General features: G+C 40.7%; 1 protein-coding gene and 1 long non-coding RNA gene across 2 annotated transcripts; both read left to right on the plus strand.

Annotated features, from left to right (window-relative positions):
• The first annotated feature begins 9,468 nt into the window (after positions 1-9,468).
• On the plus strand, positions 9,469-58,157 carry LOC113047432 (integrin alpha-L-like). Its single transcript, XM_026208793.1, has 19 exons — positions 9,469-9,554; positions 18,150-18,264; positions 18,358-18,452; positions 19,345-19,403; positions 19,472-19,586; positions 19,787-19,917; positions 20,072-20,214; positions 27,155-27,305; positions 27,415-27,535; positions 27,651-27,715; positions 51,073-51,202; positions 51,279-51,421; positions 52,867-53,013; positions 53,198-53,392; positions 53,543-53,673; positions 53,886-54,034; positions 54,105-54,277; positions 54,815-54,937; positions 57,610-58,157. Exons 1-18 carry the CDS (start codon positions 9,521-9,523, stop codon positions 54,929-54,931), a joined length of 2,214 nt encoding a protein of 737 aa, XP_026064578.1. The 5' UTR covers positions 9,469-9,520; the 3' UTR covers positions 54,932-54,937; positions 57,610-58,157.
• Positions 58,158-81,202: 23,045 nt separating this feature from the next.
• On the plus strand, positions 81,203-81,680 carry LOC113047530 (uncharacterized). The gene is made up of 3 exons (XR_003276289.1): positions 81,203-81,256; positions 81,364-81,499; positions 81,615-81,680. It is a non-coding gene; the product is annotated as an uncharacterized LOC113047530 (long non-coding RNA).
• The last annotated feature ends 62,499 nt before the right edge of the window (positions 81,681-144,179 follow it).

Genomic DNA, 144,179 nt, shown 5'->3' on the forward strand with positions numbered 1-144,179 from the left:
TCTGCTGTGCTGTCTCTCACCTCAATGAGGGCATCTCTAACTTTGGCAGCCTGAAACCTTACAGCCGCCACACTGTTAATTCGGCTCTCCCATCGTGTATCTGCCCAGGACTTCAGTGTTGTGTTCACGTGCTTTTGGAGAATGGACCACCTTTTAGTGGAAGTATAAAACAAAGTGAACAGTTTTTGCAGGTAGCCAAAGTAGCCAGTTGCATCTGCAGAGCTCTTTGCTGCATCTAAGACAACTAAATTAACAGTGTGTGTTCCGCATAGCACAAATAGTGCACAGGGGTTTATTTGCTGTAGTCTTGTGCTGTAGTGCTGTAGCTCCCTGAAGCACAGGTTTTATCAGCTGACAAAAAAAAATAAATAAAAAAAAATAAACATTACAAGTTAAGTTACACCACTACTAGCCTGTAACACAGCATGTTGTTGCTGTTAGCTCATAGCCTACCACAAAAAGTTCCTTTGGTAAATTGATATAATAATAATATAATGCATTTTATTTACTGTTAAGCTGTAAAAAGTTGTTGGCCATCCTCATCTTTATCTCCTCCGGGTAGGCTGTGAGCTTGATGATATAGTCTAACGTACATAAGTTACCTCTGCTTTGGGCCCGTTTTTCTTCCTCCTCCTTTCTTTGTTTTCGGAAAGCCGATCCCGATGGCTTGGGTGCTCTTTTCATCATAAAAGATTATACATATATGATCATTTATAGCCTACAACCGCCAGGGGGGCTTTTACCTCATCATTTAAAGCGCTATAACCAGCTGTCAGATGTTTTCGCGCGACTCCCGGTTGCTGAGCAACGCGCGCGAGTTTGACAGCTGCCTGTCAGACTCAGTCATTTTTTAGGATTGTAAATCTAGTAAAAGAAATGGACAAATACAAGCAGTGTGTGGACAGTGCACAGTAAGTGTACAGCGTGTGCGCAGCTTTCATAATACGATACATACATTTAATTAACTTTTTTTTTTTTTCTGCAATTTTGCGCCCCGTCGGCAAAGCCGACCTTGCATATTTGACATGATTTTGCTCAGTTTTTCTTTGTGAAAATGAAGCTGTTGAGCATTTCTAGCTTTATTTTATAATAACTAAAATAATGTTTGCTTAGGCATTTATTAAATATCATACATTGTTTTTGCAGCATTGAGCATCATACATGAAGTATTAAGCTGTACATAGATGTATTGGTTCTGGTAAGGGAGCAGATTTTAAGGATCCTTTACATTGTATTCACTGACTAAATATTGCTCTCTGTCAGATGTTATCATCAGATACAACAAAGTACAGGTATTAATATGATTTAACTACAGTATGTAGACATCCAAAATGCCCCTTCTACCTCCTCACGTAACGCCGCCGCGGCGGCAGTGTAAAGTGCATTTGCAGCTTTTGACCGCTGAGTGGTGCTTTAACCACAAGTTATCAAACAAGCGCATCAAAGCACATTTTTGCAAATAGACGTCAGTTTTGCCTCACTGATGTGTTACATTTGATGGCTGCAGTCGGGGAAAATTTAAGAAAAACACTAGTTAAAATATTTAATATATTTAATATTCACAGATGAAATTTTGGTAATTATGAAGTTATGTGCATTTTTTAGAACAAATTCATCAGGATAAATGTCAAGCCTGTGCCTGAACCTGTGATTATATTTTCTCTAAGCTACATAGTATTAAGATGAATCGCCTTCGATAATGAACTCGATATAGCATATTAAAACACAGAGCATTTAAACATGCAAATGTATTATTCAACTGCCTTAATCTTAGACAACAAAAAAAATTCTTCTATTTAGAATTCAACAATCAAATAACATGATACATTTTAAATGTTACATAACTATTCGTTACAATTAAAACAATAAAAAGCACAAAACTGATTATAAATTTAACAGCACAACATGACAAGACAGAAGTGTAAACATCACAGATAAACTTTGAAAATTTCCTCTCTACCCCAAGAGAAATAGACTTGTATGCAAATTAATGTAACTACTACACTACCGTTTAAGAAAAGGAGATGTGAAGCATTCATCTATGTCATAACATGACAAACTTTAAAACTTTAAATAGGCACAAAAGAGGGCGGCAGTGGCTCAGTGGTTCATGTAGGTTGTCTACAAACAGGAAGGTTGGTGGTTCAATCCCCGGCTCCACCTGACCAAGTGTCGAGGTGTCCTTGAGCAAGACACCTAACCCCAGCTGCTCCTGATGAGCTGGATGGTGCCTTGAATGGCTGACACCGCAGTCGGTGTGTGAATGAATGGGTGAATGTGAGGCAAAAATTGGCAAAATTGGATGGCCATGTGGTCTGTTGAAAGTGCTATATAAATGCAGTCCATTTACCATTTACAAAAGAGCCTAAAGCTCTTAGGAGAAAAAAAGAGCTACTTTTTACGAAAGAGCCTGTTGTGGAACCCATGAAAATATTTTGAACAGCTGCTCTGACCAATGTTCATGACAAGTTTTTGCAGAGCCTCAAATTTATATATCATGTGCTTAGGGTACTGGATGTTCACCACATACAAAAGACCCATTAAGAGTGCAAATGCCTTGGAGACACTGGATATGTCAGTGACGATAAGATTTTGCAAAACAAGAGCGATGTGGATTATTTCCATGGGAAGCAAATCACATTGCTGCTCCTCAGTTATGATCAGAATGCCCACTTCAATTCCTTTCATAACATCCTCAATTTAACTGGATGGCTGGAAAAAAATAAGATATTACATGAATTACATTACATTATAACAACTAAACATACGCACACATATACGTGCACTACTATAGTTGTGTATTTTGTTAAAGGGTAAGCTATCAAACTGCATGTTTATATTAGATCTGTGTGACAATTAGGATATGGTATAAAAAAAAATTTAAACAATACCGGTGCCATATCGATAATTTTAAAATGGTACTGGTGACTAAAATGATACTTAAAAAAAAGTTGGATATCATTAAAGAACAATTAATTTTTTTTTTTAAATAAATATACATAGCATTCATATGCTCCTAAGATGCTCTCATCCTGAGTTGTGCTTCCCTTTCTCTAAGCGTATTAAATATATTTTGTGATCTGGGTCATTATTTAATATGAAACCACATATAATGTTTATACTGTATCTCAGTCAAATCACTCTCATATTTAGTTAAAATGGGTGCATTCTTTCTAAAGTAATAGAGATGAGTATCAATATTTTTATTTTTAACATATCGCAATATTTTGTTGCTTTTAATTTCAATATTGTATCGATTCCAAAAATTGAATATCGATATTTTAATCTTACAAGATTCTTGGCAGTTTCATTTTGAGTTTGTTTCCCAACGGCTAGATAGCAGTCTCTCATCTCTGAACTTAAACAGTGACAGGAAATACTAGCATTAAAACATGCCACTATCATTAGCATTAATATAGTTTGCTGCTAGTAATGGAGGATGAAAGAATTGTTTCAGTTCCCGTCTCAGTGTACAAAGCTGAAGTGTCAATTGGGTTTTTGTGGTAATGTTCGCCCTGGGACTGCAGCGTGGATGGCACCTCAGTTCAGCCAATTGCCCCGTCCCGTGTGAAGAGCCTAAGATTTCTAAAGATTTCTCTCTTGGTGCTGGTGTTTTGTGCAGTTGGAGTTGTGCTCACAACGATCTGACAAACAAGAGACGAAAGACAGGGTGTTAAATAGGCAGTTGGAATGAGATGCACCTGACCGGGCCTGGCCCTTTTACCGGACAGGTGTGGGCTTGATGTCCGGCTCTCCCGCAGTAGAGGCATAGGCCAACGGACCTCCGCCTCTCCTTCTCCTCCCGAGAAAAGCTGAGCTTGCCCTACCTGCATGGGCTCGTGATCGTAGGAGGGGCTGGCCGCGTCCCCGCTGCTGAATCGCACTTCTGCCGGTCCCCTGGATTTGGTGCTGGGTAAGCACCTCCTCTCCATCCGTGTCAGACGTGCGTCGACCCGCAAGGCCAGCTCGATAAGTCCGTTGAGAGACGTGGGGAGATCCAGGGCGTAGATCTCCTTCTGGACGCGGTCAGCCAGCCCATGCAGGAACATGTCCCACTGCGCCTCCTCGTTCCAATGGCACTCCACCACCAGGGTCCGGAACTCGATTGAATAGTCTGAGACGGATCTCTCGTGCTGGCATAACTCCGCCAGCCTCCTGGCCGCCTCCCGTCCTGCGACGGCCCGATCGAAGACCCAGCGGAGAGTGCCTGAAACGAGGCGCAGCATGGATCCTGGTTCTCCCACACTGCTGTCCCCCATAGTGCCGCCCTCCCAGAGAGTAGCGTCAACACGAAGGCCACCTTGGCCCTTTCGTTAGCAAAGGTTCTGGGCTGTAGGGAAAAGTGCATGTCCTCGAGGGTGGAATGGTGACTACACGCTGCCTCCATAAGTGTCAGATCGTTCTGTAACAGTTTGGTATGGAAGACAGGAGGCAAATGCAAGTTGACAAGGTTTATTGTAATGAGATGAGATGGATGAAGGTTGGAGAGTGACGCAGGGACCTCAATGGCAGCACAGACTGGTGAGTAGGTGGGTTGAGTGCGCTGGTAGAGATGACGGTGGTGGTAAATCCGTGAGAGGTGAAGATAATCCGTGTGAGAGAGGAACAATCCAGAGACGACCGAACAACAGACAAGCAAGAGCAGGAACATGAGAATCAGGACAGACATCTAACACGGAGGACCTCAAACAACGATCTGACAAACAAGAGACGAAAGACAGGGTGTTAAATAGGCAGTTGGAATGAGATGCATCAGCGGCAACACCCACATGAAACAATCAACATGACGTAACATGAATACAGCTGGAGACAGTGCATTCATGAACCGTGACAACTCTTGTTTCCTGGGGGGATCTAAATTAAGTGATCGTGATCGTAGGAGGGGCTGGCCGCGTCCCCGCTGCTGAATCGCACGTCTGCCGGTCCCCTGGATGTGGTGCTGGGTAAGCACCTCCTCTCCATCCGTGTCAGACGTGCGTCGACCCGCAAGGCCAGCTCGATAAGTCCGTTGAGGGACGTGGGGAGATCAAGGGCATAGATCTCCTTCTGGACGCGGTCAGCCAGCCCATGCAGGAACATGTCCCAATGCGCCTCCTCGTTCCAATGGCACTCCACCACCAGGGTCCGGAACTCGATTGAATAGTCTGAGATGGATCTCTCGTGCTGGCGTAACTCCGCCAGCCTCCTGGCCGCCTCCCATCCTGCGACGGCCCGATCGAAGACCCGTCTCATCTCGGCGGAGAGTGCCTGAAACGAGGCGCAGCATGGATCCTGGTTCTCCCACACTGCTGTCCCCCATAGTGCCGCCCTCCCAGAGAGTAGCGTCAACACGAAGGCCACCTTGGCCCTTTCCTTAGCAAAGGTTCTGGGCTGTAGGGAAAAGTGCATGTCCTCGAGGGTGGAAGGGTGACTACTCGCTGCCTCCATAAGTGTCAGATTGTTCTGTAGAGGTTTGGTATGGAAGACAGGAGGCAAATGCAAGTTGACAAGGTTTTTTTGTAATGAGATGAGATGGATGAAGGTTGGAGAAAGACGCAGGTACCTCGATGGCAGTACAGACTGGTAGGGAGTTGCTGTCCAGTGAGGGCGTGAACCGTGATGTGGTGCGGAAGGGGTCTGAGGGGAATGTGGAGCTTGTGTGCCAAAGTGCTGTCCATGAAATTACCCTCTGCCCCTGAGTCCAGTAGTGCTTGATCTGTGCTGACCACCTCAGTCTTACCGGGAGGAGCGTAGAGGATGATGATGATGAGGTCTTCTCGCCGGAGATCCCACCCGATAGTAGCCCCATACGTACTACCGGGCCTGGCCCTTTTACCGGACAGGTGTGGGCTTGATGTCCGGCTCTCCCGCAGTAGAGGCATAGGCCAACGGACCTCCGCCTCTCCTTCTCCTCCCGAGAAAAGCTGAGCTTGCCCTACCTGCATGGGCTCGTGATCGTAGGAGGGGCTGGCCGCGTCCCCGCTGCTGAATCGCACGTCTGCCGGTCCCCTGGATTTGGTGCTGGGTAAGCACCTCCTCTCCATCCGTGTCAGACGTGCGTCGACCCGCAAGGCCAGCTCGATAAGTCCGTTGAGGGACGTGGGGAGATCCAGGGCGTAGATCTCCTTCTGGACGCGGTCAGCCAGCCCATGCAGGAACATGTCCCACTGCGCCTCCTCGTTCCAATGGCACTCCACCACCAGGGTCCGGAACTCGATTGAATAGTCTGAGACGGATCTCTCGTGCTGGCGTAACTCCGCCAGCCTCCTGGCCGCCTCCCGTCCTGCGACGGCCCGATCGAAGACCCGGCGGAGAGTGCCTGAAACGAGGCGCAGCATGGATCCTGGTTCTCCCACACTGCTGTCCCCCATAGTGCCGCCCTCCCAGAGAGTAGCGTCAACACGAAGGCCACCTTGGCCCTTTCGTTAGCAAAGGTTCTGGGCTGTAGGGAAAAGTGCATTTCCTCGAGGGTGGAATGGTGACTACACCCTGCCTCCATAAGTGTCAGATCGTTCTGTAACGGTTTGGCATGGAAGACAGGAGGCAAATGCAAGTTGACAAGGTTTATTGTAATGAGATGAGATGGATGAAGGTTGGAGAGTGACGCAGGGACCTCAATGGCAGGACAGACTGGTGAGTAGGTGGGTTGAGTGTGTGGTAGAGATGACGGTGGTGGTAAATCCGTGAGAGGTGAAGATAATCCATGTGAGAGAGGAACAATCCAGAGACGACCGAACAACAGACAAGCAAGAGCAGGAACATGAGAATCAGGACAGACATCTAACACGGAGGACCTCAAACAACGATCTGACAAACAAGAGAGGAAAGACAGGGTGTTAAATAGGCAGTTGAAATGAGATGCACCTGCCGCTGAGCACCCACATGAAACAATCAACATGACGTAACATGAATACAGCTGGAGACGGTGCATTCATGAACCGTGACAACTCTTGTTTCCTGGGGGGATCTAAATTAAGTGCGTTTTACTTAAGTAAAATGATATGTCAGTGTGGTAATAAAAATAATCTTAATGCAAATGGAAAACAAGATCATTCTGAGTGTCTATTACTAAGAGCAAATCTACTGTAGCTCCGCCCTCCCTCGAAGGTTAAATACGACACATGTAAATAACAGCTTCAATGGTGTAGGCAGTAATGTTTTGAGCACGGAAAACTTGCTTGTAATGCGATTGATTGGGTTAGAGTCCGGCTTTTGCTGAGCTCTTTCTTCTCAGTTTTCTTCATCACATGTCACATTAGAATTTATTTTCAATTAAAACGAACAAAATGTTCTAAAAGAGGAAGTAAAGTGCCTAACGAGTGTTTAATAATGATACAACTATTTATAATTGTAATAAATATAATAACGTACAATCTGTTATTATTGCATCCTGTTAATGTATAACAATACTGAGGTGCAAATGTATCTGCCAGTATAAAGTATAACTAGCATCTTATTATTATTTACACTTAGCCTGTTGCAAAGAACTGCTACTTTTACATGGTAAATAGAAAATATCACGATTTTCACTGTACGTTTTTTCTGTAAATAGCATCTAGAGCTACTTGCACTTAGCCTACTATAAATAAGATATATCGCTAAGAAAGTATGTTAATTCCACTTAGTGTAAATTGCCACTGGATGTATTTTTCTTACTCTATTGACAGATAATTTGTAAAATAAGAAAAATGCACTTAAAATATTATTATTAAATGTTTGCCTATGAGATACCATAAAATGATTAGCTATTAGTTCATTAATCTAATGTTCTGCCAGTTTTCACCTGTGATATTCTAACACTGAGAAGAATTACATTTGTATTGAGTTGGAAGTATGCAGACGGCTTTTTGGCGGGAGCTGTTGCCATGGTGAATCGTGATATCGGCGCTCCATTGAAAATGGCTTTTTATAGTTGTGGTGCACGCGCTTAACCCAGAGTCAGTCAATTTAGAGTTAATTAAACCAACTAATTTCAGCTGTTCTGTAATCAAAAACTCAGAGTTTCCCATCTCAGGGTAGGTCAACTCAGAGTTTAAGTTTAAACTCAGAGTTGGTTGAACCTCCTTAGTGAAACGAGCCCCAGTTCTGGACCAGGAGTAGACAGGAGAATGTAGAGTCAGAGTCCAGAACAGTCCACCAGCAACCGAAGTACAAGAATCAGGGTCAGACAGGTGAGAAGGTCAAGCGAGGTGGAGACAGATCAAACCAGGGAATCCAAAACTCACAGTCCAGAACAGACTGATAACAGCATGCAGTCCAGAGAGGCAAGCAGAACACAGTCCATTGGGTCAGCAGAACGAAGAAAAGAAGAAAGTAAAAAAAAACAAAGAATTAAGTAAACAGGAGATCAAACCCAAGTCCTGATAATTTCTCAGTGTGCAGGTGGAATAGTGACAGTTCTTGAAGCAGTTTAATGAAAGATTCATTATAAGCTGAGACGGTGCTACTGTATACTGTTAAGAAACATTAATGAACATATGAAACATAAGCGTCTTGTTGAATTAGAAAATTAATGCACACCCAAATGGGGAATGTGGTTGGGGTTGTTCACTACTCACTACCGTACAACCGTACAAACATACATCAAGAATCAGCATGAGCATCACAACAATGGTCAAATTGTTCATCAAAAAAGCATGTTGATGAACATGGATGCCAATAAAAACTCATCCATGACTCCCATCATGCATTGCGGCATGAATAAATTATGAGCTGAATTGTTCTTTTATTCTTACTATATAGTTTTTTTGTGCTGTTTTTATGTGACACTTTAGTAGCTTGTTTTGTAATGTTCAGAGTTATTCTGTTTATCTGAATATGCTGTTTGTCAATGTTGTTGAGATACACACGTTGATTATTGATGGCTGTGTGTGCCTAAAATAAACACTTCTTTAAAAAAATCAGAACAACTTGCAAGAGACCCTTACAAAAACATAGAAAACACAGACTCTTTCACAGTGGAATCAAAGTCAATAAAGGAAATATAACTCAAAGAGCAAACTTTAGATAAATTCAGGTCAAACAATGATTTCGTTAAAACATAATCATCATAGACTTTTGGTCTTGGCTTGTCTGTCTCTTATAATTCTGCTATACCAGCCAAATAACATTTAAAAGAGTCAAGGGTCAAGATCACAACTAAAGCAAACACTGACCACTATAATGGTGACACACAAATTGTTATTTTCTCGTTTGGTTATTCTGCTCGTTAACATCAAGTGTCTTCAATAATGGTCAATCATCACTCAAATAATAATTATCTCATTAACTTCAACACTGCTTCAGTGTTACTTTTAACACTGCTTAAGAGTTTATATGAGTCTACACTCAGAGTGTTAAATTAACACTGGGGATTTTGCTGTGTATATTATAAAAAATTGAAAGAAAGTACAGGTAGCCCCTGATTGTGGTTTAATATGTACAAGAAAAACCTGACAGGGTGATACAAAGCATCAAAAACCAAGAAGGAGGAGTGCTGGCACTGACCTGAAGCTCTGAGGAATCTGAGCAATCTCATCACACTCAGACCAGCAGCAGCAGAATGGAGACGCACATCTGGATTATCTTCATGTGGGGTGAGAGATTTCTCCATAAGATACAAATCATCCATTAGTAAATAACGATTACGTTTCTAAGTTGATGTTTGTGTTGGTCTGAGTCAAGATAAGTTAATGTAAAACAATTTGTGCTCATCTAGATGTTTTCTTACATTTACATTAAGTTGGAGCGGGGCTGTATGGCTTGTGTTCTAGAGCCAGAGCTCATTCTTGTGAGAATTGAACTCTTTCGTAACGCTGCTGTGTGTGTGTTATCCTGACTATGATCAGTGTCAAACAAACACTGCGTGTCCTGGTCTTTGTGCGAGTAATGCAGCACTTCTGTTATTAAACTGTTCACTGCAGCTGGAGAGATTCTAGCTCTCATATTCACTTGTGAAATTTGTTTCAGTTTCGACATCACTCAGAACAGAACAGTTTATTCACGCGCTGAGTCTCTCTCTTACAGCATGTAGATGGTTGTGATTGTTTCATTAGTTTAATATCAGACTGCAGATGAATGATGCTGATGTCTGTCTGTGTGACTGACTGATTCTCCAAAATCAGAATGAATTTCTAGTGAATTTGTGTTCTCTAAAGGTTTTCAGAGTATTGTTGCTCCTGCTCCCTTCAGGAACTGAACACACCCAGATAAAAAAGAGAACCAGAACAGCCAAAAACAACAGTTTCTTTCCTCGAACCATTAACCTCACCAACAGCTACATGCCCTCGTTTTTTCCTCACTGTGTGAATGAACACTATCTGCAAAACCAAACTCAGTGTTAATATGTAATAAAACACTACACTTCTTATTCCCTCAGAGGAAAGACTCTTAAAAGATGCTGGGTTAAATATAACCCAGCGCTGGGTTAAAAAGGGACCAACCCAGCAGTTGGGTAGTTCTGACCCAGTGGTTGGGTTATTTTGAACAGAGGTGGGTAGTCCAGGGGCCGAAGAGTAAAAGTCCTGACATATTTTTTCACGTGCAGCACGTTCGCCGCGTTCTCCAACGTTTGCTTGAGAATCGACTCTTTGTTAAGGCCGAGAAGTGCTCCTTTCATGCTTCATCTATAACGTTTCTAGGCTCCGTTATCTCAGCAGAGGGAATCAGTATGGACCCTACCAAGGTTCAGGCCGTGCTCGATTGGCCCGTCCCTGATTCTCGTGTCTCGCTACAGCGCTTTCTCGGTTTTGCTAATTTCTATCACCGCTTTATACGCAACTTCAGCCAGGTGGCCGCGCCGCTCACCGCCCTCACTTCGGTTAAGTCTCGTTTCGGTTGGTCCGGTTCTGCGCAGGAGGCGTTTGACCGGCTAAAGACCCTTTTTACGTCCGCGCCTATCCTCCTCACTCCAGATAGCTCAAGACAGTTTATCGTTGAGGTCGACGCCTCCGAGATAGGGGTGGGAGCCGTTCTTTCCCAGCGGTCGGCGTCGGATAATAAGGTACACCCTTGCGCGTACTTCTCCCACCGCCTCTCCCCCGCTGAACGTAATTACGATGTCGGGAATCTTGAGCTCCTCGCCATCCGCCTGGCATTGGGTGAATGGCGGCAGTGGTTAGAGGGTTCCACTGTCCCTTTTATTGTTTTGACTGATCATCGCAATTTAGAATACATTCGCTCCGCCAAGAGATTGAACTCGCCTCAAGCTCGTTGGGCCCTTTTCTTTACGCGTTTTGATTTTGTCATTTCATACCGTCCGGGCTCTAAGAACGGTAAGCCGGACGCGTTGTCTCGACTTTTCGATCCCTCGATCGGCTGCACCCTCCGAGAGGAGATTATTCCTCCCGGTCGGGTGGTGGGGGCTACGGTCTGGGGAATCGAGAGGCAGGTTAAGCGCGCACTCTCTCACGTCGCTACTCCCCGTAACTGCCCTAGGGGCAGCCTCTTTGTCCCAGTCCCCACACGATTAGCAGTTCTTCAATGGGCTCATTCTTCTAGACTAGCGGTTCATCCCGGTGTTCGAGGTACTATCGCGTTTATCCGCCAGCGTTTCTGGTGGCCCTCTTTAGAACGTGATGCGTGCCGTTTTATCGCAGTCTAGCCTTTCGCAATCCCTCGTCTTGGGCCGAACAGCTTTCCTGGGCGGAGTATGCTCATAATTCCCTTCCTTCCTCAGCCTCTGGTATCTCTCCCTTTTAATGTTGCCTCGGCTATCAACCGCCCATATTTTCATCCCAAGAGACCGATTCTTACTGCCCGTCCGTTCAGACCTTTATCAGTCGCTGCAAGCGAACCTGGAAGAGGGTGAGATCGGCACTATGTCGTTCTAAGAGACGCATATGTGTGGCTGCTAATAGATCGCGTGTCAAAAGTCCTCGCTATGTCGCGGGTCAGAGGGTTTGGCTTTCTACATCTAATTTACCCCTCCAGTCTGACTCCCGTAAATTGGCCCCCCGCTTCATCGGACCGTTCCGCATTATCAAGATCGTTAACCCTGTCGCCGTCAAACTCCGGTTGCCGCATAATCTTCGTCGTGTTCATCCGGTGTTTCACGTCTCCTGCATTAAACCGGTCTCCCGCTCCCCCCCTTCCACGTCTTTCTCTGCCGTTCGTATCGAAGACTCCCCGATCTACACCATCCGCAGGATCATAGATATGCGGCGTCGGGGTCGTGGACACCAATATTTAGTCGATTGGGAGGGGTATGGTCCTGAGGAGAGGAGTTGGGTCTCTCCTAAGGATATTCTGGACCCCTCGCTCATTGATGATTTCCTCCGGTCTCGCCAGCATTTCCCCACTGGAGCGCCGGGAGGCGCTCTTTGAGGAGAGGGTACTGTCATGGTCTTGTCATGATCCTGTCTCTATCTCTCTCTCTCTTTTTCTCTCTCTGTCTCCCCCTGCTGGTTTCTCCCCTCCTGTCTCCCTCGCTCTTCGCTTCTGTGTCACAGCTGTCTTCACTTCTTATTAAGATAATTTCCCCCTCCACCTGGTTCTCATCCTGCCTCATTATTTGGGCTACTTCTACCCCCTCGTTCTCGTGTCTCTTTGTCAGATTGTTACTTCCGAATGAAGCAGTTGTCGTTAGCGTTTGCACTTAGAGTTGGTCTTGTCTTGTCCTGTCCTGTCTAGTCAGGGTTGAGTTAGTTAACTGCTATCACTGCCCGTATTTCTCTGTGCTTACCATTTGCACCCCACAGAACCTTACCTGCAATCCGACGCCGCGGCCTCCCCGCTCTGCGAGCGCCGATCTCCGGTTCCCCCCTGAGCCCGGTTAAGCCTCCGCCTCACCAGCCTGCTGGTTGTTCCAGCCACAGAGGTCTCCTGAGTTATTTCTACCCAGCCTACGGGTCTTCCTTTGTTTTCGTCTTTTGTACTCCTTGGTTGGATTTACCTGTGGCTTTCCTTTGTTTAATTAAAGACTGTCATTTTGCCCTCGCAATTGAGTCCTCTCTCTTCCATCATCATCACAAATATGGGACAAATATAATGTCATTGAGTGGCGGCAGGTGCAGCATGCTGCGGTTAGATGTACAGTCAGACAAAACGATGTGCACAGTTTCTTTTTGTTAACACACCCAATTCAGATAATCAGCTCGTTAGAAATGAACTCTGTGCATGAACTGTGTTCCAATTGTTCATTGCTCCCTACTCCCTGAGCAGGGGAAATCTGTTGAAGTTTACCTCACATCGAAACATTCATTCATGATTTGTGCTGTGCAGCGTCTTTAAACATGGATAACTGTGACATACCTCTGTAAATCAATACAATTTAAATTCAGGTTTTGCACACTTCAATGCACTTTGATTGGAACATATAGCTACATTCACTTCGAACTGGAATCATGGCTGAATATCCTGTGATGTCCAATTCGCAGGGCACTTATGTTCGAGTAGAACAAATGTCTGAAGCGTTAAAAGAAACGTTCAAAATGTGCAGAGCAGTGGGACGCAAGGACAGCAATTGAGAACCGCTGCTTTATGGGAAACCGGAACACCGGCGCAAGGCTGCTTACAGTGCTTGGTCACGTGTTGCACCAGAACTGTTTTCGGAACCAAAACTTAGAAATTGCTCACGGTTCCGGTTCTTTTCAAAGAACAAAATCGGTTCTGAATAAGAACCGGTTTTCGGTTCCCATCCCTAATCGTAACGGAGTTAAGTTAAACTTGTATATATCAATCAGTGGTACTATTTAGAGATCAGTGATGCACACACACTTTAGACACTTTGTTTTTACTCCGTCCATGTAATAAATGCACATCCTTGAATAAGCCATGTTGTAAGCGTTTTCATCCCGTAAGAAAACCATTGGCCTAAAGGAAAACGCTTAACATGGCGTAATGCATCAGTGTGTTTTAAAAAGCCTAAAATAAATTTTTAATAAAGCATTCTATTTACAGACAAGTAGGTTATGGGAGGCAAACGCTTAATGCGTAGGCTAATTAAATGCATTTCATTCATATTCTAGGCCCATATCTGCTTGTCTCTGAATGGAATGCTTTATTAATTTGTTAACTGAATCTATTTAAAACACTGTTTTAATGCATTAAGCCACGTACTTTCACGTTAAGTGTTTTAGAGTTTAATCAGAGTGATTCATTTGTGAATAGGACTGGTCCAGAAGATTAAACTTCACGTACCTACACCTATGAAAGATTATCAAACCAATCAGAGTATGTATGGGGCATGTCTGTACATGCAGCCCCACCTCAATTTGCAAGCTGCAGCCAGGTGTACTTGAACAATCCAGCAAAACATTATGATAGATATAATGAATGAATAAAATAATAATACACAAAAAAACAACAGTACTATTTGGACACACTCAAACAACAAGAACCAGTATTCGAATCTCAACAATGGTGACGATGAACAAAATGCTTCATGATGCAATGCATGCTGGGTAACACATAGTAAAAACTCCCATAATGCACTGCAGTATGAAAAATTATCACCACTGTTGAGAATCGTATAAGTGTTCATGTCTGAAAGCCTGAGCTGATATAGCTTTTATTTTTCTTCAATATTGACACATTAAGGTGGCATTTGTTTAATAGACTTTTTTTTTTTTTAGTTTAGTACCTGCGTAAGTTGATATAACAAAGAGAGACCACTTTATGACGTTCACTCATCATGAGTTATTAGCAGAAATCACAAGTTAAGCTGCTATTTCAAGCTTTTGATTCAGCAAAGCACAAATGTTTGCTGTGAAACAAACTACTTTGAATAATTAAAAGAGTCAAGAGACTAATTAAACACACTCAAGATGCCACCATGATGTTGATTGTTAACAGCAGATGTTCATCACTAATGTGAAATCATCATTTATTAATCACATAATTATCTCATTAACTAACTCTTTGAGGACTTGCGATTTGACTTCAGACTCATTTGTGACTTGAAAGGAATAACTTTGTTCATGAGTGGAGCAAAAATATGTCAGGACTTTTAGGGGACTTTCACACTGGCAGTTTAGTGTGGAACGGGGCACAGTTTGCTAATGTGAACGCTGTCATCAGACCCTGGTGCGCACTGGGGTACCGAACCCGAGACTACCTGGAGAAGGTGGTCTGAGTTCGGTTGCTCTCGAACTGTGGTGCCGTTCTCCTGAATGTGCAAGCAACACAGACTCAGGTGCGCACTTGTTCAGGAAGTACAGTATCCTGCGCATGCATAATACTGTCGATATCATTGTTTCCTCAACACAAGAGAGAGCCGCGGTTGATTCCACACAATCCTCAAAGTCAAAATTAAATAAATTACAATTAAATAATTAAAATTAATTACTATGCTGTGTATAATAGCACCAAAATAACAAAAAAAATTACAACTATGCTCAGTCGCGTTGTGTCCTCCATGCGTTTTCCGTGTGCGTTTGCGATGACGTAAGGTGACTGCAAACGCACACGGGTTTGATAAAACTATTGAGTGTGAAAGCAGACCAATGCTACGGGCGGCGCCGGGAACAATCAGGCTCGGACCGCAGCAAACGAGCCCAGTGTAAAAGCCCTCTTATATTCTTTGGCCCTCGGACTACCCTCCTCTGGTCAAAATAACCCAACCGCTGGGGCAGAACAACACAACCCAGCATTTTTTAGAGTGACATCTCTCATATTTCTCATGAGGTTACTTATCAAATAGAGATTTTTGTTTGAGTCTCCTGCTTCTCACACTTGTCTCCTGAGACAAAACTCTAACACTCTCCGAATGATCTCCTTTAAAGCTTTAAAAGACATCTCATCTTCATCTTCATCTTCATCATCATCATCACACAGTGCTCAGACTTTTCTCCTACACTTGTCACATTTGACTCTTCTTTATTTCAGAGGTGATCTCAACAACTTTACAAAGTGTACACCAAGTCAAGTGCTTGACATCTAATAAATGATGTAAAAACAACCCATAAAATCAGAGTTTAAGGCTGTATTAAGATGTGAAATTATGCAGAAACAAGGTTATGTTACTCACTTATGTTACTGTCAATTGTTGACACACAGTAAGAGAATAGAGCTGTACAGGTTACAGTGCACAACATCTGTTGTTAGAAACAGTAATGTACCCAATGACTTTATCAAAACTGACTCACAGAATTCTTAAAATCGCAATAAATGTCTTATGAATTAATCTTTCACTAATTGGATTATTAACACATCATATGATCGAACTGTTTGAGCTTGTATTGAGACATTTGGCTTGGCACACACTTTGTAAAATGGTTGACACAGTCTTCTGTTTTTCTGTCACTGTCTTCGGTGAGTGTTGTGTTTCTTTGGTGCCATGTGCTTTGTCCTGTCTCTTTTCTTACCCCGCCTATCTTGTTACCTCGTTATTGTTTCAGTTGCTACACCCGTGTTTCTCCCTTGCTTCCAGACTCATTTACTTTCACTCCGCACACCTGTCTCTCAATCACACACACAGCTGTTGCTCATTGTCATGGACTATATATTCTCGTCTCACACACCACTCTGTCTGGCTGTATTATTCGTTGTTTGTCTATGCTGTGGTTGCTGGTTTTCGTCTTCATGTCGGCTGCATCCACTCTTGTTCCTGGTGTTTTGTTTGTTGCCGTGTTGGCCTTTTTGTTCCTGTTTATAATTAATAAATAATTTCCCTGCATTTGGACCAGACCCTGTTTCTTCCTCTGCGCGTCCTACCGTGCCGTGACAGAATACAGCCAGCAACATGGGTCCAGCAGGGAGGTTTCTTGATGTCTGCCAGGGAGATCGGACCATGGAGGATTACGCCAGAGACTTCCTGGGGGAGGTTCGGTTGTCGGCTATGGAGAGGACCTGCCTAATGGTCTTCTTCTGGGGAGGACTAGCCGACCCCTTCAAATCCATCATGCCATACTGGCACCCCGATGAGATACTGAAGGATTACATCAACCTGGCTCTTCAGTTGAGTGTCTCAGCAGTCAGGGTGGTGGTGCCTACCGAGGAGGTTCCCTACAAGATGGCGGGGCTCGCTTCAGGCCTTCATGAAGTCCCCTGAGGTGGTGGCGTCCGCTTGCGAGCCCCCTGAAGCGGCCGCGGCATCTTTCAGTTCCCCTGAGTTGGCGCCGGTGTCCGCTCTCAGTTCCCCTGGAGCGAGCAGTTCTACCTCTTTCTCCAGGCGCTCTTCCATTACACGGGCCTGCCCCTCCATCCATCCCCTTGATCCACCTCTGTTCCGCCTCCCTCCGTGATTTCTAACTTTGGAGTGTCTGGAATCCACTCATTAGGGAGGGGTTCTGTCACAGTCTTCTGTCTTTCTGTCACTGTCTTCGGTGAGTGTTGTTCACTCCGCACACCTGTCAATCTCTCTCAATCACACACACAGCTGTTGCTCATTGTCATGGACTATATATTCTCGTCTCACACACCACTCTGTCTGGCTGTATCATTCGTTGTTTGTCTATGTTGTGGTTGCTGGTTTCATGTCTTCATGTCCGCTGCATCCACTCTTGTTCCCAGTGTTTAGTTTCTGTTTTGTTTTTGCCGTGTTGGCCTTTTTGTTCCTGTTTATAATTAATAAATTATTTCCCTGCATTTGGACCCAGACCCTGTTTCTTCCTCTGCGCGTCCTACTGCGCTGTGACAACTTTATTAATTCTCAATAAGAGCTTCTCTAGATGTCCATAGAAATAGAGGTTTTTAAATGTTATATTTTCATTTGAAATCACCATCACGGAGAGCAGTGAATCCTTTTATAGTTGTCTTTGAAAGAAATACGTAGCTTTGGAGCTGCTGTGACGCTGTACAAATGCTTGCAGTGTGAAAACCGTGTCAGCCTTGGCTCCTGCTCTTGTTACTCTGTCTGGTTTTGGATTAGCCTTTAGGCTGTGATTTTTGCCCTGTTGTTATTGTCTGGACTGATAACCTGTGTATATGATTTGGGATTACCCATTGTCTTTGGATCTTCTACCATTGTGTCACTGTGCAGTTCATGACGGCTGCATACTGTATACAGTGCTGGGTAATGAAGAGAAAATTAGTGCTAGCTTTAAACGGTTACTAGATTAAATATTGACATTGAGGCTCAACTGCTCCTCAGACAGCAGGAGTTTGAGTCTGACTGAAGGTACTTTCCGGCGAGTCAATAAAGAGATCTCCCATGTTCCTCACACCACATTCTCAAGACCAGAAAGAATAATTTAGAAGAAGTCTCACAAGCGTCTCCTGATGTCTCAACAGTCTCTTTGTTGTTTCTCCAGCGTCTCTTTCAGAGTCCTTCAACATCGACACTGAACATCCACTGAGATTTAACGGCACGCCGGAAGATTTCTTTGGTTACAGCGTTTATCAGACTGAGTTTGGAAACAGGAAGCAGTGAGTCAGACACACATTGGTTGTTAGGGTGTTCTGTGTGGTTACTAGGTGTTTCCTGATGGTCTTGAATGTCTGATTGGTTGTGTTTCTCAGGATTATTGTTGGAGCTCCATTGGAAGGAAACTCAACAGGGGAGATGTACAGCTGCACAGCAGATCTGCAGTCCTGCAAACGGCTGCAGCGTCCAGGTATCAGCATCACAGCCATCTCTCAGTGACTGCTCTGGACTTTCACTGCTTTACAGGTGCTGGTCATATAAGTAGAATAGCATCAAAAAGTTGATTTATTTCACTAATTCCATTCAAAAACTGAAACTTGTACATTATTTTCATTCATTACACAAAGACTGATATATTTCAAATGTTTATTTCTTTTAATTTTGATGATTATCACTGACAACTAAGGAAAATCCCAAATTCAGTATCTCAGAAAATTAGAATATAACTTAAGACCAATTCAAAGAAAGGATTTTTAGAAATATTGGTCAACTGAAAAGTATGAGCATGAACAGCACTCAATACTTAGTTGTGGCTCCTTTTGCCTGAATTACTGCAGCAATGCGGCGTGGCATGGAGTCGATCAGTCTGTGGCACTGCTCAGGTGTTATGAGAGCCCAGGTTGCTCTGATAGTGGTCTTCAGCTCTTCTGCATTCTTGAGTCTGCCATATCGCATCTTCCTCTTCACAATACCACATAGACAAGGAATGCGACAGCTGAAACCCATGTTTTGCATACAGAACTAGACTGAGAGACCATTTAAAGGCTTTGCAGGTGTTTTGAGTTAATAAGCTGAATAGAGTGTGGCACCAGGTGTCTTCAATATTGAACCTTTTCACATTATTCTAATTTTCTGAGATACTGAATTTGGGATTTTTCTTAGTTGTCAGTTATAATCATCAAAATTTAAAGAAATAAACATTTGAAATGTATCATTCTATGTGTAATGACTGAATATAATATACAAGTTTTACTTTTAGAATAGAATTAGAGAAATAAATCTACTTTTTGATGATATTCTAATTATATGACCAACACATGTATACTGAGCTTCTCTCTCTCTCTCTCTCTGGGGTTTGACAGGTTCAGAGAGCGTCCGCTTCTTCGGCATGTCTGCTGCTGTGTCTTCTGCTGCTCTCACTGTAAGTTCAGAGTCTCTGACAGTCAGACCTCCTTCATGAGATACTAATGATGTGTGTCTCTTTCTCAGAGCTGCAGTCCGTATGTTCCTCATGAGTGTGATGGAAACTCGTATCTGAACGGTGTTTGCTATCAGTTCAACAGCAGCTTACAGATCGTCTCTAACTTCAACGCCGCTTACCAAGGTCTGAAGAGTCTCACACAATCCAAGGCGTCATTCAGTTCAACCATCTCAGACTCTAACACTGTAAACCCTGTGTTGCTTTATTTAATTTCTTTTGGAGATCTATTAGTTGATAACTGAATTAAAGATTAAATGCATTATGTTATAGTTGTTATATTTGAAGTAACAGCAGAGTTTGTGTATGTTGTGGTGTTTCTGCAGAATGCACCAATAGAGAAGTCAATCTGGTGTTTCTCTTTGATGGATCCAGCAGTATGAAAGCCCACGAGTTTGAAATGAACAAAAATTTAATTAAAGAAGTTATGAAAAAACTTTCTAACTCATCTATAAAGGTAAAATAATACATCAGCTAATAATGTGGAATATCACCAAAAATCTGATCACTAACCAGCAGAATCAGCATGTGAATGTCCATATTATAAACATGTGTAATGAGGTGTGAACATTACGTCTAATGATGATAATGTTGTTGTTGTTTGTTGTCAGTTTGCTGCTGTTCAGTTTTCAACAGATGTACGAACTGTGTTTGACTTCAACGATTATCAGTTCGGCTCCGCGGAAGAGAAACTCATGAGAGAGAAACACATGAAATCTCTCTCAAGCACATATAAAGCAATCAACTACATTCTGTGAGTGAAACCTTCATATGATTATGAGCATTCACTGAATTACACAAGAAAAGTTTCTAATTGTTGCTATCAAAAAATAAATAATTATATATATATATATATATATATATATATATAAATATATATATATATATATATATATATATATATATATATATATATATATATATATATATATATATATAGTACAGACCAAAAGTTTGGAAACAAGTTTCTTCTGCTCATCAAGCCTGCATTTATTTGATCAAAAATACAGAAAAAAACAGTAATGTGAAATATTATTACAACTTAAAATAATAGTTTTCTATTTGAATATACTTAAAAAAAATAATTTATTCCTGTGATGCAAAGCTGAATTTTCAGCATCATTCCTCCAGCCTTCAGTGTCACATGTAATATCAGTCGATCACATGATCATTTAGAAATCATTCTAATATTCTGATTTATTATGAGTGTTGGAAACAGTTCTGCTGTCTAATATATATTTGATGAATAAGAGGTTAAAAAGAACTGCATTTATTCAAAATAAAAATAAAAATTCTAATAATATATATTCTAATAATATATTTTCTTTACTTTATCACTTTTTATCAATTTAACAGATCCTTGCTGAATAAAAGTATTGATTTTATAAAAACAAAAACAAAAAACAATTACTGAACCCAAATTACTGACCAGTAGTGTACATTGTTATTACGAAATATTTATATTTTAAAAACATAGCTTCTTTTTTTTTTTTTTTACTTTTTATTCATCAAAATATCCTAAAAAACTATCACATGTTCTGCAAAAATATTAAGCAGCAGAACTGTTTCCAACTTTGATAATGAATCATCATATTAGAATGATTTCTAAAGGATCATGTGATAATGATCCTAAAAATTCAGCTTTGCATCACAGAAATAAATGATAATTTAAAGTATAATAAATTTAAAAACAATTATTTTAAATTGTGATAATATATCAAAATATAACATTTTTTTTCTGTATTTTTGATCAAATAATTGCAGGCTTGAAGAGCAGAAGAAACTTCTTTCAAAAACATTAAAAATAGTAATGTTTCCAAACTTTTGGTCTGTACTGTATGTGTGTGTGTGTATATATATATATATATATAGTGAGGAGGGCAGCCATTTTGGAAAAAAAAAACGTTTTCTGGGCGAGGTGCTTGTTTTGGGGCTAAGCTAGCTCTGGGTAATTGTCCTAAGTGATCTCTGGGTATAAGGACATTGCATATTAGACTTTGAAGCCATTTCATATGGGCACGATCTGGTCTGGGATATACATTTTGGACGATACTCTGGGTACCTTTCCTTACAGCTGGAGGATAACCTGTTTTTTGGTGGGGCCTGGATCCAGTGGATATATATTTTTTTTTTTCCTTTTTGGGGACATTGGTTTTTCATCAGGACTTCAAATTCCCTCCCTACCCCAAAGACTGTTGAGTATCAGCTTTATTATTATTTTTGGCTTGAAAAGACTGTTGAGTATCATCTTTATTATTATTTTTGGCTTGAAAAGACTGTTGAGTATCATCTTTATTATTATTTTTGGATTGGAAAGGACTGTTGGGTTGTGGGCAATAAGCCTACTCATGAACTTTTGCTATATGTCGGTTTCATTTGGGTTTATAAAAGGGTCAACGGATTGGGATATCTTTGCATGGGTTTAACCAGTGTCTAATTTGCCTCATAACCGTGTTTGCACTCATGCTGTTTCTGTGATTTACATGTTTGACAAATGAGTAAAAGGAAACAATATTCAAATCCCCTTGTGATAATGATTCAACACTTTTGTAAAGAGTTAGAATCGTTATAGATGGTGGCCAGTACGGGGAATGAATTATTGTGTGATACTGTTTAAAGATTGATATTGTACCTTTTATATTTTTGTAATAGTATCTGTCTGTAATCATGGATAATCCATCAGATAAGGATGCTATTGATCAACGTTTCGAAGCACTAGAAAAGGGAATGAATAGATCTTTGGTCCGTTTAGAGACAGAGATGGTGAATTGTCTTAAGTGGCGGGATGAGCACTGGAAAAAGGAAATGTCACGAGTAAAGACAACAAGTACCCCATTATCGCCCCATCCTTTTAGCCCTAGCTTTTTGGATCAAGGACCTCCTCCCTCTGTGATTCCTTCTCCGTCAACACCCAAACCTCCTATCAATCTGGACTTTCCTACCTTCGGACAAAACCGGGAAACCGGTGATGTTTTGGAGTTTATTGAAAAGTGTGAAAACTTCCTGTCGCTTAGACCTCTCACAGATGTGGAATTGTTTGCCACAATCAATGCAGTGCTAACAGGTCCTGCGAGGAGTTGGTGGGCAGCCGGAAAGTTAAAGATACACAACTGGGATGAGTTCAAACACTCCTTCATGTCTGCCTTTCTTTCTACCGATTACCTGACTGAGTTAGAAGATCAGCTAAAGGCTATGATTCAAGGTCCAAACCAGAGTATACGTGACTTTGCTTATGATTATAGAGCTCTGTGTATGAGATGGAGGGATGACTTGCCAGAAGAGGAGGTGGTAAGACGAATTTTAAATAGTTGTAACCCTTCCCTGGCGAGCAGTCTCAGCGGGACAGTGCATACTGTAGAGCAGCTAATCAAAGTGGGATCTTTGGTAGAGAGGGACTTGAATTCAAAGAAGGACTACTGGGCTCGAGTCAACCAACTTAAAGTAACTAATGAAGCGAAAAAGAGTGCCTCATTCTGGCGTGACCAACAATCCAAATCACCAAGTACATCAATGCATTATGTCTCATTGATTCAAACAACCTCACCTCCTCTGCTGAAAGTGGCCATAGATGTGAGGAATTACCATGTCGAAGCCATTGTCGACACTGGTTCAACCTACTCCTTAATGCAGAAACAGCTATGGGAGGCTGTAAAAAAGCCTGATGAAAGACTGCTGCAGAGTTTGAACAGGACGTTTATGGTGGCAGATGGAAAGTCTCATATATCAGAGGGTAGAACTCTGGTGGTTTATGAGTGGCATGGAATGGTTTGGACCATTGACACCTATATAATGTCAAATGACCACCTGGCATTTCCTCTGATCCTTGGACTGGACTTCCTGAGACAAACTGGGGTACAGCTGAATGTCGCTGAAATGAGCTATGAGCTCAAGGTCAAAGGGCAAGTTCGGGTTTACCCTTTTCTCCAGCAACCACAGTGGGAGCAGCAGTACATTTTGAAGAGGGAAACGGTTACATCTTTGTTCATGGCTGTGCCAATGGAGAAGGGTGAAGAGCTGGAGACAGCCAGTGTGATAGCCACTAGCAGAAAAGACATTATAGCAGGTCATCCGCTGGAAGTCCAATCCTTCCTAAATAAATGGGCAACGGTCTGTTCCGGAACTCTAGGGAGAACTAATCAAGCCACCCATCGGATTGTAACAACCGATGATATACCAGTTCGGTCGAAAGCCTATAGAGTTTCTCCCTTAAAGAAAGAGGTGATGGAAAGGGAGATCGATAAGATGATGCAAGAAGGCATCATTGAGCCATCTCAATCCCCTTGGGCCTCTCCAGTAGTATTGGTCCCAAAGACAGATGGCAGTCCAAGGTTCTGTGTGGATTATCGCCGACTTAATTCCAAAACGCCCCAAGATGCTTACCCGAAGCCTCTCATCCACGATATACTGGAGTTGTTGCAAGGTGCCCATTACTTCAGTACCCTCGACTTAAAATCTGGATACTGGCAGGTTGAAATGGAAGAAAGCAGCAGGGAAAAGACAGCGTTTATAACCCCTTTTGGATTATTTCATTTCTTGACCATGCCCTTTGGGCTAAAAAATGCGGGGGCCACGTTCCAAAGATTGATGGAGAAAGTGTTGGGTAAGTTAAGAGGAAAGGTGTGTTTCGTCTACATAGATGACATTATTGTCTACTCCCCAAGCCAAGAACAACACCTAAAAGATCTTGAAGCTGTCTTCCAGAAGCTGAAAGAGGCTAATCTTACCCTAAACCTAAGGAAATGCCACTTCCTGAAAGCAGAGCTCAAATTTTTGGGACATGTTGTGTCCGAGGAGGGAGTAAAAGTTGACTTGAACAAGATCACTGCCATCAGCGAGTACCCATGCCCAAAAATCTTGTTGGAACTTCAGAGGTTCTTGGGGCTGGTTGGGTGGTATCACAAGTTTATTCCCCACTTTGCTGACCTGGCTGCCTCATTGAACCACCTTAAGTGAAAAGGGGTGAAATGGACATGGACCAAAGAAACCCAGTTGAGCTTTGAGAGTCTCAAGCACGCACTGCAACATGCCCCTGTACTAGTTCAACCTGATCTGTCGCAGCCCTTCCAGGTCCAGACGGATGCTAGCTCAGTTGGCCTAGGAGCAGTTCTAACCCAGAACATCAGTGGAGAAGAAAAGGTGATTGCATATGCCTCGAGAGGTTTGAAGGGAGCAGAGGTGAATTATTCAACCTCAGAAAAAGAGTGCCTTGCAGTGGTGTGGGCCGTCGAAAAGTGGCACCACTACCTGGAAGGAGTGCCATTCGTGGTGTATACGGACTATGCTGCATTGACTTGGGCCTTTAATTCACCCAAAACTACCTCTCGGTTGACGAGATGGACCTTAAGGCTCCAGCGGTTTCACTTCCAGGTACAATACCGGAAGGGACAGGTGAATGTAGTTCCCGATGCCTTGTCAAGAGCTCAGTATTGCAACGTTCCTTTAGCTGTGTATGTTGACGAGAAATCCTCCCACTGGAATTTGAATATTCCATCAAACATGGCAGAAATATTAAAAGCCCAGAGTGAGGATGTGGAGGTGAATGAGTTAAAGGGGGGGCTCAGAGTCTCGGATGACATCAACCGCATTAGGTGGGAAGTCCAGCAAGGGGTGTTATACAGAGTGATGCCCTTTGCTGCGGGTACAAGGTACCAGCTAGTAGTGCCCAAGACTCTAACCACTATTTTCATCAATTATTTCCATAACAATCCACTAGGGGCACATCTAGGAAGAATGAAGACACTTCTAAAAATCCTAGAAGTTGCCTGGTGGCCGGAAGTGCGCAAAGATGTATGGAAGTATGTGAAGGAATGCGCAGTGTGCCAGAAATACAAGCCCAGCAACACTAAGCCCTCGGGTTTACTTCAGTCCACGGAGGTGGAGGAGCCAGGGTACATGTTAGGGGTGGACCTTATGGGGCCCCTTCCCAAAAGTAAAAAAGGAAATGTGTATCTTCTGGTAGTAGTTGATTACTTCCCTAAATGGCTGGAGCTTTTTCCCATCAGAGATAGCAAGACGCATCGAATCTGCCAGATCCTGCAAGAGGAGGTGTTTACAAGGTGGGGAGTTCCAAAATTCCTACTGTCAGATCGCGGGCCCCAGTTCCTATGCCAGCTGATGGAGGATATGTGTAAGAGATGGGGAGTAACAAGGAAACTCACCACCAGCTACCATCCTCAAACAAATCTCTCAGAGCGAGTCAACAGAACCCTCAAGACCATGATGGCATCCTTTGTAGGTGAAAGCCATCGTGACTGGGACAGGTGGCTGGCTGAATTTCGTTTTGCTATTAATACTGCTTGCAATGAGTCGACAGGACACTCACCTGCAGAATTAGCACTGGGCAGGCAGCTGAGAGGTCCCCTAGAAAGACTTGTTGCTCATCCTCCAAATCCGGGACAATCAGGATATTCCCTCATAGAACGACAACAACACCTCCAGCAGGATGCTTTAAAAGCAATGAGGAAGGCACACGCCAAACAAGCCAGGTATTATAATGCCCGACGGAAATTTGTACAGTTCCAAGAGGGAGACCTGGTTTGGGTCCGCGCTCATCCAATGTTAAAAGCCGATGATTTCTTTTCAGCTAAACTAGCCCCTAAATGGGAGGGCCCTGTGAAGATAAAAAGGAAGTTGGGGCCTGTGAACTATCTTGTTGAATGGGGATTGGGGGTAAAGGTGGACAATGTAAATGTGGTCAACCTTAAACAATACTTTGGCGGGGAATCTACAAAATAGCCTCCGGCTGGGGGGGGGGGGGACTCTGTGGCACTGCCCCAGTAAAACCCTGCACTGTGCTCACTTAAGTTAGATTGATTTTGAGGTTTTTCCAACATCTTTTTGTTTGAGGGGGACTTTTGTTGGCTCCTAAGGACTCTTATTATGATGGGCCTACTGATAAGAGGGAGGAGGGCAGCCATTTTGGAAAAAAAAAAACGTTTTCTGGGCGAGGTGCTTGTTTTGGGGCTGTTATAGGGACATTGCATATTAGACGTTGAAGCCATTTCATATGGGCACGATCTGGTCTGGGATATACTTTTTGGACGATACTCTGGGTACCTTTCCTTACAGCTGGAGGATAACCTGTTTTTTGGTGGGGCCTGGATCCAGTGGATATATTTTTTTTTTCCTTTTTGGGGACATTGGTTTTTCATCAGGACTTCAAATTCCCTCCCTACCCCAAAGACTGTTGAGTATCAGCTTTATTATTATTTTTGGCTTGAAAAGACTGTTGAGTATCATCTTTATTATTATTTTTGGCTTGAAAAGACTGTTGAGTATCATCTTTATTATTATTTTTGGATTGGAAAGGACTGTTGGGTTGTGGGCAATAAGCCTACTCATGAACTTTTGCTATATGTCGGTTTCATTTGGGTTTATAAAAGGGTCAACGGATTGGGATATCTTTGCATGGGTTTAACCAGTGTCTAATTTGCCTCATAACCGTGTTTGCACTCATGCTGTTTCTGTGATTTACATGTTTGACAAATGAGTAAACGGAAACAATATTCAAATCCCCTTGTGATAATGATTCAACACTTTTGTAAAGAGTTAGAATCGTTATAATATATATATATATATTTATATCTCAAACACAGCTTGTCATTCTTTAAATTAAAAGTAAAATAAAAAATTGGCATGCAGACACATTGGCTAAAATCTGTTCATATGTCATGATTTATGATTTATGTCATCAGAAAGAATCTGCTGAATAGCGTATCGTCTGGAGCCGATCCCTACGCTCAAAAAGTTCTGGTGATCATCACAGATGGAGATCCCAGTGATAATGATGATGATTATGTCCTCAAGAGATGTGATGAGCAGAATATCCTCCGTTACGTCATCGGGGTGCGTTTCTCTAAAGCTCAAGCATGTCATTTATTCTGTATGTTCAGATAGTTTGGTGATTTTGTGTCTCTAGTCACACAGAAATGACACATCTCACACTGTTTTTCAGGTGGGAAATTTTGATTTAACTGAACTCTCTCAGATGGCGTCAGAACCAAAACAGAACAACACATTATTCATTCAAAACGGACTTCTTGACAACCTGCAAGAAAAGATCTACAATATTGAAGGTAAGATGTACATGTACAGAAAATGGACAGTAAATAAAAGTTTTAAATTGAAGCAGCTAATGAAGAATCCACAGATGATTGTAAGATTTGTTATTTTGTGTTTTGGGGTTGATAGAAGCTCACAGAAGAAGTAGACAGAGAGATTTATCACAGAGTGGATTCAGTGTCGTCTACCAGGAGGTGAGAGATATGAATGATATAAAGTACATTTTAACTATTTTATTTTATTTATTTATTTTTTTTGATTCAAGATCTCCAGAGCTATAGTTTGCGAGCCTCTGGCGGTTCTTGAGGGAAATGCAGGGGGTTTGTGAGTTGATTAAAAGCTAGTGATAATATCAATAAATTTGTATTTTTTTTTTTTAAAGAAAACAATCAAAAACAATTGAAATTTATTTGTGATCATTAACCATTATTCCGAGAACTCTAAACATGAATTTGCCATTTGCAGTCGTGAAACGCCAGTTTCAGCAGCAATTCTCTCCACAGTTTTGAAAATGCTCAGAAAGTGGTTTTTGTTGAGTTAAAACCATGAACCGTGAGCCAGTTGAAAATCAGTACAAATATGTGAGGATTCAAATCAGTTGAGATATTAAAAGATGATATAAAAGAGGCACTTATGGTTGCTCAGAAGAACATTGATGCTAGTCAGCTCAGCAACATCAGACCGAGTTGTACATTTAAAAGACGAAAGGTGATAACATTGAGTTGGGTGACCAATTTCTGCTGGTCAACAAAGGTGAACGTGGGAAGAGAAAACTGGCAGACAGGTGGGAGTCCACGCTTAGGGTAGTTGCGCTGAACCCACTGTGTCACATTTACCACATACATAGCACCAAAACAGATCAGGATAAAACTGTTCACCGCAACTTGCTGTTACAAGCAAATTTCCTTCCACTTGAGTTTGAAGAACCTGAATCATCTGAGGATAGTGGTGGATAGCAGTAAAAGTGTGTCAATGGATGTTGTTGGTCCTGCATCTGATTTGTGTTCTTTGTCTGAGCATGTCGTCAGTTGGGTAGAAAAGACTGCAGTTACTGACGACCTTCAGCAGAGGTTGTCCTGCAGATCCGAAAGTGTTGAATCATTGAACAGAGTCCCTGAGTCAACCGGACTGGAGCAATTTGGTTCAAGGAATGATTGTACCAAGGAGAAAAGCAGTGTAAGCAGTCCAGATGAAGGACGGAGTTGTGATTCTCGCAGTTCTGTTTCTGAGGCAGTTTGCCATAGTGACCATTGTGTTTCACCTGTTGAAGCTGTTGAACCACCTCCTGGTTCAGGAGATATGAGAGTTTGGACCAGAGTAGGTAGGACTGTGAAACCAGTCAACAGATTGATGGAGAACATGACTCAATATATCAAAACTCCTGAAACCAGTTGATGGGGTTGTGAGATACTTATTGAGATGAGAATGTATTGTATTAAACATTTGTTTTTGTCATTTTGAGTTCTAGAATACAGCACACATGAGTCAATGTATTACAGTTTGTTGTTGTTCCAGATCTGAGTTGAATGGTGTTTAAGGCACCTTTTGCAGGTGACTGCAGTAGGCCTGAACAACCTACCTTTGATCATGAAGAGTGGGAAACATTTTTTTGTTGCACAATGTTCTGGAAATAAGTTGGTGTATACTATCCCTGAAATAGTCAAAATGTGTCTAGATCAGGGGGGAGAATGTAACTGGTATGTATAATTAACTGACAATTTAAATTGCTTTCTTTACTTTCCTACATAGTATTCTTATATATATATCAAGCCAGTGACTAAACAATCAACTTCATGTTGTTTCTCTTAGTAGCATGAAACAAATTTTATTTAAATTGTGATTTAACTACAGAGAGCGATTTAAAGAAGCTCCCTTTATATTGTTCAGAGCTGTCAAACACACATCGAGAGTATATTTGCACACTTGCCCAAACTGCCGTTATAATCAATGATGCTGTTATGTTGTACAGCGAAGCTCTTACTGTATTCATGTCGATATTGTGTTTGCTGTTAGTTGTGGTGAAAGCATTTTGTGAGAGAAAACATGTTGCAATGACAAGATCACTGCATTCACTCGATAAACAGACTCTGTCTATTCAATGCTCATCATGGCAGCCTTTCATGTGATGGGAAAAGATTAAAAAAAATGCTATAATCAACACTTCCACAATTCGTTAATCTCAACAGTTGTAATAGTAAAAAAAAAAAAAAAAACTAGCAAATGTATTTGAGAGGGGTTCACAGTCTCACAGCAAACATGCCCCTTCAAACAGAGCATTCAAGTCAGAGGGCTAAAAAGCACAATTTCGCAAATAGAAGTCCGTTTTGCCTCATCTATGTGTTACATTTGACAGCTGCAGTCTGGGAAAATGAAAGAAAAACACTATAGTTAAAATATTTAATATTCACAGATGAAAGTTTGGTACTTATGAAGTTATGTGCATTTATTAGAACAAATTCAAGCAGGATAAATGTCAAGCCTGTTCCTGAGCCTGAGCTTATATTTTCTCTAAGCTACATAGTATTAAACCATATTTAAGATTTGACACATTTAAAAGGTATGCAGTATTATTTATATTATATTAATTATGTGTTATATTATTCAAAAGAAATTGTGGTTTAATTTGCATCGGAGCATTAAAAGTGTTATTTTAGTGAGCTAGGCTACATGGATTAATATGCAAAATGTCAATATTTTCATATATTAGGCCTATATTTTAATTTATATCTTAAAATTCCTTTAATAAACCAACATGCATTTTTGTTATTAGTTACCAGTGATGCACGGGTCAATGTATAAATAACTCGCACCCGACCGAATTTTTCAACTAACCGCAACTCGGACCGCAAAAAAAGAAAAATAAATTTTGCATATTAATCCATGTAGCCTAGCTCACTAAAATAGGCTACCACTTTTAATGCTCCGATGCAAAGTAAACCACAATTTTATTTTGAATAATATAACACACAATTCATATAATATAAATAATACTGCATACCTTTTAAATGTGTCAAATCTAAAGTGTAGGCCTATGTATTTCAAAATTGTGTCTAGTACTATATAAATTACAAAGGTATAATTGGCATCTTTATTTCAAACGACTCGAACGACCGCAACCCGATTATTCTTTTAATTCAGCGAGAATTCAGTTTCTGCGTCTACCACGTAAATGATGGCGAACTTGGGCCACAGATCTCACTGACGGAGAGTGAGGAGACCGGGGAATGGCTCAGAATCAGCCTGAGATGAACCTGTGATTGGACGCTCGTGGCCCAGAATGTGCGCGATCGAACGCGACCGCTCTGAAAGAGATTGTGATCGGAATGATGAGAGGTGATCGTCGAGTGTCGCCAGTGACATTGGATCGAATAGAGCGCCGTTCAGACCAGGCGAGTACATCTGACCTTCGAGAGAATGAGACTAGCAGTGCTGTGTGACGTGGCCCGGTATATATGGAGGTTCTTAGAAGTCAGGTGATTGTTTGAGGTGTGCTTCTGTCCCAAACTTTAGTTAATACCCATTAACTCCATTTCAGTTCACCTTTTGTTTGGCTCTTCAGAGTGAAGGGGCCAGTTGTCTGTTTATTTCATGGCCACAACGATCACCAGCAATGGTACAGGCCTCCCAATGGTGATGAGAGTGATTGTATGTATGTGTGCGAGTGGGCCCACGTGAGTTAATATATTTATGTTGCATTGCAATATCTAAGGAACAGTTTGATAATGTTTTTCCATTGAACTTGGGATCAAGTTTAAATTGCCTTACCTGTGCATTTGGAATAACTGTTACAAGGTGTAGTGTAAAAAGGGCAATCTGACTATAGCCCATTTAATTGCTGTGACTTCTATACATATTGCTTTTGATTTTTACCTGTTTCTTTTAGATTTATAAAAAAAAAAACTACCATAGTGTTAATTTGATTGTTTGCAGTGAAGTCATTATGGGTTAAGGAAAGTATCTATATAACCAGAGTAAAGGGTTTAAGTGGTTTCATTGGGTTGATTTAAATTTGACCTATAAGGGCATTTTAATAGTTAACCTCTTTACTTTCTAATCAGTGATTTAGGAGAGGGACCCGAGTTTATTTAATCGACTATCCCATATTGAACCCAAGTGCCCATCCTAAGTGCCCAGGTAAGCCACCCTGAGGAGGAAGAGGGTGCTACATACGGTAATTATTAAACATATGATAGCAAAAACATTACAGAGTACTCGGCGTGCTCTCCTGATGTCAATAACTCCACCCCTCACTGCTGGTTCTGTGGCTGTGGTTCTGAAACGGCTGGTGTTGCGGGTCTGCAGCTGGATATATCTCCAAATCAGTGGGAAACGATAGCTGATTAACAAATGTGTAGAAGAAACTAACCCTTAAACCAGTGTTTTTCAACCTGTGGGCCGCGGATTACTATTACCGTATTTTCCAGACTATAAGTCAGACTTTTTTTCATAGTTTTGCTGGTCCAGCGACTTATAGTCAGGTGCGACTTGTTTATCAAAATTAATTTCACATGAACCAAGAGAAAACATTACCGTCTACAGGCGCGAGAGGGCGCTCTATACTGCTCCGTGCTCTCTCGCGGCTGTAGATGGTAATGTTTTCTCTTGGTTCTTGGTTCTAAATAAATGCGACTTATAGTCCAGTGCGACTTAAATATGTTTTTTTCCTCATGACGTATTTTTGACTGATGCGACTTATACTCAGGTGCGACTTATAGTCTGAAAAATACGGTAAAATAAATAATAATATTGTTAATTCAATTCAAGTTTATTTGTATAGCGCTTTTTTACAAAACAAATCGTTACAAAGCAACTTTACAGAAAATTATGTTTCTACAATATTTAGTATTAGCTAGTAGTTTGTGCACATTTGACAGGATTTTAGAAACAAAAAAAAATAATAATAATAATACAAGACGTAGTCAGCTAGACGATGAACTATCAATATTATTAAGTTATTATATGATGCAGTCACACATTTAGCAATAATTGTTAGTTCTGTTTGTTGATTCAGGGTTGGCATCATCTGAGGTCCTCTGAGGGTCAGCATCATCTCTTCTCAGATGTTCTGGATCCAGACTGGAGCTTGTGTAAATCCTAGTTACATCCCGTGGCAAAACAGAGAAACAAAATAGAGACATCATTAGCATAGCTGCTGATCCAACAAAGTAAAATTAGTTTAACCCAAGCTAATGAATAAAAATGCACCTTTGATCAGATGCAACTACACTCACAATTTAAAAGATACATTATTCGAATGCTTGGCGAAAGAGATGTGTTTTTAATCTAGATTTAAACAGAGAGAGTGTGTCTGAACCCCGAACATTATCAGGAAGGCTATTCCAGAGTTTGGGAGCCAAATGTGAGAAAGCTCTACCTCCTTTAGTGGACTTTGCTATCCTAGGAACTACCAAAAGTCCAGCGTTTTGTGACCTTAGGGTGCGTGATGGGTTGTAGCGTGGTAGAAGGCTAGTTAGGTATGCAGGAGCTAAACCATTTAGGGCCTTATAGGTAAGTAATGATAATTTGTAACTGATACGGAACATAATAGGTAGCCAGTGCAGAGACTGTAAAATTGGGGTAATATGATCATATTTTCTTGACCTGGTAAGGACTCTAGCTGCTGCATTTTGGACTACCTGTAGCTTGTTTATTGACGAAGCAAGACAACCACCTAGAAGTGCATTACAATAGTCCAGTCTAGAGGTCATGAATGCATGAACTAGCTTTTCTGCATCAGAAACAGATAACATGTTTCGTAGCTTGGCAATGTTTCTAAGATGGAAGAATGCAGCTTTTGTAACATTGGAAATATGATTTTCAAAAGACAAATTGCTGTCTAATATGACACCCAGATTTCTGACTGTAGAGGAAGTAACAGTACATCCGTCTAGTTGCAGATTGTAATCTACAAGATTCTGTGTAGTGTTTTTTGGTCCAATAATTAGTATCTCTGTCTTATGCGAATTTAATTGGAGAAAATTATTTGTCATCCAATCTTTTACATTTTTAACACACTCTGTTAGCTTAGATAATTGGGAAGTTTCATCTGGTCTCGTTGAGATATATAGCTGAGTATCATCAGCATAACAGTGGAAGCTAATTCCATATTTTCTAATAATATTACCAAGGGGCAACATGTATATTGAAAATAGAAGGGGACCTAGGACGGATCCTTGTGGCACTCCATATTTTACTGATGATAAATGAAATGACTCCCCATTTAAGTAAACAAAATGGTAGCGATCGGACAGGTAGGATCTAAACCATCTTAGAGCCTGCCCTTGAATACCTGTATAGTTTTGTAATCAATCTATGAGTATGTCATGATCTATGGTGTCGAACGCAGCACTAAGATCAAGTAAGACTAGAAATGAGATGCAGCCTTGATCTGACGCAAGGAGCAGGTCATTTGTAATTTTAACAAGTGCAGTTTCTGTGCTATGGTGGGGCCTAAAACCTGACTGAAATATTGAGAAGCGGTTCTTCGGCTACAGGTAACAGCTCTTTCAGTAATTTAGTGGGTACAGGATCTAATAAACATGTTGTTGGTTTAGATACAGTGATAAGTTTATTTAGCTCTTCCTGTCCTATGGTTGTAAAGCACTGCAGTTTATCTTTGGGTGCGATGGATGAAACTGAAGTGTTAGATGCTGTAGAATCTACATTCGCTATTGTATTTCTAATGTTATCTATTTTATCAGTGAAAAAATTCATAAAGTCATTACTATTTAATGTTGGTGGAATATTTGAATCAGGTGGCGTCTGGTAATTTGTTAACTTAGCCACTGTGCTAAATAAAAACCTTGGATTGTTTTGGTTATTTTCAATGAGTTTGTGTATATGCTCTGCCCTAGCAGTTTTTAGAGCCTGTCTATAGCTGGACATACTGTTTTTCCATGCAATTCTAAAAACTTCTTAAGTTAGTTTTTCTCCATTTGCGTTCAAGACTATGAGTTACTTTCTTGAGAGAGTGAGTATTACTGTTATACCATGGTACTGTACGTTTTTCTCTAACCTTTTTCAATTTGATCGGGGCAACAGCTTCTAATGTATTAGAGAAAATAGTGCCCATGTTGTCAGTAATTTCGTCTAATTCATGTGTATTTTTGGGTACAAATAGCAGTTGAGATAGATCAGGCAGGTTATTTGCGAATCTTTCTTTGGTGGCTGGAACAATAGTTCTGCCCAGACGGTGACGCTGAGACATATAGTTAATATCAGTTATACGCAGCATGCACGATACAAGGAAATGGTCTGTAATATCATCACTTTGAGGTACAATATCTATAGCAGTAAGATCGATTCCATGCGATATAATTAAATCTAGTGTATGATTAAAACGATGAGTGGGCCCGGTGACATTTTGCTTGACTCCAAAGGAGTTTATTAGGTCAGTAAAAGCAAGTCCTAATGTATCATTTGCATTATCAACGTGAATATTAAAATCTCCCATGATTAGCGCCTTATCAACTGTAACTAGAAGGTCTGAGAGGAAATCTGCAAATTCTTTTAGGAATTCTGTATACGGCCCTGGTGGTCTATACACAGTAGCCAGAGCAAGAGATACATTAGATTTCTTTTGGATGTCTGACAGAGTAACATTTAGCAGAAGTATTTCAAAAGAGTTAAACCTGTATCCTGTTTTCTGGGTAACATTGAGAATATCACTATATATTGTTGCAACACCCCCGCCACGACCAGTCTGACGGGGCTCATGTTTATAGCAGTAGTTTGGTGGAGTAGACTCATTTAGACCAAAATAATCATTTGGTTTTAGCCAGGGTTCAGTCAAGCAGAGTACATCAAAACTATTATCTGTGATAATTTCATTTACAATAACTGCTTTTGGTGTGAGTGATCTAATATTTATGAGCCCAAACTTTAAAAATTGTTTTTGTTCATTTACTTTAAATTTTTCTGGTTTAATTAAAATTTAATTCTTCTAGATCCTACATTATATTTATATTTTGACCTCACTATTCGGGGAACAGACACAGTCTTAATAGTTTTTACAGTGCAAGTACTTTTATCATTTAAGCGGGTGGAACAAAACTCATCATAATAGTTATCTGAGAATTGTCTTACTAGTCACATGGAGCGAAGTGTCCTGGAGATGTTGTCAGAGAGCAGCTCCGCTCCGACTCTGCTGGGGTGTAATCCATCAGCGCGAAACAGCCTAGGACGCTCCCAGAAAAGATTCCAGTTATTAACAAATAGCAGTTTCTGTTCTTTACACCATGACAACAACCATTAATTTAAAGCAAAAAGTCTACTGAACCTTTCGTGTCCTCGTCGATACGTGGGCAGTGGTCCTGACACGACGATCGTCACCGCGGGCGTCGTGCTGCGAACCGTCTCGATCAGGCTGCTGAAGTCCCTCTTCAGCGTCTCCGTCTGCCGCAGCGTGGTGTCATTAACCCCGGAGTGAAGCACGACCGCTCTGGGGCTCTCGTCGGCCTTCAGGATCGCGGGTATCTGCGCAGAAACATCGAGAACACGAGCACCAGGCAAACAATGAGTGTGCACTTTACCTTCGGCTAACGTAGCACTTACGTGTCGGACGATGGAGTCACCGATGATCACAGCGTCGCGTCCTGTCTCGCGGAGGGGAGCGAAGCGGTTCCGGATGGAGATCTCGAAGGCAGGAGGGGGAGAAGTCGTCGCCCAGGACCCGGCTCGCGTCCTCCGCTGTGGATGCACCCAGGGTCCGTGGTGTTAATAGAAGTAAAAATGTCTAAGTCATAACATAATAACATCATTTCATATATATATATATATATATATATATATATATATATATATATATATATATATATATATATATATATATATATATATACACAGTATTCTTCAAAATAATAGCAGTACAATGTAACTAACCAGAATAATCAAGGTTTTTCGTATTTTTTTTATTGCTACGTGGCAAACAAGTTACCAGTAGGTTCAGTAGATTCTCAGAAAACAAATGAGAACCAGCATTCATGATATGCACGCTCTTAAGGCTGTGCAATTGGGCAATTAGTCGAATTAGTTGAAAGGGGTGTGTTCAAAAAAATAGCAGTGTGGCATTCAATCACTGAGGTCATCAATTTTGTGAAGAAACAGGTGTGAATCAGGTGGCCCCTATTTAAGGATGAAGCCAACACTTGTTGAACATGCATTTGAAAGCTGAGGAAAATGGGTCGTTCAAGACATTGTTCAGAAGAACAGTGTACTTTGATTAAAAAGTTGATTAGAGAGGGGAAAACCTATAAAGAGGTGCAAAAAATGATAGGCTGTTCAGCTAAAATGATCTCCAATGCCTTAAAATGGAGAGCAAAACCAGAGAGACGTGGAAGAAAACGGAAGACAACCATCAAAATGGATAGAAGAATAACCAGAATGGCAAAGGCTCAGCCAATGATCACCTCCAGGATGATCAAAGACAGTCTGGAGTTACCTGTAAGTACTGTGACAGTTAGAAGACATCTGTGTGAAGCTAATCTATTTTCAAGAATCCCCCGCAAAGTCCCTCTGTTAAAAAAAAGGCATGTGCAGAAGAGGTTACAATTTGCCAAAGAACACATCAACTGGCCTAAAGAGAAATGGAGGAACATTTTGTGGACTGATGAGAGTAAAATTGTTCTTTTTGGGTCCAAGGGCCACAGGCAGTTCACTAGTTCACGCTTACATATAATTAGCTGAGGTATGGTATGCGTATTTGGCGTGCTGTCCGGGGAAGGGCTCCGAGCTCGGGAATTGCCCGAAACTAGAGTACCCCCCAAAAAGGCAAATGTACAAGAGGACAGCCGCCAGTTTAAAGATTGTCCCCCCATAAAAGCAGAGTACTGGCGGGGGCTGATTTGGTTTCTGAGAAGTCATCTCGTTGGCAGGCTGGAAGGGCCTACGTACTCCGGAGGGAGCGAGATGGGAGTTGGGAGAGTAGGCCCTACCGGCTGCAGCTAGTGAACTACGTGGTTGTTGGCGCCCGGTCGGTAGGGCTCGGGCCGATGCTCAACTGGAGCTTTTTGGCGTTGGAACGGTGAGCCCTACCGGCCGATGAGGAGGAGCAGCGTGGTTGTGGTGCCCGACCGGGAGGACCCGAGTTGCCTCGACCGGAATAGGTCACGGTGTCGGCGTACGGGCCCTACTGGCTGATAGCCCCTGCTATTCAGTGGGTGAAGGGCCTAACGCTGACCGAGAGGGCCCATGAAGCCTCCGACAGGAGATTGAGACTCAGGATGACGGACGTCTGGGTCCTCTCGGTTTGGCAGATAAAAAGCTTTTGGGCTAGCCGACAAGGAGGACTCTGGCAACATCCGAAGGGAGATCCCGACTCACGGCATCGGATGGATGAGACTCGCTTGCGGCTGGCAAGCATAGGCCCGTCCGGGAGACTCTCGCCAGACGTCTGAAGGGAGCACACGCGACAGACGGGTAAGCCTCGGCGGACGGGGAGGGTTGGAAAGGAAAACCCGACTGGGAGGACTCTCGCAGCATCCGATGGGGCCTCTAACTCAGAACATCGAACGGGTAAGCCTCGTTTTTTTTTTTTTTTGCAGGATTTGGCGAGAGGACGAGACTCGTAGCGTCGGACGGTTAAGCCTCGCCTACCGTCAAATGGAAAGGTAAGTTGCGTGGCCGAGAGACTGTTACCGACGTCCGAAGGGAGCACACACATCGAACGGGTAAGCCTCGCCGACCGTAGAGTGGAAACGTAAAGCAAGTCTGTCCAGGAGGCTCTCGCCAGCGTCCGAAGGGAGCACACACATCGAACGGGTAAGCCTCGCTGACCATAGAAAAGGAAAAGGTAAGGTTGTCTAACCGGGAGGCTCTCGCCGGCGTCCGAAGGGAGCACACGCATCGAACGGGTAAGCCTCTCCGGATGGCGGACAGAAAAGGTAACGATAGGTGGCCAGGGTTAGCCTTGGCGACCATAGGAAGGAAGGAGAGTTTATTGTGTGTTTGGTACTTGCAGCATTTGAACAGCTTGCTTGTAGGTTTGTAACCTAAACCACGCGGTAAGGTCGTGGTTGGCTGGCCAGGAGGCTGTCGCCAGCGTCCGATGGGAGCACTCGCATCGGACGGGTAAGCCTCACTGGCCGAGGGTGGAAAAGGTCAGGTTGTCTAGCCGGGAGGCTCGGACCGACGTCCGATAGGAGCTTAGCTCCAGGAATCGAACGGGTAAACCTCTCTGGCTGAAAGACGGAAAAGGTTGTCCGGCCGGGAGGCTCTTACCTACGTCCGACAGGAGCTTAGCTCCCGGATAGAACGGTTAAGCCTCGCTGGCCAAAGGACGGAAAAGGTAAGGTTGTCTAGCCGGGAAGCTCTCACCTACATTCAATGGGAGCCCTGACTCCGTGCATTGGATGGGTAAACCTCTCCGTACGTAAGACAGAATGGCAAAGCAGGTAGCCGGGGGCTTTCACCTACGTCCGAAGGGAGTGTGAGCTCCTGGCAACGAACGGGTAAGCCTTCCTGGCCGCAGAATGGAAAAGGTGAGGTTGTCTGGCCGGGAGGCTCTCGTCAGCATCCGATGGGAGCTCAAGCTCTTGGCATCGAAGAGAGAAGCCTTGCCGGCCATAGGATTGAAAAAGGTAAGGTTATCTGGTCGGGAGGCTATGGCCAGCATCCGGTGTCTTTTTATTTATTAATTTATTTATTTTCTATATTTATTTTTATTTATTATATTTATTAAAATTTGCGACACCAGATGGGTAGTCTCTCCAGCCATCGGAGGGAAAATTTAGATTGTTTTATCTGCGAAGAGCCCGTTAGTGTTTGGCGAAACGTAACTTGCGGTATTGGATGGGTACATCTTGCCATCGGAGGGAAAATTTGTTTGGGCTGCAATGTACTCATTGGTGTTCGATAGGTAAATGTCGTTTTTTTTTTTTTGGTTAATCGGCCTATTTTAATTGGGTAAGCTTCGCTGGTGGTCGGATGGAAAGTCCAAGATTGTTTAAGTGGGAAAGCATCTGGCAGGATTTTAATACTTGCGATGTCAAACGAGAAAGCTTTGCTGATAGTTGAATGGAGAAGGCAAAGGTTGGTTCAACCGGGAGCCCTCTTGCAGGGCCTGGCAGGGAGTTCGATACTAAAGATGATTTATTTGTCTACGAGGGTAGACGCTGTGAGGCTTACTTGAATAATTGTTTAGCAAATCCAATGAGCTGCTTCCGATAATGAGTCAGAAAAAATCTTGGTGCAGTCATAGTATCTGAAATTAAGCTTGCAAAAATAAATTGGATTTCCTGTGCCAGTGTACCCCAAATAGGTGCCATGTATCGGCGATGTGGTCATTGTCAGCACGTGAGATCGATGGTACATATCGACGATGTAATCGTGCATGGGTGGAGTAAGAGAAAGATTCTTTATACTGTCTGAGCTTACTATTTACCATTTTGACCATGCAGGTGCACGAAAAGAGCCTATGGAATCACCAATAATCAAAAAATATACTTTCGGACGTACTGAGACGCTGGTATTAAGTATAAATACTGTATTTAAATACTGCTAGTTCATGTAGTCGGCACTACGGTCATCTCGCTTGTCCAGTGAATTTTTTTTTTTTTTTTTTTTTTAAACCTACGGGCTCACATCATCCTTTGAGAGCACGGGCGAGCGGGAAATGCAGTGCTGAGATGGGATAACGGAGCGGTTTGATAGCCGATTTAAGGTAGGCCACCTAATGATTATTATAAAAAAACGTTGGTTGGAAAATGGGCCTAATATCGTCTTGGCTATTGTCGATACATGATGCTATCACCGCAACCTCGGATGCATGGCATGCCTTTAGGCGGAGGTGATGTGTGGTTTTTTTTTTTTTTTTTTTTTTTTTTTTTAATATATATTTAGGTGTAGGAAAGGCTCCTGCGGGAGCAGACGCTGCTACGGCAGTGGGGAGAACGGGAAAGGCTCCTGCGGGAGCAGACACTGCTACGGCAGTGTGGAGGTATAGGAAAGGCTCCTGCGGAAGCAGACACTGCGCGGCAGTGAGGAGGTGTAGGAAGGCTCCTGCGGGAGCAGAATCTGCACGGCAGTGAGGAGGTATAGGAAAGGCTCCTGCGGGAGCGGACACTGCGCGGCAGTGAGGAGGTGTAGGAAGGCTCCTGCGGGAGCAGACACTGCGCGGCAGTGAGGGGGTATAGGAAAGGCTCCTGCGGGAGCAGACACTGCTGTGGCAGTGGGGAGAACGGGAAAGGCTCCTGCGGGAGCAGATACTGTTGCGGCAGTGGGGAGATACAGGAAGGCTCCTGGGGGAGCAGACACTGCAGCGGCAGTGGGGAGATAAAGGAAAGGCTCCTGCGGGAGCAGACACTGCAGCGGCAGTGGGGAGAACGGGAAAGGCTCCTGCGGGAGCAGACACTGCAGCGGCAGTGGGGAGATACAGGAAAGGCTCCTGCGGGAGCAGACACTGCAGCGGCAGTGGGGAGATAAAGGAAAGGCTCCTGCGGGAGCAGACACTGCAGTGGCGGTGGGGAGGTACAGGAAAGGCTCCTGCGGGAGCAGACACCGCTGCGGCAGTGAGGAGGTACATAAAAGGCTACTTGCTTCGGCTGCTGTAGATGTTGGCTGTGGGAAGAGTAAAAAGTGTTAGTAATATTTGATGGGGCAAGCTAAAAATGGATGGGTAGCCTACTGTGTTACCAGCTTAGCAATTTGTTGCCTGATTTGACGATTCCTCAGGCCTTGTCTACCTTATTATGTTCCTGTTGGAAAAGCATCTTTCCTCTCATTTGGCCTCCGGGCTCTTTAGACGGACTCCCGAGCGGATACGTTTGGAACGCTGTTTTCACGTTGTATTATGGACTGTGGAAACAGAGGCCTTTGGAAACGATTGAGCATGTTTTTTAGTCTTGTAAGGCGTTGTACCGAAAGACATGATTATAGCAGTAACGTTAACCCCTTACCAGACACCCCCCATTTTTGGCATGGAGGCAGAAATTATATACCCAAAATAAAGATGTTTCTGTTCATGATTCTTTCTGACTAGATCCATGATCAACATTTGTCCACGAGCTAACACTTTGACGTTTACCGTTCAGGAATAGGAATAGTTTTCCTGACATGATGGAAAATTAATCACTGGAATTATGTTTTAGCGAAATATTGGTCAAATATAAAAGCCAAAGTCTTTGGACTTCAATTGATGCGCGGTTTATCCAGATCAAGTAAGAGAGTGATGTTTAACGTGCTGTGAAAATGAAACGTAGACTGGGGCCGTTGGCGATGCTTGCAGCAAATGGGTTAACAGCAGTTATGTGCTATTCGCTTCCAAGTGGTTTCTAAAGAAATTTACTTTCCGTTTTTTTCAGATTACGGTCCTTAAAAGGCGATGGTAATTTTACTCACGCTTGCTATCCTGCATCTAAACACGAGGGCAGATGCGTTTTAGATTAATTTTGAGTGATCACGCCAGTGAATGGTAAAATAGGTCCCTAAATGATTTGGTCCTACCAGGAGACTTGCATGGAAATTAAAATTTTAAATTAAATTAAGCATTTAGCAGGCACTTTTATCCAGAGACTTTTTTTTTTTTTTTTTTTTTTTTAGAACTTATGTCTGTATCATTTCGGCGAGGTTTAAACGTGCGCGGTAAGGCGAATGTAACAATAATAATAATAATAATAATAATAATACATTTTATTTGTAGAAACAAACGCCAAAAGCAATACAACAATTCATTAAAGACAGACAGTCTTGGATAAATGTGACTTAACTTTTTAAAATCGCCCAACATAGGTGCATATCTGACGTGTAGAAGAAGTACATTCCATAGCTTAGGGGCTTTATATGAAAAGGCTCTTTCCTCCATGGTCTTTAGCTCAAATTATGGCTGGTGAAGTGAAAGAGAGAGCGAAGAGAGCGTGATGGAATATAAGGACTGATGAGTTCACAAAGATACTCAGGTGCAGTCCCATGAAGTGCCTAGTATGTTAAGATAGAAATTTTAAAATCAATTCTCACGTTTACGGGAAGCCCGTGTAATTGTGAAAGAACCGGTGTAATGTGTTCGCGAGGAGAAGTACAAGCGTGCGGCAGAATACTGAAGCTTGCTCAACGATTTAGCTGGAAGGCCTGAGAACGAGGCATTACAATAATCTAACCTAATGCCTTTGGCTTCGTGGTTAAAAAGTGGCATCATCATCCGACGGAACGGTGTATCTGTAGTCCAAATCTATGCGGGATCAACACCCCGGATCAGCGGGTGGCGGTAATGCACCTTTACGTTGGTTTGCCAAAACCGCCATAAAACGCTACTAGAAGAAGACGGAACTACGTCAAGACGTAGTTTAACAAAACTTTAGCCGCAAAACTGCTTTTAGATGCAACACTTTGAATGCAAACTGCCGTAAAGATCCAATGAAGAAAAAGAAGAACATGTTTTTTTTTTTTAGCGTCTTCGCCTGGAAATGTATTAGTCTGCGCCGCTAGAGGAAGCGGCCTCAAACTGCCACTCGGCCGGAACGCCGTGGTGAAAGACTGAGCCGTGGTTGGATTCTTTCTGCTGCAATCCAGCGCTCGACGAGAGCTCGGTCTCGGGCGGCACGATCGTGTATCGAGCAAGGCAAGCTTGGAGTTGCACGGTCTATTGGCCACGATGTGTGGCTTGGCGAGGATAGCAGCTGTCGCGATGACGCTTAATGCTGCTCGACGGCCGTGTTTGGCTGGGTAGAAATGATCTCGGGTCCGGCAAAAGCAGCAGGTCTTATAAATCCCCTGTTTAGCGCTCTTCGTTGGTACGAAAATTGGGTCTGTGATAAGGTGACTGAAGAAGCGAACCAGCATGCTGATAAACCGTCAATGGATAGAGGTAAGTCAGCGATATTTATACTGTGGGATTGATTACTTGATTGTGGTCCACCTGTGATGATTAGGCTAAGTATCTGACGCGCTCCTCCCGAATCTTCATTGATAATTACATTTTGTGAGACGACCCCCAAACTCTGAATTCAAGCCACAGTACACAGTGAAGACAGTGAAGCATGGAGGTGCAAGCATCATGATATGGGCATGTTTCTCCTACTATGGTGTTGGGCCTATTTATCGCATACCAGGGATCATGGATCAGTTTGCATATGTTAAAATACTTGAAGAGGTCATGTTGCCCTATGCTGAAGAGGACATGCCCTTGAAATGGTTGTTTCAACAAGACAATGACCCAAAACACACTAGTAAACGGGCAAAGTCTTGGTTCCAAACCAACAAAATTAATGTTATGGAGTGGCCAGCCCAATCTCCAGACCTTAATCCAATTGAGAACTTGTGGGGTGATATCAAAAATGCTGTTTCTGAAGCAAAACCAAGAAATGTGAATGAATTGTGGAATGTTGTTAAAGAATCATGGAGTGGAATAACAGCTGAGAGGTGCCACAAGTTGGTTGACTCCATGCCACACAGATGTCAAGCAGTTTTAAAAAACTGTGGTCATACAACTAAATATTAGTTTAGTGATTCACAGGATTGCTAAATCCCAGAAAAAAAAAAATGTTTGTACAAAATAGTTTTGAGTTTGTACAGTCAAAGGTAGACACTGCTATTTTTTTGAACACACCCCTTTCAACTAATTGCCCAATTGCACAGCCTTAAGAGCATGCATATCATGAATGCTGGGTCTTGTTTGTTTTCTGAGAATCTACTGAACCTACTGGTAACTTGTTTGCCACGTAGCAATAAAAAATATACTAAAAACCTTGATTATTCTGGTTAGTCACATTGTACTGCTATTATTTTGAACAAGACTGTATATATATATATATATATATATATATATATATATATATATATATATAATAACAAAAAAATAAATATTAAACTGTAACTATGCTTCCACTATTCGAGCTAGCTGATTGGTTTAAGAATGAACCACCAATTTATATTTTTGCTGCATATGCTACAGAACAACAAATTCAAACATGCATAAATGGCTGTCAACATGTTTCCTCCTGACTGCTTGCTCCGCTGACTGTCTACCCGCTGCCGAGCTCTGCCCGGATCTTGTTTTCCTGTTTTGCTGAGTGATGCCACCCCGAGTTATTTTCTCTTCATTGCCAGTTCATTCTAGGGCTGTGCGATTAATAGAAATGTCATAAAATCCCGATTGAGCGTGCATGATTTCTAAATGGCTTTATAGCATGATTTTCAGCGGCCCTGAGAAAAAACACTCTTCAATGACGTCCTTCATTGAACAGTTGCTAACAGAAAATTTGAAACTTCCCAATGTACATGAATCTACAGATTGAAAGAGCCCACAGAGCTCTTACTCCTCTTCCACCTTCTGGATCAGCACTGCGGTCTATCATGATTATGTGTCAGGAGTGTTGAAAAAATGAAGAGCGTACAGGGGGGGTAAAGAAAATTTTAAAAGAAAAGGGGATACGATTCCAAACCCCCTTCCCTGCCGGAATGAGGGTCTTCTACCAGGATGGAGTATGCATGTACAATTCCGCTATAGAAGCGATGCAAGACATGGCTGAGTGGGGATTACCTGTTGCCGTGGTCAAGCAGCCGGAGATGCTGATGGAGAAAATCCAGAAGATGACGTGGTCTACGAGCGATCGAAGAGGAAGAAGCAGTAACAGAAGAGAACGTAGGAGACGAGCAGATCAGTCGGTAGTAGAGAAACTCCAACAATTCAAACGTGAATCCGAGGAAGAAGGTCAATTCATCGACATGAACGCAAAATGCCAGAAGATCATGAGTTCATTGTATGGACTGATTTTTGTCTTCCTTTGCAAACCCGGATACACTTTGGATAAGTGTCTGAAATGTTTGGATTCAGAATCCTAAAATGTTTATAGCACATTGTTATTTGTTATATTTTGTTTAGTGGCTGATGTTCATTACAGCCAAGAGAATATTACACAGAAAATGGATATAGTAAAAGATTTAAGTGCAATTTTGAGATGGAGACCAATAAACAGAGACTGAGAATTATGTCTTATGTTGATGGTGTATTAAACCCTCAAAAACGGACAAAAATACTTTCAAAACTAAGAAAAGAAAAGATTCAAATAGCCCTTATACAAGAGACCCATTTAAGCGAAACTGGGCATTTAAAACATAAACAAGGGGGTTTAAGTATCTATTTTCAGCTTCTTATAAATCTGGACCTAGTCGGGGGGTTGCGATTCTTATATCAGATCAAGTATCTCACGAGCATTTGTCAGAAAAGAAAGATAAAGGTAGATATTTCCTCATTAAAGGGAGGATAAATGGGTTTTTAGTAACTATACTTAACATCTACACCCCTCTGGGTAGTAATCCAGTAGTTTTCCAGCAAATATTTAATATGACAAATATGATATCTATTTAATATGATTTAATATGATATCTACAAAATCTGAGGGCAAACTTATAAGTGGAGGAGATATGAATATTCATTTGTCAAAACTGGACTATTCAGGGAAAAATCCTATACTTCAAAACCGGGTAAGCAAGAAAGTCAATATCATGTTAAGAGAAAGTGGTATCATTGATATTTGGAGAAATTTTTATCCAAGTGGAAAAGATTATACACATTTTTCAGCTCCACATTAAACATGTGCTCTCCAAATTAAACATTGGGCTCTCCAAAAGGGGGAGATTCCCCCATCCTGGAGGGAAGCTACAATAACGATAATTGTGTAAAAACCATCGGCCAATTTCGGTTTTAAACATAGATTATAAAATATACACATCGATTTTGGCTAAAAGACTGGAGACTGTATTGCCTAACCTTATTCAATTAGACCAAACAGGGTTTATTTGTCAGAGACCGACACAAGATTGCATCAGACGAACATTGCTTATACATATACTTATACGAATCTTATGGCATATACAACATCACAAGATAAATTCTTTGGGATTAGATGCTGAAAAAGTGTTTGATACAGTTAGATGGCTGTACCTTTATAGGGTATTAGAAAAAGTTTGGCTTTCATAGCACTATTGCTATGATTAGATGCTGAAAAAGCATTTGATACAGTTAGATGGCTGTACCTTTATAAGATATTAGAAAAGTTTGGCTTTCATAGCACTATTATTAAAGCATTCCAGGGACTATACAATAAACCTACAACTGTCACGCTGTCTAGTCTCTGTTTCCCTGGGTGTCCACTAGTGGGCTCACTTCCCCTTAGGCACTTCACCGTAGGCACTAGAATTCCACTAGTCTTGTCCCTTCATCACAGTAATTGAACTCCTGCTAATTGCACCAGGTGCTTTAACTTATTTGTCATAAGCCTCCCTATATTTACCAGTCCTTTCCTGTTGTCTGTATGGAGTCCTTTCCTTTTGTGATCCTGTCTTCTCGTCCTCCGATATTCCTCATATTCTGAGTTCCCGTTCCGTTCCCTTCATGTTCCTTTCTTGTTTGTTAGTTTTTTGGACTGCATTCAGTTATGACCCTGGCTTGTTTTCACTATGATTTGGATTACCCTAAAATAAACATACCTGCATTTGGATCTCTCTCCCTGTGTCTTACTGGATCGCGATCGTCATAGAAGGACTCCATCACTAAAGATCCAGCTGTATGTCTTTTGATGTTTCCCGTTCCCCAGCCAGTATGGCGGAGCGTAGAACTAAATATTTAAAATTAACTACCTTCCGCCAAGAGGGCAATGAGGTGGGTGCCATGGCACAGGTGTTCTGGTCCCTGGCCGAGGGCATGGGTTATAATGATGCGGCCCTAAAGGACTATTTTAATACCGGGCTGGATGACCCAGTTCCGCAGAAAGAAATGGCTCAGTTGGACACATTTGGGTTCTGGGAATTCGTGTGCTACTTGCAGCATCGGCTTCCGAGGGATGCCTTAGCCACTCCTGTCTCTTCCGGTGGGATGGCCGCCGGCCCAGCGCCACTGCACAAGGTGGTCGTCAGCCCAGCGCCACTGCCCAAGATGGCCGCCAGCCCAGCGCCACAGCACAAGGTGGTCGTCAGTCCAGCGCCACTGCCCAAGATGGCCGCCAGCCCAGCGCCACAGCACAAGGTGGTCACCAGCCTAACGCCACGATGCAATATTGCCGCTAGCCCAGGACCACAGCACAAGATGGCCGCCAGCCCACCGTCACGACGCAAGATGGCCGCCAACCCATCGCCACTGCCCAAGATGGCCGCCGGCCCATCGCCACTGCCCCCCCCCCCAGAGTCGAGTCAGGTGCTTGTGGACCCCCCAGAGATAGCTGCTGGCCCAACGCCACTGCCCAAGATGGCCGCCGGTCCAGAGTCATGGCACAAGATGGCTGCTTGTCCAGCGCCTCTGTACAGGATGACAGCCACAATTGACCCTCCAGAGTCGAGTCAGGTTCCCGTTGACCTTCCAGAGTACAGTCAGGTTCCCGTTGACCCTCCAGAGTCGAGTCAGGTTCCCGCTGACCCTCCAGAGTTGAGTCAGGTTCTCGTTGACCCTCCAGAGTCAAGTCAGGTGCTTGTGGACCCTTTAGAGTCAAGTCAGGTGCTCGTCGCCACTGCCCAAGATGGCCGCCGGCCCATCGCCACTGCCCAAGATGGCTGCCGGCCCAACGCCATTGCCCAAGATGGCCGCCGGTCCAGAGTCATGGCACAAGATGGCTGCTTGTCCAGCGCCTCTGTACAGGATGACAGCCACAATTTACCCTCCAGAGTCGAGTCAGGTTCTCGTTGACCCTCCAGAGTTGAGTCAGGTTCTCGTTGACCCTCCAGAGTCGAGTCAGGTTCTCGTTGACCCTCCAGAGTCGAGTCAGGTTCTCGTTGACCCTCCAGAGTCGAGTCAGGTTCTCGTTGACCCTCCAGAGTCGAGTCAGGTTCTCGTTGACCCTCCAGAATCGAGTCAGGTTCTCGTTGACCCTCCAGAGTCGAGTCAGGTTCTCGTTGACCCTCCAGAATCAAGTCAGGTTCCGGTTGACCCCCCAGAATCAAGTCAGGTTCCGGTTGACCCCCCAGAATCAAGTCAGGTTCCGGTTGACCCTCCAGAGTTGAGTCAGGTGCTCGCAGACCCTCCAGAGTCAAGTCAGGTGCTCGCGGACCCTTCAGAGTCGAGTCAGGTTCTCGTTGACCCTCCAGAGTTGAGTCAGGTTCTCGTTGACCCTCCAGAGTCGAGTCAGGTTCTCGTTGACCCTCCAGAGTCGAGTCAGGTTCTCGTTGACCCTCCAGAGTCGAGTCAGGTTCCCGTTGACCCTCCAGAGTCGAGTCAGGTTCCGGTTGACCCCCCAGAGTGGAGTCAGGTTCCGGTTGACGCCCCAGAGTCGAGTCAGGTGCTCGTGGACCCTCCAGAGTCAGGGCTAGTCACCGTTGACCCTCCAGAGTCAGGGCTAGTCACCGTTGACCCTCCAGAGTCAGGGCTAGTCACAGTTGACCCTCCAGAGTCAGGGCTAGTCACCGTTGACCCTCCAGAGTCAGGGCTAGTCACCGTTGACCCTCCAGAGTCAGGGCTAGTCACCGTTGACCTTCCAGAGTCAGGGCTAGTCACCGTTGACACTCCGGAGTCAAGCCAAGTCACCGGTGAAATTCATGGACAAAGGCAAGTCACCAATGATCTTCATGAACAAATGCAAGTCACTAATTATCTTAATGAGCAGAGTCAGGCCACCCATGGTCTTCATGAGCAGAGTCAAGTCAGCATTGATCTTCTGGAATCCAGTAGAAACAAAATGGGATTACCAGAGTCTCTTCACGTCTCTGTGGAACTACCAGAGCCTCCCTACATCTCTGCGGAACTACCAGAACCTCTCCACGCCTCTGCGGAACTACCAGAGCCTCTCCTCGACTCAGCTGAACTACTAGAGCCTCTCCACGTCTCTCCACGGGAACTGTGAACGAAATTTACACAATGGAGAGATTAACAATGAATCTTCGGCTACAGTCTGAGAAATTTGTCAAGATATGGGGAAAATGGATAGATTATATTTGCCCACTAAGAGCAGACCTAGTATAGAGATTAAGATATTTTAAGGTAAGTAGGTAAAAATATTATTGAATAAAAAGAGAAACAAAAGATATAAGGAATAAAAAAGCAATGGTAGGGAAAAAAATACCCACATTGGGAATGAGAGTCCTCAAGGGTTATTAATATTATTATTATTATTTATTTATTTATTTATTTTATTTTATTTTATTTTTTGGAAAAAAACTGATCAGATCAGGTACCCAAACTACTGGCAGGGTAATAAATACAGAACTATATAGTTAATTTAATTTAATAATTAATATAGTTGATTAAATCACAAACAGCTGTAATAATGTGTTGGCTGACATTGGCTTGTAACTAACTGAATCAGTGTTGCCAGATCTCGCGAGACAAATAAGCATCCAGGCCTGTGAAAACAAGCCCAAAACCAGCGACTTTTTCTACGGAGCCCCCCTAGGTTCCGGGAAAACTTCACTCACAATGTTTTCCTAACCAGAAAAAAAAAAAAAACAGATGGCCCTGCTCTGTCTCTGATTGGCTAGGACTCGTTGCCATCTGGGTCAGAGCCAATTGGAAGCAGGATGTGGGTGGGAAAAAATTCTGATGTCTCCTGTGTGTATGGGAAAAGGGAAGGGACAGAGAGAACAGGGTAGACAAACTCCTATGTTTAAATAACATATAGAAAATATCTGCTTGACAACTTATAAGGCCAAAATAAGCAACTACACTTTAGAAACAAGCCCAAAAAAACGCGACCCGTGGCTACCAATATTTGTAAGCGACCTTGATATATTTGTTTTTCTTTTAATTTATTTTTATTTATTTTTTCATTCAGCCAATACACACAACTATTGAATGTCTATTAAGGTACCATCTAATTGTATGTGAATGTTGTAATTACTGTAATAAAAACTGTAAAAAAAAAATAAAATAAATGTCTCCTACAATAAAAAAAATGCTAAAGAATAGATCTTAAATGAACTGCAAAAAACTGAATGTAGTTAATTGTTAGTCAGTGCTTTAAAAGCGGAGCTGGTTGAGAGACACTCGTGGCTTGTGCTGAACGTGATGCGAATTGTTGACTGCCAAGAGCATAAAACCAATAGACTGTATGAAATATGGAAAACTGTCACAGACTTCCCATTGCCTTAAGCCTGGGACACACTGCAGGAGTTTTGATCGTTTCAGATGAAAGATTGGAATCGTGAAACAATTATGGCGATCTCCGTAATCCTGGCTCATAATCGATTGTCATGTGTCTTACAGTGAGAGAGGTTCAAAGACGGCCGTTGTCAGGGTCTTAATGGTCAGCAATTTTAATGTAGATAATATGCTTCTTTTTAAGGACTTTTTTTGTTTACAATACAATCTAATAACCAACACACCAACACAATACTGCTGTAAAAATGAATCGATAGCTGATGTGGTTTATTTTCTGCTAAAAATCAAGCCAAAGAGTCAAAGAGCTAAAAATCAAGCCAAAAAGTCAAAGAGCTGTCACTAACCTCAAACAAGTGCTGCGTGAAAACCGCTGAATCAAGATAAATCTGTGCACACTGACTCCTGGAAATGTATTAAAACAGCCAATCATATCAGAACTGCTGTTTTCAGAAGTCTGTTTAATGTAGGCTGTGTAAAATGCAAATGGTTGGTGTTCTTTATCTGCTGTGACTGAAACTGAGACTGCAGTGTTTGTTTCAGGACTCTGTGATCATGGGTTCGGTCGGATTGAATGAGTGGCGTGGAGCTCTGTATGAAGTGACGGGATCAGGATCTGAATTCAGACAGACAGAGATCCACGGTCCAGCTTTAAATAAAGACTCATACATGGGTATGTTGGAGTTTTTATTTGTCCTTTTGTGATGTGAAGAGTGTGTGTGTGTTTTAATGATGCTGATGGTGTTCAGGTTTCTCTACTGTGCTGGGGATGAGACACGGCGTCTCTCTTCTGTTCTCTGGAGCACCGCGGGCTGAACACAGGGGTCTTGTGACCCTCTTCACCAAGAATGAAAGCACATGGACAGTGACGAGCAACATCAACGGAGAACAAGTCAGTGAAAATCCCTCAGACACAATATTATCTCTCTCCACCGGTGAGATCAGGGGCTCCCAAACCTATCCACTGATAGCAGACGCTTCAAACACACACACACACACACACACACACACATATGAGATTTACTTTTTCACCAAATTAACCAAAAAGTTTTTTTCTATTCCGCAAATATAAACAAATTTTTATTTTGATGGCTGCAACAAACTCCCAAAAAGCTTGGACAGAGGCATGTTTAACACTGAGCCACATCAACATTCCTTATAATTACAATGTTTAAGTTTTGGGGAATTGAGAATACTAATTGTTAAAGTTTTGCAAGCAACATTTTTGTCCAGTCTTGCTTGATACAAGACTTCAGAAGCTCAGCAGTCTGTGATCGTCATGGTCTGATTCTCCTTTTCATTACTGGTCATACACTTTCAGTAGGAGACAGATCTGTGCTGCATTCTTATATATTTACTATGTTTCTATGAAACAATACTGTTGTAGCATATGCAGAATGAGACATGGCATTGTCTCAATCTAATAACCGTGGACTTCCCATGAAAGACTTCATCTTGATGGCACTATATATCTCTATAAAATTAATGTCAATGGTACCTTCACACATATTGCAGTCACCCATGCTGTTTGCTATTGCGTCTGTCACTGGTGGAAGTCTGGATGGTGTCTTTGGTCTTTGGGGCTGAGAACTTGATGTCAGTCTTTCCTGGTGGACTCATCTGAGCACATTACACACTTTTTGACTATCAGAGATGAGCTCTGGCCAAGAGAAGCCTGCGGCATCACTGCATACAGCTGATGTATTGCTTTCTCCTTGAGTAACAGAGACTCAAGTTGCATTAGCAGACTGTGTTAAGTGACAGCGGTTTTCTCAAGTGCTCCCGAGTCCATGTGGCTATATTTCACAGGACAGCATGACGGTTTCTTATGCAATGCCATCTGAGGGGTCAAAGGTCAAGCACATTCACCTGAGGTTTCCTATCTTGCTCCACACAGACTGAGATTTAACTGGATTCTCCAAATCTTTTCACAATATTAATAACAACATTAAATTGGTGAAATATCTAAATGCTTTGCTATTTTCCATTAAGAAATGTGAAATGTTGATATTCTATATCCTTTTAACATTTATTTAGCCTCATTTTAGTTTGTCAGTGAAAACATTGGAAATCTTTTCATTTTTTGCAAATTAAAAAAGTTAAAGAGAATTAACAAATCTAAAATTCTTGATTTTACTGCATTTTACAAAATGCTAACTTTTTCTTATTTAGGATTGTAAGTTTTTAAAAACCTCTTCAGTTTCTAGCCAGTATAATGTGACGTTGTGTTTGTGAAGCAGAAGAACATGGAGTTTTAATTTCTTCTATAAAAATCAGGCTATAAAAGCATGTGCTAGAATGCAGTTTCTGTTCATTTTGATTGATTTCTGGCATCAGATTGGCTCATATTTCGGAGCGTCTCTGAGTCTGTTGGATGTGGACTCGGATGGAGACTCAGATTTCCTGCTGGTTGGAGCTCCATTATTTTACCAGTCTCAGCCAAAGGCTGAAGGGAGGCTGTACGTCTACACTTTATCAGACCAGGTACACACAGATTCATGACTATTATTATGATCTTAATGAACAAGCTTCTGCCTGTAACTGGAAGTCTGCTAGTCGTCACCAGTGTGTTACTCCATTGGGATTGCTGTTGTAATAGGTTCCTATGACATGAAAGTTGTGGAAATATTTCTGTGCTGATGAAGAAATATGCTGTTCACTTTTTCAGAAGTATTTTCAGAAGACTCTGAATGTGAGCCAGTCAAGCACAGGTAGATTTGCTACATCTGTGGCTTCACTAAAGGACCTGAATGGAGACAGTCTGTCAGATGTGGCAGTCGGGGCGCCGCTGGAGAATGAAGGCGTTGTCTACATCTACCTGGGTGATGGGATGCATGGCATAAACCCTGAACACACTCCTCAGGTGAGAGTTTGCTGTGCTTCCATCAATCCCAAATGCTGTGTTTGTGCTCACTCAGAAACCCAGATGAGCCGGACGTTCACGGATAAACAAACCTGCATAATGATGAGCCACTTTGACACAGTAGATCTTTTTGTGTGTGTGTGTGCGCAGCGGATCCCAGCACGGTCAGTTCTCCCGGGTCTGCAGCAATTTGGAGTGTCTCTTTCCGGTCAGATGGACATGAATGATGATAATCTGACAGATATCGTGATTGGAGCACAAGGAGGGATCGTCCTGCTCAGGTATGTCATTTCACAACACATTTAGAAATAATGTAAAGATTCTCTAACCATCTCAACACAGGATCATCTGTGGGTTAGACATCAGTGAGCAGTTTTTAAAGTAATCTTTACTTTGTGGAATAATAGAGAATAAAGTAAAATCTATTAGTTGTTAGCCTCGTCAGTCTGACTGTCTAGTAGTATGAGCTTTTTACTTTTTTATTTCTTCTCAGGGCTCGGCCTGTGATGTCTGTATCTGCGAAGCTCAGTTTGAGTCCAAAGGAAATTAGTCTGAAAAACTTTAAATGTCCGGGTGACAACACATTTAATGCATTTAATCTCACGTCATGTTTCACGGTGACCGAGAGAACCAGCAGCAAAGGTAACATCAATGAAGTTTCAGAGAGTCTCTGTCAAATGAAGAATATGTCTTACCCCCTCATGTCTCTCAGGATCTCTGGAGAAGAATCTGAATATTTCTCTGAATCTGAATGTGGATGTGGATGTGGCACGAGGAATGAGTCGAGGATTCTTCGATCCAATGGATTCGTCGTCCAGTTCTCTGCAGCAGTTTGTTCTGCTGGATTCTGGGATTTCCTGTTTCAGCTTCTCCATCTTCATGCTGGTATGCAGGATTGGGCAAAGATGCAGCAACATTTATTTTAAAATAAACAAGGGAGCATTATTATAAATATAATTATATATTATTTGTCAGGCAGTCATTTATGCAATGGTATGCAAAATCATGATCCTACTGACAAGTTACTTCAATTAGGGTATGATATTCAGCAGTCAAATATGTATTTATCAATCATTTGACTCCTGTTTGGAAGTTGAAAAACAAACATTTTTGCATTACAACAATTATAATATGATCAATATGTTTTGATTATGTAGCCAGAAACATAATCAGAACTTGTCAACCACTGAATCTATTGAGAGCCATAGAAGTGTAGAGGACACACACACACATACACTTTTAATAAGTGCAGCTGCACCAAGCACATCACACTTTATTACTCATAAATCCATACTTCCCATTCCACTCCAACGTTCCCATAATTCCTGTCCACTAAAAGATGAATGGATATATTTGCTTACCTGACAGGCCTATCTATGTAAAGCAGCTTCAGTCTGACGGTGAACATTGTCTTTGTTTCAGCGCTGTGTTGCAGACACAGTAACTCCTCTGAAGGTACGCATGAATTTCTCACAAACTGAGAAGTTGTCTGGAAACTCTGTGGCTGTTTTTGATGTCCACAGCAGGAGGGATGAGTAGGTTGAGGTGAGCCGATTAAAAACTCAATTAACACATCAAAAATGTTTACACAATAAAAAAATTTTGTTAAAAACTACAGAGACACTAGTTCATGGGTTCAGTGAGATCAGTGCCCCTTCAGTGGCGAAACACTGAAAACTTGACAAGCTGAGAAACTACTAAACAAAAGATTTGAAACAAAAAAAGAGTGTAGTTATTATTGTCACATATGTGACCAATCACGGAAAGCTAGTAGTAGTGCATCTTTCATAACTCCAAAAAGTCTTTAGTTTTATTATATTCATAAGAGAAAGATAGTCTGTACCGATTTTTCCCGGAAAAACACGACCGGCTGGAGGCGTGACGTGTGGGCGGAGCTAAAGAATCACGAGCGCCAGTAGGCTTTTGCGTTGAGAGCGTCTGGAAGCTGTGACATTACCGTGAGGAAAAAACCATCATCCAAAACAAACCATGGCTAACAGTCAGATTCAGCGTATATTTATGATCCAGAATCAGATCCAGAGGCTGAAATTTAACAAGAGCAGCATCAGCAACAACGTCTCTATGTGGTATGTACTGAAACTGTATATATTTGCTTAGCGGTTTTGGAAAATGACTAAGTTCCACTTTATGTCGTCTTTTTTTTTTTTTTTTTTTTTTTTTAAGCTGTACATGTGGGAAGTGCAGTTTGATGACAACATCGCATGTTGTTTACTTGATGTGCTTACGCGCTGATAGCTAAGTTAACAACACAGAGATATTTTAAGCAGTTTTACTCACCGCCTGCGGTTCCAACACACGATCGTGACCCTTTTTCGTTGGGACTGCATTATCCTTAAGAAATAAACAATGTGCAAATCCGGCGTCAAACTGGGCCTTGTTTGTAAAACAAGCATCTTCGAAATGCAGGGAACAAACACAAACACTTGCACAACTCCGTTGATGCTCTGTAAAAATAAACTCCATCCACTGGTCCCTTAATGCTGTTTTTTCTTTGGTAATCTGTGCAGGGTTGTCTTGCCCTGGCAACCAAAAACACACTCCTTTTGTGACATTTAGCATTTGTAGCATTTCACCCCCCCTTTAATGTTTATGTAAACAAAAAGTACATATTGATGCTAATTTTATTTTGTTATTTGCTGGTTTTCTACATAAAACTTGGTGAATTGATTTCATTGTGTCTCCCATGCAGAGAGTTCTCTTTTCTCCTTGTGTAGCATTTACAGTCAAAGTCACGGATTTTCCCCATTTCTCTGTCTTTATGCCCATCAAATGTTACTATCGATATAGCCTCTGATATCTTATCTCATCTTCGCTCAGTTGTAGATTAGGGATATTATACAGTCTTATTATGCCGCTTTCATCGTCGCTCAGATCGTCTTCAGAATCAGTGAGCGCTTGTTCATAAGCATCCGGATTGTCGAAGAAGTACTTCAAAACATTTTCGCTGTAACTGCCACGGTTCAGCTCGTCTGTGATAATCTTTGCGGCGTCCATCTGTTGTGTCACTGGTTTCCATCTTCATTGAATTTTGATATCAGCTAGGGCCGGCCCGAGCACTGCATAAAAAGCAGCCACGCTTCCCTTGGAGGACGGGGGCAATAACAAAAGAAACAAAAGCTGGCATTATCCAGTATCTAAATAGACACAGACAATGCCACGCCCCTAATACGTGCTAGAATCTCTGAAAAACAAGCAGATTTCAACTTCAAAATGTACGCTTTTATGTATACCAATACTGCTATCTCAAAAACGGAGAGGCTTCTTTATGATCTCAACTAACAGATTCTGCAAAAAAAACAAAATCAATAATGTTGAAAAAATAGAAAAATAAAAACGCTTCTTTCTCATTTTGCTCAAGTTGTGCTGCTGACTTGTCACTGGCTTCCGTGATGGGTCACATATCACTTTTAAATTGTGACTATAAGATACTAGCTAAAAGTTCTGCTGTCCTCGTCCTCCTGCTGGAGCAGGAAGAGAGCCTAGCCTGCCACGATCGATCGATCGATTAGCCATCGCTGTCTTTCCCATCTCAACCATGTAGGTCATGCTCAAACTGAATTATCTGTCTGTCCTGTCATTTAGTCTGGCTTACACCATCCCTGATAATCCTGACTACTACTGACAAGAAACGAGGCAGACGATAACTATTTCTTTTTAGTTTAAAAAATGAAAACAACAAAAGACCAGTTGTCCAGATACACACATGCTTCTTGTTAGAGTCCCTACGTTACGTGCTTTTTGTCCAGTACCTGGGCTTCCCTTAAAAACACATACACAATACTCTGACACCTCCCCTTTTAAGAATTTGCTATAATCTTTTGTTACAGGAGAAATTTTATCAAAAACATTACAATGAGCATAGAATATTTACTCTACATACGTTAGTACATGACTGTGTGTTTTAAAGATTCAACTTAAGCTCTCTTAAACAATCACATGTTCCCTTCTTTACAGAATTTAACTGCATATTTACTTACTATTCATAATGTTTCTTACATTTACTAACATTTATTCACTCTCACTTTACTTTAACGACTAACCTTGAAATTGAACAGTCTGTTAACATAGGCGGAGTCATTTATTCTGTTCTCATCATTCAACTCTCAAATTCTCAATCCAATCTGTGTGTGTGTGTTTGTGTGTGTGTGTGTGTGTGTTTGTGTGTGTGTTGTTGTGTGTGTGTTTTGTGTCTGTAGTGTGTGTGTTTTTTAAAAAAAGAAATCACCCTGAAGAGCTCGTTCAGAAAATAATTGCATTTGAAGACTATCCTCTCATGAACGTGAATGCAAAAGAAAACTGAGTCTGTGAGAACAACAGCACAGAGAAAGAGAACGGAGTGAAGGAGTCGAGCCCCAGTCCTGATCCTCCAAACACAGACCAATAAAATATCACTTTATTACACAACAACAAAAGTAAAGATGTTTGCTTTGATGGAGCTGAAAATTGTGTTTTAATGGTCTAGTTGAATAAAGATATGATTTAAGGTTCAGTATGTTTAGTTCATTGATATGCAGCATGTTTATAATAACCCAGTTTTATTCTGATATTCACTTACATGGACCTTTTTTCTATAAGAAAAAGTTTTGTATTAATATTGCTTTTATTGATTTTCTTTAGATTATTTTTTATTTTATTTTTGATCTATCTTTTGAATCTCAAAGAAAGTGTTCTTTAACTAACCCTCACACCAAATATTGGTAAAGAAATGTATAATCAATCAGTATAAATAAATCAGTTAACTGAATGAGATACTGAGTTATTGTTTATTGTTAAGCTGATGTTTTTATGGCACTATGACTAGACAAATGAAATGTAGCAAATTAGCTTAAAAGGGAAATGAATATAAATAATTACAGTAAATTATAATTCATTAAAATTATTTATTTCACTGACAGTAGTAAATGTAGCACAATAATTATTACATTGAACTAATCTGTTTGTCCAACTCTAAGAAATATTTTTAGTGGCCACAGAAAATAACTTTCTTACAGTATTAATGCATTAGAGCATGTAGCTAGATTGGAATCATAAAAGGGTCATTATTCACAAGCGGTGACAGAATCAGAGATTCATTATTCATGCAAAAAAGTTTTATTAACTAAACGCTAACACATAACTAGTCTTAGAGAAACAAACATACATTCACTCTCACACATACATACAAACGACAATTGAAATAAATGAATGAAACCATTAGAGAAGCAGTGGGGGTTTGTGAGGCCAGTTGAACATCTAAAAAGAACCGTCAATCTCTAATTCAAAGGACAGTGTACAATCAGATGTCTGTCTGGTGAAAGGAACGACACTTGCATTTGACTTGGCTGTGGAATGAGAGTATTGTAAAGACTTCCCATGATGGTGAATTCCAGTGTTGAGTGAAGGCAAACTCCAGTGGTATTAGTCTGACTCTTTGTGGTTGAGAGCCATCTCCTCAGGCTGGGATGGATGCACATGGCTCTATTGCTGTGTTACAGGCAGGTTTTTGAGCCCGTAAATCACAACTTCAAACCACGACTCATGACTTTGTAGCGTTCCAGGCAAGTCACGCCAAACTGCCTGAGCGCAAGGAATTGTAGCTTGATTATTACGTTTACTGCAACATTATGTTGTCCTAAAGTCTATTTCAGGTTGTGTTACTTTGCCCTGCCCGGATTCCTTTGGGCAATAAACTAGTGTTATCAAATGATTTGTCTTTGATTACCATGGAACCAGAGGCCTGTTCTGCCTTTTTGAGGTGTTAGTTTAAATTCGGGGGAAGGGTTCATAGACTCTTATATTTGGCTTGTTGGTTGAGTGTTAGGGATTATTTGTTAAGTATAAAAAAAATATTCTGTGTCTGGTTTGTCCAGGTGCTACAAGAAAATTTTTACTAATTACATGTTCTCATTACAAATCTCAAGATTATAATGTCATAAAATACACAGACAACACACATTTTTATGGGAGAATGTAGAGTCAGAGTCCGGGACAGTCCACCAGCAACCGAAGGACAAGAATCAGGGTCAGACAGGTGTGAAGGTCAAGCGAGGTGGAGACAGATCAAACCAGGGAATCCAAAACCCACAGTCCAGAGCAGACTGATAACAGCAAGCGTGTGGTGAACAGAACCCAGTCCATTAGGTCAGCAAAACAAAGAAAAGAAGAAAAGAGAAACAAAAACAAAGAACGAAGAAAATAGGAGATCGAACCCAAGTCCTGATAATTTCTCAGTGTGCAGGTGGAAAAGTAACAGTTCTTGAAGCAGTTCAACTGAAAGATTCATTATTAGCTGAGACAGTGCTATTGAATACTGCTAAGAAACATTAATAAACATATGAAACATAAGCGTCTTGTTGAATTAGAAAATTAATGCACACCCAACTGGGGAATGTACCCTTGAACACCACAGTCAATATTCCTCACAGTCGGCAGTTGGGGCCTAATGGTTAGAGATTTGGGCTTGTAACCCAAAAGTCATGAGTTCAAGTCTTGGGCAGGTATTGGTGGGGAGAATGAATGACCAGTGCTTTCATCCACCCTTAATACCACGACTGACCTTTGAGCAAGACACCGAACCCCTAACTGCTTCACAGGGGGGGTTGTTCACTACTTACTGCTGTGTGTGTGTGTGTGTGTGTGTGCACTTGAAATGCAGAGCACAGATTCTCAATATGGCGTCACATAACTCAGTTTCATTTACTTAATTAAACAGCCTTTCTTTCTTATCTGAAGAACTACATTTGAGCTGCTGAAAATTTGAACACTGTTATGTATTACAATATGTTTGCTGTTTTGGGTGGTAATATTATTATTAACTCTTTCCCCGCAATTGACAAGAGTTTTAAACAGCAAAATCCCCAGTGTTAATATAACACTCTGATTGTGGACTCATATAAACACTGAAGTAGTGTAAAAATTAACACTGAAGCAATGTTGAAGTTAATGAGATAATTAGGTGATTAACTGTTTTATGATTGACCATTATTGAAGACACCTGATAACAACAAGCAGAATCACCAAAGAAAAAAAATCACAATGTGTCACCATTATAGAGATCAGTGTTTGTTTGGTTTAGTTGTGATCTTGACCATTAAGTTGTTAACTTTAGATTTTGTGTTGCTGTAATAACTAAGTTATAACAGCCAGACAAACCAGATAAAAAGTGATCATGTGGTATTGATTATGTTTTGAACTAATTGTCATGTAGTTATCGGAGATGGGTTTTCTTTATCGATTACATAAAACAGGTGAAATAATTCGAGATCTGACATTTCTGGCATAATCAGCGATATGTTTTTAAAAGTTACCTCATCTTAAAAAAAATAAATGAGTTCTCTACTTTAGACACACATACATCAAGAATCAACGTGAGCATCACAACAATGGTAACCATCAAAAAAGCATGTTGTAGCCAATAAAAACTCATCCATGACTCCCATCATGCATTGCGGCATGAATAAATTATGAGCTGAATTGTTCTTTTATACTTACTATATCATTTTATTTTTGCTGTTTTTATGTGACACTTTAGTAGCTTGTTTTGTAATGTTCAGAGTTGATCTGTTTATCTGAATATGCTGTTTGTCACTGTTGTTGAGATTCATACGCTGATTCTTGATGTCGGTGTGAGCCTAAAATAAACACTTCTTTAAAAAAAATCAGAACAGCTTGCAAGAGACCCTTACATAAAATATCGAAAACACAGACTCTTTCACTGTGGAATCAAAGCTGTTCTAGTCAATAAAAGAAACATAACTCAGAGAGCAGACTCTAGATAAATTCAGGTCAAACAATTAAAACATAATCATCATCACCCAATGACTTTTGCTCTTGGCTTGTCTGTCTCTTATAACTCTGCTATACCAGCCAAACAAAATTGAAAATTTAAAAGAGTCTAGGGTCAAGGTCCCAACTAAAGCAAACACTGACCACTATAATGGTGACACAAATTGTTATTTTCTCGTTTGGTTATTCTGCTTGTTAACATCAAATGTCTTCAATAATGGTCAATCATGACTCAGTTAATCACCTAAATATCTCATTAACTTCAACACTGCTTCAGTGTTACTTTTAACACTGCTTCAGAGTTTATATGAGTCTACACTCAGAGTGTTAAATTAACACTGGGGATTTTGCTGTGTATATTATAAAAAATTAAAAGAAAGTACAGGTAGCCTCTGACTGTGGTTTAATATGTACAAGATAAACCTGACAGGGTGATACGTAGCATCTAAAACCACGAAGGAGGAGTGCTGGCACTGACCTGAAGCTCTGAGGAATCTGAGCAATCTCATCACACTCAGACCAGCAGCAGCAGAATGGAGACGCACATCTGGATTATCTTCATGTGGGGTGAGAGATTTCTCCATAAGATACAAATCATCCATTAGTAAATCATGTTTAACTTTCTTAGTTGATATTTGTGTTGGTCTGATTCATGATAAATTAATGTAAAACAATTTGTGTTCGTCTAGATGTTTTCTTACATTTACATTAAGTTGGAGCGGGGCTGAATGGCTTGTGTTCTGGAGCCAGAGCTCATTCTTGTGAGAATTGAACTGTTACGTAACGCTGCTGTGTGTGTGTTATCCTGACTGGGATCAGTGTCAAACAAACACTGTGTGTCCTGGTCTTTGTGCGAGTAATGCAGCACTTCTGTTATTAAACTGTTCACTGCAGCTGGAGAGATTCTAGCTGTCATATTCTCTTGTGAAATCTGTTTCAGTTTCGATATTGTTTGGCTCAGCAATCCAATCAGATGTCAGAAAACTACAAAAGACAGTCGAGACTGCAGAGAAGAGTATAGGCTAAGGTTTTAGTTTAGGGAACACTGAAAACCCATTCATTATTAAATCTTAATTAGTGAATTTGTGTTCTCTAAAGGTTTTCTGAGTAGCCCTTCAGGAACTGAACACACCCAGATAAAAAAGAGAACCAGAGCAGCCAAAAACAACAGTTTCTTTCCTCAAACCATTAACCTCACTAACAGCTACATGACCTCATTTTCTCCTCACTGTATGAATGAACACCATCTGCAAAACCAAACTCAGTGTTAATATTTAATAAAACACTACACTTCTTATTCCCTCAAAGGAAAGTCTCTTAAAAGATGCTGGGTTTAATATAACCCAGCGCTGGGTTAAAAAGGGACCAACCCAGCAGTTGGGTTGTTCTGACCCAGCGGTTGGGTTATTTTGAACAGAGGTGGGTAGTCCAGGGGCCAAAGAGTAAAAGTCCTGACATATTTTTGCTCCACTCAGGAACTCAGCAGCGGATTTAGCCTGGGGAAGGAACCAAATAATTCCTTCCAAGTCACAAACGAGCCTCAAGTTGGTTTCATACATTGTAACTAGGGTTGGGAATCGTTAGAAATTTTCTGGTTCCGATTCCGGTTCTGGTTCCACTTAACGGTTCCGGTTCTGATTCCGGTTCCATTAAAATCATTAAACAATTATTAAGAATTAGTGGTAAGGAAAAATGCACAATACTCAACTACTCAATGCTCAATATTTGTTTTATTACTTACTGTCAACTTAAATGAAAGGTTGGCAATGTCAAAATGCAACATTTATTACAGTGTACAGATCTTCATAAGCAGGGTGGGGTATTTTTAGAATATGTTCTGGTTCTGGTTCGGCTTCTGGTTTCATTTAAATGGACTATGTTTTTTACTATTTTATTTTCACTGAATGTAGCGTTGCTGGAAGGGAGTAAGTAATGTTGAGTAATGCTAGTCCATCAATCAGCATGTTTTTCAAAGTTGATATTTTTTACACTATCAATAACGTTTCGCTTTTCAAGCAGGAATAAGCTTGTTGGCCAAATAGTCCCTTGAGGGCTCAGTGCGACATTACTTTATAGCAACGTTGTGAGGGTGTGGTGGTAAAGTTCCATTTTTTGGAATCTCGACTAACTTCCCAGAAACACTGTGGGCACGTCCTCAAAAGACGTCGATAGTTAGCCCCATTGGGGACGTTGTAGCGACGTGGTCAGTTGGTCTTCAGATAACATTTAATATTATTGCACTACATGTATTATTATTATTAAGATACCATTTGAACAGCCTATTTTTTGGGAAATAAGTTATACAAAAAAAATCATCAAGCATGTTAAAAGATGGCATGAATTTTATATATATATATATACATATATATATATATTAGGGGTGTAACGATACGCGTATTCGTATTGAATCGTTCGGTACGAGGCTTTCGGTTCGGTACGTGGTACGCATTATGTATACTGAACGGTTCGTTGGACTAATTAATTATATTTGAAAAAAAAAGAGAAATATAATGATATGCGTTCAACAAGGTAGCCCAATAACCCAAACGACGTAACAGGCAACGCCCCTGACACCCCCGAAGAAGAAAAAAAACACCAACTTATATGTTTATGTTAGGCTACTCAGTCAGGCGCTCGCTCACTCAGCACACGCTGAAGGCTCGTTGCAAAATGGCCAATGCGTTTAACAGACCAGAAATAGAAGATCCTCCAATAACCAACAGGTCTGGTGTTTGGGTGCACTTTGGATTCCCTTTAAGCTATAATGGTGATGGCAAGAGAGTGGTGGATAAAAAACAATGGTATGTCGCATCTGCTACATGACAATAGGGTACACCAGCGGGAATACAAAAAAAAAAAAAAAACACCAGCGGGAATACTTGAAACATGTCAACTCATTTATGCGACATCACCTTAGTGTGTCAGTATCTGGGAAAAGACGAAAAAAAGGAGAAACATACACGCAACAAACTATCCCCGCAGCATTTAGACCGACATTTCCAACTGATTCAAACAGGGCAAAAGACATCACCGCGGCGATCGGTAGGCTTCATTTACGTTATAGCCGCGGATATGAGACCTTACTATTTACCATTCATTCTGTCATCACCATTATAGCTTACAGGGAATCCAAACTGCACCCAAACACCAGACCTGTTGGTTATTGGAGGATCTTCTATTTCTGGTCTGTTAAATGCATTAGACATTTTGCAACGAGCCTTCATCGAATACTGAGTGAGCGAGCGCCTTAGGGGCCGTTCACATATCGCGCCTAAAAACGCGTGGAAAACGCTAGACGCGTCTTTCTCCTCCTTTCCAAAGCGCTCGGGCAGAAGCGCTCATGAGGCGTCTGTCTTTGCTAAGCAACAATGACGTGCTCTCTCCACGAAGACGCGGAAATTTCAGCAAAGGATAAATGGATTTGCAGCTCTAAAAATCGCTTGCAGTAGCTCTGCTACTAAATTTATTTCAAAATTGCAATCCATATACAACTGTGATCAGCTGTTCCTTCATCTTGGCTGAGCTTTCAACGTTGTTATGGGAAAGTATTAAGCTGATTGGTTAATTCTTGTCACATGACCCGCGGTGCGCTTGCAGCATTCTGAAAAGTTGAGATGTTTTTACATTTTGCTGTATCTAAAACGTACCGAACCGAACCGTGACATCAGTGTATCGTATCGAACCGAACCGTGAATTTTGTGAACCGTTACACCCCTAATATATATATATATTTGCCATCAGTTTAAGAACAAAAAAATTATAATAATTTACTTAGCAAATGGGGATAATGTTTGTCAATGAAAGAGAGTACAGGACAAATGAACATTTAAACCTTAAACTAGCAGCACACGTCGCTTACTGAGTGAAGTGCGTGACGTGCGCGTGCCCGTCATTTTGTAACAGTCAACTTCCAGCAGATGGACACGGAGGAAAGGTAAGCACTATAAATCTACTTTTATTCATATATTTTAACTGATATAACGTTAAATGCCATCAAAGAGGAGTAGTGTTTTGTATTTTTGTAGGTTTTCTCATTCAATTTAATAAATAAATGCTGTTTCGTTAATTTGCTCAAAAGCAGTCTCAGAGGTAGTCTAAGGTAACGTTAACTGTTAAAAACTAATGTAACCTTAACGTTACCTGTTTTAAATTATTTGAAATTTTACACGATAAACTATACAGTATTTACTTTCTAATTATTAATTTTTTTAACCGGAGTAATGTTAATTAGTTTGTTTGAATGTCTGCTGCTCGCTCTTGATGATGCTCATGCTAACCATGCTATGAACTTGAATATAAACCGCTGTATAAAGTTTAACGTTAATTAGACCGAGGCTGCCGAAATCATGTTCAGTGTATGTGGGATTAATAAATTTCCCTTTTCTCCCTCAAGTGGCAGGCTTGTAAATTCTGTCATCTGTTCATTATTGGTGTTGATGGTGTTTTTCACATGCATGCTTTTTAATGCTAGTTTAATTCTCAAATTGATCTGATACTTTCATTTCACAAAAAGTAAACAAATTGTTCACTTTTTTAGGGCCTGGCTGCTACCAGTTGAGTCAATGATTCAGTGAGTTCCTTATAAGGAAATATATTTGTTACCACCTAGTAATTTAAATGTATTATTTATTGCTTTAAAATGAACACATATATTTATCATCAGGTGAAGAGACAGTTTGGGCAGCAGCAACAAGACAACTATTACAAGTAAAGATGGGTTTCAAGAACTGGTACTAATTTGTTTCCTGACTTGTTCGGTACTAAAAACATTTATATAAGCTACAGGATCAATAGTGCTGCTATCAGTATTCTTGTAACCAGTGTTGGGCAGTAGCGTCGCTACAAGCAGCGAAGCTACTAGTTTAACTACATTTCTCAGTAGCTTGGTCATAGCTTCGCTACTTTCTGAATCAAATAGCTTTTCAGTAGCGAAGCTCTTTTTTTTTACCAAGTAGTGCGATAGCTTCCACACAAGCTACATTTTCGCAAGCATTTCTGAAGCTCAAACTCAAATCGTGAAATACAACTGCTAAGATCGCTGATCCTGGATCAGTAGTGACGCGACGGCGCTACTTCATCTTGTTCGTGTTTACGGTGGACAGCAACCAACCATCTTTATGATGCATTACCGTCACCTTCTGCTCCGGATTGTACCACTCCTTGGCCAGTCACGCAAAAAATTATTTCATGAAATGATGGCATAGGATGAGGTCGGAGAACAGTTATTCCCGAGGAGTGAGTTGCCATGGCCGTACCTCGACAAGTACATGACACTGACCGAGATAACAGAGAGAAAATATGTTTTCAGATGCTGCTTGTAAAAATTATCAGGGTCCCCCTTATGAAAGGAAAATATATTTACCAATATATTTCTTAAAATATATTGTGATATATTGTAATATATTATTTTCCTTTTTATTTCTAATATTTTATATATTTGAATACATTTAATAATATATTGATGACACATATATTATATAATATATTGCAAAATATACAAATGATTGCCGCTTTCAATATATTGCAATATATTGGAAAAAATTAATATATATAAGAATATATGCCTAATATATTACATGATATTTTCCAATATACTGCAATATATTTTTGTTTCATAAGGGCCAGCCTGGCCATTTTTTTTTACTGTTTGGAGGTCTTGCATTTTGTTCTGCAAAGTCCTACAGTATATTAAGCATGCCCATGCAACAGGTGCATACACTTACTTGTGCGCACATTGTTAATTACATATATTTTGATTGTTTTTGTTGCCAAATTGATAAGGAACACAAAAAACTATTAAACTAAACAATTACACCTGCCTATCTGTTTGACTGACAGTTTTAAGCACTGAGATAGCATTGACTTGTAATAAAATGTGTTCAACATAAAAATGTAATTTTAAAAGTAGCTTAGATGTAGCAAGCTACTGTTGATGTAGCTTAGCTTGCTACATTTCCCAGGGAGGTAGCTTCAGTGTAGTGAAGCTTCATTTACTGTAGAGTAACTGGTAGCTTAGCTCACTACATTTTAGTAGCTTGCCCAACACTGCTTGTAACATTGATTCGTTACCCTTTAGACACAACCACATATCCTCCAAATCATCTCCGAGTGGATGGCAGCAAGGATCCGCCTCTCGTTTACTTTTAAATGGAGTGACGTCAAGCATGGGGAAATTAATTCTGGGTCCGTTGGTCGTGGCAGAAGTTGAAAACTTTTAAAGCGCCAATGCAGCCGTCCTCCAGTCAGAACGTCTTATGCAAATACCCTAGTGCAGACGAAAGCCAATCGAGTGCATGCAATACCAGAAAACTAATGCGATTGGCTGTCACTATGAGAAGAGACAGTAATTCTGTCTCTTCTCATATTGACAGCCATAGTCACTATGAGACTATGACTATGACTATGGCATAGTGACAAATTAGCATTTTTTTTTTTAATCAATGTAGAATTTCTATACTTCACTGTAGGGATGTCAATTTTCAATAATTTCCATGATCGATTGTCGTTTAAGTTAACAATCAATTAATCGATTAATCGTTAACCTTAATGCTGCAAAATGAGTCTATTGCAGCAACACCCAGTCACCGGTATGACAGGATGTGCAAAAGTGTGTGTAACAATACTACGTTCGTAATCATCGGGAAGAAGGAGGCGGGAACCGGCGCACAATCAAAACATTTTAATATTCAGAAATAAATAAAAAACAGCGCACCAGCCCCTCACAGACGACTGGTGCGCATGAATAAAAAGCAAACATAAAATAATGTCCCAGGCCTGGTCCTCTCTCGTCCTTCACTATAGTCGCTCCAGTTTTATATCCTTCCATCTCCTACGTGGGACTCGATACCGGCGGTGGGGCGCAGGTGCAGCTCATCTTCAATCACTACACCTGGCCTCACTCCTCGTTCCCACGCCTCTTGGCCCCGCCCCACTCGCCACAGTGTGTATGTGTGTGTGTGTATATATATATATATATATATTGAGCCTTTTCTTTTAACAGTTTTAAATCTCAGTTATTGTGCGCTCTTGAAGAGAGTTTCATTGTTTTGACTGTAGTAACTAGGGCTGGGACGATATGCTAATCTGCCAATTCAATACTATCCAGATACTTGTGTGCCGATTCAATATATATTTATAATTTTATATATATAATTGAGTATTGTGATTATAGTTATATAACTATTGCAATTGGTGACTTATCCAAATCGTCTATAAAATGATTTGTTTGTTTCTGTAGATTTGAGGGAAAGATTAAAAACAGCAGTGAGGGAAGGAAGTAATCACCAGAATGTAAGTTCTTCGAGAATGTGTGCATTGCTACATTTAAATTAAAACTCAACTTGTAATAAACAATGTACACAGCTGGTCAAACGTTTTAAATGTATTTTAAAAGTATAGTTTATTTCTATAATGCACAGCTATATTTTCTGCATTAATTACTCCAGTCTTCAGTCTTGAAAAATTTTGTCTACACTACAGTTACATTTATTTTTTTTGGGGAGGAAGCCTAATAGCAAGAATGCATAAATGTTGGGAGTCGTGGCCTAATGGTTAGAGAGTTGGACTCCCAATCGAAAGGTTGTGAGTTCTAGTCTCGGGCCGGCAGGAATTATGGGTGGGGGGAGTGCATGTACAATTCTCTCTCCACCTTCAATACCATGACTTAGGTGCCCTTGAGCAAGGCACTGAACCCCCAACTGCTCCCCGGGCGTCGCAGCATAAATGGCTGCCCACTGCTCCGGGTGTGTGTGTGTGTGTGTTCACTGCTCTGTGTGTGTGCACTTTGGATGGGTTAAATGCAGAGCACAAATTCTGAGTATGGGTCACCATACTTGGCTGAATGTCACTTCACTTTACTTTTTTTTTTTTTTTACTTAAAATTGAATACCAGTGGTAGAGAAGACTTTTTTTGATTTTACAAAAGATTACCTTTTTTTCAATGTTTTGAACTTTGTGTTTATAAAATAATGATGAAGAAAAAATTAGACTCTCCAGAAATGCTAAGTTTTCTCCCCCATCATTTCTAATATGGGGTGCATTTCCCTAAAACCAACTGTGGTCACAAGTTCCTTCGTTACCAATAGAGTTCAGTGGAACTAACGACCGTAGTAAGCTCGATGTACTAAAATGTGCACGATTACTTTTACATTTCATCGATTTGCTAAACTGTATGCACAATTTACTAATTCGTTCTCTTGATGTATAAATCGTGTACATGATTTAGCAAATCGAGGGAATGAAATAGAAAATCGTGCGCAGGATTTAGCCTATATTTTTTCCTTCATGCCGTGTTATTAAAGCACATCACCACTAGACATTTATACCAGGAGCCTCATATACGACGCTCACAGTTTTGCTTTGTGCAGTATCTCTGTGCAGTATCTGCTGAATTGTTTCATATCTATTTATCATGTTGTTGTTTTTTTGCACCAAATTATGTAGAGTTGTATCAATAAGTGTACTGATAATTATTTACCATTTTCAGTGATAACGTCATTAACTATCCCCATCCTTAATAAGACAAACATTTTCTATTGTTTATATTGTGTATTCTGTGAATTGATGTGTTCAGTTTTCTGTGCTCATGACTTAGAAACACTTTGCATGGTTAAAGAACAGGTGCAATGTTCAAAATGTTTTGACTCAGTATTTGTAGAAAGTAGTGCTGAATAAATGTTGATTTGCAGTGTGTTTTTGTCTATTTTATATTAGAATGTAATGTTTTTGTATTGGTTTGCATTTCATGTATGTAATTGATGTATTTACTATAAATCCCCTATAATTAGATTACAATTAGATTTCATAAGGTTTATTTTTGCACCAGAGATGTATCGAGTTTATTAGTTCTTTATGTATTTCAAGGTAATGGTGAGGTGAGAATACGTTGCTGCGACCAATATGATCCGGTAATGTCACGTCCTCATAATGTGCCATTTTGGTCGTTAGGACATACTCATCACGTCCCAGCGACGTTCCTCTATAACGTCGCCACGACGGATATGGGAATCACAAAGTTACGTCCCTGGAATGTTATTTGGGACGTCGCTGCGACGAATATGGTCTGGTTCAGTTACGTAGTCACGACGTAACTGTGTTAGCTGGGTTTCCCTTAATTAATGAAATATAAACTGTTAAACTTATAAACATGTATACACACTCTCCATAAATAAAGTCCCTATTGTACAAATAATAATGCAGTCAGGAGATGGTGTGATGCAATGAGTGGTTTCCACATTTTTTAACATTTTAAAATGCATTAAAATAAATATTTTCTATCACTTTGTTTACCAGTCTTTAAATGACCTGCACACTAAATAATCTAACCCTCATACTTGCATAACAATAGCAGTCTATTTATTTAGTGGTCCAAGTTGAAGCCAGTATGTATATTAATGACAATGTGGGACAAATATAATGTCATTTAGTGGCGGCAGGTGTAGCGCGCTGCTGTTAGATGTACAGTCAGACAAAACGATGTGCAGTTATCAAAGGCACGAGTGCACATACAGTCGTGGTAAAAAAGACGCGACACCGCAACCAGTTTGTGGATGTGCGTCATTATAATCAATGTGCTCAGTAATTAAAGAGGCAGGGAGGCGTATCTGTTATTCGGTTTGTGACATCTTTTTAGTTTACGGGGAACCGGAACACCGGCGCAAGGCTGCTTACAGCGCTTGGTCACGTGTTGCACCAGAACCGTTTTCGGAACCGAAACTTAGAAATTGCTCACGGTTCCGGTTCTTTTCAAAGAACAAAACCGGTTCTCGGTTCCCATCCCTAATCGTAACAGAGTTAAGTTAAACTTATATATACCAATCAGTGGTACTATTTAGAGATCAGTGATGCGCACACACTTTAATCCCTTTTTTTTACTCCGTCCATGTAATAGATGCACATCCTTATATTATATATATAGCCCTCTTATATTCTTTGGCCCTCGGACTACCCTCCTCTGGTCAAAATAACCCAACCGCTGGGGCAGAACAACCCAATTGCTGGGTTATATTTAACCCAGCATTTTTTAGAGTGACATCTCTCATATTTCTCATGAGGTTACTTATCAAATAGAGATTTTAGTTTGAGTCTCCTGCTTCTCACACTTGTCCCCTGAGACAAAACTCTAACACTCTCCCAATGATCTCCTTTAAATCTTTAGAAGACATTTCATTTTCATCATCATCTTCATCATCATCATCACACAGTGCTCAGACTTTTCTCCTACACTTGTCACATTTGACTCCTCTTTATTTTCAGAGGTGATCTCAACAACTTTACAAAGTGTACACCAAGTCAAGTGCTTGACATCTAATAAATGATGTAAAAACAACCCATAAAATCAGAGTTTAAGGCTGTATCAAGATGTGAAATTATGCAGAAATAAAGTTATGTTACTCACTTATGTTACTGTCAATTGTTGACACACAGTAAGAGAATAGAGCTGTACAGGTTACAATGCACAACATCTGTTGTTAGAAACAGTAATGTACCCAATGACTTTATCAAAACTGACTCACAGAATTCTTAAAATCACAATAAATGTCTTATGAATTAATCTTTCACTAATTGGATTATTAACACATCATATGATCAAAATGTTTGAGCTTGTATTGAGACATTTGGCTTGGTGCACACTTTGTAAAATGGTTGACACAGTCTTCTGTTTTTCTGTCACTGTCTTCGGTGAGTGTTGTGTTTCTTTGGTGCCATGTGCTTTGTCCTGTCTCTTTTCTTACCCCGCCTATCTTGTTACCTCGTTATTGTTTCAGTTGCTACACCCGTGTTTCTCCCTTGCTCCCGGACTCGTTTACCTTAACTCCGCACACCTGTCTCTCAATCACACACACAGCTGTTGCTCATTGTCATGGACTATATATTCTCGTCTCACACACCACTCTGTCTGGCTGTATTATTCGTTGTTTGTCTATGCTGTGGTTGCTGGTTTTCGTCTTCATGTCGGCTGCATCCACTCTTGTTCCTGGTGTTTTGTTTGTTGCCGTGTTGGCCTTTTTGTTCCGGTTTATAATTAATAAATAATTTCCCTGCATTTGGACCAGACCCTGTTTCTTCCTCTGCGCGTCCTACCGTGCCGTGACAGAATACAGCCAGCAACATGGGTCCAGCCGGGAGGTTTCTTGATGTCTGCCAGGAAGATCGGACCATGGAGGATTACGCCAGATACTTCCTGGGGCAGGCTCGGTTGTCGGCTATGGAGAGGACCTGCCTAATGGTCTTCTTCTGGGGAGGACTAGTCGACCCCTTCAAATCCATCATGCCATACTGGCAACCCAATGAGATGCTGGAGGATTACATCAACCTGGCTCTTCAGTTGAGTGTCTCAGCAGTCAGGGTGGTGGTGCCTACCGAGGAGGTTCCCTACAAGACGGCGGGGCTCGCTTCAGGCCTTCATGAAGTCCCCTGAGGTGGTGGCGTCCGCTCGCGAGTCCCCTGAAGCGGCGGCGGCGAACGATGTCAATTCCCCCGAAGCCACGGCGGCATCATCTTTCAGTTCCCCTGGAGTGAGCAGTTCTACCTCTTTCTCCGGGCGCTCTTCCATTACATGGGCCTGGCCCTCCATCCCTCCCCTTGATTCACCTCCGTTCCACCTCCTTCCGTGATTTCTAACTTTGGAGTGTCTGGAATCCATTCCTTAAGCGAGGGGTTCTGTCACAGTCTTCTGTCTTTCTGTCACTGTCTTCTGTAAGTGTTGTTAAATATTGACATCGAGGCTCAACTGCTCCTCAGACAGCTTGAGTTTGAGTCTGACTGAAGGTACTTTCCGGCGAGTCAATAAAGAGATCTCCCATGTTCCTCACACCACATTCTCAAGACCAGAAAGAATAATTTAGAAGAAGTCTCACAAGCGTCTCCTGATGTCTCAACAGTCTCTCTCTTGTTTCTCCAGCGTCTCTTTCAGAGGCCTTCAACATCGACACTGAGCATCCACTGAGATTTAACGGCACGCCGGAAGATTTCTTTGGTTACAGCGTTTATCAGACTGAGTTTGGAAACATGAAGCAGTGAGTCAGACACACGTTGGTTGCTAGGGTGTTCTATGTGGTTGCTAGGTGTTTCCTGATGGTCTTGAATGTCTGATTGGTTGTGTTTCTCAGGATCATTGTTGGAGCTCCTTTGGAAGGAAACTCAACAGGGGAGATGTACAGCTGCACAGCAGATCTGCAGTCCTGCAAACGGCTGCAGCGTCCAGGTATCAGCATCACAGCCATCTCTCAGTGACTGCTCTGGACTTTCACTGCTTTACAGGTGCTGGTCATATAAGTAGAATAGCATCAAAAAGTTGATTTAACTAATTCCATTCAAAAACTGAAACTTATATATTATATTCCTTCATTACACACAGTGGTCTCAAACTCAATTCCTGGAGGGCCACAGCTCTGTAGAGTTTAGCTCCAAATCACACCTGCTTGGAAGTTTCTAGTAATCCTGAAGACCTTGATTAGCTGGATCAGGTGTGTTTGATTAGGGTTGGAGCAAAACTGTGCAGAGCTGTGGCCATCCAGGAATTGAGTTTGAGACCAATGACACAGACTAATATATTTCAAATGTTTATTTCTTTTAATTTTGATGATTATAACTGACAACTAAGAAAAACCCCAAATTCAGTATCTCCGAAAATTAGAGTATAACTTAAGACCAATAGAAAGAAAGGATTTTTAGAAATCTTGGCCAACTGAAAAGTATGAGCATGAACAGCACTCAATACTTAGTTGTGGCTCCTTTTGCCTGAATTACTGCAGCAATGCGGCGTGGCATGGAGTCGATCAGTCTGTGGCACTGCTCAGGTGTTATGAGAGCCCAGGTTGCTCTGATAGCGGCCTTCAGCTCTTCTGCATTCTTGGGTCTGGTATATCACATCTTCCTCTTCACAATACCACATAGACAAAGATTTGCGACAGCTGAAACCAATGTCTTGCACACAGAACTAGACTGAGAGACCATTTAAAGGCTTTGCAGGTGTTTTGAGTTAATTAGCTGATGAGTGTGGCGTCAATATTGCACCTTTTCACAATATTCTAATTTTTGAGATGCTGAATTTGGGAATTTTCTTAGTTGTCAGTTATAATTATCAAAATGTAAAGAAATAAACATTTGAAATATATCATTCTGTGTGTAATGACTGAATATTATATACAAGTTTTACTTTTTGAATAGAATTAGAGAAATAAATCTACTTTTTGATGATATTCTAATTATATGACCAGCACCTGTATACTGACCCCCCCCCCCCTCTCTCTCTCTCTCTCTCTCTCTCTCCCTCTCCCTCTCTCTCCCCTCTCTCATTTCCGGTGTGACTGGTTGAGCGAGGGTGTGGGCGCGTGGTGCAGAGCAGGTGGTGTGAGTGAAAATCTTTTTTATCTCTCTTTTTTTCTGCTTATTTCTTATTTGTGTTGTCTGTTTTGTTATTTGTTATAGTTATTTGGTGGGTCGTGTGCTGTCCGTTAGTCGGAGGCATGGCGGCCCAACAAACACAGGTGTTGAGTTCACTCACGAGACGCCACGGAATTAAGGTGGCGACAGCTGTGAGCACTGAGGCATGTTGTTTGGCCATTGGAGAGTTAGTTGGACATTCTAGCGTTTTGTCCGCGTCTCGAATGAACAATGCGACAGTAGTTTTCCTAGATAGTGTAGACAAGGCAAATGAGTTGGTTGAGCAGGGAACTGTCATTGATGGGGAATTTATTTCAGTTCTACCACTTTCTATGCCAGCGAAAAAGGTAATCATATCTAATGTACCACCTTTTGTCAGTGATGTGATTCTAACGGAAGCACTGTCGCGTTATGGCAAACTGGTGTCACCGATAAAAAAAATCCCAATCAGTAGCGAGTCGCCGTTATTGAAACATATCGTTTCATTTAGGCGCTTCGTATACATGATAATTCCGGATGACGCCGATCTAGATTTAACTTTGAACTTTCGAATTGAGGATTTTAGTTATTCGATTTTCGTCACGACTGGTCAAGCCAAATGCTTTGGATGCGGATTTAAAGGTCATTTAATTCGTAATTGCCCGAACAAAAATGTTGAGGGAGAAAAAATGAATGAAGTTGTACAGGGTAAAGAAAATGTTGGAAAATAATTAAATGTGGAAGGTTCGGTAGAGGTGGAGAAGGTGGTAGATCGTTCAGTAGAAATTGAGGCTTGAATAGCTTCATCTCAGATTAAGCAAGCGGATCCAATTCCTAAGAGTTTACCCACAAGTAGTGTTTTAAGTGTTTCTGATAGGGTGGTTTATCCTTCAGAAAGCAAAAAAGGTGCAAATGGTGAAGGTTTTCAAATAAGTGTAATGGCTGAAGAAGCACAGTTGACACCAGAACAAGAGCAGTTTTCCTTCAAGACACCACAAAAAAGAAAGATGAAAAATAAAGTTCTAGATGTAAAAATCAGTAAGACAACTGAACTATGAGATGAAGATACTCAAGATACGGAAAGTGACAGTGATTCGTCTGAATGCAGTGAGGTTTTTTCTCAAGGTGAATTTAATGTACGGAGTTATGATCTTGAGGACATAAAATTATTTCTCAGGTCAACAAAAAATAAAAGAGGTGTAAAAGTACAAGAATATTTTCCTGATTTAAACCAATTTGTGGACCGGACAAAGAGTTGGATGGCTAGTGATTCTTTTACTAATAAAGAAGCGTATAGATTGAAGAAAATAGTGAGAAACATAAATATCGCACATAATAATGATGTATAAGTGTAAGAAAAGGAATAATTTTTCCTGTTGGTATGTTGTGTTGTTTTTTTTTCTCTATCTTTGCCTTCATTATGAATGAAATTCATATTGCATCTATGAATGTTAATGGGGCAAATAATGTGAAAAAAAAAGAGTACACATTTTTGAGGAAATTGATCAGAAAAATATAGACATAACTTTTTTACAGGAAACTCATAGTAGTGTGGAGAATGAGGTTGACTGGATGAAGGAATTTAGTGGGTTATCCGTTCTGAGTCATAATTCAAATATAAGTGGTGGGGTGGCTGTTTTATTCAATAAAAAGTTTAAACCAACTTCGTATGATGTAGTGGAAGTTAAAAGTTAGAGCTTCTTAAGAAAATTGTGTTTGTTTTTATTTGAGTTTATATTCCTACGGCACCTATCTTTTTATAGCTTTTTTTGGATACTCTTTGTGCAACACTGAAAGATTGCGGTTCTGAAGATTTTCTCTTTTTGGGTGGTGATTTTAATTGTACCGAGTTGGATATGGACAGAAATCATGTTGAACCACATATGGCCTCACGTAAGAGGTTAATTCATGTGATTGAGAAATATGATTTATGTGACATTTGGAGAATGAAAAATGGTAATGAAAAACAATACACATGGGCCCACATGCGTGATAATTATATATCACTGGCAAGATTAGATAGATTTTATGTATTTAAACATCATTTGAATTTATTTAACAAATGCTTTATCACACCTTTGTCTTTTACTGATCATAGTATGGTAAGTTGTAAATTTATTTTAAATTCAGTAAAATCTAAAAGTGCTTATTGGCATTTTAACACAAGTCTATTAAATGATAAATTATTTATTGAATCTTTTACATTTTTTTGGAAAACTTTTAAAGAAACTAAAATGTATTTTAAATCCTTACAGCAATGGTGGGATTATGGAAAGGTACAGATAAAGCAATTCACACAACAATATACTCATAATGTTACAAAAGAATTTAATCGTTCTGTAGAGTTTCGGGAAAAACAATTAAAAGATTTACAAAAGTTGTATCAGTCCTCCGGTGATAGTAATATTTTGGAAACTTGTTTTCGAAAAAAAGCTGAACTTAAAGAGCTATTAGAGTTTAAGGCACAAGGTGCTTTAATTCGTGCCAATTTTTTAAACATTGATCAGATGGATGTACCTTCCAAGTATTTCTTTGGTCATGAGAAGAAAAATGGGCAGAAACGTTTAATTCATGCCCTACGTTCTGAGGATGGCAATTTGTTATATAATCCCAGACAGATTTGTGATGTGGCAACAAGTTTTTATCAATCCCTGTACAAAAGTGAACTTAAGCCGGAAAATAAAGGAAAATCTCCTTTTCTAGAGGATTTACCAAAGATCTCAGAGGAGTCCAGTGAAGAACTGGAATGTAGCCTAACCCTGGGAGAGCGGTACAAGTCACTTCATGAGATGGAGTCTGGGAAAGCTCCGGGTATAGATGGGCTTCCAGTGGACTTTCTGAAGGTTTTCTGGTCGGATTTAGGAGCTGACCTGCTAGAGATATTCAACGACAGTTTGCTGAAGGGTGGGCTGCCGTTGAGTTGCCGAAGGGCAGTAGTTACTCTCCTTCCGAAAAAGGGGGATCTTTCGGAGATCAAGAACTGGAGGCCGGTATCGCTTCTGTGCAGTGATTATAAATTGCTTTCTAAAACTTTGGCTAAGAGAATGACTAAGGTAATGTCACAGGTGATCCATTCTGATCAATCGTACTGTATACCGGGTAGGTCAATATTTGACAATATTTCTCTAATTAGAGATGTTATACAGGTTTCCAAATTATTTAATATCAATTGTGGTCTGCTATCTCTTCACCAAGAGAAAGCTTTTGATCGGGTTGAGCGTGATGTTTTTATGGAATATTTTAGAAGCTTTTGGTTTTAATGAAAATTTTCTAAACATGATTAAAATTCTTTATAGTGACATAGAGAGTATAATTAAGATTAATGGTGGCTTATGTGCTCCGTTCAAGGTCAAAAGAGGTATAAGACAAGGATGTTTGTTATCTGGAATGTTGTATTCTCTTGTCACTGAACCCTTTCTACAGAAAATCAGGAAGAAGTTAGAGGGTTTCAAGATACCTTTATGTGATTTTAATTTTTGTTTATCAGCCTATGCTGATGATCTAATAATAGTAATTAACAAACAAAGTGATATAAATGTTTTATCTAGACTGATAGAGGATTTTGGAAAATGGTCATCCGCAAAAGTCAATTGGAAAAAAAGTGAAGCGTTTTTATTAGGAGATTGGAAGGAAGGGAAACCAAGTCTTCCTGAAGGTTTGTGCTGGAATAGGTGGGGTTTGAAATATCTAGGGGTGTTTTTGGGAGACAATAACTTGTTACAAAAGAATTGGGATGGTGTATTACAAAAAGTTAAAGGACGTTTAGATAAATGGAAGTGGCTTCTACCCAACATGTCCTATAGGGGTAGAACGCATATAGTAAATAATTTGGTTGCCTCTCTTTTATGGCACAGATTGGTTGGTATTGATCCTCCTGTGAAGCTAATAGCTGAAATTCAAGCGGCTTTTGTTGATTTTTTTTGGGGACAAACTTCACTGGATTCCACAGAGTATTTTATTTCTACCTAAGGAAGAAGGAGGCCAGGGTTTGATTCACTTACAGAGCAGGATTACAGCTTTCCGACTGCATTTTGTACAAAGACTTCTTGATGGACCGATGAATGTGAGCTGGAGGGCAATCAGTTGTGCCCTACTTTAAGACTGTTGGAAACTTCGGAATGGACAAATCTCTTTTCCTAATGGACTCCCAGTGTTTGGATCTCTCGAAAATGCCGTCTTTTTATCAACATCTTTTTAAGATTTGGAGTCTTTTTCAAATTCAAAGGACTGAGAATTTTCACTCAATTTTTTGGTTGCTGAATGAAACCTTGATATTTAATGCAAGATTAGACGTTTCTGCACCTAATTTCCTAGCAGGATTTAGTAGGAGTTTACAAGACTCAGGAATTTATGTTTTAAAACATTTACTGTGCTTAACTGGGCCTGTTTTTCAGAATGTAGAAACTTTTACTGAAAAGCTTGGAATTCGATCTGTTCGTTCAGTTTCTCGTTATCTGAATAAATTGAAAGAAGTGTTTACGGATGAAGAAAAATTGATGTTGGAGGAATTCTCTTTAGGAAATAATATCCCTGACAATGAAGATATGTTTCCTTGTTTGTTAATTCAACCAAAAATTGAAGAGTGTTCGGGATGTTTTATTCAACAAAGAAAGTTTTCATCTGTTGATTTTTTTTCATGTGTTGGAAAAGAGCTGTATAAAATGTGTGTGCTTGTTCTTAACAAAAAAAAGTTGACTAATAGAGTTGATACGCCATGGCGTGCTGTTTTAAAGTTGGGTGATGAGATAAGACCTGAATGGAGAGTTTTGTACAAGCCACCATTATCTAAAAGAACAGGAGATTTGCAGTGGAGAATCTTGCATGGAGCTGTTGCAGTGAATTCTTTTATTTCAGTTTTAGATCCAAAGAATAACTCTGGTTGTCCTTTTTGTTTAAAAAAAGAGACTGTGTTTCATGCTTTCATGTAATGTATCAGACTTGGACCTTTGTTTGAGATGGTAGAAAGATTGTGTAATAAGTTTAAAGAGTGTTTTTATCCTGAGACTTTTATTTTTGGTTTTAAATATGATCAAAAAAAGCGGGTTGTTTTTCAATTGTTGAATTTTATTTTGGGACAAGCAAAGTTGGCAATATACATGAGTAGGAAAAACAAAATAGAGAAAAAAAGCAATGATGATGTTGTTTTTGTTTTTAAATCGTTACTTAAAGTAAGAATTTTGATTGATTTCAGATTTTACAAAGCTATGTGTGATCTTTGTACTTTTAAAATGAAATGGTGTAGTCGGGAAAGGTCTGTGTAAAATTGATGATGATGATGAGTTATGTTTTTGTTTTTAAATGAATGGTCTTTTTTTTCCCCTCTCCAACAAATTATGATGTGAAATTATAGAATAATGTGTGATTTGGCTAATGGTAAATAAAGTGTTGTTTAAAAATCAAAAATCTCTCTCTCTCTCTCTCTCTCTGGGGTTTGACAGGTTCAGAGAGCGTCCGCTTCTTCGGCATGTCTGCTGCTGTGTCTTCTGCTGCTCTCACTGTAAGTTCAGAGTCTCTGACAGTCAGACCTCCTTCATGAAATGCTAATGATGTGTGTCTCTTTCTCAGAGCTGCAGTCCGTATGTTCCTCATGAGTGTGATGGAAACTCGTATCTGAACGGTGTTTGCTATCAGTTCAACAGCAGCTTACAGATCGTCTCTAACTTCAACGCCGCTTACCAAGGTCTGAAGAGTCTCACACAATCCAAGGCTTCATTCAGTTTAACCATCTCAGACTCTAACACTGTAAACCCTGTGTTGCTTTAATTAATTTATATCTATTAGACCTATTAGTTGATAACTGAATTAAAGATTAAATACATGATATTATGTTATACTTGTTATATTAGAAGTAACAGCAGAGTTTGTGTATGTTGTGGTGTTTCTGCAGAATGCACCAATAGAGAAGTCAATCTGGTGTTTCTCTTTGATGGATCCAGCAGTTTCAAAACCCACGAGTTTGAAATTAACAAAAATTGTATTCAAGAAGTTATGAGAAAACTTTCTAACTCATCCATAAAGGTAAAATAATACATCAGCTAATAATGTGAAATACCACCAAAAATCTGATCACTAACCAGCAGAATCAGCATGTGAATGTCCATATTATAAACATGTGTAATGAGGTGTGAACATTACGTCTAATGATGATAATGTTGTTGTTGTTTGTTGTCAGTTTGCTGCTGCTCAGTTTTCAACAGATGTACGAACTGTGTTTGACTTCAACGATTATCAGTTCGGCTCTGCTGAAGAAAAACTCATGAAAGAGAAACACATGAAATCTCTCACAAACACACATAAAGGAATCAACTACATTCTGTGAGTGAAATCTTCATATGATTATGAGCATTCACTGAATTACACTTGAAGAGTTTTTAATTGTTGCCATCAAAAAAAAAAAATATATATATATATTTCTCTGTCAAATACTGTTGCTGAAGTTGTACTTTTGCCATTCTTTAAATTAAAAGTAAAAAAAATTATAATTTTCATGCAGACACATTGACCCTGAGGCTGAAATCTGTTCATATGTTATGATTTATGATTTATTATGTCATCAGAAAGAATCTGCTGAATAGCGTGTCGTCTGGAGCCGATCCCTACGCTCAGAAAGTTCTGGTGATCATCACAGATGGAGATCCCAGTGATAACAATGATGATTATGATTATATCCTCAAGAGATGTGATGAGCAGAATATCCTCCGTTACGTCATCGGGGTGCGTTTCTCTAAAGCTCGAGCATGTCATTTATTCTGTATGCTCAGATAGTTTGGTGATTTTGTGTCTCTAGTCACAGAAATGACAGACCTCACACTGTTTTTCAGGTGGGAAATTTTGATTTAACTTATCTCTCTCAGATGGCGTCAGAACCAAAACAGAGCAACACCTTATTCATTCAAAACTACACTCGACTTGAAGGACTTCTTGACAACCTGCAAGAAAAGATCCACAATATTAAAGGTAAGATGTACATGTACAGAAAATGGACCGTAAATAACATTTTTAAATTGAAGCAGCTAATGAAGAGTCCACAGATGATTGTAAGATTTGTTCTTTTGTGTTTTGGGGTTGTTAGAAGCTCACAGAAGAAGCAGACAGAGAGATTTATCACAGAGTGGATTCAGTGTCGTCTACCAGGAGGTGAGAGATATGAATGATATAAAGTACATTTTAACTATTTATTTTTTTGTTGATTTAAGGACTCCAGAGCTATAGTTTGTGAGGGAAACTGCAGGGGGTTTGTGAGTTGATTAAAAGCTAATGATAATATCAAGATAAATTAATTTGTTTTTTTATTTTTAAAGAAAACATTAAAAAACAAATGAAATTTATTTGTGAACATTAACCATTATTCAGAGAACTGTGAACATGAATTTGCTGTTTGCAGTCATGAAACGCCAGTTTCAGCAGCAGTTCTCTCCACAGTTTTGAAAATGCTCAGAAAGTGGTTTTTGTTGAGTTAAAACTGTGAACCGTGAGCCAGTTGAAAATCAGTACAAATACGTGAGGATTCAAATCATTTGAGATATTATAAGATGATATAAAAGAGGCACTTATGGTTGCTCAGAAGAACATTGATGTTAGTCAGCTCAGCAACATCTGACCGAGTTGTACATTCAAAAGACGAAAGGTGATAACATTGTTGAACAACAGAAATTGGTCACCCAACTCAAAGGTGAACGTGGGAAGAGAAAACTGGCAGAAAAAAACTGTACGCTGAACCCACTGTGTCACATTTACCGCATACATAGCACCAAAACAGATCAGGATAAAACTGTTCACCGCAACTTGCTGTTGCAAGCAAATTTCCTTCCACTTGAGTTTGAAGAACCTGAATCATCTGAGGATAGTGGTGGATGGCAGTAAAAGTGTGTCAATGGATGTTGTTGGTCCTGCATCTTATTTGTGTTCTTTGTCTGAGCATGTCGTCAGTTGGGTGGAAAAAACGCAGTTACCCTCAGCAGAGGTTGTCCTGCAGATCTGAAAGTGTTGAATCATTGAACAGAGTCCCTGAGTCAACCGGACAGGAACAATTTGGTTCAAGGAATGATTGTACCAAGGAGAAAAGCAGTGTAAGCAGTCCAGATGAAGGACGGAGTTGTGATTCTCGCAGTTCTGTTTCTGAGGCAGTTTGCCATAGTGACCATTGTGTTTCACCTGTTGAAGCTGTTGAACCACCTCCTGGTTCAGGAGATATGAGAGTTTGGACCAGAGTAGGTAGGACTGTGAAACCAGTCAACAGATTGATGGAGAACATGACTCAATATATCAAAACTCCTGAAACCAGTTGATGGGGTTGTGAGATACTTATTGAGATGAGAATGTATTGTATTACAACATTTGTTTTTGTCATTTTGAAATCTAGAAAACAGCACACATGAGTCAACGTATTACAGTTTGTTGTTGTTCCAGATCTGAGATGAATGGTGTTTAAGGCACCTTTTGCAGGTGACTGTAATAGGCCTGATCAGCCTGCTGCACTCACCTCCCCTGAGAGTGGGAAACATTTTTTGTTGCACAATGTTCTGGAAAAAAGTTATACTATCCCTGAAATAAATGAAAATGTGTCTAGTTCAGGGGGGAGAATGTAACTGGTATGTATAATTAACTGACAATTTAAATTGCTTTCTTTACTTTCTTATATAGTATTCTTTATATATATATATATATATATATATATTAATAATAAAGAGTAAGTGAATGCCACAAAATTTAAAGGTCCCATGACATGAAAATTTCCCTTAATTTGTTTTTAAACATTAATATGAGTTTCCCTAGCTGTCGATGATCCCCGAGTGTCATGACATTTTGATAGATGTAAACCAAGCACAGGCGTTTCAAACAGACATACGATACTGATTCGACAGCACTGGCACAAACAGTGAGTAACAGTGTTCATTAATGCCTGATCTGTGATCAGTGATTTCTGATGTGTAGCTAATCATTCAAGTTCACACAGACTTTCTTTCTAAATCGTTTAATGCTGTTTATGCATCAGCGAATCAAGCAAGTGACTAAACGATCAACTTAATGTTGTTTCTCTTATTAGCATGAAACAAATCTGCTATTTAAATTGTGATTTAACTACAGAGAGCAATTAAAAGAAGCTCCCTTTATATTGTTCAGAGCTGTCAAACACACATCGCGAGTATATCTGCACACTTGCCCAAACTGCCGTTATAATCAATGATGCTGTTATGCTGCACAGCGAAGCTCTTACTGTATTCATGTCGATATTGTGTTTGCTGTTAGTTGTGGTGAAAGCATTTTGTGAGAGAAAACATGTTGCAATGACAAGATCACCGCATTCACTCGATAAACAGACTCTGTCTATTCAATGCTCATCACTGCAGCCTTTCATGGATGGGAAAAGATAAAAAAATTATTCTATAATCAACACTTCAAAAAAAACTAGCAAATGTATTTGAGTGGAGTTCACAGTCTCACAGCAGACACTCCCCTTAAAACAAAGCATTCAAGTCAGAGGGCTAAAATCAGGATATAAAAATGCCTTTTATTTCTAAATTTTAAATGTAAAAATCATACTAACAATATAGTAGGTGGCCTTCCAAAATGCCAGTTCTACCGCCGCTGTGGCGTCTGTAAAGTGCATTTGCAGCTTTTGACCGCTGAGTGGTGCTTTAACCACAAGTTATCAAACAAGCGCATCAAATCACATTTTCGCAAATAGAAGTCTGTTTTGCCTCATTTATGTGTTACATTTGACGGCTGCAGTTGGGGAAAATGAAAGAAATACACTATAGTTAAAATATTTAATATATTTAATATTCACAAATGAAAGTTTGGTACTTATGAAGTTATGAGCATTTATTAGAACAAATTCAAGCAGGATAAATGTCAAGCATGTTCCTGAGCCTGAGATTATATTTTCTCTAAGCTACATAGTATTAAACCATATTTTAGATTTGACACATTTAAAATGTATGCAGTATTATTTATATTATATTAATTATGTGTTATATTATTCAAAATTAATTGTGGTTTACATTGCATCGGAGCATTAAAAGTGGTATTTTAGTGAGCTAGGCTACATGGATTAATATGTGAAACGTCAATATTTTCATATATTAGGCCTATATTTTAATTTATATCTTAAAATTCCTTAACTAATAACAAAAATGCATGTTGTTTTATTAATCAGTAGGGGTGTAACAGTGCGCAAAAATCATGGTTCGGTACGTACCTCGGTTTTAAAGTCACGGTTCGGTTAATTTTCGGTACAGTAAGGGAAAGAAATGCAAACATTAAACTTAATTTGTTTACAAAAATACATTTAAAAATACTTTTTCATAAAATATATAAATATATATATATATATATATATATATATAATAAAAAAAGAATAAGAAATAAAATACTGCTGCAAAGTTCTCCACTAAATAAAATACTCTCAGTCTCAAACCAATATCATATAATAAAATATAATGAAAAAAATAAATAAATAACTATGATTACAGTGCAGCATTACCAATCCCAGCTTGTAGGCCTGCTCATATTTAAAAAAATATATATCACTTTTCAAAAGTGTAAAATGCGGCATCAACAGTTTCAGTTTTTAGACTTGCTCAGATTTCGTTATTGCGTTGGACCGATCAGAGTGCATTCATCTGACAATTATACTGTACCCTCTGAGTACGGGACAACAAAAGGTCCTTTATCCACAAAACCAGGGTACCCGTTGACACCAATGGATATTAACTGTTCTAACAATATATCAATCCTCATTGTGTTAAATGCTGATGTAAAATCTAAAAATAGAATTCATGCATATGCTTTTAAATTTCCGAATGATAGGTTTCAAAATTCATCATAGTTAACACAGCATCATGAGTGCCCCTATTTCGTCTATATGCAAACTGCAAAGGATCAATACTTGAACCAACAGATGACATTAGATATTTAACAAGAATCCTTTACATAGTTTTACATAACACAGATGTTAAGGCTATAGGGCGAAGATCATTCACAGTATAAACTAAATGTATTTTAGGCACTGGAATTATCATACTTTCTTTCCATAAGGGAGGTACAATTCCAGCTTGCAACAAAGCCTGGAATAGCCTTGTCAAAACACATCAATTGGTGACAACAGTTTTTTTTAACCCTTTACCACTAATACCATCAGCCCCCCTAGCTTTACTAGGCTTCATCTTAGAAATGGAAGCAACCACATCCAACTCCGTCAAATTAATAGGGGCACAATATGGGATGGTCTGACAAATACTATTGCAATTAAGACTGCTAGCCTCAGTATCGAATCTGTTAAAAAATGTATATCATTTATAGGCATAGTAATTGGTAGATTGCTATGCCTTTTAACATTCCTACCCATCATAATATTCAGACCATCCCACACTTGCCGAACATGGCCTGTAATAACATTTTCCTCAATCTTAATCCTATGATGTAATTTAGCTTCCCTAAATGTACCCTTTACAACTCTTTTTCACTCTCTAAAAGTAATAAAATCATCACTACAAAATGTTGTCATAGGGCTGCCTGAGCAATCTTCTGAGAATTTCTGTTTCAAAGGATGTGTGGCATTGATGGCATTGTGGGTGCCATTGATGGTTGCCAAATTCGAATTTAGAGCTCATCAGTGAAGGGGAGGTGATCTCATTTGTAAGGCATACTACTAAGGTTCTGTTACAAAGCGCCGTTGATGACCTGGGAATATTTTCAGACATCTTTGCAGGCCACCAAGACGAGTTCATTGCTTTTAGTTTCACCCTTCTACTCTATCTGGAGACAGAAGCTGAGGGAATACCAACTACTCTGAGACAGCACTCATGTCAATAACAGCTTCTCTTTTGTTGTCACCCCAAAAACGAGACAATGGTACCCTATGCGGAGATCAGTGCTCTGCCAAAACAACTTCTTTTGACTTTGTCCCATTTTTTATTCTTGAATTCAGTTCAGAAAGCCTTTTGGGAGATCTGCATGGTCCTTCATCAAAAGTTTGATCTGTACTAAATCCTTGATTTGAAGGCAGGCTCACTTAGGCAGTATTTGTTTCACCTATACTTCACAAAATTGTATTTTTAATGCAATACACCTACTTTCAGAGCTGCTGTTTGTGGATGTTACAGGTACAACGTGGAGAGCATTGGTGAAATCTGCATCAACATAGAGGGTGGCGTCTCCTTCTTATTTGGGTGATTGGTTGGGTCATTTCCTGGTTCCAGAAAATCATACAATCATTGACAAACACAAGCCGTATTTGACGAAAGCATATTTATTATAATCCCATTCACAACAAAAGCATAATGTAGACAAGATCAGGTTGCACACAGAATAAAATGGTAAGAGTTTTCAACCATAGTTTTAACGCAGTAACTAGTTACTGATAAAACTGATAATTTTCAGGTCTTAAAAATACATTTTAATGGGGGTACTTTATTTGTGATTATTTTATTTATAGAGTTGATCATTGTTTCATTTACAGACTTGTTGTGTAGTGATTTTAAAGATTTATGTATAATATTGTGATTTCATAGTTTTGTGTCCAGTTTGTGAAAATATGTATTTGATTTAAATATTTTATATGGCTTAAAAATTATTGGAAAAGAAAACTGAATATGTGAAAATGTTTTTAAGGACTGTCAGTCACAGAAAATAATTTAAAGCTATCATTGTGTTAAATGGCGAAGTATCAAGTAAGTGTTACACACAGTAGATTTAGAAATAAATATTTTATTTAAATCAAGATAAATTTTATTACAGAAACATTCAGACCATAAAAGGCTAATATAAACTTTGGAATTAAAAAATAAGAGAGAAAGTGAGAAAAAAATTAAACAAATTTTGTCCATGCAATAACAGTCATTGGTAAAGTAATCGGTTTTGTTACCAACCTTCAAAATACCTTGATTTGCAAAAGAAATAAATATTTTATTATTATTATTAATTAAATAATACTTTAAATTAGAAACTGAAATTTTCAGCAGGTTGCAGTAAATGTCTTTATGAGTCCTACATTTATTTGATTAATTTAAACAGCTGATTCATTTATGAATGGGTCTTTGAATTATTGGTTCTGTGATTCATTTAAAAGATGGATTCAATCACAAAAAAATTATTGCTGTGTTGCTTGGAGATAGGAGAACAGTTTTGCTGTAACTGTATAGATACTTTCATTGGAAAATTGAGCAAAAAGCTGAAAATATTGTGTTTAAAATATAACAATATTCATTTATTAACTGTATAATAAAATCACATTTCAATTTGTGACATTTGGAACAAAAACAGTAGTCGTGTGATATAAGGACTGTTTAATTTAAATATGACAAACTCACACAGGAGCATTTTTTGCACTGATATCTTGAATTGTATGGCGTTACTGTATTAATGGTGTAACAATGATTTAGAGGCGTTCGGATCCATGTGCAGAACTTTATTGAGAGAATGGTCAGAGAGGCAGAAATCAGGAACGGAGTCAGGTATATCCAGAATCATAAACGGTAACAAGCAGAGATCAGGACAGGCAGCAAAGAATCAGAGTCGAAATACACAATCCGAGGGTAAAACACAGAAGAACAAACAGGGAAAACACTCTGAAATGCTAGATGGGGCTAAACAAGACTTTGCAGTGTGGTGGTGTGAGTGTGCTGCTTATATGGATGTGTGTGTATCATGTTCATGGGCACTCCAGCAGATGATCATGACAAATGGAGTTGTTGCCCTGCATAATATTTATTAACAGTCAACTGTATGAAATGTAAGATAATGTGTTAAAATATTAATTGTGTTATTACTAATTAAGTTAATTATTATATTGATAGCTTTATTTGTTAACTTTCTCATATTTAGTTTTCTAAAATACATAATTGATTTTGAAAAAAGTACATTATTATTTGGAAAGTAAGTTCATGGTAAATATTTATTAATGATTTATTGACTTTTGGAAACAACTGAATGAATTCAAAGTAAATGTTTAATTATATGTGAATAATTCTGTTTTCGCTTTTGTCTTTTTTTTTTTAAGTGTGTTATTTAAATCAACAATAGATAAAGATGTAAATTCATTACAATTCAGTCTATTAAAAATTATATTTGTAATTACAGATGATTATTAAATTACTCTTTACAGACAGTTGCTTATTTTCTGAAAGACATGCAGAGATATTGTGACATGTTTTTTATCTAAAGTATATATTTTTCATGTTTTTTTCCCCATGTTTACACTGTGCATTACACATGTGTTTTTTGTACATGACAAATCTTTGGTTAATTGCCATTTTAAAAAATGGTTTTCTTTTTTTCTTAAATTGGCAGTCTGGAGATTCAAATAAATCATATAAAACCAGCAACTGAAATAGTGGAAGTTAGAGGTGCATACATTGAAATGCAGACATGTTAAATATTGAAGACATAACAGAATGCATACAAATTCAGTTATGGTGACAGCCTAGTACAGTGATCCTCAAATCTGGCTTGCGAGATCCACTTTCCTGCGAAGTTTAGCTCTAACCCTAATCAAACACGCATGAGTTGATGCTAATCAGTGACTACGTTTACATGCAGCCAATAACCCGGTCGCGCATGGCCATTTTAAAAACCGGGATATTATACCTGGGGTACCCCTTTTCTAACCCGAATATTTGGTCTTGTAAACGTGTTCTGCGCATGTTCTATTCGCAAGGAATCTTGGTCTTTTGAGTCGTTGGATACAGGAAGAAGAATCGGAAATGACGCATATTGCGTATTACGTCCAGACGCTAACCGTGCGTCACTGTTTACATCGGGATATTGCCGACTGATTACCCATTCCATGTATACAGGAGTAACTCTCTCTGCTCACGCATGTAAACGGGTTATCCCGAATGTTTCAGAAACCCAAATAGTGACCTTAACCCTACCATAACCCAAATTTTAACAGCATGTAAACGTAGTCAGTGTCTTCAGGATCATTAGAAAATCATAGGCAGGTGTGTTTAATTAGAGTCAGAGCTAAACTCTGCAGGAAACTGGATCTCGCGAGCCAGATTTGAGGATCACTGGCCTAGTAGACAAGCTAGTCAATGGAAAGAGTTATTGTATCCGAAATTTATCCACTAGGCCAGGACTGCCCAAGCCTGCTCCTGGTGATCGACTGTCCTGCAAAGTTTGGCTCCAACCCTAATCAAACACACCTGCCTTTCATTTTTAAGTGAGCCTCAATACCTTAATTAGTTGCTTCAGGTGTGTTTGATTAGGATTGGAGCTAAACTGTGCAGGACAGTCGATCGTCAGAAGCAGGGTTGGGCAGCCCTGCACTAGGCAATATGCAGGAATCCTTTACTGAGTAATTCACGTAGTACAGAGATTGAAAAGGTGTAAGGTATTTCACTTCCTAGTCATAATGAAGATTTCACAGTGGAAGAAGATGCGGTGAAAACAATCATTGGTGAAATCAATGCTGTTGAGATTACCGTTTCTCAAAAGTGCAGAAAATGCCAGGCTTGGTAAATGGATTTCAATCCACAAGGAAATTTCCATTGCTGTCATAGATGTGTACTTTAGCAAAGTGTTACAACTATGAATGTATTGTAAAAGGGAAGTGTCCCTAGCAGGCAGTTTTGGTGAAGATGATGTCAAACTTGTGCTGAAACGGTATTTGGATGATGATACATTTTTGCACTTACTTGCAAACAGTCAAGATGTGGAAGAGCAACTGTTGAGCATGGAAAAATGCTAAATAAAAACACAAAACAACTGTTGTTTCTCTAGAGAAACCGGGAATTGATACAGTACATCTACAGTGTCTATTCAGGAAGAAGCAACAGGTAAAGGCTCTGTACAGCAAGAAGTAGCTTAAGTGTCAATGGTGAGAGAAGTAACTGAAGACTCGAATGATGGTGAAGTACCTGCAAATTCTAAAGAAGCATGAGGTGACAATTGTAACAGTTGTGGACCAAGAGTAGGGTGAGCACCTGCTAATAAGCCCATGGGGGGACAGGGGGTATGTTTCTGAAGGACAATGTGGGACATCTTGCGCGGTGGTGCCCCCACCCCATGGGCAGACTCACTGATAGTGGTTTACCCATTTCTAGCACATACCACCTTACATGGTATATTAATAATGCCCTATTCCCCTAAACATGTGTAATTGCTGATACATGCTCATGACAGAATTGACAGATGTACTTCAACTTACGATTTACTTTAGCTATTTAATTGTATTTATTTTTCATTACAATTTATTCACTTTAAATAAATATAATATACAATTATAGGATTAAAATGAATTGTAGTTGCTCAACGCCACAGGAGCAGTAAAAAAAAAAAAGTCTAAACCCACAACTCCAGAGGTTCACGGAACGATGGTGAGCTTGCATGTTAGTAAAGGCAGGCGCATGAAGAAACAGTTTGAAACAGGAAACACCTTCTTTTTTAATTGATGATGGCGGTACCTCAGAGTCTCTTTCTCCATTATTCGAATTGGAAAGCGTGCATCTAAAAGTTCCTTCCCAGTGTGTCTGGTATGCATGTACGTGCGCGGTCATGTCAACAATGAAAAAGTTGACGACAACCTAGTTAGCAGTTCAACTGAGGGTTGGGTGTGGCAACAGTAGTGTGCTGAACTGTCAAGTAATGTTCGTTTGGCTGCCTGGGGCTCGAGGATATAGAGCGATCAACTTTTTTGAGCAAGCATTGATTATGCGTGACACAGTCTATATTTTTGGCACGCATGAATTGGGCTTCAAACGCTGTGCGCACGCGCTACGCGGGACAGGTGGTCACCCTAACCAAGAGTTAGATGAAGATACATTTGTTGAAGAGGTTGCAGTTGCAATGCAGATTGAGGAAGAGATAGCAACTAGGTTCTCTACACAAGCACATCTTTTAAGGAGGAATTTGAGAAAGAATTTGGCCAAGGTGGAGTTCCTGCTTCTGTTGTTACTCGATGGAATTCGACTTTCCGACAGCTGAAGTCCTTGCTTAGCTGTGACTACCAAACTCCATGCAAGGTCTTGGATGTTAGGGGCACAGAGAGACTATGTTCACTCTAAGAGAGTAGGCTCAGATTAAAGAACTGGTCAGCATTCTGAAGCTCTTTGCTGATGCCACTGATCTCACTCAGGGAGAGAAAGTTGTAAACATAAGTGTTGTGATTCCCTTTGTTCTGTCCCTCAACCATCACTTGGAAAACCAGAAAGAAGAAACACAATACTTGGTCAACCTAATCCACACTCTTTAAAGATCACTCCAAAGAAGATTCATAGGCATCTTTGTCGATGTAAAAATTTCTCAGCCAGAGACCAATGAAGGAATCCTGCCATTCTCTGATCCTGTTTATGTCAAAGCAGCTGTTCTTGATCCAGCCTTTGGGGTTATGTGGATCGAGCACGATGTATTGTTTGATGACAAGCTGAAGGAGCAGTTGACCATGGAGGTAAAAAGTTATGGGCTAATTTTAGAATGAGACCCAACCCCATACTTGAAAATATTACATTATTTAGTAGTTTGCAATCTTGATTTACACACCCAAGTAGAGGTCGACCGATATATCGATGTGATATTTGCCATTTTTTTATATAATCGCCATCGGCCGATATCTGTGTTTAGTAGCGTTGATTTAAAGTCAGCACGTCAGCGGGCCGCCCGGTGTTATTGATGTGGTGGAAACTTTTTGAAGATTCAACAACAGTCCTGGGAGATAAAGGTAGTCAGAGAATTTCACTCTGTAAATGGGGTGGAGAAGTTGGCAGCTCTAACAAACACTGCAGCGTTACTCCGCCCCGTTCACAGACAGCACCGTGCTCTGAGAGACAGCTGTCCTGGAGCAGCCCTGGGGTGCGTTTCCCAAAACCATAGCTGTTAACTAAGTTAGCAACTTTGTTGGTTGCAATGTAATTTCCCATTGCCAACCAAATTGGTGAATGACATTTGTTCAGAAGCATGGTTTGATATAGACAATAGCCAGGTTTCCATCCAACTCATTTGCATTTAGGGATGTCAATATTCGAACATTTCCATGATTGATCGTTAAATTAACGATCAATTAATAACCTTAATGCTGCAAAATGCGTCTGCAGCGGTATTATTATTATGTGCAAAAGCCACTTGGAAAAAAAGCTTTCTCATTCGAATTAAAGTGGTTTTAGTTTGAATAAAATGCTATTAGCAGGACTGTAAAATGAATAGATGGGATTATGATCATTTGATAAAATGAAGAGAGCGCGCCATACGTTTGAGATCATTTTACTTTGTTGACTGTTTCCCATCAAGGTGACCACTAAATGCGCCTCTTTGAATGGTTTTGTGGTGCTCAATGTTTTCAAATGACCCTTAGTATTAAAAATACTTATCCCAAATGTAACTGTGACGCTTGTGGCTGTGCTGCGCAGTCAATGAACCGTTTTTTTCACATCAAACATTTTATGCAATGTTTAAAGTAGGATCACAGCAAACATTAAATTCTGCGTTGACACTGCTGCTGGCCCAGAGAGAGCAGTTATCATGTATAATTATTAAAATTGAAATACAGATACTGTCCAGTTGAAAAACTGTTACAATCATTCAAACCGAAAAGTTTGAATTTTGGATATACACACTTGTGTCTGTGTGATTTAAAAGTAGCAATTTGCTTAAAGTTACTTACTCAAGTTACTTAAAGTAATTTGATGCTCAGATAAAGTTTCTATAAGTTACAGTGACTGATTCATCCAGTAATGAAACAAGTGAAGCCTTTATTCAGTTTAAAATTAAATATTTTTAAAGAAGACTACAGCAATTAACATTTTGTCAGAACATTTAGTAAATTACATGAAATAAATTTTAATTGTCTAATTTAAAAAAAAATCATGATTTTCAATGTATCCAGAATCATGCAGCTCTACAATATTGGGAAGGTTTATTCTGTAATTTTCCATTGCGTTTTAGACCTGATTCCCAGGAGGCAGAGCATACCAATATGGACATGAAGAAGAGTAAATCAAAGGTCGAACCAGGTTGAACTCAATCAGCTTCCCTCGAGGTGAAAAATGGGGTGCACCCAAACACTCCAAAGTTTTTTTTTTTACTTTTTTTCGTAAATACATTTTGTAGCAGAGTTACATTAAGTGTTTTTCAGTGGTGGAAATCCATTGCTGAAATGTCCTTGGTCTAACTCACTGGGCACATTGACACATGCAACCACACACCAAACATACTTAGCTGAGCAAGAAAGGGCAACAAAATTACTTGCAAAATATGCTACACGGTATTAATATAAAGCAGTAGTGCAAGTACAATGAAATATCACTTGAGACACAAACATCCACAAGCAAATGAAAGGTGCTTCCAACAGCTGGTCACACACACGAGACATCTCTTTATTCCTGGGACATCTGTGCCATCGGTGAGGGTGTTTTCTACTGCAGGCTGTGCTCCAGGCTAACCCCTCTCTCTCTCTCTCTCTGATTTTATTAGCGGGTCGCAACCAACTTGTTCAGGTGCATACCGCCACCTACTGTACAGGGGTTTGCAACTTCAAGGCTTCACATACTTAGCATTTAACAAAAACTGGTGGAAACACCCTATATGATGTGGTCTAACCCTGTATATTTAAGAAAACTAAAGATAGCTTTGCTACATTCCCACATTTTCTCATCTGCCCCCAAAATCCCCTTCAAACTCCGTTCTTGCTCCAACTTGTAAATCTTATCTTGCAAGATCCTCCTTTCTGCATTATATTTTTTACACCTCATAATGATATGTTCCACATTTTCTGGAATATTACAATAATCACAATTATCTGATATGCATTTTCCCATTAAAAACAGCGTTGATTTTAAACCAGTATGTCCAAGTCTTAATCTTAAAGGGGGGATGAAATGCTCGTTTTCACTCAATATCCTGTTAATCTTGAGTACCTATAGAGTAGTAATGCATCCTTCATAACTCCTAAAAGTCTTTAGTTTTATTATATTCATAAGAGAAAGATAGTCTGTACCAATTTTCCCGGAAAAACACGACCGACTGGAGGCGTGACGTGTGGTTGGAGCTAAAGAATCACGAGCGCCAGTAGGCTTTTGCGTTGAGAGCGTTTGGAAGCTGTGACATTACCGTGAGGAAAAAAACATCCAAAACAAACCATGGCTAACAGTCAGATTCAGCCAATTATTTATGTTCCAGAATCAGATCCCGAGGCTGAAACTGAATGAGAGCAGCAGCAGCAACGACTCGCTCCGAGCGGGGCTTGAACCCGGGGCTCCTGCATGGGAGGGGACGCACTAACAAGGAGGCAGAGATATTTGAAGCAGTTTTACTCACCGCCTGCGGTTCCAACACACGATCGTGACCCTTTTTCGTTGGGATTGCATCATCCTTAAGAAATAAACGATACGCAAATCCGTCGTCAAACTGGGCCTTGTTTGTAAAACAAGCATCTTCGAAATGCAGGGAACAAACACAAACACTTGCACAACTCTGTTGATGCTCTGTAAAAATAAACTCCATCCACTGGTCCCTTAATGCGGTTTCTTTTTTTGTAATCTGTGCAGGGTTGTCTTGCCCTGGCAACCAAAAATACACTTCTTTTGTGACATTTCGCAACGCTCTCGCTCTGATCAGTGAAGTCTGTTGTGCTCTCAGTGCTCTGCTATACGGGAGCACGCGCTCTTCCAGCAGAAGAACGCGCACTTAGGACCCATATAAGGAAATTCCGCTCCATCTAACGTCACACAGAGCCACACTCGAAAAAAACTTTCCGAAACTTGTGACAAACCGGAATTTTCGGAACAGAAATACTCCTTCAAACGTACAACTTAATTTTTGAAACTTTGTCCATGTTTAGCATGGGAATCCAACTCTTTAAAAGTGTAAAAAACTCAGTATGCATGAAATAGCATTTCACCCCCCCTTTAATAAAATCACTTCTTCTCTTCTGCATTTTCCTTTAAAAACCTTTACATTAATTGATTTCTGAATATTATAATAATATTACCCTTTGCTATCCATGTCCCACTTTTTCTGCCATGATTCTCTTATTTTTGTTTTAATTAATGATTTGGCCTCACTTTTACCGAATGGGACTTTCATTATTTCCTCATCCTTTAGTTTCAGTGCATTCTTTGCAGTCAGATCTGCAATCTCATTGCCCTCCACACCAGTATGAGATGGAACCCAACAAAACTGAAGATTAATTCCAATTCTCTCTATATTTAACATTATCGTGGCTATCTCTTTGTGTAAATCCTCTTATTGTTTCAGTTGAGTTCAAACTAGTAAGTGCAGCAACAGAGTCTGAACAGATAATATCTATAATATAGCCGAATCCTTTACCTTTTCATTCCTGCAAATACTCCCAGCAATCACTAAAGACCTCTGTAGCTGGCTGTTCATTCCCAGATCCTTTTAACTTAACCCAGTATGTCAGTGACAGCTTTGTCCGTCTTAAGTTTAGTGGTAATTCTTTAGATTCTACCAGTAGCGCATTAGTAGGAGTTGTTTTAGTAGCACCAATAATAAGCCTAAGAGCTCTGAACTGTATTCTGTCTATTTTTCCTAAGACACTTGTCACAGGTCAGGAGGGCCAAGCTGGACTGCGCCCACCCCTAAACCAGGACCACCTCGAGGAGCGTATCAGAGGGAAGAGTCGGAGACAGAGAATAAATTTAACAAGTTTTATTTTGAAGTAAAAGCAAATTGGGAATCCTAACCTAAAATCTTTGTTACCCTCAGGGATTGAAGGTGGACAGTGCTGCGACCGGGGACTCTCCCGCCCTCTTCCTCTGTGCGGGCCCCACAATAGATGGACAGATGGGTGGTCAAGTAGGTATTTCACAGGTGGGAATACGATCGGCAAGCCAGCAGTCTGGTAAGTCTCCTCTGGTAATTAAATACTTCCAAACTTCCTTCCCTTTTTCACAAATGCAGAATTTGGGACGGATGGATATCGGTCAGGTCGGTACACGGCAGATACACAGCCTTGAGGTGGGGATGTGTTTGGCAAGTGAGGGGTCCGGTAAGTCTCCTCCGGTAAGTATGTAATTCCAGCCTTCCTTCCTTCTTCCACAGGTACAGAATTTGAGGTGAATGATATCAGTCGAGTACGTATACGGCAGGTGCACGGTCTTACAGTAAGGTGGCTTCTCCTGACACCGTCAGAGTGGATATTCCAGACAAAGCGTGCCCATCTCACGTTCGTGACAAAGGACAGTCACCTCTCTCAGCACAGGTGGGCCACAAGGATGCAACAAACTCTAAGTCAACAGGCTGTGCAGGATTTCTACTGAAACAGACAGAATGAATGCTTCAGACAAACTATACAGTTCACATGCGTTGGAAGTAACGAACACTTCTCACAATACAGATGAATAGCAGGGATACAGCAGACTCGAAGTCAACAGGCTGAATGGGGCTTCTTCTGAGACAGACAGAATGGATGTTTCAGGCAAGTATACAGTTTACATGCATTGGAAGGAACGAACACTTCTCACAATACAGATGAATAGCAGGGATACAGCAGACTCGAAGTCAACAGGCTGAATGGGGCTTTTCTGAGGCAGATAGTAAATATTTCAACAGGGCATCTCTTCTCCTATTAGCACAACAGAGGGGTTAATTCACATCCCAGATGATAATTCCTCAACATCCAGACAGTTGGAACAGATCAGTGTCGCAAGACTCTTACTATTGACAGTCAGCCCTCATGACACATAGAGAGTGCATGGCAAAAAGGAATGTAGCTTAAACACACACACGACAATTTGACTTCAAACATATATTGTGGGGGAAAACATCAATTTTAGCCACTGCAAACTCACTTCACGAAGTGCAATTTAAAGCCAGCACTCACATTCGGGTTTCTGTCCGAGGAGAAGGGGGGGGGGGGGCGCAATCCTCACTGCCACTGAGGATGTTCTGAGATGTTTTTCTTCACAGTCACAGGCAGAGTTCACATCACCATTTATAGAGGAGGGAGAGGTAAGAGATCAGTAATGAATCAGTACAATCCACTCAGTGATATTTATGATCGTGATCCAAACACTCCAAACCACATCCAATTCAGTGTCAAACGTGTGCAATTACAAGACTCAGTTCTCAGTTACTCAGCTCCTCTCCAATGCAAACAGAGTAATTCACTCTCCTTCTGTTGTCCTCGAATCCCTCATCAAGCAACACTGTCCTCTTCATTCACCCGTCCTCCAGTAACTATTACCACCCAATAAAACGACTTTTCACAAGGGAGAAAAACCACACAAACCACCTCTCTCTCTTGCTTTTTATCCTCTCCACTGTTGATGAGGCCTCACGCAAAACTCTGAGTAAATCCCCCACACCTGTCGCACACACAGGCCTGGGAACAGGGTTACACTCAAAGCGTTCCCCCGGGAACACTGCTTCAGCGGGAATAAGTTCCACATGCCATTTGTCACACTGTGACACACTCTTAGCTGCCGCTCCATAAACCATACACCCATAATCTATGCATGATCTTATTAAGGCCCTGTATATATCAAGTAAGGACTGTTTATCTGCGCCCCAATCATATCCTGAAACTGATCTCATAAAATTAAGTACTTTAATACATTTAGTTTCAATCTGTTTAACATGTGTGCTCCATAGACATTTCTCATCAAACCATAATCCTAAATATTTGAACTTTGTTACCCTTTCCATATTCTGTCCATATAGTTTGAGCTGTATATTTCCTAACTTTCTTTTCCTGGTAAAGAGCATATAACATGATTTAGCAACTGACATCTTAAATCCCCAGTCATATATCCATCTTTCAATTTTTAATATAGCATTCTGAATATTATTAATCATGTGTGTAATATTTTCCCCTCTTTTCCATATTGCCCCATCATCTGCATATAATGAATACCCAATACCTGTTCCAACATTCTCAAAGATGTCATTTATCATGATATTAAACAGAATTGGGCTAATAGCGCTACCTTGTGGAATACCATTTACTATGTTCAAATTACTTGAAACATCATCTCCAACTTTAACACGAAACGTTCAATTTGATAAGAAATCTAATATCCAGTTATACATCCTTCCACCTATACCCATATTATGTAATTTAATCAATAGTCCTTCTCTCCACACAGAGTCATATGCTTTCTCTATATCAAAATATACTATAACCATGACCTCTTTCATACCAATTGCTTTTTCAGCTTCACTACTAACTTTCACTAGGGCATCTATTGGAGATCTACCTTTACGAAAATCACCTTTTTGTGCACAGATTAGCCCTTTCTGTTCTAAAGAATATGACAGTCTACGAACTATTACCTTTTCCATCCATTTACACAAGTGAGATTTTAACGCTATAGGCCCTGTAATTCCCAGGCTTACTAAAAGGCAATATCAAAGCACTTTTCCAATTATGAGGTAGTTTGCCTTCTCTCCATATCTTATTAAAAAGTCTTTGTATAATTTCCATAAATTCATATTATGAATTTACAAATAATATCAGGCACAACACCCATGTCATTTATGATTTTCTTGAGCTCTTGCCCATTTGCAAGTAAACTTCTGGCATTCCATTGTAGGATATGAAATACCATGAATATGTTAATCACCTTGAGACAATCCATTATAATTAGTAGGGTTCAGCATCTCATGTATCATTTCAGCCTTTATATCTTTTATCCCCAACAGCTCTGTTGCTGCCTGTACTATTGTCTTAATTCTGTCACTTTTTCTTTGTTGTTGCATTGCCACATTCACAATCTTACAGATGAAAGTCACAAAGTTGATTTTATCCATAACTAGTGTCTCTTCGTTAATACTTTTGCAACATGTGATTATTTCTGTTTGCCTTTGATTTTCTGTATCAGATGAAATCTCAACTGAATGTCTTTCCACTGGCAGGTTTGTGTTACTTGCTACACAGGTATCTTTAGATCTAGCTAGTTCGCGTTCCTTAACCTTTTTAACTGCATCAGCATATGAAACTTGACTTATTATCTTGTACTTCTGTACCTCTCTAGCTTGTTTTTGAACAGGACATCCTCCGAAAGCAGCACTATGTTCTCCTCCACAGCTACAGCATCTGGTTTTTGCATCTTCATCAAATTTGCCGTATTCATGCCCCCCCCCCCCCCCACATCTAGCACATCTTAATTTTCCTTTACATTGTCCAGCAGTGTGTCCCATTCTTTGGCATTTAAAGCATCTCATAGGGGCTGGGATATACTCCCTAACATCATAACTCAAGTAACCCATTATTATTTTCTTGTGCATAACATTTTCAAAGTCAAGGTGAACTGACAGGCTATCCTTTTTTAGTAAAAATCAGTAGTCTCCTGTTACTTAAATACTTGGCAAACTTTATTTTTCCCATTTCTTTTTCAATAGCTTTTGTCAATTTTAACGGATGAAAATGAACCCCTTCTCTTTTGAATGTTACCATTACTTTCCATTCCATTTCTTCATCCTCCCTTCTCACGCTCGACTTTGCAGCCTTTGTTTTTTTGCTGACGTCACTCACCTCCAGCCCTATATTTGAAATTCCAGAGCTATTACTCCTATCTTTCCTTTTCCTTGACACATCCTGCCAAGGCATACCCTCACTGTCTCCATCTGTACTTTCACCCATGATAGTTGCACCTACGGTACAGTTGTTGCTAATCCGTCTCCCGAAACACTGTGGCTGCGTCCGAAATCGCAAACTTAACGAGTAGGTACTAAATTTAAGTACTTACTTAACGAGCGCTAAAAGAGTAGTACTCTACAGCCAAATCTCGTTGAGTATGAATGAATTCCGCCATGTTTACGTTATCATGTGACCTATGACGTTATAACAACTTCAAATATATGACTGACTGCTACAGGTTTAATATTTACTACCTAAATATTTTGATGTTGATCCAATTTGCTCCTTTTGTGGTCGGTCTTGTTGAATACACAAATGCCCTTTTATTGTTATTGTAGTTTAATCAATATATTTGTGTTGTTTTTACGTTTTAACTCTATTGAAATGACCCACAGTTTAATCCTTGAAGATTAAACCCTTCAACCCTTCAAAACCCTTCAAAGCTTTATTCAGAAATTGTTCTTTATTTGAATGTTTACAGACGGTGAACCCACATCTGTCCATCAGGGTTCTCACTGCTGCAGTCAGACTGAATCTGATCATGATGACAGAGAGACATCGAGGCTGTCCTTGTCTGAGTGCACAGAGAGGATGAGGAAGACCATGATGAAGACCCTGAACCACACAACCCTGAACAAGAGCAGGAGAACATGTGCGGGACGATCTGACTGCTGCTGTGTCTGCTCTCCATGAGCACCACGACCTGTAAAACACTTACACAGAGTAAAACACCTTATATCATGTTGTCAGCATTCTATTTACTGCTGAATTAAATTTTATATTTTTACAATTGCATGTTAATTTGATAAAGCTTCATTATTTCTGTGATTTAGTGAACTGAACTGGTGAGCAGTTTCTGGTTCAATCTCCACCGGTGTGTCTTTACTCCAGGTGACTCCAGAGGGATTGAGATCCTGTAATAAGAGCACTGTAAGTCACTTCAGATTAAAGTGTCTGGCCAATTAATACATGTAAATGTGAATTTTGTGAATGCTTTTTTTGTGTCTTGGGCAGAAAAATGCTTAATAAAGCTGCTTATTTCTTAAAGCTTTTTTCTCCAATGTTCTACTATAATATTAATGCATGCATATATTTAATACAGTTTCTATTTGGGGTTTTAAAGGGTCATGTCATCTAAACATATAAATTCAGTCATTCAAGACTTGCATCCATTCGGTTCAATCCTTTGCCTGAACATAAAAGGTGATGTTGGTCAGGTTTCTCCTGCTGGTTTGTGTCCATACAGTATCAGTCAATGGAGCCTGACTTTCAGATTCTTTGTGACATTATATGATGATGCTTTAGAAACTTCTGAAACTCAGGTTTTATTGACTGATGTTGTATGAACAGTAACCAGCAGAACAAACTTGAACAATCTCACACCCTCCGTGTCTTTTGGTCTTTCTCTAGATGCTCTTGCTGGCTCTGGGGTCACTGAAGATGAAGAGACCACAGCAGCATCTGGTCCTGATGAGAAAACAAGTGGAGATTCAGTGATGGAGCATTTCATCCATGGCACTCCATCTTCTCCATCCTCAGAGCACACAGCAGTCTGCAGACATTTCAGATCCTGCAAAGATGCACAAACACAAAACAAAAGCAGTCATTTTAACAGCACAGTGTCACTTCATTTCTGTATTAGAAGTAACAAAATGATCTTTAGATTTTGGTTTCAGTTTTTTTCCACAGATGCTGCTGTCACCTGCTCCACCACAAAATATCTGCATCAAATGTACAGCAAACAAGAATCAGAAAAGTGCTGTAATAACTGTTTATTAATAAACTACAACTTAAAATTTTAAATATGTTTTGATGACTGTAGTGTACTCACTGAGAGTCTTTGATGGCAGGATTTCTTCATTAGTCTCTCTGCAGCAGATAAACACACGTGTGTCTCATCTGTCCCTGTAACATCCAGACAAGAGTCAGTCTCTGTCATTTATCTGTGATATACTTCATTTACATGTTGAGATAGATGCTGATGTGTTCACTCACTTTGTCCAACACAAGAGCTCCACAATTTATCAACAACACTAATGGTCAATTGAAATAGTTAACTTATGTTTACTTAATGTAGATTTATTTATTTACATTACTTAACATTCATCTAAAGCAATGTAGACAGTTGATTCTACATAATAACACACACATCTCTCACTCAAATGTCTGTTCATGTGATTTGCTCTTTTGCAGTTCTCTTAGAACATTTCTCTGTCTCATATTAAACAGACAATTAATCGTCTTTAAGATGTATATGGTTCATGCAAATCCACTTTGGAGACGTACATTTGCTTACTGGAGATCCGCTGTTCGCTTTACATAATAAAACATGTTTTAATGTTGTTTTTCATCACAAATATACTATGATGTTACTGGCTAGCGTCTTTACACCTTAACAAATCAACAGTTTACCCTACAGTAGCTCAACAAATACGATTTTATCACATGGGAACCGTGTTTTGTTTTATAATACTCAGCTTTGTAAACACCCTCTACGTGCTCTCCTTCACGTTCGATGACTATTTATCCCTTTCGCGTGGCATTCTGGGATTGAATAGTATCCCTCGATGAACCCTTCAGAATCTTTGCTGAAGCAGTAGGACATCGGGGGATTACTCGCCTACTGTTTTATGGTTTCGAACGTACTTCTTTCTTCACATACTCTTTTTACCTACTATATAGTAGGTGAGTAGGCATATTAGAACGCAAATTAAGTATACGTACAACTGAATCTCGCGAGAGTTATTGCAATTCTCGCCTACTCTTTTATGAACGCAAAAGATTCAAACATACTAATTTGTCGGATACTGCTTTTTCCATACTATATAGTAGAGAAGTATTCGATTTCGGACGCAGCCTGTTTGAAATCAACTCTAAAACTTCCACAAATAACTCCAAACTTTTTCTACCGGACACCGCTGGAAGCCGTCCAAGATTCCAGGCTAACCCCACCCTGTGAGGCTCTTTTTATACCCAATCCTGTTGCCAACTGACCTAATAAGTTGCTAATTGGTCCTCCAGCTGTTCCTTATATGTACATTTATTTGTACCTGTCCCAACTTTTTTGCAATATGTAGCTCTCATGAAATCCAAAATGAGCCAATATTTGGCATGACATTTCAAAATGTCTCACTTTGAACATTTGATATGTTATCTATATTCTATTGTGAATAAAATACAAGTTTATGAGATTTGTAAATTATTCCATTCTTATTTACTCACAATTTTTACAGTTGTTAAATTTGGTAAAGTGTCAAAATGGTCCCGTTCTATGTCTTTACCCCAAAAGTTTTCACAGTCCTTCAGAAGTATTCATGGCTGTGGGAAGAAAAGGCACGACAGACACAAGATCTGAGTATACCTTCACTTCAAATCTTTATTGTTATACACTGAGTTTATATAGGATAAAATAAAGGTGGTATGATCTTTTTTGACCAATGAGATATAGATTGTATATGTGTTGGATATAAGCCAAAACAACAAGTTATATATAACATACATGTGATCAGGAAAAACTGGACATAATAAGGTATAATACTGGCACTGAGCTTTTCAACTTTATGCAAAGGTTAGACTGAACTCATCAACCTGGGCCTAAAAGGTCCCCCCACCAATCTGCACCGATTCACTTTTAGGTATTATCTGCGCATGCGCGTATACATTTGGGTAAAGAGACATAAGACTAAAGCATAGAGAGAGAGAAAACACGGATGGGAGGAGGGAGACAAGGAGAGGGATCAAAGAAGACAAAGAAAAGACAAAACACGTCATTTGTAGGAAAAACAGGAAACACCAGTGGAAGAGGACGAGTAAGAAGGGAGGAAGATTGCAAAGAGGCAAACTCACATTAATACCTGACAGAGATCATGAAATAACCTAACAGTTCCCCATTTGTTTATATAATAAACAACATAAAGGATCTCTGCTCAATTCCCCTTCTCTTAACATTAACTTTTCCCATTTCATTTAAGATCAGCACATTCAAAATTCTATTCATCAAGGCACTTACTAGCATCCTTTACTAACTTGCGAACCAAGACAAAAATCATTCTGCGTATTCCCTACTTTCCTTGCCTTATAATTCCTAATCATTCCTAGACTTATTCAGTAAACCATTAATTCTATCAGCATCAACCAACCTTTATCAAACATTTACCATCCACCTCATTTTGAGGGTTATCTGTCCAACATGAAATTCCCAATAAAAACACATTTTTCCTTTAAACATAACCTGTTCATATCTTTGCAATGCAGGTAACTGTAAGCCAGTTTTCCTCACCCATATTTACAAGGAAATATGTACAGGTGAGAAAGTATTCAACACAGCCAAGCATATTACCAGTTAAGCAGCCATGGCCTGATAATTTTATTATTATTGTTATATAATTTTATTCAAATTCTACTTTCCTTCACCTAATTCTCTATCAAAACTTAATATGTTAGACTGAAAGAAAAATGAAATGCTTTGCATTACACTGTTCACATCAGTTTCTAAACATACCTCTTTATCCCCAACCGGATATGTTTAATGTTTGAACCTAACCAGGACAGTCAGATTCAGGCCAGTACAATAACTAACCCCTAATGTCACCTGGATGTCTGCTGGGTTGAAGACTTACTACAGCTCTCGGGCTTTTAATGTCAGGTGGACTTCTAGATGTGGTCCAATTTTCAACTCACCCCATTTGTGCTACATATTTAATTTGAGCTTGTGTTATTAATAATTCTAATGTAAAATCAAGTTAATCTAATAAATTAACTTTTAAAGTCTATATCAGTGCTATAGACCTATGCAGTAACTCAGGTCAACTAGAAAAACAACATTATCAGTAATGTCAAACAAATACACAAAAAAAAAAATTTCTTATAAATCTAAACCACATGGTAATCTCTTCATTCCGTGCTGTATCACAGAGAAGTCAAGATCAGGATGATTTAATCAGTCTCTTTTTTTCTGCTAGGAGTTGCTCCTCAATCTTTCTTTGTTTCTGGCAGGATCTTTATCAGTTGGAGCAAACAGCGGGCTTTTAAGCCACCAGTTGAGTTTACTCATTCTCCTCGCTGGTCTCCCTAAGGGACTCTTCTGCCCCTGCCAGGATTAGAGGCATGCCTGCTGTGAACTCAGGATGTTCCTCCTTACAGTGACGTTAAGGAACAACGAAGCCATGCCCTCCTTACAACGACATTGAGGAACCCCGAAGCCATGTTTCTCGCTGTCACTCGGACAGTCCAGATTAGCAGATTAGTAAACCATCCTTGATATTAGAAGAACTACCTGTGATAGGAAATCTTAAAATGCTTTTGTTAGAGACACGTTTACTCATCACCCAGTCGATCCTTATCATATTTAATTGTGAGGAAAAATCATGTGGACTGAGGACTGTCATTTTCCCAATAACAGCAATAAAGCGAGAAGACTAGAACCCATATCATTCCAATTTCAAACAATATTATTTATTTTATTTTATTTTTTCATCTTTCCTCTTCCCCCTGTATACCACGTCAAAGTGGTATACACTAAATTTCAACTCAACTATTTGTTTGTTGTTTCAAGTTATCTCACTATCATCAAAATCAGTTAAATTAAGTTTTTAGTCAGGCTTCTAACCTATTAATAGCAGTTTTTCTCTGAAACACTCAGCCCACATGTAACATGTTAACAGGCACAATTTATTTCATACATATGACACATAATCAGTTTGATGAAGTCCGTCATGACATCCTGAAAAGGTAAAAATAAAAATTTAAGTGTGGGGTGGACAGGACAAGCCTCCTTGCTCGGCCTTCCCATGTTTTACCCTGCGCAGGTGTGGCACTTTTCTTTTTTCTGCCACAAAAATATTCCAGGCCAGGATAATTAGCCAAATTAATCCATAGCCATTATTTTCTCGGGCATCATCTACCTTGTGTGCCCATTTAAAAAATCTGAAACAGCTGTTCATGGCAGTTTGTCTGCCTTGGTGCACCATCACTCACACACTTTCACACACTCTCACACACACACACACCTCTGGCCAGAGCATCATCTCTCTTTGTCACTGCCTCCACAGACAGTGAACTGAATGGGGAATGTGTGTTTCTAGGGTGGACAAATTACAGATACGTATAGTAAAATATTACTCCAGTAAAAGTAAAAGTACTCCTTTTTCAATTTTACTCAAGTGAAAGTACAAAAGTACTCAATTTTTTATGTACTTAAGTAAAAAAGTACTGAAAGATAGATGTTTGCAATTTTATGTAGGCTACTTAATTGAATTTTATATTAGCACATTTTTTTTTTATAATCCTACTGCTTAAAATACCTGAGATTTTTTCCAAAATAACCACTATGTGGAGTCAAGATATATTTTTGTTGTTGATATAGACTACGTTTACGAGAGTTATGTTCACTGTGAAGCTTACACTGTGATGTACCTGAGAGAAAACAGAGATGACCATCTGATTTTCACCAGTAAGAACAAAGTATTTTTAAGTTTTGTTTTACAGAACATCACAGTTATATATGACATGATAATAAGCCCTGAAGTTATGAAAAACATTTTAAGGAAAATATTATTATATTTTCATAATGATTTTTTCCTTCTCAAACCTTGTCTGTGGTGTAAAAACACCCCTGGCCAAACAGGATGCATCACAATTACTGTAGTTACCATGTTCTGAACATCACATCCTTTCTCCCCAGATGTAATCTATATATATATATATATATATATATATATATATAGGTGGTTGAATAAAAATATTTGGACATTATTTATAAAAGTTACCTCAAGTTAGCACAAGCAAGCTTGTTAGCTAGACAGTTAGCATCAGCTAACAATATTTACTTATGTTCAGTACGGTTATGAATAAACATTTATGTCTGTCTACTCGTCTAGTTAATCCATCCATCCATCCATCCATCCATCATCTTCCGCTTATCCGGGGCCGGGTCACGGGGGCAACAGTCTAAGCAGAGACACCCAGACTTCCCTCTCCCTAGCCACTTCTTCCAGCTCTTCCGGGGGGACCCCGAGGCGTTCCCAGGCCAGCTGGGAGACATAGTCCCTCCAGCGTGTCCTAGGTCTTCCCCGGGGCCTCCTCCCGGTCTAGTTAATCCAAACAACGTTAATATAAAATATAAAATAAAATAACGTTTCTGTTGATAAACAATATAAAAACAGACATCACATAGGACATGGTAGCATTTTTATAAAACTGTTAATATTACGGCAGCGGGGAATTTGAATATGCATGAGTTATTTTATTTTATTATTTGCAAACCGATTTAAAAGTTTATTTTGAAAAGACTCATTCATGATGAATCAGACACCACTTCTGCGTGTCGGAGCACATGATATATTATAGGGAGTAACGATATGTTTTATGAAATGTAGTGAAGTTAAAAGTACGATCTTATGCTTTGGAATGTAGTGAAGTAAAAGTTACTCAAAATAAAACTACTCCAGTAAAGTACAGATACTTGTAAAATGTACTTAAGTACAGTAACAAAGTAAAGTTACTCCGTTACTGTCCACTACTGAGGGTGTAATACCACCAAGTCATGAATAAAGCAGTTTCGGTAACGACAGAAGCTACTCAATATAGGCACTGTGGCATTCCGCTTGCAACAGTGTCTAAACATTGGAATTAATCAGTTGGACAATGTCCATCATAATAGGATTGAATTTCTCATTGCGTTCATCCCCAAATGTTTCACTATTTTGTCAAAATAATCTGTTTTAAACTAGGCATGCCATTGTTGAAAGAACCTTTTTGAATAATTATAATTCCTGAGATATATTTACTAGTTTTTCTATTGCTCATGAGCTGCTCTAAAAGATTGGAGATCTCCACATAATCTTGGATCCATGGCTAAAAACACTTACAACATGTAACCGCAGTCTCTGGGTATGACAGCATGTGTGATTGTAAATTTTAAAGTTTGTAATTTTAAAACTTAAATTTAGCCCTAAGAAATATCTATTTACCAAGATGGAGTGAGTAGTTTCATTTCTACCAGAAAGACTCGGAAGATAAAATGATGTACGAAGCATACATTTATTGACAACTCAGGAGGCATAATTATAAATTTCTTTGGCGGAAGGCCCCGTCCATGGTTCGTAATCGGAGGGTAGTGTACTGTCACGCTGTCAATCTCTGTTTTCCTGGGTGTTCCCTAGTGAGGTCACTTCTCCTTCGGCACTTCACCATAGGCACTTTAATTCCTCTAGTCTGGTCCTGTCTTCACAGTAATTGCGCTCCAATTAACCGCACATGTGCAGACAATCCTTTGTCGTTAGCCTCCTTATAAATAGCTGTCCTTCTCTGTTGTTTGTATGGAGTCCTTACCCTATGTGTCGTTCTTCCGAGTTCCCATTCCGTTCCAATCCGGAATCTTTTGTTTTGTTTCTTTTGTCTTCCTGGACTGTTTATTTTGTATTTTTCCTTTTTGTTAATGAAACATACCTTGCAATTGGATCCTACCCTCTCCTTGTGTTTTTCCTTGCACACGATCGTCACAGAAGCACTCCATCACCAAGGATCCAGCGGTATGTCTGCTGCCATTTCCTCCCCAGCCAGCAAGCAGGAGAAAGGTGGTTTTGAGGGCTCTCACCTAGTGGTGTTCCGGGGAACCAGGGGAGGTCGGTCCGGAGCAAACAGTCGAAAGGAGATCAGGCAGCGATCTCCACTGTGGGCCCCCGTCCACTGTGGGCCCCCCGCCATTTCCCCAGTATGTCCCGAGAGGAGAAAGGAGACGCAAATCGTCCGAGCCAGCGCCGTTGTACCAGATGGCCGCCAGTCCTGTGCTGCTGCACAAAATGGCCGCCAACCCAGCGCCGCTGCGCGGCATGGGTGCCAGCTCAGCGCCACAGCACAAGATGGCTGCCAGCTTAGAGCCACAGCACAAGATGGCCGCCAGCCCAGCGCCACAGCACAAGATGGCCGCCAACCCAGCACAACGAGGCAAGATGGCAGCCAGCACAGCGCCAAAGCACAGAGTGCCCACCATTCCAGCGCCACAGCACAAGATGGCCGCCAGTTCAGAGCCACAGCACAAGATGGCCGCCAGCCCAGCGCCACAGCACAAGATGGCCGACTCAACGCCTGAGTCTCCAGACAAGGTGCTACCAACTCGCCATCATGGAGGCTGGAGGAGGAGGAGACAGGCGTCTACCGCTCCTCAAAGCCCGGAGGACGTTCTCGAGTGGGCCGCTTCCGTCCAGGAAGAAGTTCCCGAGCGGGCCACTGCTGTCCATGAGGACGTTCCCGAGCAGGCAGCTGCCATCCAGGAGGACATTCCCGAGGCCGTTCCAGAGGCCAAAGCGATGCCCGAGGCCGTTCCCGATGCGGTGCCCGATGCTGGTCCCGATGCTGTTTTGGAGGCCGAGGAGGTGCCCGAGACAGTTCCTGAGGTGATGCCCGACGCTGTTCTGGAGGCTGAGGTGGTGCCCGATGCTGTTCCGGAGGCCGAGGTGGTGCCGATGCTGTTCCGGAGGCCGAGGCGGTGCCCGATGCTGTTCGGGAGGCCGAGGCGGTGCCCGATGCTGTTCTGGAGGCCGAGGCGGTGCCCGATGCTGTTCTGGAGGCCGAGGCGGTGCCCGATGCTGTTCCGGAGGCCGAGGTGGTGCCCGATGCCGAGGCAGTGTTCGAGGCTGTTCCGGAGGCCGAGGCGGTGCCCGATGCTGTTCCGGAAGCCGAAGTGGTGCCCGATGACGAGGCGGTGCCCGATGCTGTTCCGGAGGCCGAGGCGGTGCCCGAGGCCGTTCCGGAGTCAAGTCAGATTCCTGTTGACCTTCCCAAGTCAAGTCAGGTGCCCATTGACTTCCCAGAGTTAAATCAGTTCCCGGTTGACCCTCTAGAGTCGAGTCAGGTGTTCATGGACCCTCCAGAGTCAGGGTTAGTCACCGCCAACCTTCCAGAGTCAGAGTTAGTTACCGTTGACCCTCTAGAGTCAGGGCTAGTTCCGGTTGACCATCCAGAGTTGAGTCATGTTCCAGTTGTTCCTCCTGAATCAAGTCAGATTCCTGTTGACCTTCCCGAGTCAAGTCAGGTGCCCGTTGACTTTCCAGAGTTGAGTCAGTTTCCGGTTGACCCTCCAGAGTCGAGTCAGATGGTCATGGACCCTCCAGAGTCAGGGTTAGTCACCATCGACCTTCCAGAGTCAGGGTTAGTCACCATCGACCTTCCAGAGTCAGGGTTAGTTACCGTTGACCTTCCAGAGTCAGGGCTAGTTCCTGTTGACCTTCCAGAGTCGAGTCAGGTTCTGGTGAACTCTCCAGAGTCGAGTCAGGTTCCGGTGAACTCTCCAGAGCCGAGTCAGGTTCCGGTGAACTCTCCAGAGCCGAGTCAGGTTCCGGTGAACTCTCCAGAGTTAGGGCTAGTCACCGGTGGTCTTCAAGGACAGAGTCAAGTCACCGGTGGTCTTCGGGAGCGGTGTCGGGTTGGCACCAGTCTTCTGGAGTCCGGTGGAGGCGCTATGGGATTGCCAGAGGTTCGTTCTCTCGGTGGTCTGACCACAAGGACGTGGTGGTCTTCGGCTCCACCCTGGGGGACTTCGGCTTCGACCGCAAGGACATGGTGGTCTTCTGATCAGCCCTGGGAGACTTCGGCTTCAACCACAAAGATGTGGTGGTCTTCCGCTCCGCCCTGGGGGACTCCGGCCTTGACCACGAGGATGTGGTGGTCTTCCGCTCCGCCCTGGGGGTCTTCTGCCTTGACCACATGGGTGTGGTGGTCCTCTATTCCGCCCGGGTGGGCATCACTTGCTGTCCTCCATGGACACATGTTTTTGTTTTCTTTTGTTTTTCTGTCTGTTTCCTTCTTTGGACCTGGCCCTCCATCCCTCCCACTGATCCTCCGCCGGTCCACCACCCTCCTGGACTCCTTGTTTTGTGTTACACTTCTCTTGTCTCTGTCTTTCCATTGTACCTGGTTCTCCTGTCTCTGTCCTTCCATTTTACCTGGTGGTCCTGTCTTTGTCTTCCCATTCCACCTGGTTGTTTGTCTCTGTTTCCCCATTCTACTTGGTTCTCTTGTCTATATTGTCCCATTCTATCTGGTTCTCCTGTCTTTGTATACTATGTTTTCTGACCCTCCGTCCCTCCCCCTAGTCCGCCGCCGCTCCACCTCCCTCGTAACTTCTTTATCTGCTGGGATTCAGGTGGAGCATCTGGCAGCTGCTCCGTAGGGGAGGGGGTAATGTCACGCTGTCAGTCTCTGTTTTTCTGGGTGTTCCCTAGTGAGCTAACTTCTCCTTAGGCACTTCACCATAGGCACTTTAATTCCTCTAGTCTGGTCCTGTCTTCACAGTAATTGCACTCCAATTAACCGCACAGGTGCAGACAATCCTTTGTCGTTAGCCTCCTTATAAATAGCTGTTCTTCTCTGTTGTTTGTATGGAGTCCTTACCCTATGTGTACCTATGTTCTCATCTCCCGAGACTTCACCTTGCCTTCTCGTTCTTCCGAGTTCCCATTCCGTTCCATCCGGTCCCCTTTTTTGTTTTGTTTCGTTTGTCTTCCTGGACTGTTTATTTTGTATTTACCCTTTTTGTTAATTAAACATACCTTGCAATTGGATCCTACCCTCTCCTTGTGTTTTTCCTAACACACGATCGTCACATGGACCTGCGTTTCCTGCCTGAAGACGAAGGCAGGGGCGCAGCCGACCCCCAAAAATAGGTGGATTATGAAACCACCAGACGGGGCCAGCCTTCCCCCCAAAATAAGTAGATGAAAGTATACACACCAGTTGTGAATCCTAAGGTTCCTGGAAGATATAAAGAGAGAGTTCGCATGATGTATGATAACGTTAGATTAAACCTCATATGCCTATGTTTAAATTGTTTTATTATAAAATATAAAATTTTATTATTTTATTTTATTTTATTTTATTTCAGACATAGACAGGCCTCGATAGACCATACAGAAATAGCCACAATAGGCCAGACAGAGACAGGCCTCGATAGACCGTACAGAAATAGCCACGAAAGGCCAGACACAGACAGGCCTCGATAGACCGTACAGAAATAGCCACGATAGGCCAGACACAGACAGGCCTCAATAGACCGTACAGAAATAGATTAGATTAGATTAGATTCAACTTTATTGTCACTGCACATGTAGGTACAAGGCAACGAAATGCAGTTAGCATCTAACCAGAAGTGCAATAAGCAGTAAGTACAGAATATACAAGGCCTATAATATGTACAATAACTATACAGATAAGTATTATGGACATAATTTACAGGTATTAAATACTATTAGCATGATATACAGATAGGTGTACTATGAACATACTATACAGATGGATTATGTAAAAGTGTATGTACACTATAGACAGAAATATGAACATAATTTACAGTATTGCAATGGACTGTAAAGTGCATGGAAAATATTTCAGTGTGCAAATGGATTGTACAGTGTTCCTGGATGAACAGACAGTAGTGCAAGTAATAACAGATTACTGTTTTTTGCTTGTTGTGAATAAATAAATAAGTCAGAGTGTTGAAGAGGGGGAGGAGTCTATGTGTGTGGTTTGGGGGGGGTGTCGAGGGGTGTCAGAGGGCAGAGTTCAGCAAGGAGACAGCTTTAGGGAAAAAGCTGTTCCTGAATCTTGTGGTCCTTCTCTGGAGGCTCCTGAAGCACCCCCCAGAGGGCAGGAGGTTAAACAGTCCATGGTCAGGGTGAGAGGAGTCCTTGAGAATGCTGCAAGCTCGACGTAGACAGTGTTTCCTCTGGATGTCCTCAAGAGCAGGAAGTGGTGTTCCTGTGATGCGTTGGGCAGTTTTCACCACCCTCTGCAGTGCCTTGCGGTCAGCCACTGAACAGTTCCCATACCAGACTGTGATGCAACTGGTCAGAATGCTCTCGATCGCACACCGGTAAAAGTTCACCAGGATGGATGAAGACAGCTGGTTCTTCTTCAGTGTGTAGGTACAAAGCAACGAAATGCAGTTAGCATCTAACCAGAAGTGCAATAAGCAGCAAGTACAGAATATACAAGGTCTATAATATGTACAATAACTATACAGATAAGTATTATGGACATAATTTACAGATATTAAATACTATTAGCATGATATACAGATAGGTGTACTATGAACATACTATACAGATGGATTGTGTAAAAGTGTATGTACACTATAGACAGAACTATGAACATAATTTACAGTATTGCAATGGACAGTAAAGTGCATCAAAAATATTTCAGTGTGCAAATGGATTGTACAGTGTTCCTGGATGAACAGACAGTAGTGCGAGTAATAACAGGTTACTGTTTTTTGCTTGTTGTGAATAAATAAATAAGTCAGAGTGTTGAAGAGGGGGAGGAGTCTATGTGTGTGGTTTGGGGGGGTGTTGAGGGGTGTCAGAGGGCAGAGTTCAGCAAGGTGACAGCTTTAGGGAAAAAGCTGTTCCTGAATCTTGTGGTCCTTGTCTGGAGGCTCCTGAAGCACACCCAGAGGGCAGGAGGTTAAACAGTCCATGGTCAGGGTGAGAGGAATCCTTGAGAATGCTGCAAGCTCGACGTAGACAGTGTTTCCTCTGGATGTCCTCAAAAGCAGGGGCAGTTTTCACCACCCTCTGCAGTGCCTTGCGGTCAGCCACTGAACAGTTCCCATACCAGACTGCGATGCAACTGGTCAGAATGCTCTCGATCGCACACCGGTAAAAGTTCACCAGGATGGATGAAGACAGCTGGTTCTTCTTCAGTGTCCTGAGGAAGAAAAGGCGCTGGTGAGCCTTCTTGACCAGGCTGGAGGTGTTTGTGGCCCAGGACAGTTCCTCCGAGATGGTGGTTCCCAGGAACTTGAAGCTGGAGACACGTTCAACAACCATCCCGTTAATGTGGATGGGGTCATGAGTGCTTCCTTTCTTCTTCCTGAAGTCCACAATGAGCTCCTTGGTCTTATTGGTGTTAATGAGCAGGTTATTGTCAGTGCACCATGTGGCCAGGTGCTGTACCTCTTCCCTGTAGGCAGTCTCATTGTTGTCTGTGATGAGGCCAATCACCGTGGTGTCATCTGCAAACTTAATGATGGAGTTGGATCCATGCACAGGCTTGCAGTCGTGGGTGTAAAGGGTGTAAAGGGTGTAAAGGGAGTAAAGATACAAGATGGTGGCGCGTCCACACGCAGCGGCTTCTCTCTGTCCCGACAGAACGGTGATTTCGTGTTTTTTGTCTTGTGAGTCGCAGTGTTTTTGCACGTTGTCGTCGCGTCTACCTGTCTGTAAGCGCAAATACAGTCGCGAGTTTCTGCTCGATGTCGGCAGAACTGCATTTTTACAGTTAAACTCCGCGCAAGCGGAACAGCTGCGGGATCTCGAGCGCCACAAGCGGCGTGAGAGGAAGCAGAAGAGGGGGAAGCGCGGAGGTATCCGGGCTAGGCTAACGGCTAACCCACACAAGCCATCTGTCCCCACCATCGTACTGGCTAATGTACGCTCGTTGGACAATAAACTGGACTACATTCGTTTACTACGCTCAACTCAGAGGACTGTAAGAGACTGTTGTGTTTTTGTGTTCACGGAAACATGGCTCAGCAACAGCGTTCCAGATGGCGCAATTCAGCTCGACCAGCTGACGTGCTATCGAGCGGACAGAGCTCTCGTCGCGGGAAGAAAAACCTGCGGCAGCGGGCTTTGTGTTTACATCAATGACGCGTGGTGCCGCGATACTGTTGTGATCAGCAAACACTGCTCAACCCTGGTGGAGTTTATGATTATTAAGTGCCGGCCGTTCTATCTGCCGAGGGAATATACTGCTATACTGCTCATTTCAGTGTACATTCCCCCATTCAACATCACCAGCAACAGGAACGACGCACTTAATGAACTGTACCAACACATCAGTGAGCAGCAGACAGCACACCCGGATGCTTTTCTCATCATAGCTGGGGATTTCAACCATGCTGACCTTAAGAGTGTGTTTCCAAAAATACACCAGCACATCAACTTTCCAACACGAGGTAATAACATTTTGGACTTTGTTTACACCACACAGAGAGGAGCTTACAAAGCCCTCCCCCTCCCCCACCTCGGAGCCTCAGATCACAACACTGTTATGCTAATGCCTGCATACAGACCACTCATTAAAGTCGCCAAACCAGTTTACAAACAGATTAAAGTGTGGCCAGAAGGATCATCAGAGATTCTTCAGGACTGCTTCAACACAACTGACTGGGACATGTTTAAACAGGCTGCCACATGCAATAACACCACTGACCTCCAGGAGTACTCAGAGACTGTTACTGCCTACATCAATAAGTGTATTGATGATGTAACGATCACAAAAACTATCACTGTCCGGGCCAACCAGAAGCCATGGATGACGGGGGAGGTCTACAGACTCCTGAAGACACGGAATGCTGCCTTCAGGGCTGGAGATGAGGTGGGCCTCAGAACAGCTAGGGCCAACCTGTCCCGTGGCATCAGAGAGGCTAAGAGACAGCACTCCAGGAGGATAGCTCATCAATTCAGTGACAGCAGAGACACTAGGAACCTGTGGCAGGGGATACAGACCATTACGGACTACAAGCCCCCACCACGGACCTGTGACAACAACATCTCTCTGCTGACTTCGCTCGCTTTGAGCAACAAAACAGCACCACTGCACAGAAGACTCCACCTCCTCCCGGCGACCAGGTGATGACGCTGACCCCAGACAGCGTGAGGAAATCCTTCAGCAGGATCAATGCCCGCAAAGCTCCAGGTCCTGACAACATCCCTGGGCGTGTACTGAAAGACTGTGCAGCAGAACTCACTGATGTCTTCACAGACATTTTTAACATCTCACTGAGTCAGGCTGTTGTTCCCACATGCTTTAAAACTACCACTATCATCCCAGTCCCGAAGAAGCCATCTCCATCCTGCTTCAATGACTACCGTCCTTTTGCACTTACCCCCATCCTCATGAAGTGCTTTGAACGGCTAGTCATGCACCACATCAAGTCTGCCCTCCCCCCCTCCCTGGACCCCTTCCAGTTTGCATATCGGTCCAACCGGTCGACCGATGATGCCATCTCCACTGCCGTCCACTCAGCACTCACCCATCAGGAAAAAAAGGACTCTTATGTCAGAATGCTGTTCATAGACTTCAGTTCAGCATTCAACACAATCATCCCTCAACAGCTCATCTACAAGCTGAGTCAGCTGGGGCTTAACACTTCGCTGTGCAACTGGCTGTTGGACTTTCTGACTGGAAGACCTCAGGCAGTACGGGTCGGCAGCAACACATCCAGCACCATCACACTGAACACTGGGGCCCCCCAAGGATGTGTGCTGAGCCCCCTCCTCTTCACTCTGCTGACCCATGACTGCACACCGTCACACAGCTCCAACCTCTTCATTAAGTTTGCAGATGACACGATGGTGGTGGGTCTCATTAGCAACAAAGATGAGACAAACTACAGGAGTGAGGTGAGCCGCCAGGCTGGGTGGTGCAGTGACAACAATCTCTCTCTGAATGTGGAGAAAACGAATGAGATTGTTGTAGACTTCAGGAGAGCACACACTCAGCACGTTCCTCTGACCATCAACGGTGCGACTGTGGAGAGAGTGAGCAGCACCAAGTTCCTGGGTGTGCACATCACAGAGGACCTCTCCTGGACTGTAAACACCGCAGCACTGGCCAAGAAATCACAACAGCGTCTCTACTTCCTCCGCAAACTGAGGAGAGCCAGAGCCCCACCCCCCATCTTGTACACATTCTACAGAGGGACCATCGAGAGCATCCTGTCGAGCTGCATCACTGTGTGGTATGGCGCCTGCAACGCGTCCTGCCGAAAGACTCTACAACGCATAGTGAGAGCAGCTGAGAAGATCATTGGTGTCTCTCTACCCTCCCTCCAGGACATTTATGGAACACGTCTCACCCGCAAAGCCCTCTGCATCACAGGTGATCCCACCCACCCATCACACAGCTTCTTCAGCCTGCTGCCATCTGGGAGGAGACTGCGGAGTCTCCAGGCCAGGACCAGCAGACTGAAGGACAGCTTCATCCACCAGGCTGTCAGGAAGCGGAACTCCCTCCCGAACCTGCCCCCCCTCCCCTCTTCTTCCCCAGGCACCACTGAACTATGACCCCCCCCCCCCCCCACTAATTATATGATGACATGCATGAGTCACTTGTGCAGCATTGGTCTGCTCACTCACCGCTCACTACCTCATTCGGCATGGAACTACCTCATCAGTCAGTTAAATAACTGCTCTTGGTCACTTGTCACTTGTCACTTTAATCAGACTTAAGATATTTTTAATAAGTGATTTTTTTGCACTAAAAAAATCTTTTAACTGCACTGTTGTTCACTTCATTGATTTGCACTATATCTGTCATTTACCTTGCGCTGCTTTATTTAACTTTATTTTTAACTTTTATTTTTATTATTATGTCTTTTTTTTATAATTCCCTTATTGTATAATTGTATCTACATTTTATATTTGATCTAGTTATTTTTTTTAGGCTTTAATGTTAATGTTATCTGTATGCACCGGGGTCTGAGAGTAACGCAATTTCGATTCTCTGTATGTATGTACTTTACATGTGGAAATTGACAATAAAGCAGACTTGAACTTGAACTTGAACTAAAGGAATGGGCTCAGCACACAGCCCTGTGGTATGCCAGTGTTGAGTGTGATTGTGGTGGAGTGTGTGTGGCCTAACCGAACATGCTGAGGCCTGTTGGTCAGAAAGTCAATAATCCAGTTGCAGAGGGAGGTGTTAATGTCCAGGTCTCCAAGTTTTGTGGTCAGCTTGGAGGGAATGACGGTGTTAAATGCTGAACTGAAGTCAACAAACAACATCCTAACAAACGTGTTGTTGTGGTCCAGGTGTGTGAATGCAGAGTGCAGCACTGTGCATACAGCATCCTCTGTGCTCCTATTTCTGCGGTAGGCAAATTGGTGTGGGTCCAGTGTGGGTGGGAGGCAGTCTTTGAGGTTTGCTAGGACCAGTCACTCGAAGCACTTCATAATGATGGGTGTGAGGGCGATAGTCATTGAGGGACGTTGGGGAGGAGTGTTTCGGTACTGGCACAATGGATGTGGACTTAAAACATGTTGGCACAGTTGCTTGGGTGAGGGACAGGTTGAAAATGTCTGTGAAGACCCCTGCAAGCTGCTCTGCACATGCCTTAAGCACACGTCCAGGAATGCCATCAGGGCCAGCAGCCTTGCGTGCGTTGATCCGGCTCAGTGCAGTGTGGACATCTGTGGAGGTGAGTTTGAGAGGTTGGTGGTCTGCTGAGGCTGAGATTTTGGTGGCCGCCTCCTTGCTGTCGCTGTTGAAGCGAACATAAAAGTCATTTAGCTCGTTAAGGAAGGAGACGTCCATGACCGTTGGAGTGGAATTGCTTGACTTGTAGTCACTGATGATCTGGATGCCCTGCCACATGCGTCGGGAGTCAGAGTTGGAAAAATGTTCCTCTACCTTCAGCTTGTAGCAGTACTTGGCCTTTTTGATGACCCTTTTCAGGTTAGCCCTGGATTTTCTGTAGGCCCGAGCATCATCTGACCTGAAGGCAGTGTTGCGGGCTTTCAGCAGAAGTCGCACCTCCTTGTTCATCCATGGCTTCTGATTAGGGTATGTTGTTATCTGTTTTTCTGTTGTTACACTGTCAATGGTGAAGTTGATGTGATCCAGTACAGAGGAGGTGTAGATATCAATGTCCGTGTGTGAGCCACAGGCAGCCTGAGAAGCAAACATTCTCCAGTCAGTGTGTTGAAACCTGTCTTGAAGTAAAGAGTCTGCTCCAGTTGGCCACACTTTGATGGTCCTCACTGATGGCTTCACACCGTTGATTAGGGGTGAATACTTAGGGTGAGAAACAAAGAAAAGTGATCAGACTGTCCGAGGTGGGGGAGGGGGGTCGCGATGTAAGCTCCGTTAATGTTTGTATAAACATGATCCAAAGTTTTGTCTCCTCTGGTGTGGCAGGAAACATGCTGGTGTAATTTGGGCAGTACTGTTTTTAATTTGCAGTGATTAAAATCACCCGCAACAATAAAAGCAGCCTCCGGGTGAGCAGTCTGTTGTTTACTAATGGCTGCATGAAGTTCGTTCAAAGCAAGCTTGGCATTAGCATCCGGTGGAATATAGACTGCGGTTATTATGGTGGAAGTGAACTCCCGTGGCAGATAAAAAGGTCAACATTTAACCATGAGAAACTCTAGGTTAGCTGAGCAGTGTCTCCCAACAATGACAGTGTTCGTACACCAAGCTTTGTTGACATAAATGCACAATCGACAACCTCTTGTCTTGCCGGAGTCATCTGCCGTTCTATCTTCCTGGTACGTGTAGCGTCCGGCTAGCTCAATAGCATTGTTGGGTACGTCGCTGTGTAGCCATGTTTCTGTGAAAACCATGACATTGCAGTCCAGAAGTCTCTTACTGTGGGTGATGCGGAGTCGTAACTCATCCATTTGGTTCACCAGTGCCCGCACATTAGCGAGGAAAATGCTGGGTAAAGTGAGCCGGAGCGGTGTTAGCTTTAGCTTGACTCTTAGACCTCCGTGCTTCCCCCGCCTTTGTTTACGATCTTGCCACCGCCTGCGAGCACTTCCGCCCGGCCGGGTAGAGTGCCTCGACATGCCTCGACATAGACTGTACAGAAATAGCCACAAAAGGCCAGATACAGACAGGCCTCGATAGACCATACAGAAATAGCCATGATAGGCCAGACACAGACAGGCCACGATAGACCGTACAGAAATAGCCACGATAGTCCAGACACAGACAGGCCACGATAGACCGTACAGAAATAGCCACGATAGGTCAGACATAGACAGGCCTCAATAGACTAATCAGATATATTTTTTAATAAACCGCTAGTAACACCACCACCAGTAATTGCATGAATTTACCTGATTTGTTACTGGAGAGCTTGCTGAGCTTCGAGAATAGTTTTAGAATCAGGTCTGATATATGATTGGAACGCAGAGGAAGACCATCTGCCCATGATCTTAATAGCTGACATAGAGATTCCTCGTTCAGCTGCTGAAGTACCTGGCTCAATTCTGAATGAATGGCTGGCATAGAGAGAGAGGGATAGACTTCAGCTTTTGAGAACAGTGGTTAAGTGAGTTCTAAAACAGGCCTTGGAAAGGGGTGCTCCGTGAGGTAAAGTAAAGAGCGGTTCATTTTTAGAAGTTCTGGACCGGATTTTAAGGAATTTCACCATGGCTGAAAAGGGACAGAAATTATTACTGATTTTTTTAATTTTTAAGGTAGCACCAGAACCTTGCGCATCGGTTTTTGAGTGCTTAAGGAAGAGTGTGAAGAATTTAGATCCGAATCGTAGATCTGAAAAGGAAATGCCACGAGCAGGATCAAATTGATTAGTTTATGAAGTTAATTCCCCTGGACGCATAAACCCGTAAAAGGCAGATAAAACACTGCCTTGAGAAGAATATTGAGGTACTTAGAAAGAAGGCCATAGCGGACAGAAGTAATTAATTTTTGCAATATAGGCAGGGTAATAGGCAGACGTTTGTCTCTAATTTTGTTGGAAGATTTAGCTAACCCCTTGAGTAGTAATCAAATGGAATATTCAGAAAAAATGCTTTGAAAATTAGGATTATAAAATTTAGTGTAGAATTGGATGCCGGCGAGGAGTCTGCAAATAGAAGAAATTTTAAGATTGCGATTTTTAAAATTAAAGAAGTGAAAAGAGGAAACGGTCAAAATTAAAATAGGAAAAACTGAAATTTGGAAGGAAAACAAAACATTAGAAAAGTGGACCATGCAGACGTGTAGGCTTTGGGTGTAGAGGGAGCGACGCCTTTAGAAATGTAATTTCTAACTGACGTAAGCAGGTTGTTTACTTTAGTAAAATGTCTGTTAACGGAGGGGCAGATTGAAGGATCCGGGTTGGCTGAGGGGCACAGCTGTCTGAAATCGAAATCGAGCGCATCAGCAATAACATTGGAGTGACCGGGTATGTGTTCAGCTTTGATAATATAATTGAAAACAACGGCCTCTTGAGGATTGACCACAAGTTCTCAATGGGATTAAGATCTGGGGAGTTTCCAGGCCATGGACCCAAAATTTCAACATTCTGGTCCCAGAGCCACTTAGTTATCACTTTTGCCTTATGGCACGGCGCTCCATCGTGCTGGAAAATGAATTGGTCTTCACCAAACTGTTGTTGGATTGTTGGAAGTTGTTGCTGTTGGAGGGTGAATTGCTATTATAAAAACTTAAGCAGCAACTTTACCAATTTCCAATATCTATGCAATTCTCAAAACTCTTGGCCGCGACTGTAGATGACCACGATAGGCCATTGTATGTGAAAACCGTGATTGACTTAACATGAGGAGCATGTGAAAAGGACCACCACCATTAGTTTGCAAAGAGTTTTAAACTGTACCTTGAGTTTTATGTGAAATAGTTTAGAGACTAATCTTGACAGAAATATGGTGGGGATGATCATGTGGATTGTGATAATTCGAAACCACCGCATTGAGTGAGAGAGGCCATTAGTTTAGGTTAAATGATAGAGGTAGAATTAGGGTCCTAACAGTGACTTAAGAGCATATACAATACATAACATTCCTTAGGCTAGACTCATGTGCATGCTTGATAGAACTCCATCTAACTGAGAGAATCCGCAGAAGAAATGGATTCCCTCCCAAAAAAAGAAAATGAGCCAGATCAGCAAGACCACAAAAAAAAACTCAATGTTAAGCGAAGACCTCGATAGACTCTAATATATGAAGGCCAAGATAGGCCGAATTTCATGAACCGTAATTGGAAAAACTTACCTGATAGACCACATGGTAGGAATTACGCAAGGTGCCACAACAGTGCGTGTAATGTGAAGGCCGCAACAGCCAAGTAAGACTGAAGTCGATGTGTATGAGAGACAGAATGAACCAACACCAGTAGATGTGCAAAATAAACAAGCCTTGATTGTAGCTTAAAGTCCGCATAAAATCAAAATTGACTTGAACTTACTAGCACACATTGGTAATCTTGATGTAAATAATTAATCATTGATTGTCTTCGAAATCTGAACATTTCCACTCTGTAATGCATAGTTTTTCTGATGACGTCAGTTTGACAGCATGTGCAGAACATTAATATTCGGTTTAAACTGGAGATATGTCACTACTCTGAAATAAAATCAGCTGCAACATCCGTTTCATGTGGACTTTAAGATGCCTGCTGAGCATTGAGCCGAATCTTACCTATGACTCAAATGAAAGTGTCCATTTATACATCAGCTTGATAGATCCAGTGTTCATAATAGTCCAAGAGTAAGCCGTGTAAAGATGAGGTGAGAGCAACGGTTCTCTGCATCTGCAGCCATAGAATCCCATTCCTGTACGAAGCATTCAGGAATAGACGCAAATGTGACCCGTCACGGAAACCAGTGACACAAGTCGGCAGCACAACTTGAGAGAAAGAAGCGTTTTTTTTTTTTTCAAAATTGGTGATTTTCATTTTTTTTGCAGAAACTGTTAGTTGATATCACTAAGAAGCCTCTCCGTGTTTGAGATAGCAATATGGTATATTTGAAAGCGTACATTTTGAGGTTGAAATCAGCTAGTTTGTCGGAGATTCTAGCATGCAGTAGGGGCGTTTCATTGTCTGTCTGTATTTTCATACTGGATAAGCCGGCTTTTGTTTCTTTTGTTATTGCCCCCGCCCTCCGAGGGAAGCGTGGCTACTTAGTATGCAGCGCTCTGGCTGGCTGGCTGTAGCTGATATCAAAATTCAATGAAGATGGACGCCACAAAGATGAACACAGACGAGCTGAACCGTGGCCGTTACACCAAAAATGCTTTGAAGTACTTCTTCGACAAGCCGGATGCTTATAAACAAGCGCTCACTGATTCTAAAGACGATCTGAGCGACGATGAAAGCGGCATAATAAGACTGTAATATCCCTAATCTACAACTAAGCGAAGATGACGACGAGGAAGAATGTATTGGACTGGCGTCAGACGAGTTGGACAGTAAGATATCAGAGGCTATATCGATAGTAACATTTGATGGGGATAAAGACAGAGAAATGGGGAAAATCCGTAACATTTAGAGGCAAACAGGCGCACAGTGAAAACTTCGGATCTGCAAGAATACTTTTCCGTTTCTTATGGGGTGAGTTTCCATAAACATCAAAGTTTGTAGTTTTGGAATCAGTCTAAGAACACATACACGTTATTTCATGTTTAGTCCATGTTTAGACCTTCCCATATCTACCTATTGTTATTAGCTAGCTCATTGGTTATCACAGAATCCCATTAAAAAAGTCCTAATGATACACAATCAAATCAATTCACCAAGTTTTATGTAGAAAACCAGCAAATAACAAATAAATTTAGCATCAATATGTACTTTTTGTTTACATAAACATTAAAATAATAACATTAAAAATGATGGCCACATTTGAAAGATTTTTTATAAAAAGATAAAACTCAAATATTTCAGCCTCTAAATCATTTTTATAAAAGTCAAAAAAATGAATTACTGATATTTACAATGCACATTCTCCTTCATTATTAATAGTATGCGGTCCGATTTTTCCTGTTGTGTCTGTCGTTGCTATGCAGGGGGTATGGCTTATCTAAATGAGATGTAAATGAGTCCCATTGTCACTGGCAGCAGTGAGAACTGCACAATCTTCAGAAGCTGTTTCTGCTTTTTGAGCTTTTTTGAGTGCCTACCTTCAAATGGCCACAACTTCTCCAAATATTATCAGATTTCCATGTGTTACATGTCGCAGAAATGAGTCGAACCAGACAAATCAAAGAGTCTATCAGAGCTGTATGCATTGAAACGAGAGCCGAACTCCTCAGGAAGTCATAAATCAGTTCTAGTGCCACAAGAACCAAGCAAGATAACCAACCAACCAACTTGTTCACACAACAGCTTTCAACATTAACACCAATAGAACAATTATTGACAATTTTAATTCGAAGAAGAGATTGTCAAATTTATTGTTCGTGATTGAAATGCAACGCTGGACATCACATGTAAACCCAGGAGATCAAGTTAAATACTTGCATTGACTTCCCCCATCCAGCAGAACCAGACTGAAATTCCTAAGGGGGAAGGGCTTTAAACCTTTGTCTTCACAGAAAAGTCCCTTTGCCAGAGAATGGCAAAGAAACTGCTTTTTGTACATTATATATGGACCAGAATGAACTCAAAAAGACTTATAAACGAATCATTCCATTGCTTAACTATATTTATTAATGTGTAACCCACACATTTGACTATCATGTATAATCACTTATTGTTATAGGAATCATGTCCAAAATTAGATCCTGCGAGGCAGGAACCACATGCTTGGTAAGATAAACAAATGATTTATGATCCCCTGAGCCAAGACCATATCTGATTGGTCAAGGCAACATTTGAGGGGTGGCCCACAAGGAAGTTTAAATACTTTGGACACCATGAAATTTGGCTTTTAGTCTGCTTTTAGTCCCTAGCTGCTGCTATTAGCCATGTCGGCTTTTAGTTCCAGCCTTGCTCGTGCTATCAGTCATGCCTGCTCTTAGCTTTTAGCTCGTAGCTTTGCTACCTAGCTTTAGCTTGTAGCATCTAGCCATGCGGTTAGTCATCATTTTTCTTTGAGCGCGGTTCCAGCGTGCCTGCCTGCTGCTACTATGCCACGATGAGAAGGAACACAACCTAGTCTTGTCAAACTTTATTTCTTTTCTTTTCCGTTTGAGAGTTTCGTGTTCTGAGTTAAGTTTTGTAACGTCGAGTCTCTGACGCCTGACCTCGGATGCCCGTTCAACTTCGACCAGCGCACACGACTCTGCACTTTCAGCCAACGCCCAACAACCAAGGGCTTCCCAAGACGTCACTTCACTACTGAACTTCCAGCCAATCAGCGACACCGGGATACCCCTTTCAACGGGAGTCCCTTTCACAGGAAACGAAGGCAACGTATCCCCAGATATTTGTTGTGCTGGTGTATCTAATATAATTTTAGTCACATTGAGGAACACAATGCAAGGGCTAATTACGTGATTGATGGTTGTTCATGTCTATGCAATTTAACGTATTGCTGTAAACTCGGAATTCCATATTTCCATTCTCTTAAACTCATCTTTTCCTAACTTTCGATCTTCCTGCAACTTGTGTGAATGTGTGATTGTGTGCGTTTATGTGTTAGATTAGTTTATATGTCTTAGATTTATCTAATAAAGCCTTATTCATATTGAAAAGAGAAGTATCTTGTGTTTTGTGCTTACAAGTTAATGTCTTAAACTGCCGATCTTGTTACTGTGCTAATTGATAGTGTTTTCACTATAGTTTGGATATTAGTATCCAGCGCAGATTTGATGTTAAACGGCTCGTTCACTGAACCGCAGGCGCGTCTCCGTGAACAGCCGTGAAACAGTGATTCTGTTCAAATTCCCTTTAAAATCTTAAATGATTCCCTTTGAGCTAAATTGACCTGTTTCCCTTACATACACATCGTTGGAAAGCTTGGAGACTACACTTTCAGAATCTGTCGAATAACTCAAAATGCCCCAGAACTTACTTTCCGTGATTAGTCATAAATGAAACAATGACTGAATAAACAAAGATTAAAGCATAGGATTAAGACAACAAATATCTTAAGTATGCTAGACAAAGCATATTTTTACAGAAATGCGAACAACAATCTTTATCAGTATAAAAGATTGTAGCTTTTATAACAAGCCTTAAAATGCCTCATTACGAAGGAGTTATTCAAAACATTGCATGCACTATGATCAACATCTTAATTATGCAGTGCGAGTCTGCTAGATAAACAAGCACGAAACGACCAGTGCTTTATCTTGAACGTGTTAGTATAAAGCCTTGCAGAGAATAAAATTAATGCCCGAGCGCCACAAGTGCACAGAACAAAAATGATACTTATAATGCTGTAGACTGATGAAGTGATGGAGGCGAGATGCCGAAAGAGGCCGGCAGCCTTGATTCTGTCTGCTGGAGAGACTTCATTCGTGCAGGTTCACGTGAGCGTACAGATGAAATATTTGTTGATTGAGACAAAAGTCCTTTCAGGTGTTGAGACCCAAGGAGCACTGACTCGACATCTCCGAAGCACCAAGACCGGGGTTATGTTTTTTTGTTTTTTTTTTCTCTGCGGGTTGCTATTCCTGTACGGGGTTTGAGGTGACCCCAATAATGTCCTATTTAGCCCCTAGAATGTGAATTCTACCGGGAAACCACTTTTGAAACGCGATTGGGCTATTTTTAAGTAGTAATTGGCTGTTTTGAGAAAACCTGGCAAACCTGGAAAGCACACAGAACTCCGCCAATGTTTCACATCCTCTGCCGAGAAAAGCCAAAAGCCTGTATATCATCCAACATGAACGACCGCAGATAGTCACCGCGACACCGAGCAAAGCCAACGATCCCGTGTGCATCTTGAGAGGAACGTCTAACTCGCCATAGTTTGCAGGACACAAACTTAAAGCTGCAGTTAGTAACTTTTTACATATTTGTAAAACCTTTCATTATGTCCTGACAGTAGAATGTGAGAATCTGTAAAAAAAAAATCAAGCTCCTCTGGCTCCTCCCAGTGGTCCTATTGCCATTTGCAGAAATACGCTGCTCTATGCAGTTCTGTTTATTAACCGCTAGAGCGTCAAAAGTTACCGACTGCAGAATTAACTATAGCAAGTAAATCAATAAACGCGACAGCTTGAGCAAGGAACAATCGCGTCGGAATCTGCGGTTGTTATTAAGCCGGCATCTGCGAACTCAAACATGTGTAAGTACGATCTTTTATACCGAAGTATAAAGACGTGATTGGGTAATGATGAAGGTAATAAGTGACGAAGTAATTGAGTCTTCCTGGCAGAACTTAGGCTTAAGCTTTAATTTCTTTTCGTCTTTTTATCTTGGACACTTTGTGTCCCTCTACTCCCCTATTTTACCAGAAGCTCTGTCTTTACATCAGAGTCTAAACTCTCTCTATAATTCACAGTAAATCCTCTCTATTCTAAATCCAGTCCAAGTTTTAGCTGATTGAGAAATCAAGCAAACGGTTAACTTCTATAGGGTTGGACTGGTGCCTACTAAAAGAGAGCAGTTTGTTGTCAGTTAAACAGCTTACAAAGAACTGCTATTAGACCATTCAATTATCAGTTTGCACATTAATATGACCACTGTTGGGAACGTTACTTTAAAAAAGTAATTAGTTAAATATTATATATATAGAAGTTCTTTAGTTTATTTTAATAAGCAAGTTCTTCTTTGCTGGAAAAGAGCAAGTTGTTCCTTCTTTGAAGTATGCAAAAAAGAGCGGTAACCTATTCTGTCTGATATGAGCATTTCCTTTTTTTTATAAATACATCAGTATGATGCATTTTATTATAACTTCAGACTGAAATCATATAAACAATCTACCAAACGTAATAACCAGATTCAAGAAGAAAAATTATTTACCTCTGTTTTTCCCTCTTTCTTTATTATTAGCTTAATACGGCCGTTTAAAATAGTCACCCAATCTTGGTCCCATTGAGCACAATGCACAAATTATTTTAGTTACCACAAAAACTAGTCTCAATCTCCGCAATGTATTACTTTTCAGGTTGTCCCCCGGAGATAACGGACACAAACTTCATACTCGTAAAGATAAGATGTAATGCAAACCATCTCTCTGAAAACATTTAACATTATAGTATTTGTTTATTCATCAATATAATTCCCTTCTGGCTCCCACCTTTCATATAAACTAGCCTTTAGCTTTTCAGAGCCAATACGTAACTCAAATGTTCTAAAATAATTCAGCCAAATCATATAAATGGAGTTTTCCAGGTAATGCGAAAAATGAATAATTCGCAAGACTGCAGTGGAAAACGTTTTTTTTGCATTTACAGGTCACAGGTGTGTAAAAAAATCATTCTAAAATGTATATAACCTTCAATGTACTAAGAAACACTTCATATTTGGCCGCTCTCCAGTATAAGGGCTTTCCCTACCATCAATGCTTAGACAATTTACACTAGACACGTCTTCGGTGCAGTGAGCCTCTGATACAGCCACTGAAGCTGCACACGACCACTCTAGTGAATACTTGTGCCACGCGCATTCCTGAAGCGACTCTCTGCTTCTGCAAAGACACACGCATACTTCTACTTTCTATAAATACAGCCAAAATCCATTTCCACAACTTATCTGGAGTAGCTTAAAATAACAACGCATAGATCGTACACAGCTAAGTGAGAACAAAGCAAGAGTAGATTCGTTTCAAAACGTCACTAAATCCGAGGAACCTTCAATGGCAAATAGACATTACTAAACAATTTTGCTGAAATACTACTCTGCTTTTCCACCCATCCTGTCCAGATCACATATATAATTACAACAATTTGTCCCCTTGGAATTATAAGGTTCTATCTGCGTTCCGAGTAGTTTTGAGATATTGAGCTTTAGAGTTTTTGCGTTCCATAGACTTCTGTAGATGGAACCTTTTTGTTTTTTTCAATAAAAAATCCCAAAATGTACACAACTTAAAATAAATCATCACATAATGTAAATAAATTGTCACAGAATAAGAATATGTGAATAACTCAATTTTGACAAAAATGTCAGATAGAACCTTATAATTCCAAGGGGACGAATTACTATCTAGCAATTTATTTGTCTTAGTGCCTTGCAAGGACTTCACAAAACTCTCCAATCATTTAAAATCATCATTTCATCTTGGAAGGACCGAAAAGTCTCCAAACAAGATTTAAGTCATCAGTTTTATATTAACTTTGTGATTTTTGACCAAAAGAAACTTCCAATTCAGCAGTATCATAAAGACACCTAAAAGGACTGAGAACTCTTCTGGCTAAGAAATGGATAATCTTTCACAAAACTTCTATTTTGTATTTTAGAAATAGGTAATGAAAGACGCAAAACATCCACTCTTCTTCTCACATATCATATGTGAGGATAACAAACTAAATGCCAAATATGGCTCAATCCAAATAGCGAAAACGAGAAAAACATAAATTTCTCTTAAAGACAGTGAGGAAATTATTGAATTATATATTAACTTTCTTTGATAAATCCCAGAAAAAAGGGCGAGCCCCCAAAATGTTAAACTTGGTAAAGTGTCAAAATGGCTCAGTTTTCTCAGTCCTTCAGAAGTATTCATGGCTGTGGGAAGAAAAGGCACGACAGACACAAGATCTGAGTATACCTTCACTTCAAATCTTTATTGTTATACACTGAGTTTATTATATAGGATAAATTAAAGGTGGTATGATCTTTTTCTACCAATGAGATATGTGTTGGATATAAGCCAAAACAACAAGTTATATATAACATACATGTGATCAGGAATAACTGGACAATAATACTGTCACTGAGCCTTTCAACTTTATGCAAAGGTTAGACTGAACTCATCAACCTGGGCCTAAAAGGTCCCCCCACCAATCTGCACCGATTCACTTTTAGGTATTATCTGCGCATGCGCGTATACATTTGGGTAAAGAGACATAAGACTAAAGCATAGAGAGAGAGAAAACACAGATGGGAGGAGGGAGACAAGAAGAGGGATCAAAGAAGACAAAGAAAAGACGAAACACGTCATTTGTAGGAAAAACAGGAAACATCAGTGGAAGAGGACGAGTAAGAAGGGAGGAAGATTGCAAAGAGGCAAACTCACATTAATACCTGACAGAGATCATGAAATAATCTAAACAGTGTTCCCAACTTTTTTGGAATCAGGTTTTTAAATGTAAAACTAGATTTTCTCAGACATCTACTGCAATCAGTTTGGATCAGTTTATGGATTGCTCTGAGCTTTGACTGGAGTGTGTTGCAAGCTGTACTGTATGCTTCTTTAGAGGCCTGACTTTAAGGACAAGCTATGAGTCTTTTGTAATTAGTGTTCTTTGTCTCAAGAAGCTTCTGGATCTCAGAATCATTATCATCAAACCCCAATTAGAGCTGAAACGATTCCTAAAGTAACTCAAATACAAAAAATCATTAAGGTAAATTATGTGCCTCGGGTTTCATTTAGTCCATTTACTATAACTACACACGGAACACTATGTTTCCCCAGGGACCATTATTACTGACACACAACCCGATAAACACTGGACAATACCTGCGTCCCAGTGTGCACACTATCCATCCTAAATGATATGTGATATTAGTAATTTTACTATTTAAGGCAGATATGGTGGATAGTATGCACATTGGGATGCAGGAATATTTGAGACTGTAAATCAATAAGGTGGCTAGTTATGATGTCTCAAATTAGATCACAGGCATCCAGTATGGTTTTCCGGCCTTGACCCTTATGCTCAGAGATTGTTCCAGATTCTCTGAATCTTTGGATGATATTATGCACTGTAGATGATGATAACTTCAAACTCTTTGCAATTTCACCCTGAGAAATTCCTTTCTGATATTGCTCCACTATTTTTCACCGCAGCATTGGGGGAATTGGTGATCCTCTGCCCATCCTGACTTCTGAGAGACACTGCCACTCTGAGAGGCTCTTGTTATACCCAATCATGTTGCCAACTGACTTAATAAATTGGAAATTGATCCTCCAGCTGTTCCTTAAATGTACATTTAACTTCTCCGGTCATTATTGCTACCAGTCCCAAATTTTTGGGAATGTTTAGCGGTCATGAAATCCAAAATGAGCCAATATTTGAAATAACATTTAAAAATTTCTCACTTTCAACATTTGATATGCTATCTACATTATATTGTGAATTAAATATAAGTTTGAGATTTGTAAATTATTCCATTCCTTATTTACTCACAATTTGTACAGTGTTCCCAACTTTTTTGGAACTGGGTTTGTATGTGTCGAAAAAATGTACCTCTATTTATTTTAGTTCTGTGACTTGACAAAATTTATCAGGACTCGACTTGCTTAGGGTGAACCCTTGACTTGACTTGCTTGATTTATCTGAACTGTGGGTTAAGACTTGAGATTTGCTTGAACTTGACCATGTGTGACTTGTCCCCACCTCTGATAGAATATGTGCAATGAACAATCTATGTATTTTCTTGTTGTAGCAAATCATTACACTCTAACGCTGTCAGTATTTTTCGTTCACTTTATCACTTTCAAATACAAATAAGTAAATAAATAATGGATTTTCAGACCAAGTCATTATATTAATTAAACTTATTTATTTATTTGAACGAACATCATAAAAGATGAAGATGAAAAAAAGGGTGTGGTCTAAAAAAAAAAAAGACAAAAAAAAAAAAAAAAAAACAGGTAGTGAAGGAGTCGACTCGTGGAAGTGGGAGCCGGGTGGGCGGAACTGAGTTAATTTGTATCTGCATGGAATATTTGAGGTAGTCTTTGACACCAGGAAGATCGCCTTGGTATCTTTGAATTAACCTGCATGAGGAGTTGAAGAAATTGAAGCAGAATACCAGTTCATCAAAATGGGTTTGGTGATTTCTATTTCTACTCCCGTTTAACTCGACTGTTGGCCACATTATTCTTGCACAAAATCTCTTTTTTGAATTTCAAAAAAGAGCTCAAATACTATTTCCACGGCTTTAAAGCTTTTGTCGTTCACGCATTCCTTCATAAAATGTATAGGCCCTAGTCCTAGACAGAAGTCTATATAATTTTTTTTGGTTGATTGTTTGTTTTTGACAAACTTTGATTTATTTTTATCTTTTCTTTGTTATGAAACTGTAATCTAAGTTTTTTTTTTTTTTTTTTACATTATACTTCATAATTTACTGTCTTTGCAGATAATGATTTGTGTTCATTACAGCACTGAGAAGTTTAAATGGGAGAAAGAAGACTATATCTCTATGATCATGAACTTAAATGCAGACAGTCGTATTGGCCAAAGCTGCTTTGCCTGTGTCTTAGTCCAGTGAAGTAGAAGGTGTTAAATTAGTAAAGTCTGCTGGGTCATTAGAAAAAGATCACCTGATACTTAAAGGTCACGTTTTTCATGTTTTTTTGAAGCTTTGATTGTGTTTACAATGTGCAATATAACGTGTTCATGTTTCGCGTGTAAAATTCACTTATCTGTATAACACAGTTTTCACTGTCATAAAAACGGGCTGATGACTTCCTTGTTCTATAAAGTCCCTCCTTCAGAAATACGTAACGAGTTCTGATTGTGCCAGCGGTTCCTGTGTTGTGATTCGACACCAGCTTAGCGCACGCTGCCCTCCTGGAAATGCGATTGGGCTGGTTTTGGAGTAGTTTTGAGAAGCAAGTGGGCAGGATTTGTTTTGAAAACCTGGCAATCCTGATCTCAAGGCACTTGGTGGAGATGTACTTCTAATCACAGGAGCGTTTTTACTGACGAGATGCGCATGAAAATCGCATTTGTTTTTTGCACAGCCCAAACATCTATTCAACAAATCTAAACAGCGTTGCCCTTTGTATAAGTTACAGAAACTGTTAAACGCACCAACTTAAATAATGAAATACACTTACCGCTTGTGGTCCATAAACAGTGCCTTCTCCAGACAAAGAGGGAACTGCTCCATCTTTCAAGAATAATCTTTGTGCGAATCCAGCATTAAACTGATTGAGATTGAGGAAGCTGTCTTCAGCAAAATATGCTGCACATAGTTTTACATGTGGATTATAACTTTCGGGAACCGAGTTAAACATAAATTGTAACCATTGATCTCTAAGTACAGCAACCCTGGGAAGCCCAAAAAAAGGTGATTGGACTCCGAGATGAAAATAACAGCATTTCGATGACATGGCGACGAACGCACTCTTCAAATGCAGCTCTTCCTTCTTCTCCGTTGGAGCGGAACAAGACCACGCCCCCTTTTTTGTGTATTCCTGTGGGTGGAGGTTAGTCAAAAAACGGTTTTAGTGACGTCATTAATGCAGGATGCTGAGTGTAACAGAAATGAGTCGAACCAGACAAATTAAAGAGTCTATCAAAGCGATGTTTGAAACACGAGAGCCGAATTCCTCAGGAAGTCATAAATCAGTTCTAGTGCCACAAGAACCAAGCAAGATGACCAACCAACTTGTTCACACAACAGCTTTCAACATTAACACCACTGGAACAATTATTTACAATTTCAATTGTGTTGTTCGTAATGGAAATGCAACGCTGGACATCACATGTAAACCCAGGAGATCAAGTTAAACACTTCCATTGACTTCCCCCACCCAGCAGAACCAGACTGAAATTCCTAAGGGTGGGAAGGGCTTTAAACATTTGTCTCCACAGAAGTATTTGTCAAGAGAATGGCAAAGAAACTGCTTTTGTACATATATATGGACCAGAATAAACTCAAAAAGACTTATAAATGAATCAGTCCATCGCTTCACTTCATATTCATTTATGTGTAACCCACACATTTGACTATCATGTTATAATCACTTATTGTGTATGTTTTTTTTTTTTATAACTATGGCATAGCTTAACGATTTATAATTATGTTTGGTATGTCTGTGATCCAATCTGCTTGCTTGAATTAGTTCAGACAATAATTTATTTGTCCCATGTATCGTATTCGTGTTATAGGAATTATGTCCAAAATTAAACGCTGCAAGGCAGGAAAATTCGGACCACATGCTTGGTAAGATAAACAAATGATTTATGATACCCCCCGAGCCAAGACAATATCTGATTGGTCAAGACAACATTTGAGGTGTGGCCAACAGGCCAGTTTAAAAACTGAGGACATCGTAAAATGTCTGCTTTTAGTTCTAGCCTTGCTTGTGCTATCAGTCATGCTTTTAGTCTGTTATTAGTCATGCCTGCTTTTAGCTTGTAGCTTCGCTACCTTGCTTTTAGCTTGTAGCTTCGCTACCTAGCTTTAGCTTGTAGCTTCTAGACATGCTGTTTGTCATCACTGTTCTTTGAGCGCGGTTCCTGCGTGCTTCAGCCTGCACGCCTGCTGCTACTTAGCCACTATGAGAAGGAACACAACCTAGTCTCGTCAAACTTTATTTCTTTTCTTTTCCGTTTGAGAGTTTCGTGTTCTGAGTTAAGTTTTGTAACGTCGAGTCTCCGACGCCTGACCTCGGGTGCCCGTTCAACTTCAACCAGCCCACACGACTCTGCACTTTCAGCCAACGCCCAACAACCACGGGCTTCCCAAGACGTCACTTCAGCGACTGAACTTCCAGCCAATCAACGACCTCGGGATAGCCCTTTCACCGAGGCTCCTTCTTCACAGGAGATGCACATAACTTTACCTCCAGACTGTGATTCTGTTCAAATTCCCTTTAAAATCTTAAATGATTCCCTTTGAGCTAAATTGACCTGTTTCCCTTACAGTTTGGTGGAGAATGCGGGCAGTTTAATCTAAATTGTAAGCATAAACCAAGTTATTTAATCTTTGATTTTGCTAAAGGACTGAAAGATGAGAAGCTAGCAAGACATGTGTGTGTGTTTGTGTGACGTGTGACGTAAGCAGCGCGCGCCCCCCTCAAATGAATGAAAGCAGCTAGAACTCAAGTCCGTCTCTTCATTGTTAACAGCAGTAAGTGAACTTAAAAGTAAACATCTGAGATCGTACAATAAGGTAGAAAATGAGCGTGTTCCTCATTTGTGTAATGCCTTGTTTTATAGCTGATTTGAGTTTACTGCGTGTTCCAGTGTCTCAAACGCTATCTCAGTCACTGTTTGCTGAACAGAGCTAAACTGTTAGTGTTTCAAAAGGGATATAAATCGGTGAATAAAGAATAGTTTTGAGCGTGTTCCTCAATCTATTATCTATTATCAGAGCCTCCGTATTCATATTTCATATTGTTTGATTGCCGGTGCGTGTTCCACTGCCGAATCAAATTTGATATTTGACTCCCCTAAGTTAAACATTAGAAAATAATGTTTGCCTGTCTGTGTCCATTCACAAAGTGAATGCAATCTCGCGTAACACTGCGTGTGTCCGAGAGTAATTTGAATGGGAGTGTTTTAAAAGCTTAATCAAGTAAATTTTAACTGTGTACCAACAGCGAAGGAAAACTTTTGTGTTCGTGTCCAGAGAAACTGGCACCGAGATTCAGATCGCCATCACTGTGTCCCCCTAACTACAGCAAAAGCTGCTATATCTTAGGCGGTGTTGTTATTTGTATAGTGTTGAAATGAACCGACATTTCATGTAACATGCTTAACTGTATTTGCAACAATGCAACGATTCATGTGCTAACGTTAATTCACTACGTTACACACTACGATTGTGTTTTGGTTGCCATAGTGACGCCCGTGACCCGGAAGCCTTAACGTACTTCCGGAGCAACTCTGAACTGTGCAAGAGCAGCGCACTTGTGTAAACAAACTCCACGGTGTTGCTAAGCTAACGAAACCATTGCATTTACATTGAATAAAGCCACTAGTCTCAAAGGTTAGCTGTTAGCATCACAATTCACTGGATGAATAGTGTGTGTTTGGGCAACGCTGACGTGATGTAACCCTTTAAACATCTTATCTAACACTTGTTAGTCTCTTTCTCTTTTATTGCTCTCTTTTCTCACTAAACCACTTATTTTCATTTTACTAGAAAGGAAAATACTAACTCACAATTATTAATTGTGACAAATTGAAATTTAATTGAAACATTACATTTATTTTGAATCATTTAAAATTTCCCTCTCAGATCATTTCATGTGATCTTTTATTCCTAGTATTCTCTTTTGGGCCTAATTATTTTAGGAATGAATAAGCCTTGAACTTTGGAAGTTAAGTAAACTTATTCTTCCTAATTTATTTATTACCCATCTGAAAATATGCTATTCAGACCTTTACTTATTTGAATGCCTTTTACCCCTCTTCCTGTTTTGGTTATACACTTAACCACTATTGTTTTACTTATTGATTTCCTCTTTTTAATTTCATTTTTGCATATTTTGCCCATTTATAAATTTTTTTAATTTTACTTTTGCTTACCATTTCTTTCCTTAGTGTATCCTAGCCTGGGAACGACACACCTGAGCCCTAAAAGGAGACATTGTTATCCCTCACTACGAGTTCAAATAAATTAGAAAGACAACTCTCTTTCACTTAAAGTTTATTTTGTTTGGTTAGCAGCAACTAACACAACGCTCTCCTTGTAGTTGAGATAACCACTACTGAGACTTACCATCTCCATCCTCGCTTTCCTTTACTTTCCTCTTCTCTTTTTACATTTGTAGGACATGTAAGAACCATCAATCAATTCTAAGTGAATTAAATACACAATCGTGCCAAAGACGACAAATCATTCTTATGAATTTTGATTGTAATCAAACCTCTCCTTTGTTCTTCCTAACCTCCCTACATTTGGAAACGCAATCCAAGTTTTAGCATCTCATCCAATGTGAGATCAATTTAATAGAGATACGTGTTGAATAACTGTCGCTTTTGCAGCCTCCCTGGTGAGCGGTCCAACTGTAAGGTGTATGGTGTCAATCCTGTCAGACTAAGAAAAGAGATATCAGAAGTATTATTGTATTCTTTTGTCCAAAACAAGAAATATAATAATATTGTTTACCTTTTTGATAACATTTAATTGGAAAAAAATATTTTCCTAATTTGAAAAACATAAAATTTTGCTTGTCATTAAATTTGTTTTTCACCTCTTTCTCTCTTTTCCTCCTCCTCATTAGAGTGACAAAGTCTTTTCATCTCTAGTCTACTTAGACACCCTGAGACCAACACAGTCATCACCACATTTCACTAGTGGTTCACAATAACTGATACAACACTTAGTTGTCCGACAACACATAGGCTTTTACTCCACACAGATCTGTGTCAGTCTCTCTTCTCCCCAGCGTGCCAACATGCCGCAGACTGCAGACCCCATTGCCCATGGGGAAGATGTGAACATTTGGCTGAGAGGCATGACAGACAGCCTCACTCCAAAGACATTTGAACTGTTATTATTTTTAATAATAATCCTAATCCTGAGAAGATTCCTGACACAAGATTCAAGCCAGAACAATAACCACGAGGAGCTAGTCAAGATCACGAGCTCACTAAGCTATGCCTTCACAACCCAGCTGAAACTGAGCGACAAGCACACCACCCACCTTCAAGAGGAGCTGACACGTGCTCAACATCGCATAGACAAGCTGGAATTGAAAGTTCAAGATCAACTCAAAGCACCCAGTGAGAGGGAGCGGGAAACAACGGAACAAGTTATGAAGCTCCAAGCAGCCCTGGCAGCAGCTCAGCTCGACCAGCAACATACTCAAGTATGCCGAACAGCTACTAGAGAAAGCCAAGATAGACATCAGAAACAAGAATTCTGAAATCAGTGCTTTGAAAGACCACCTTGAAAGGTACAGAACTGAAATGGACAATCTGACCCAACAACTAGACGATACCAACGATGAGTTCTACATGGTCAGAAAAGAACTCCAAAATGCTTACAAGCACAAACAAGAGCCAAGGAAAGAGAAACCTCTCTTAGCCTCATCACTGCTGAGCAGAGCAGAGTCCTACGTCCAAGAACTGGCATATGACGAAAGGAGCGAAGGGCCACAATCCAAAACCTCACCTGCCTTCGCTACACAACCCTTTCCTGCCAATGAAAGAAAACCTCCCGTCCAAGGCCTTGGAGCTGCACACGGGAAGACCATCAAAGACCTCAACAAGCTAAAAACATCAGCAGGTTCAACCCGAACTCCACAGAGAGCCCCGACATCCAAGCTTACCTGCGAGATATCGAATTTCACCTGGAAGTGAGACCTCATGTGACTGACAGAGACTGGTTATACCTACTTAGAGCCACGTCCAGTCCCGAGGTACGAAACTTCCTAGATCGACAGCCCAGTCAAACCAAGTCAAACTACCAGCGACTTTGTGAGGTCCTGATTAAAGAGTTTACAGACCCAGAGTCTGAACATGGACTGTTAACTGCCTTGGAAACCAAACAAGGTCGTCAAGAGACTCCACAAGCTTATTACAACCGACTCCGACAAGCCTACTTTGGTGCACAAAACAAGCCTGCCTTGAAGAGGATGTGAACTTCAAAAGCCTCTTTCTAAGAAATATGCACTCTGGAGTCAGTCACCATCTAGGTGTCATGGCCTGTCCAAACTCCATGACCATCCAACAGTTGCGTGACCTAACACAGAAGGCCTATAACAAGCAGAAGTTGGCCTCAAAGAAAGGTAACAAAACATCCACACTCTTGAACTCTTTGTTAACAAAGACTCAAGCCTTGCACTGGACGACACCCAGTGGCATCACAACACCAGAGTCTTCCATCAAGAGCACAGAGAGCCTGACGCCCATATCCACGACCGCTTTCAGCCCAACTGCTGGAAAAATCCATGGGACCAGCCACGTTTCTCAATAAACCAAAAGGATAAGAACATCTGGAAACCTAACCAGATATCCAAAGGTAATCACCTGACTCATCCAAGAGCAACTCGTGTGGGTAACCGACAACAAAACCCACCTCAGCACCACTCAGACATGCACAGTGCTGAGTATGCACAAGAACATGACAGCTTACCATCAGAAGACATGGAACAAGTCATGAAACAACTGAGAGAGTTCTTTCAAGACAATTCAAATGCGTATGACCACAAAGTTGAGTCGTGCTCGCTGTGACCAGCAACAGAACGGAAGGCCGGTGATCACCTGGTGCACCACATCAGAGATGACAAGCACCTGTTCAACAACGACCCAGAACGAACAAGTCTTCCACGGCCAACCGTTGATGAAAAATCTGAGGTACTAAAGGACATCACCTCAGTCACCTAACACAGTCACTAACAAACTGTCAAATGAACTCCAACTCCAAGAACCACATTCCCTGTCTGTGCAACAGCAACCACCAGAGCACAGAAGGTCAGAAAGTCTGCTACAGCCAGAAGGCATCACAAGAAGAATGCAACATAGGAGACAAAGTTTTACAACCCAGCTTCACACAGCCATGCCAAACTGCCTCCGACTGTCTGCTAAAGAACTTCCTGCCTTGCTGGACTGACCCTCATTAGACCATGGACACGCCCTCATCCAAGCCAAGGATGCAGAGAGCCAGTCTTCAGTGACATGCTAGAAAAAGGGGGAGACAACACAGACCTGAACAGATCTGACCACACATGCACTACACCATTAACACACACAACAGAGGTAAACACATCTACTGATAACACATTCAACAAACATATTCTTCCCACAGGTAGAATATCCAACTTTTAGTGTAACAAAGTTACACATACCCACCATGAAGAAACGTGCAGCCATCCTCACAATAGGTAGAACACCTGACACTAAGTTAAGGTTCATGACACACTAGTTGCACCTGACATCCTAGCTCAATAGTAGTTGTAACCCATGCTAGGAAAACCCACAGGAGCCTTGTTTTGTTTTGTTCTTCTTTTACTATCCTTCTCCTTCCCTTCTTCCCTGAGTAGGTGAAACGCCTAGACACCCTGCGAGGGTCGACGGTCTGATATTAGGATTGACTCGCAACACCTAATATCCGCCAGCCACTCTAAACTGTATGGAAGCTAGAGAGCTCCATTAATGATAGGTCAATTCATTGAATTGAAGATGAAATTACTAGAAAACTAATGGTAAACGTGTAAAGTAAGACAACCTAGAAGAACCAAACAAAGTTAACCACAAATTTGATTGATGAATCAAAATAAAAACAATTTCCAAGACGATCTAAACTATCCTCAATGTGCTAAACTACATTGACTAATTGAACTAAACCACGTGTACCTAAATAACCTGATGCCTGCACCAGTACAGTAACTGTCATGGAGGTGTTGTCTTGCTGTTTGCTGTGTTTGTCCGCTTCTTCTGCCTTTGTTTCTCCAGTGATCGACGATGTCTTCACCTAAACACCTCGCCAGTCGAAAGGGGGATATATGTAACAGAAATGAGTCGAACCAGACAAATTAAAGAGTCTATCAAAGCGATGTTTGAAACACGAGAGCCAAATTCCTCAGGAAGTCATAAATCAGTTCTAGTGCCACAAGAACCAAGCAAGATGACCAACAACTTGTTCACACAACAGCTTTCAACATTAACACCACTGGAACAATTATTTACAATTTCAATTCAAAGAAGAGAAATTTGGTGCCAAATGTGTTGTTCGTAATGGAAATGCAACGCTGGACATCACATGTAAACCCAGGAGATCAAGTTAAACACTTCCATTGACTTCCCCCACCCAGCAGAACCAGACTGAAATTCCTAAGGGTGGGAAGGGCTTTAAACTTTTGTCTCCACAGAAGTATTTGTCAAGAGAATGGCAAAGAAACTGCTTTTGTATATATATATGGACCAGAATGAACTCAAAAAGACTTATAAATGAATCAGTCCATCGCTTCACTTCATATTCATTTATGTGTAACCCACACATTTGACTATCATGTTATAATCACTTATTGTGTATGTTTTTTTTTTATAACTATGGCATAGCTTAACGATTTGTAATTATGTTTGGTATGTCTGTGATCCAATCTGCTTGCTTGAATTAGTTCAGACAATAATTTATTTGTCCCATGTATCGTATTCGTGTTATAGGAATCATGTCCAAAATTAGACCCTGCAAGGCAGGAAAATTCGGACCACATGCTTGGTAAGGTAAACAAATGATTTATGATACCCCCCGAGCCAAGACAATATCTGATTGGTCAAGACAACATTTGAGGTGTGGCCAACAGGCCAGTTTAAAAACTGAGGACATCGTAAAATATCTGCTTTTAGTTCTAGCCTTGCTCGTGCTATCAGTCATGCTTTTAGTCTGCTTTTAGTCTCTGCTATTAGTCATGCCTGCTCTTAGCTTTTAGCTTGTAGCTTCTAGCCATGCTGTTTGTCATCACTGTTCTTTGAGCGCGGTTCCTGCGTGCTTCAGCCTGCACGCCTGCTGCTACTTAGCCACTGTGAGAAGGAACACAACCTAGTCTCATCAAACTTTATTTCTTTTCTTTTCCATTTGAGAGTTTCGTGTTCTGAGTTAAGTTTTGTAACGACGAGTCTCCGACGCCTGACCTCGGGTGCCCGTTCAACTTCAACCAGCCCACACGACTCAGCCAACGCCCAACAACCACGGGCTTCCCAAGACGTCACTTCAGCGACTGAACTTCCAGCCAATCAACGACCTCGGGATAGCCCTTTCACAGGAGATGCAAGTAACTTTACCTCCAGACTGTGACCTTTACTGGTGCATCTAATATAATTTTAACCTTGTTGAGGAAATCAATTCGAGCGCTAATTACGTGATTGATGGTTGTTCATGTCTATGCAATTTAACGTATTGCTGTAAACTTGGGATTTCACATTTCCATTCTCTTAAACTCATCTTTCCCTAACTTTCGATCTTCCTGCAACTTGTCTGAATGTGTGAGTGTATGCGTTTATGTGTTAGATGAGTTTATATGTCTTAGATTTATCTAATAAAGCCTTATTCATATTGAAAAGAGAAGTATCTTGTGTTTTGTGCTTACAAGTTAATGTCTTAAACTGCCGATCTTGTTACTGTGCTAATTGATAGTGCTTTCACTATAGTTTGGATATTAGTATCCAGCGCAGAATTTGATGTTAAATGGCTCGTTCACTGAACCGCAGGGCGTCTCCATGACCAGCCATGAAACAGTGATTCTGTTCAAATTCCCTTTAAAATCTTAAATGATTCCCTTTGAGCTAAATTGACCTGTTTCCCTTATAGAGGGATGTAGTCCAAACTGGTCGTTCCTTGTAGGTGAATTCTGTTAAATAAAATATCTCGCTTGGCATTGAACTGTGAGCTTTAGAATTTTACAGATATTATTTATACTCTTAACAATAACATTACAAACTAAAGTTTAAAACATGGGATCACGAAGAACGGGGACCTTTAAAGATATTAAACATGATTTTTATTGGGTTTCTGGCCACATAACAAAATTTAATTCCTAGGGGAAATTTCTTTTATCACATCACAAAACCAAATCACAGGTGGAATTATATTTTGTGAATTATGTTAATTTCATCTACAAACAACATAAAAACCCACTGAAACACAAGACAAAGTTTTGACAATGTGCACCACAATAAACACCGAGGCGTAGGTAAGGCTTTTCTCAAATAGATGACAGAAGTTCATCTGTAGTATTAATGTAATGAACAGAAAAGATGACACTGTAACATCTAGCTGTTTCTGATTTATCATGCAGCTTAAAGCATTATGGGTAGAATCTCCCGTCAGTTTCTTCGGATCCATCAACAAAGTTTCACTGATGACCCAGTACCAACCCTAAACCCGGGATAGAGGGGTTGAGTGAATGTGGTCTGGACTGTGTGGATGAGGCTCATTGTGTCAGAGATGCAGTAGAAGGACAGAGTTCCTGTACTGGGATCCACATACACTCCTGTTCTATGACTGGACACTTTAGGGAGTTCAGTCTCAATGTTATTGTGTATGAGTGAATATCTGGAGGGGGTGCAGATCAAACTCCAGGATTTAGCATTATGTCCAAACACACACTCCTTGCCCAATCCCTTCCTGCTGATGCTCTTATATGACACTGATATAAACACATCACCACTCCACTCAATCTCCCAGTAACAGCGTCCACACACTCTCTCTCTACACAACACCTGAAACCACTGATCAAATCTGTCAGGATGATCAGGATACAGCTGCGCTTTGTCAGTGTTAGCAATCACTCGGTTCCTCTCAGACAGACAGAGGTGTTTATTTATTGTGTTCAGATCCAGAGTGAGCTGATGGAAATCTGATGGAGATAAAACAAATCAGAATAAGGTATTATGAAACTGTATAATCTTTTCATGTTGCTCAAGTCTTCACTTACAGTATATCATCAGTGTCTCAGTACAGCTAAACAGATATCCTGAGCATTGTCATCAATTATGAAAATTATCTTTTACAGGAAGAATGATTTTATCTTTTACTTTTACAAGGAAGAGTGTGTGAACATGAACACACTCCGTGAGTTTTTCTGCTTGTTTTTTTAGTGGCTTACATTGTAGGAAGTCGTTCCTGGTCTTCGGAGCAATGTTGGTTAATTTGACTGTGGAAATCAACAGACATGAACAGTGTGATTCATTATCCTGCATCCATTACAAAGACATTTCTTATATGAAGTTCTACGTGATACGAGGTGATGAACTAATTTCTGAGATCAGACAAATCTCCAGGACGTTACCTCTGTCAGAGATCTTTTTGATCTCTTCTGTGCAGAAATCCTCCAGTTTGTCTCTCAGCTGATGGACAGATTCTCTCAGGCCATCATAAGAGAAGACAGGACTGGAAGGATTGTCATTTACTTCTGTAGATTCAGGAGGTGATGAGAGAGACTGGAGACTCTATAGAAAACAGGAATAAAATGCTCTGGAAATTAATGTAAACTTGGTTCCCTGCGACAACAGGAACAGAAACGCTTATGAATGGTCCAGAGCAACCTTACGAAAGTGTGACTTACAGAAGATATACTTAGCGTACGAACGTCTCGGGAATCGTGCCATAAGGTTAAGAGAGAGGTTAAGGAATAGGTGAAGAACTACTTAGCGATAAGAACGTTTTAGGGAACTGGGCCCTGGTTTATAATTCATTATTGCACCCTCTTGTGGTCATAGCAGATAATACAGTAAGTTTTTTTCCTCTAACATTAAGAATTGCCTTTAGAATTCAAATATTATTCGATTTTTGCTAATGTTTACGAGAAAAATTCGAAATTGATCTTTTCAGTCATTTTGACAGCCCTAACCTACAGTACCTCCCCAGCATGTTTGAATTTGTTGACACCACCAGTGACCAGTAAGTTAACTTTGTGTTATAGATCTTTGTTACTTAGACATAATAGAAAAAGTCTCTTCCTCAACATGAATTGATATCGTTGATATGCTGATGTGATTGTTGTGGAATTTTACTATGAATGTGAGAAACTAGAAATAATAAATTTTGTAATAAGTATTTTTTGTGGTTTTCTTCATCAATAGAGCACCCACCAAGCCACTGCAGGACATGGTGAAATACGTTACGAGGACTGCCTGCTTGAACTTTTTAAAATCTACCCCACTTGATAGTCCAGATTTGACAGTAAGTTGTAACACATACAAACGTGTCATTACTAAAAACTGATGGACAGCTGCCCAAAATATATATGAAATTTATTGAAAGTTTATTGAATAATTGTGTACACAGTACATTACCACACAAGTACAATATATAAAGACTTATTAAATTTAACCCTTTTGCAATGTTCGATTTCAATTTATGAAGCGGGTCAAATTGACCCTAATTGGA

The sequence above is a fragment of the Carassius auratus genome, chromosome 28, assembly GCF_003368295.1.
Source record: "Carassius auratus strain Wakin chromosome 28, ASM336829v1, whole genome shotgun sequence".
NCBI lineage: Eukaryota > Metazoa > Chordata > Actinopteri > Cypriniformes > Cyprinidae > Carassius > Carassius auratus.

Excerpts from the sequence above, each read along its gene's own strand:
- LOC113047432 (XM_026208793.1), top strand. The coding sequence starts at position 9,521 with ATGGAGACGCACATCTGGATTATCTTCATGTGGG. Across the intron at positions 18,453-19,344 it reads CAAACGGCTGCAGCGTCCAG|GTTCAGAGAGCGTCCGCTTC; the intron begins GTATCAGCATCA and ends GGGGTTTGACAG. Across the intron at positions 19,587-19,786 it reads CTTCAACGCCGCTTACCAAG|AATGCACCAATAGAGAAGTC; the intron begins GTCTGAAGAGTC and ends GTGTTTCTGCAG.